We start from the raw sequence: 144,179 nt of genomic DNA, 5'->3' as shown, positions 1-144,179 counted from the left end.
AGTGGCAAAATGATTACAGAATAATGAAAATAACTTTTAAAATTACTGTATTTGGACCAAGTTCTAAGGTAAAAACCAACAAAATCATCACTGTCCGATTTTTAAAAATTTAGTTTATACAATGGTATAAAAAAAATTTAATACCATCTATAATACTCAACTCTTCATCCCACTTGAAACCTATGATTGAGAAGCCTGTGGGTAGTGGGGCTTGGAACTGGACTCATCTTGAGGAGACTTTCCAAATTTTCACTGTTTTAGTTACTCAAGCAGTGTAGTCATTTGCAATGCAGTTTTTGACTTTAGTGACTGCTACCATTCTTCTTCTGGGTTAATGTCCTTGCACAGCCACCTTGGCTGATGACAAATTCATTATAGTTATTCAGTCATTTCTAGTGAATTAGTGTTATGGATGGGCTACAAACTGCTGAGATCCACACACAAAACTGTGAAGCAACAGCTGCACTCCATAGTGCTCTCAAATAGCTGAAATTACAGTGGCTTCCGTGGCACAACTCTCTAAACCAAAATGTCTAATGAAGAAGTGTCACTGGTCATTATCCCCAAAAATTTGTGCCAATGTCAAAAAAAGGTGGAAGGTTATAGAGCCCAGAACAAGCTGAAAGGGAGACTTTTAGAGATGCAGGGCAGAGAGATGATTGACAGACACTTGAAACTAAGAGCAAATTAAACTAATGGCTAATTGCTATTTGATTTCTCTCTGTTTGAGAAACAGAGCTTCATCAGTCTCAGTAAGTAAACAGAATGATTCAACAGTAAAGCCTCTTGGTGGGATAATTTTGTCCTCTTAGCAGAAATAAGCTTTAAGAGACCAGAGTTTGTCTAAACATTTGTGACACAGGGGTATCATGGTGGTCAGCACTATTATCTAAGCACACTTCATTCACAACTGCCCAAATTCACTGTTCCTTTCATAGGTCATTATTTCACAGAAGACTGGGTGAAGCACCTAATCTGAATGCAGAAACCACCACCTCAACTCTCATAACCCTGGAAGCAAACCCAGAATCTGCAACCAGAGCTGATATCTGTGCTTTGTACTTGGAAATTATAGCAGGCTGATTTTTTTGGGATCTAGGTTCCCTGGAAAAATCTTGCATTGTGATGGAGTTCATTGAATAGGCTTTGTTTTGAGGGCAGTCAGTGAAAAATGAAAATGCCCACATGAGAATTTGTTTGGCATGTGTCTTTGGAGGATGTGTAAGAGTAAAGTATTCACAGTCATATCCCAAAGTGGAAGACCTGCATTGATTTTTTTTCCTCTCCTCATCCATTTAATTGATCAAAATTCATAGCTTCATCATATTCTTCAGGTTACATTTCACTTTCTTTGTTCACCTTATGGCCCTCTGGACACTGTGCAAGGTCTTTCTGAGCACAGTAATAATTAAATACAAGCACCATCTATTTTATTGGAGCCTATATTTATTTCACAACCTCAGAGAATTGCTGGAGAAATTATTGCTAACCTATATGGCTGCAGAAACATACCTGGGGCACCTTTCCTGGCACAGCTCCTCGGAGGGTTCCTGTTAACCACCTGCCAATCAGGACCAGGTCTGGAACACATCACCACTCCTATCCCATTTTAAACTTGTACTTCTCGTTCTGTATGACTTGTTTTTAATAAGGCACAGCTACAATGTTGCTTGGTTTATGTTCCTAGGGGCTGCCAAAGATTTGAGCAAATAAGGAGAGGGAAGCTGATTTTAGCCCAAGGGAATCTCTCTATAACCCCCTCCCCAAGCAAGCTCACTGACAGCCCACTCCAGAGACATTTATATTTTCTCAAATGAAATTAGGTAAAAGCTTATGGTGTGAAATGAAGGGCAGCAGGGTCCTCCCAGACCCATTCTTTCCCTCTCAGGCTGTTGAGCACAGAACAGGAGTGACAGGTACAGTGGCCATCAGCGATGGGACAGCGTTCACCCACGGAAATCACCATGGGGACTCTCTGCTCTGGTATAGATACCTCCTCCACTACTTGCTTTCCTCTTGCTCAATATTTTTGGAGAAACAGTTTTGAACAGTAAAGATTTGCTCTTGTATCTTAGCCAAAGTTCTCCAACGTTCGTATGACCCAGCACATCAAAGTGCTGATAGAAAAGACATGGAATATTTGGGGATGATTGATGTCCCCAAATAAGCCCTCCCATTTAATTGCCTTCCCTAACTAAATGAAGCATTGTGGATGCAGCATTTCAACAAAAGCACGAGGAGGTCGGCTCTCAAGGCCACTGCTTAGATGAGGTAAACCTGTCCCACTCCAGGCAGTCTCTGGGTACCTCCCTGGGAGGGAAGTCTCACCTGAGGTTAAACTGTTCTCAGTGGAAGAGTCCCCTCTGTACTCCCTGGACTGTATTACTGCACAAGAAACCTCTGAACAAACATCTGTCTTTGGTGGGTCTTCAATGTCAATTCGTTAAAATTGCATTTGCCAAGGAAACAAAAACAGCCACAGAAAGAGTAAATATTGGAAAAGTCAAGCTAATTCCAGCATTGCCTGAAGTAACTGGAGCAACAGCAGTAATGCTGGCAAATCTTGGATGGGGCAGGTAAAGACCTTTTCTTGGGAAAGTTGTCAGAAAACAGAAAGAGGGATGAACTTGATCCAGCAGCACAACTGCCACATTGTTTTATTTTAAAGACAATGTTTATTTTAACAATTTGTGATTAGCACCATCACAGGTACAACGGAATATTTTCTCTAACAGCTGCAGCAGAAATTTAGGAAACAAAGGAAACATGGGCAGAGAAAAGGAGCTCCTGAAGTTGGTTTCCCAGTATGAACATATAAAATATTGTACACTAGTATATTGTTATTCTAATTTTTGCAGACTATTTTGTCTCTTCTCTGACTTCTCTAAGTGTTCTTTGCCACTGCAGGGATTATTGTGCTAATAAAAGAGACTGCCATTCTTGGTGGTGTCCTTGAGCAGGAGATTTCTGTTTCTAATTGTTTTCTTATTGTTGGCTTTGAACTTCACATCTTTTGTGCTGATGTGTGCCTTGAAAGCCCTTCTCAGGGAATATAGTATTACTAATGTGAGATGTTGATCAGCCCCCATGGCAGGATGTTTATATACACAGGAATGTTTTGATCTGTGGCTATAGCTTGAATCTGGATCTTGCTTGGGTTAATTTGGATGCTGTTTTCTTTGATTCTGGCAGACTTCCTTCACTCATTCTTGGGTTTACTCCATAGGTTTCATGTCTTTGATTTATCAATGGCCAGAGAATCATATTTTTCCCCATTTTTACAGATTTTATGGTAAGTGCTATGTTGTCAGCAGTTCCTGTTTAATATGTAGAGAGTTTTAAATTTATGAGCAGCACATTATCCCTGCTCTGTTGAATTATTAGCAGATTCCCCTGAATTTGGTGTGTTTATATAGTATTTGTAACTTTTGATTAAATACAGTACAGTCCTTGGGACATGTACAGTACTTATGTTTGAGTGTTACCAAGCAACTTCACATGATTTTTGTATCTGTGATTGTCACAAGGGACTGTGAGGTTCTGGCTTAAAAGCAAACTTGCTGCTGCTCTACTTGGGGAAAAAAAAAAGAAAAAAGAAAAAAGATAAATTATTCCAGATTTGCCATGCTGGCTGAAATCCATGGTTGGGCTGGTCTAATCCAGTCTCCCTTGTCCAGCACCAGCTGAGAGCTGCAGAGGAAAACTGAAACAAATAAACTAACAAAATCTGAGAAATATGTAGGCAATTTACAGTGTGATTTACAGGATCAGGGCACTCTTTGCTGACTTAGAGGGATGGCCTGGGGCAGACAAGTGTCATTACCTTTATTAAACCCCCAGGGCAGCAGATTGAAAGGAGTTCAAGTGAGGTGTGTGGTGGTTTGAGGGGGGTTGACACAACACTGGGAGGGGATGTGGCATTCCCCCCTTGGCAGAGGAGGGGAGGAAGGGCTGGGAAAGGTCACTTGGACAGCACTTCTACCACTGGGAGATGGAAGATGGTGGATGCGGATCCTCCCGTGGCTTGGCATGTACCTGGACTTGCTGCCCTCAGAGAGGTTGTCATGGTTTGACCCGGAAGTGAGGTTTTGGGAAGTTATGGTCAAACCAATCAGTGGCCAAATTTCAGACTGGCACCTGGTGTGGCCACTGGGGACTTGGATACGCCTCTGAGAACACACAGGGGTTAAAAGCAGAGCACTCCCAGAGAGACTCTCTCTTTGGAGTCCGGCAGGTGAGCAGATCGGATCATCTCCCCTGCCCAGCTGCGTCTGGGTGGGAGAAGGCGGAAGGCCATGCGGCCTGAGGAAGGGAAGCCGGAGCCACTTGCCAGATGCAGGGGTGGAGGAGTTCCTAGGATGGTTTGGGCAGCCCCCCCGGAGAGAAGGATAAAGCAGTCGGGAGGAGAAGGGGTGAGCAAGGTGCCCAGCAGCTGCCAGGACAGGCTGTGCTTTTAACCCTTTTAGTGTTGAAACAATAGAATCTGTAAAAACACTGATCCTCCTCAGCTGGAAATTGAGAAGGGATGGAGGAGGGGAAAGATGAAGAAGGTTTGAGTAAGGGAAAGAATGCCAGCAGATAGAGCACCCGAGATGGAGGAGATGATTGGAGTGGCTTTGGGCCGGACTTTTCCTCTTACATAGCCACGGGTGAACCCAGTTTCTTCCACTAATGAAGAGACAGCACCTTGGGAGAGGCGGCTGGCCAGACGCCAAGAATGATAAGGCCGCGAGGAGAAGCTGAAGGAACAGAGACTGAGGGGGAGGGTGTGTTAGAAGTCTCGGCCTTCAGCGAAGAATCTCCGTTCCTGAGCCCCAGGCCCCAGGGGAGTGAATATGGGGGGGACAGGTGTCCCAAATGGTGGGAGGCGGCCACGTCTTGGAACTGGGCGAAAAGCATTCTTAAAAAGAACCCAAGGAGGAGTTTGGATCCATGGACAGTGGTGAGAGCACTGGACATGGAAGGAAGATGGTCACCATAGCAGATTTCTCTTCGAGCAGCTGCCGTGGGTGAGATGGAAGCACAGAAGTTCTACTGTGTTTCTGGGGGGAAGCCTATGATGCAAGAGGGAGGCTTCTCTCTCCTGATGGACTGGGGGGGTGCTTGTGTGAAAGGAGGGTATTGGATTGAGTATTAATATGTTTGGGGGGATTTGAATGTTAGAGGACTGGGGGGAGGAGGAGGAGGGTTTTGAAAGTGTTCTATTGGGGATTGTTGTGTGTGTAGTTTTTTTCCCTTCCCTTTTTGTGTCTGGGTAGATTAGTAAAGTGTTGTCTTTTCCCTCCATTCCCAAGTTAGAGCCTGCTTTGTTCTGTTCCCGGGTCACATCTCACAGCAACCATTTTGGGGGATACACCTTTCATGGGGGCACTGGCCCTGTGCCAGTGTCAATCCATGACAGAGGTGATTCTCCCAGCCAGGGTTAATTATCACTTTGATGATGAAGAATGTACCATGAGAATTGCTACTACTGCTGGTCTCAGAAAAGGACCAGGTGAAACCTATTCAGAATATTCATCTTGCTCATCCTGGACATGCAGGAGGATAAAGGATGAGACTCAGGAAAGTGCTTTAGAACCTTCTCCTCAAGAAAGGCTGTAATGAGTGATCAGAAAAACCTGGCCTATGTCCCTGGGACCTGCCCCTCTGCCAGGTGCCCTAATGATAACTTTATTTCTCATGGGCCCCTGGCTGTGGAGGATAACCCGCTAAGGTTATTACTGCCAGAAGTCTCATCTCTCTTGAGAAGAATCCTCAATTCCCTTCCCCCATAAGCTTCAGAGGACTTAGAATTCACATCCCTTTCACCTCACAGTCCTGATTGCCCAGGTCCTGCCCCCCATCTCTTACAAAACCTCCCCCCATGTATGCTGCAGCAGCAAAACCACAATTATTTTAGGGGCAAGTATAAGATCCTTCTTGTAAGATCTTTGAGGTGGGAGATGCCCAAAGTAGAGTACACTGTTTTAGTCCAGAAAGAGGTCTGATTGTGGGTTTAAACAGTTGAGTAATTTTGCTAAAGGAACCAGTTCTGTGCTTACTCCACACTGCTGGAGTAACCACAGCCACTCATTTCTGGCTCCCTCCAGGGTGTTCAGTGCCTGGCAAGATCAGCTCTACACACTCGTCACAAGTATCTCAGCAACCCAAAGTCAGAGCCTGCCTCCAGACATCTAAGAAGAGAGTTTGAACCATCAGGGACTTGTCATGGTCCCCTGAGTTGCTCCAAAATGATTCAGAAAAAAACAGGATGCAGAGATCTTCTTCAGTTAGTATCTTCTGGAGCATCTATAAGAATCAGCAGGCTCTCATAAAACCCTTGTGAAGATGAAGACCCAGAAGGTGCTTCATCACCGTTCCCATCCCAAAGACAGATTCCATCCTTTATATCAGCAGTGGAGCAACTCCTCTTGAATATGAATTAATGGTGGGATTTTTTTCACAGAATATTTGAAGTCCTTCTAAATTGTCTTTATGCTAGTGCTGATAGTGTGATTTTACAAATGGCCTCTGCTGCTGTGAAGATAAGCCAGGCTCTGCATTAATGCTGTTGCTGCACATTCTAATCCAGCAAACCACCTCCAGCTCTCTCAGCTTCCAAAATCGGAGCTGTCAAACAGTTTCTGTTCTCTCAAGATTTTAGGAGTCTTCTGGACAAGAAGAGTGTCTCCTAAACATATTCCAGCATTTTCTAAGTTCCTACTCATTTTCTAAGAAGTTTTACCAGGTCTCCCAACAGTATATGAAGGTAAACACCAGATTTTGACAGAATGCCTTCATTCCATTTTCTTTCCTCTTCTCAGTCATTAAGGCATCCTGGACAAAGAGCCATAAAGATAACATTTGCAAAGAGGTGTTTTCTTAAATCAATTTAATGATCCTCAGATCAAGATATGAAAAGAAAAATATATATAACATATAAACAAATTTAGCAGATTGAAAGCCACAGGTTTATCTGCTGCAAACCCATCTGACCCCACATTGCCCAGCAAATATCTATGTGCAACAATTCACACTCAGAAACAGACATAGAAGTCACAGTGGAAGAACTTAGATCAAGCCACTAGTGCCTGCATTTTTCTCTAGAGGAAAATCATTTAAAGTCTCCAGCTAGAGGTTTCCAGCAGAGCTGAATTACACAATCCGTGCTGAGTTGGGAAGACTGGGCAGTGTCTCTGTGAACAACTTTCTTACATCAGTGCTGCACATACAGCATGAAAATGCAAATAACATCTGGTTCTCAACACTGTTGCATCAAGGGGCATCCCCCAGCCATTAGTCCAGGTGTTAATCCTTCTTCCAGTAGAAATCAGAGAACACCTGGAATGGGGGAAATCCTTTGGGAACAACAAATCGGAAAAACAGCTTTAACTTCAAAATGTGTTTTAAGGCAAGATTTTCAAATGTACCTAATGTCAGAAGCAAATACCAACCATGAAATTTAAAACACTCAGCAGGTGAGTTTGTGGGAGGTGAGTGCCAGGTCAGCTCTGGGATTTGTACAGATGGAGACAAACCATGCCTTGAAGAGTACCCATTGAGGTGGATAGGATGGAAGGAGGGAGAGGGAGTCAAACAGGCTGCTAAGGCAGGAGTTCCAGGTGGTGAAAGCAACTTCTCTGTGTTACACTTGGACAATATGGTTTCCACACACAAGCCTGATCTCCACAGGTACTCCCACACGCTGCCTGGAAGCAATCTGCCCCAGGAGGTTCCTGGGATAGAAGAGTACCAGGATGGATTAGAGCACAGGCTTCACAGGACACAGCAGAGATGAAACCAAGACAAGGAAGGAAGGGGCAAAGTGGGATAAAGCCAAACATCCTTTTCTGTTGGATTTCCTTTAATTGTCAAGACAAATTCCTGGTAGAGAAAAGTTTTGTTCTGCACAAAAACTGAAGGATATTTCACTCTGTTGGCTGTGTGCCATCTGTAATCCCGGCTGATGTTTTATGATGCCAGCATGGGGTCTACACTGATGTTTTCATTGAGGGCTCCAGGTGTCAGACTTGTACCTGAGGAGTACTTAGATTTACTCCAGATTTCTCCCATTTTTGCTTGTGTTCGCTTATATGTGATTGGCATGCCTCCTTCCATTAAAAACATAAACTCCCCTCCTCACAGCCCTCAGTTCTTGGGTGAGATTCGAAACACAGGTATTTTTAACAAGGTATATTTCTTTTTCAGAATTCTGACTTTTCTAGGGAAAAAGACCACAACAACAGCAATAGGAGAAGCTATTTCAAGAGCACTGACACCTGACCACTTTCTATGGTCCTTTCCTATCCTACTTCCCCATCATCTGCTATCAATTCCTAATCTAGATGAGGTATGTCAAAGGGTAAATACCTGTCTTTCCCCTTTAGTACTTATTTTGAACCCGTTGCCTATAAATCTGCTTCATTTCTATTTGAATCTCCTCTAGTTAAGCAGCTCTGCAACCCCCTGGGACAACTAAGTAATAAAAAGAAAAATTACTACTCACTTAAAATCATGAAATCATATAAGTTGGATAAGACATTCAAGATCATTGCATCTGGCCATTAAGCCAGCACTGCCACTAAACCATGTCCCCAAATGCCAACCTACATGTCTTTTAAATACCTCCAGGGATGGTGACTCCACCACTTCCCTGGACAGCCTTTTCCAGGGCTTGACAACCCTTTCCATGAAGAAATTTTTCCTACTTTGTAAGGAAATACTTTCTGTTTTGAAGAATCTTGATATTTAGAATTTGGAAAGTTACCATTAGGAAATATGGTTTCTTTCCAATCCTTCAACAAGCTCTCAGTCCAAAAAGGACCTATTTCCAGTCCCATAGCAACATAACTTCTTTCATAACCTTCAGTGTGGAACTTTATCACAAACTTTTTTGCAAACCTACGCTTGCTATATACAAATAAGAATGCACCCATTATCAGCATGCTCCCTTTACCACCCTCCCAGAGCACCGCTGGGTGTTCCTCTCCAACAGGAACAGAGCCAGAGGCTCCATTGAGTTTCCCCAAAAAATAATGCTAACCCATGTGGTGAAACGCTCCTGTTCTGCATCAGGGTTTGCCACCTTACCAGGGTTGGAAGTCAGAGGCACTGACTGATAGTGCCTTTTTGGAGGCCTTTAGTGGATAGAAGTTCCACTGAAAATCCACAAGGTCTTTAGCAAGCAGCTGTTTGTAATGACAACTCATACACCTTGGCCCAGAGCCCCCAAATTGTGCATAGGAGCCCTTCAGCACGCCCAAATCAGTGTTATCCCAATCTCACTACGGGATAGGATGTGGTTTTCTTGTTTAGACTGCTATACCCCATCTCTTCATCTCAACCTGATCTAGCTCTGCTTATCTATTCGCAAAGAATCTGCTCATGGTCTTCTGTTTTAAGACTGATGTAAAAAAATTCCCTGATCTTTCTCACTCTGGCTTCATCATCTGTAAATGACCTTTTGACATGTTGGTCATCGAGTGCTCCTACTAGTTTCCTGACTGTATTCTTGCTTTTCAGCTTTTTGTTATCCCCCTTTTCCAGATACAATTATTTCTTCTGTAGCTCTCTTATTTTTCTGTTTGCATTTCAACTGCCATGTTTTATGGCTGCTCTGTTCCCTCTTTTGGGTAATCTTTTCTAGTCTTTCCCCTTTCTGATTCTGTTGGGCCACACACAGTTTTCATTGCATGACTTCCTTATGTTTTTGCTAGTAGATTTAGGAGTACAGACCACATGCAGGATGGGCTGGCCATTTGTTTTTTAATAATCATATTCCTTTCTTGAGGCCCCACACCTTTTATATTGTTGTGCTGTATCCTCACTGAACAGTGTGTTACAACTCCACATCCTCAGCCCTACTCTTTGACTCACTGGGGCTTGTGCAGAGGAACACACTCACCTGGCAGTGCTGCTGCACAGAAAACGGAGACAGGAACTTTTGCTTGAATACCTCAATCTGAAACCTGTGAAATTCTGACCATTTCTGATGGTTTTCTTTCCTAAAATGAGCTTTTGTGTCTGTTTCAGGTAACTGTGGAATAAAAACAATTACAAATCTTACAAACCAGACCACTGAAAAATTAGGAAGACTACAAGATGAGGTATTCCATCATTCCTTGGCCCTCCTCAGCACTTTGTTCTAGGAAGGTGACATCATTGGTCGAAAGAAAAATTGAATCTCCATATGTGTGAATGATAGTGAGGACTTTTTTCTTCTCTTATTAATATTCTCTGGCTGTGTGACTTTTCCTATTGCAAATATATGCAGGTATTAAAAGAGGTGTGGCAATCTATGCTTATAGTTTTAACATTCTAAGGATTTTTTTTTTTACTGCATTTTAGCAACACAGTTACGGTGCTTGATTTGCTGCTGCATCTGTACAATTGGAAAAGAATTGCTGGAAAAGGTTGGTATGTTAAGGAAACTGTATGGTTTACAGGCAAAATTCAATGAAGAGTCTGATTAGTTCATGATTTATTTGATGCTTTTAAAGGCAAATGAATTCAAAGTATTTAGAGAGTGTTTTGTGTCCCAGAGGTCCTGTTAGAACTTAATATGGTCTTCTACTTGCTGGAATAGTCCTAAAGAAATAAGTGATATGTCACAACTGTAAGTGAAGGAATGCTGTGTAATATAAACAAATTATCAGTAAAACTGAACCAGAGTTACTTGCCTAATAAATTAATTTTTGGCACATATTTCACAAACATTAATTTTAATGTCTACATCCTCTGTTTTTATTTCCTAGTGATATAGTTTTATGATTGTGACCTCAACAAGGATCTCTATTGATTGTTACCCACAATTGTTTGGCTCCAGTCTCTAACCTGTCAAAACTAAGCCTGTGCCTGGATGTGGGAAGAATAAAGGAATAAGCCAGACCACTTAGTGAAAAGTTGTACAAAGAAACAGCCATGACTTTTTACCTGGACAGAATTTTAAGAGAATGCTATTTCAATTCAAACCCCAGAAGTGAGGTCTAGTGGACCTAACTTCTGATTAGATATTAAAAGTTGTTTGTTTTTTTTTAAAAACCTCATAAAACCCAACAAGCAGGTTCAGGTTTAGATTAAACATTAGAAAAATATTTTCACTGTAAAATTGATTAGGCATTGGAATAAGTTGCTCAGGGAGATGGTGGGGTGAAGTATCCAAGGATTGTCTGGATGTGGCTTGGGCATGATCATGGTGGTGTTGGGTTAATTGTTGGAGTAAATGATCCTGAAGGTTTCTTCCAGCCTTGATGTTTCTGTGATTACAGAACTTGAGCCATGTCATTCACCTGTCAGCCTCAGAGAGCTAGAGAGCTCCTGGTGAGTCAGTCAGGAGCAACAGGCACAACAGGGCCAGTGATTCACCCTCCAAAGGTGCCCATTTCTGCCCCAGGACTATGAAAGGGAGCTCACATAATGAACTTCAGATCCAGACAGCTCTCAGACTTCCAGCTTTGCTTGAAATGCATTCCCCCCAGAAGTTATCTGCAGTGCACATATACACCCTGGCACAGTTTACATCATGAGGAAAGACTCTGATGCCACAGAGATGACAAAACTACCCAGACCCCACAAATCACGTGGTGTCACACAGGACTGGGGTTTTGTATCCCACAGTAGTGTCCTGGCAGGTGGAGAGATGGATACATCCAGGTGGGCTGCTGGAAAAGGACAGAGCTACTCTTGGTCACATCTGGCCACAGGCACAGGAACTGGTATGAATAGCACATGGAGTGTGCAACAGAGCTGAGGGAGAAGTCAGCATCCTCCAAATAAAACCCATAAGCAAAGGCCAGACATGGTGTCAGGTCCCTCCGTTTTCCTTTCCCATTTCAGTTTTTTTCCTCAGATGTTGTAAAGTTTCTCAGAGCTGCCAGCTAGAGTATGCCAGAAAATCCTAATTTTGTTAAAAGAAACTGACTTTATTTGTGCCAAGAAAACTGCATTTTCAGCAGCACTGAAGAACTTGGCCTTGGGAGCAAATGATGGAAATACCTTCTTCTTATTCTTACCACATCTGTCCAAGTTCTAGCAAATCATTTCAGGGCTCCAAAGGTTTCAATTTTCAAGGATAAGTGATACAGAAAAGCTAATTAACACACACATTTTAAACAATTCTTTTCAGTCCTCTTCAAAATGGCAGCAGGATTATATTCTTTCCAAAGACAGCTCTGAATCACAATTGTTTTTTGTTCTAACATACAGCATAAAGAAACTATACATTTAAGAAACTAATCAGACTTAGTTGCACAAAACTTACAGACTTTTAAAAGGATTGCTATAAAATATTATTTAGTGCTTGAAAGAAAGAAATCTGTTGGTCTGCTGACCTTTTTTTCAGAAAAGGCAATCTTAAAACTTTTGCTCATCAGCGAAGTTCACAGTAATGCAGCCACCTCATGTATGTCAGCCGTGATCTACAACCAATGCATTTCTCTAATTCCTATTCTCCAGGATGTTCTAGAGGCATCTGCTGAGGCTGTGCTTCAGCACCATCCTAACCTACAAAGCCCTAAGCAGTATCTGCCTGATGCACAATCAATGTGCACATGCACAGAACGCTTCTACATCGCAAACACCTCAAAATTTTGTGGTGTTTGTGATGCCTGAGAACTCATGCCAGAATCCAGGGCATCAATAAATCCTCTGTAGTAAACAAGATTAGACTTGTTTCACTTTTGGACTAATTTTGGAACCCCAGTTAAAGAAGGATATTGCAAAACTGCCACCAAGATGATCAAGGAGCCAGAGCTTATGAGAGACAGAAAAAGTTGAGGACTTTGGGCTGGCTTTGTCAGGTAAAGGGGAGGCTAAGAGGGGTCTAAGAGCCCCCTTTGAAAAGGCAGGTGCAAAGAGCAAACAATTTTTGGTAGTGGCAAAGGTCTAAAAGAGATAAAGGCCCAGATTGTAGGCTAGCAAGGTCAGGCTAAACATTAAGAAAAATTCATCCACCTTGAGAGTGGTGCAAAACTGGAACCAGATAACGGGAGACAGGGGAGCCCCATCTTTGGAGCTGTAGCAGACTTTGCTAGACAAAGGCACAGGCAAGCTGATCCAGTGTTGTTGACAGCACCACTTTGAGTGGGAGGCTTGGAGTGGAAACCTCCTGGAGTCCCTTCCCACCAGTATGTCTGTGAAAGAAACTGCACAGCCTGGGTGATACTGGTAGATCTTTCAGCCTGGGGCTCAGGGTCAAGGCTGCAGGAGATCCATGCTCTGCTCATGCCTGGGGCTGTCTTCAGCCCTGGTTTAAGCCTCTTTGGCTTGCAAGGGCCACCACTCCAATCACTCCTGAGACTGGCACTCAATCCTTACCTCCTGTGAGTGTCCTTGGCAGTGTAGGAAAGGTCTGCATGACTTTACATATGGGTAAGGATCCGCTGCTATGTTCTGGCAGTTCCTGTCTTGGCTGCCACGGAGATCTGACTGTCCCCATTGCTCTTCCTATGACTGTCTCACAAAGAATACACTTGGGATGAGGTGTCAGGTTGGGATTTTAGCTTTTCTTTGGAGAGTGCTAGGAATCTGGAGCTTCAACCATGCACAGAAACCACCTGCCATCCATACTTTATAATTTGGTTGTACTCACCGAAGCATTTTCAGCTCAGACAAAGTTTGTACAGTGACCCTCAATCTGGAAGCAAATTAGGGGGAAAAAATGTGTATCTCTCAATATTTTCTAGCCAGGTCTGCCAGTTAGTAAGCATGCTGGCATCTGCAAGCTTGTGGGATTTATAGATGCACATTATCTCCACGAGCTCCAATGGGAGCAGTGACCATAAATCCCTTCACGTGATTAATACACCGCAGTGTGCTATCTGCAGTTCAGCACGCTCAGCAGAGCACTGAAGGAAGATGAACATTAGAGGTATTGCTTTCCACTCATCACTGGCAAATTACCATAAAGAACTACCCTTACAGCAACAACAGCCAAAGTAGATTATTAAGTATTTGCCTGGAGACATATATACAGTCTGATTATTTAGCTTAATTATCTCAGAAAAGTGGTAAGTCAAAAGTATTTTCTCAGCAACAGCTGCTATGAGATTTCCCTTTCTTACTATAGAGATTTTTACAAGTTTGAATTATTTTCTCTAATATGTTTTAATAATTTTGAACAAAATATGCAAGGAGAAATACAAGTCTCTTTTACCTTTTAAAGTTGATTGTATTTGTTTTACACAGGGGGCTGGAATCCTGACTACACTCCAGTTAAACATTTAACTTCTGTCTACTTAAAATTTACACTAAAGACAGACTTGATGAATGTATCCATCTTCCTTTCCTGATCTCTTGTTCCCCCATGCTACAACCATCTTGGAGGCAGCTGCATTTCCCTCAGACTGCAAAGCTGGTCCTAGAACACCTCACACAGAGCTTGTCAGAAACACAGAGAGTACGAAACAGGCTCTTGTTTTGACAGGCAGCACAGATAGCAACAGATGCAGTTAAAAATACCCTGAGATTTGCTGCTTCAAGGTTTTATTTTCAGTTGCTGATGAATTTGTCCAACTGTACAACTATTTTTTCGCCCTTGAATCTTTCTATCCTTGGTAGATTTTCATTGGAGACTTCCAGCCAAAACATGATGTTCAAAAAGAGGCTACGAGGCTAAATATTAATATAGTTCACATTTCAGCTTTAGCAGTCTCCCATGCTGCAGTCTACCCCTGATGTTTGGAAAGGTGGTTACCCGGTGTTGTGACTAAAAAAAACTCCTACAGCTGATGGAGTCAGGGGCCTCTGAAAAACACCATCCACTCTGGCAGAATTTAACAGCTAAATTCCCCAAAGCTCCAGATTTGTGTAACTGTAAGTGATGTTGCCAGAGCTGGACCTCTGGTCACCCCAGCACCCACCACAGGCCAATCTGACACTCAAAACCAGGGAATGAAATGCACCCTTTCTACCACAGCTGGAGTACAGCTCGGGCACCCAGCTCCCCACACTGGGTCCTGGTGTCAAACCTGGGGTGACACCTGAGGCTCCTCTCCTTCCAGGGCCAGGCTCTTCCTGCAGGATGGCCAACAGCAGATTCCTCCTTGCAACCTCACCTTAGAGGTAAACTCACTGGTAAACTGTACCAGACACTGCACCACTCAGATGCCATTAGAAAAAAAAAAAAAAAAAGTATAAATCCATTTGATTTGAATGATGTATTGTGTTCAACCTGAAATATGTTTCTTTGGTTTAGTTTGGGTAATTTTTAATGAATGTAGAGGTACAGACCCTGTAGGGCAGTGAGGAGATGGAGGGGGCCAGGGTGTAACACTAACCTCAAATCAAACCTCATCTCTAGTGCTGTGCTCCAAGCGGAGTCTGACTTCCTGCCTACCACTTTCCCTGCGGACCTTGAGAAATTCCGCAAGGGTATTTTCTCCTTCTACTCTTGCAAGTTTTTTTTGTGTACAAAATAGTCAATTTGTTGGATTAGCCAAGTGGGTACTCTGAACATGTGCCTCTCCCACAGAGGATATTCAATAGTCTAGTACAATATTGACTAAACTCTCAGGAGAGCATAGCTTTCTACAGTAGCTGAGGCACTAAAATACTTTTTGAAATGCTGGAATCGTTGGTTGCAGCTCTAGTTCCAGAAGGGGCAGCAAAGGATGTTGAGGTGTGTAAAAGGCCAAAGTGTAGCTAAAGGCCATTGAGCAGAACCTCCTGAGTGGTTTGCACACGGGGGCTGGATGTCCTTACAAGACCTGCATTAGCTGAACCTTCTCCTGGAGAGAATTTAGCAGCACTTGTCTGGGCATCCCCTACAGATCAGGGTAAGGCAGTCTAAAGGCTCTAAATCCCTCTTCCTGCCAGTAACGTTCTGGATGGACTTGTATCCCATAAATCTGAAATAACACCAGGGTGAGTGAGAGACAAGGGCTACGTGCAGAGTCAAACCAAGGAGAGTATTGGATAGCTGTCTCACAAGGCAGGCCCTCGAGGCCTCCAATGATTCTAGATGCTGCAGGGAAGCCTTTTGACCTCTGGACATGGGTCTTTACTGGCTGAAGGTACGACACCCTCCATAGGCACCAGGACACTGCTGCTCATAGTAAGGAGGGAACACACAGCTCGTGTTCCTAGCTGGGACACTGCTGTCCTCAGCTCAGCAGGTCCTGAAGGGGTTGGGCTACCATGTCATGCCAGAGGCATAGACACAGGGAGCAAGTGCCATTTCCACAAGAGAGGCTGGAAACACCAGCAAAACAGCAGGGTAGAGAGTATGAAGCATCTAACTTTAGATGCAAAGGTAAATCTCAGAGGGCCAGTGACTTAAGCTATGGGAGAGTTATGCCGGCAGTGACAGATGGTTTGGTCAAGGCACTTCAGCATCACAAGGTTCCCTGTTGGGCACAGTCGTTCACCAGGACCTGTCAAATACTACTGCTACTGGAGAGCTCCATCATATAATGAAATGGCCCTGCCTTTGTTTCTGCCTTCCTTCAACAACCAAACCCTCTCAATCATCATTAGCTGAGGCAGCTCTGCACAGTATTTTGCTGATCCCTGGAGATGTACCTTGAATTCCATTTAAGTCCAACTGTAGATTCCTGACTGCTTTATTACTGAGTTCACCTTAAATCTTTAGGCAGCCTTCAGACACTAAGGCAGCCAGGCAGTAACAGTTAAATAAGCCTTTAAATATATAAATAAAAGTTACTCCAAAGACTGCATATGCTTGTTATTTTGCTGAGACTAAACTAAATTTTCAGCTCCAGGATAATGGATTTGTTTAAATTAAAGAACTCTGGTCTTTCCGGTTTGTGATTGTTTTCTTCTAAGATACAAGCCAAGTGAGTATTAAATGAACCCAGTGCAGAGAGAAGAGGGAAAAGTGAAAATATAATTTATTTACACAGTGAATGCTCCACACAAGGTTCATAAAAACAAACCATATTATGAAAAGTGAATTAGAACCCAATTGCTTCCAGGTTCAAAGAGTTTGATGAGCTAATTAAGCAATGCTTTCTCAAATCCAACCCCTGAAGTCTCCAGGGAAGGTGAATGGATGAGGGACATACTTTCAGACCACCTGCTCATTAATTCATTCCCTTTCACAGCATGGCTCTGCAGCCTGAAGCAGAGCAGTGAGAGCCACCTTCCCTCTCTGAGCTCCTCCCAGCTAAGGTAATCTGCCTTGCAATCCTCTGGCGTGCCTTGCAGTGATCTCGTGCCATCACTGTCCATGGGATGAGGCCAGGGCTGCCAGCTTTGTGTCACAGCCTGAGCAGCAGATTAAATTCTCAGTGTCCTATGTACAATCTGTAAATATCTGCTGAATGATATTTGATGTCTTCTTACCAAAAACATTGTTAAAAAATCCTCCTGGCTTCCAGCAATGACTACCACAGGGACAAGGTCCTCTGGCAGCACAAACTGGGACAATTCCCAGACAAACTTGATTCCAGGACTTCAGAAGTGACAAGTTTTGGACACTACATGTCATTATCTGAGACTGTCCCTACTGTACCCAATGCTGTAAATTTCTTTATAATGTAAGTTTTTCCAGCCTCGTGTTTTTGCAAATCCACTTGTCAGATCTTGAGCTACTTAGATTTTTTTGCTTCACTCTTTAACTCTGTCAATTCCAAGCACACACCAGGAAAAGTCCAGGGCTTATACAAACAGTACATTCAGCTCAGTCCTCTTCCATTGGTTTTCCCAAGTATTTTATTATAAAAGCTTCCCTTTTTGGTGGATCAAACTATTTAAATCCTAACTTCATCATTTCTTCAAAATATAGGTCTGATTGCACCCATAAACCCTCTGTATGATAGGATGCACTGTATTTCATGATGTTGGTCAAATTCCCACCTGATTTTCAAACCCTGTTACAGGAAACAAAATGTCTAAATTCATTGAAATAGAATCTGTTATTGGGGGACTTCAGATTGAGGGTACATATTGGGATTTGGTCCCTTTTTAAGTGACCTTTGGCAATAATTCAGGAAACAATTATCAGTAAATGAACGTAGATTATGCACTTCATAGAATTGTAATTCTGAGATTTTTGATGTACAAAACAGTTTTGATCATTCTACAGCAATATGCAGGACTGGCTTTAGCCTGAAAACTCAGGAAAGCCAAATTTTCTTTGTACACATAATGTAACCACAGTCAGGGGGAAGCTGGTGAACTATGGTCCTGTGAAACAAAACAAACTACACTGGCTGTGTCACAATCTGAAATGTTTATAAAGGTCAAGGGTCTCTGACTTTTTGTCTGTGTGCCTTTGTTAGGCCACTGTCAAGACGAGTACAATCATTGTTTCAAAGCTCTGTAATTCATATTTGTACTTTGAAAGCAAGAAATATTCCTTAAATGGTAGGGGTAATATAACCTCACATAACACATACTGGTATTTCCACAAATTATGGGCCAAGTATGCTTCCACACAGAGAATGATTTTATATTCCAATGGGTACACTTTTCATTCTGTTGTATGTCGAAAGTTGTTGCTCTCTAAGGTCCAAAGCACTCTAACACACTCCCTCCAACCATGTGCAAAATGGAACATCAGAAATTATTGTGAAATTAACTGTTTCAAGAAAAATTAGTCTCCAGTTACCCAAACTCTTCAGATTGCAAATAAATCCAGCCTCATTCTAATACAATTAAATTGATTTCCTTTTATAAAGGCTTCTAGGAAAGGATCTGGTATGTCAGTGGTTGGATATACTCAATTCAATAAATGTAAATATGAAAAGAATTTTTATGCAAAGCTTTTGTTGGCTTGTCGCACTGGTGCATTAAAAATTGGCAGTAGCACCAGTTTCCTCTTTGAGAGCTATTTTCTCAATTTAGATGTGATTTTACAGTCCTGTAAGATGCTAGAAAATAAAAGGAATCATACATCCTTTTCTATCCTAACATGGAACTCCTGGTCAAAAATAATCTCTTGCCTACACTTAGGTATTAGGAAAAAACAGGCTGAGTTCAGATATGAGAAAAAAAAATCTTCAAAAGCTACAAATTCTCTCCTAAACATCTTTGGTTTTAATAGTTCTCAGTGTTGTCACAGAAACCCCACCAAACTGCTTTTTTAATGAGCTTTCTTGTAATTTCTGCTCTTGGACTGAAAATAGAGAGGGGGGAAAAAAATCTGTTCTAATTCTCCACTAAAACTCCTTATACAGAACTTCAGCTGTCTTGGTAATATGCCACAGGAGAAAATGTTTGAGCTTTCTTGTATCTATTCCAACAACACCCAGAAAATGAAGAGAAATGAGAGGATGTAATGAAGATGGAGACAGTTTTTTCTCAGTAGTGCCCAGTGAGAGGCTAGGAGGCAAGAGGCCCAAACTAAAATATTGGACACTGCACTCACAAAAGCATTTTTTTTACCACGAAAATGGGGAAGAAATATGGCATAGGTTGCCCAAGAAGTTTATTTAATCTCTGGACTGGACACAGTCCTGGGGAACTTGCTTTCAGCAACAGACTGGACTAGGCAATCTCCCAAGGTGCCTTCCAGGCTCAGCCACCCTGTGATTCACCTGTATGTTGATTTCCTGCCAGGGAGCACAAATCCATTACTCCAGGCAATATTCTCAGGCACAACTCAACATGTTTTTGGACAAACAAAAGAGCACAGCTCTGGACAAAACCACAAAGTGAGTCTACTGACGGTGTACATGTACCATAATTTAAATCCATATAAAACATAGGCCACAGTCCAACAAAGCCCAGCACATTGATCTCTGTGCCTTAGACTGCAAATAAATTATGAGTAAATAAATTTATAATGGTCCTGGAGGCATTTAATTTTCTGTTTTGGAGAGCAGCACACCCTCTATGCTCAAGTGCAATTACCTGGCATGTACTAGGAGAGCATCTATCTCCCACCAGAGCTCCTCTACAAATCAGATGCAAGGCACCTTATTCCAATCAGATCTCCAGGGCATTTCAGCCCCTCAGGAAGTCCTCAGAAAAGTCTGTGTGTCTACACTGACCATCCTGAGAGCAGAGAATGACCAGCTCTGACAGAGGTGTCCACACTGGAGGTGTCTGCACAGAAGAGCTTCATCAGCACTGACAATAACCTGAGACCTCACTCCTCAAGTAAGTTCCTGCCTAGACAGCTCCCAGCACAGCTTTCAGCCTTCGTGCAGGTCTGTTCCACAGAACAGCTTTGAACTCCAGAAGGAAGCAAGCCCCATACAAGAGATGTTCATCTAGAAATTCCCCTTAGGAAGGGTGTCAGTGTCTAGCAGGTACACAAACATATTCTGGTAATAAGGGGGACTATTTCAAGTTAAATTTCCACTTACATACTGACTTAACTTTTGATCCACAAAAAGTCTACTTCTGTGTCACAACATGCTGAATCTCCTTTAATAGCAATTACTGAAGCATATGGGCTCTCCAAGCTTGCAAACATTAGATCCTAGAAATTAAATCCAACAAGATCCATAGGCAAACAAGGCTGTACTAAGATTGTAAAGACAGAAAAACTATCAAAATCTGCAAAAGGCAGAGCAAAATGCAAAACTTTCCCAGCTGTCATGATCTTTAAAATATCTCCATTCTGTAACACTTGGTTGGCTTTTCATTTTCGGGGGAGAGTCAGCATGAAATCACATTTCATACTGAGCCTAGCAAGTGACAGTGCCTCCTATATTCCTGTCAACAAGGAATAAATTGGATTAGTCTCAGACAGCGTATGGTGTTCTGAAGATGTAAACATATGCCAATAAGAAGTAACATAACTCTCCAATTTAAACAAAGTAATACGCAAAGAAAGCCAGCAAGAGCCATACCAAACTTGTGTTAGTCATAATAGGCAGCTGCAGAACACGGGATGCCAGAAGATTTACCCAACCCCAAGTGACCATTAAAAGTGTTGTAAATAAGAAGAGCAAACTTGTTTTGCTGAACTTATAAATGACATATAATATCATATGCTGGAACATGGAAGGAAGATTCTGGGGAGGAAAATATGAATTCACATCACCACTTTGAATTTGATCTGTAGCGACTGCAACTTGTGTTACTGCCTGGTCATGATGCAGTGCCCAGGCAGTAACACAGGAGTAACTGCCTTCCCTTTGTTTTTCTGCTGCTACAGGCACGCAGAAGAGAACCAGCCATCCTGGTTAGTGATAGCTGTTCTTGTGGACTGGGAAAAGGGGATGACACTGGAAAACTGATCTGTGCTCTCACCTCCCACCAAGGTCAAACATGGACTACACTGGACAAGGAGAGGAGGAATAAAATAATCTATTCCTGCTGCTCACAGTGCACTGAGGAGCCTGTTTTTCCCAAATCCAGCAATAAACACACAATTCTTCCTGTCATCCATAATCAGGAGAAAGGTAAAAACAAATCTACACAATCAACAGAGTGCCTCCGTATTCACACCAGGGTAAACAGATGGTCCCGACATGCAACTACTTGTATGTTCTATTACAAAGACTTAATTTCTTCTAATCTTGTTACCTACTGCTTGGTCCCTGGCAAATGGACAGGTTTTTCGCCCTGTGTGTGTGAGCTTTATGGAAAATTGACTCCGAAGAGTCTGAAGAATCTGGTGGAGCGGTCCTGGAGGATACAACAGCTGGGTGATGTGATCTGCTGCTAGCTATGGAGCATATGCTGAGCAGAGTCTATGCACACAAACACAGTTCCCTCCTCCCATTAGCAGCTGGGAAGAAACTGAATTATATAGAAATGAATCAAACCTTCATTAATCTGCATGAAACACACAATATTTATGTGCCTAGATGACATTCAAGGGAAACTATTTTGCACAAAGGCAAAAAAAATCTGTCAGAAAATAGATGCATAAAACGTAGTATTTGATTCTATTCTCACTTGTTGCAATCAATTTTTACATGCCAATTTTTTTATGTTCTGTAATGATAATGCAGGGAGATCTAACCTGTTTGAGTTTGGTTGTCTTTACTGCTTAAGCAGTTTTCAGGAATATTGAAGAGACAGTGTTGTGCCTGTGTGAGCCAGCACAACAGCTGTTACAATCTCTGGAATGGCCTGTACCACACCTTTTACATTAGAGCCTCTGGAGCACAGAAAATGCTGCCCAGGATAACAGCAGCATCCTTAGACCTTCAGAAAAAAAGCTCCATGGAACAAGCTGCTAAATAAAAGAGCCACCAAGCTGAAATATACATTTAGAGCAAGAGCAATATTACCAGGTAGAAGACTGTGTCTACAGCACAACAATAAATACCCAAGGTTTTTCTAACCTTTCTTCTCCATCTCTCCGAGTGTTTCTCTGAACAGTGCATCTTTTGAAATATGAGTCTTACAGCAAAATGGAGTAATGGTTCCCACAGATCTCTGTCAGATGTTGCAATGCACTTTTCTTTAGCAAACCCGGTCTTTTTCAGCAAGTATCTTTCCCTGGCAGCCCAATGGTATTTTAAGACATTTTATTCCACTCTGCTTGGGTTGGCAAACAATAGTACACATCAATATACTCCACCTGATCAACATATATTGTAATCTTTAAAAAATACTATCCTCCAGGCTCAATCCTGGAGCCAGTTCTGTTTAATATCTTGAAATGCTTCCCAGGATGTCAAGACCATCTTCAGACCTTGCAAACAAAATCTCCATGAAACAAGCTGCTGAATAGAAGAGTTTCTGGGTTTGTCCACTAATGATCTGGACAAGGGGATTGAGAGCCCCTCAGCCAGTTTGCAGGTGACACCAGGTTGGGTGGGAGTGTTGATCTGCTGGAGGACAGGAAGGCTCTGCAGAGCAATCCGGACAGGATGGATCAAAGGGTAGGGAGGGTGCAGCCAGGTGGGGGTCAGCCTCTTCTCCCAGGTAACAAGTGACAGGGACAAGAGAAAACAGCCTCAAGGTGCACCAGGGAAAGTCTAGATTAGGTACTAGGGAAATTTTCTACACCAAAATGTTTGACAAGCACTGAAACAGGTTGTCCAGGGAGGTGGGGGAGTCACCATCCCAGGGGATATTTAAAAGACATTTAAGTGTGGCACTCAGAACATGGTTCAGTGGTGGACTTGGCAGTGCTGGCATAATGCTGGGCTCGATGATCATAAAGGTCTTTTCTAACCAATGTGTTTTTATGATTCTGTGATTCTGTGTTTGGAGATGGGGCAGGGGAAAGAGAGACAGAAAGAAGAAAAACTATTATCTGTGGATGCCCAGAATAAAGAGCAAAGAGCAGCAGCCGTAACCCTGCTGAAAACAAATGAGGAATTGACAACAGTTAGCAGACACCCATGGTATGTTTTTCAGCTGCTGCTCTGGATAAAATCATACATCAAGGAAAGACATTCCAGTGCTGGCTGATGAAAACTGACAACAGAAATTTCGGTGTACCAGCTCTGGCACAGCTATGTTTTGAACTCTTCAGGTAGGATTCAGCTCAAAGACTAGCATGGCTAAATTTAGCAGTGTACATGCGCAGGCGGTGTCTCTGCTCCCTTTGTTGTCACTGGAGATACAATCAAGTCTCTCTCAGAACCCAGAGAGATATTCAACTCACCAAAAAACAGACAGGGACACATGTGGCTATCTGGACCGCACTCACTGTATTGTCAGGGCATGACTCCACAGAAAAGCATCTTGAGCTGCTCCTAATTATCCCATTTCCAGCAGCAATTCCAGCAGACAAGTGTCTTTCACATGTCCTCTCTTTTATCTGCCAGTCCCATGAAACTCTCTTGGATACCTCACAGCACCTAAATCAGCAATAGGCAACAAATACAATCAGCTGAATTCCATGGTAGAGCTCCACTGCTGAGATTTAAGGGTCAGTTCCAGAATCCTGCAGGCAGAAAGGGAAATAATGCTTTACAAAACATGAAAAACAAATGTCTTCCTACTCCTACTCTGCTATTAGGTATGCTTCCACTCCTGTTTCTGCATTCTACCTTCGTGTTTTTCAAGAATTCCACACAGCTTTAATTCTAAGAGCCATACTAAAAACAACACAATGTTTAGTAAAGCCTCAAATATCTCCTATAGAAGAGGTTAGTAACCAACAAGGCATTTTTATTTCTGCTTCATATATAGTTATATTTGTTCTGTAAATAAGAAAATGTAAATGTACTTTCATGCAAATGTAACCTTTCTACTTGTAAAAGTTGAATGAAAAAAGTGCCAGCATCAGTTGGCTTTATAATAAATTTTACAACATCTAGAAGTTGGGCAGAAGGAAAGCTGAAAGAGTTTTGTTCCAAAACTTCTAAGGAAAAAAAATACAAAATATTTCTACCTCTCATCATGCAAGCTTTTAGTAAGTGCCGGTAGGCTTCATAGTGGTGGTATAGAAACGTTTTCAAGGACCTATGAAAAATAGCAGATCTGACAAAGATAGTGACATGTTTCTTCTGTTCTACTCAGACAAGAAAAAGATTGACAATTAGCACCTTGTTAATGTCATTTGGACTGCCAGCACTTAAACTGTAACCTATATTCCATCGAAACTCCAGCTATTTTGAAAGATCTCTGGAACTGGCCCCAAGAATACAAATGAACTAAAACTAATAGGATATGGCTGCTGAATTTAAATTCACTATGATGAAATCATTGCAATTTCTTATTGCAACATCATAGCATTTTATTGTGCTTGACACAGTACTGCCCTGAAAACCTTCATGCCAGTGGGTAGGTAACCAGGGTCCCCGTGCATTTTCCCCAGGTAAGTAAGAGAGCAGCTGTGGATAGCTTGGATGTGGCTCAGCTGCAGGTGGAAGGGGAGGAGAAATAGAGGGCTAGGCTTTTAGCATCTGGTTAAGTTACAGAGTTACAGAATCAGACAATAATCTGAGTTGGAAGGGACCCACAGGGATCATCCAGTCCAACTCTTAAGTGAATGGCCCATCCCGGGATAAAACACATAACCTTGATGTTATTAGCACTATCCTTTGAGGAAGAAACACTGAAAAAAGAATGCCTAAGTGAAACAAAATGAAAGGAAACCTGCATAAGGGTATTGGTCACTCACTGTAGTTGGTAAGTCCTGGCTGGTTTTCTTGCAGGGCTCACCTTATGGAAATGCCTACACAAATTCACTTCAAAGCTTCGGCGGATTTGGTATCTCGTCAGAGGTGGTGAAGTGTACTGAGAGAGAGCCACTGTCTTTGTATTTTAAGCCTACATTTGAGTGGCAGCAGAAATCCAGAATAGCTCGAGCAGAGTTTGAGCTACAAGACCCTGCACAGAGGACAGAAGGTCAGCAATAGCTGATGCAATGGCAGCTACATGTGAGCTGCTTCATTGATTTTAAGGTCAGAAATAAATTTATAGTCCCTACTGATTCAGAATTTCAACAAACAACTTCCACTGGGAACAATTATTTACAAGTGTACAGAATTCAATTGATGTGGCCATTGAAAGGATATTGTGAGTCACCAAAAAAGAGGCAATAATTGAAGTTGCGTGTGCAAATTATGTCATCTAGGATTAGTTTGAACATAAGAATGGACTGGAAATACAGACCACATATGATTGATAGAAAGTATAAATAATTAAAATAATTAAAATAATTAAGCAACTTCTTAATCATAGATCTATTATAGCAGGGACACTTACAGAATTGTTAGCATTTGTACACCTATAATTTGGCAAAAAAACGCTCTTCCAACAAAACACAGAAATACATCATGAACAGCAAATTATTTTATTTACTAGGCAGCCTTAAACACACAACACATTGTTTTTCAAATCACACACTTATATGCAAATTGCTGTACCAAAAACGACCAGGGGCTCATCTGATTCAGCTGCCTTCCTCTAGCATCAGGAGGCATAAAAACACACCTCACAATGCACCTGGACTTCTGTGCCAAGCTGTGTCGCAGGCAGAAAATCTCAGAGCCAGCCTGAGCTGGCAAATGCATTTTGCCTTCAAGTAGGAGTCCAGTTTGATTTCACCAGCACTCTTTATTTAACTTGTTGCCTTACATTTTATTTAAGTATAGACTGGAATCTCTTAAAATCTGAAATCTCTTCTCACTTAATTTCAGTCAGTCCATGGAGGGTTTCCATTTGCCTCTGGGACACAGCAGGACGAACAAAGTCATTGTTTGTCACTGTGCACATTTCACTGCCTGACTTGGCAGGCCATTTCCCATCATGGAATTAGACAAACCTATCTCTGTTAGGACAGTGTATGTGGTCTCTTATTTCAGTTCTGCATAAGGCCAGACCTTTTCAATGGTGGCTAGCACCTGGGTTTTTAACCCAGATTCCACTGTACATGTCAGCAAGGTCCTCAATGATTTCATGAGAACCTGCTCAAAACATTTTTGATTGGTTTTAGATTGTGTTCTTCAAGCAGCACCTGGAAGTGAGGCATTCCAATAAAATATGTCCATTCCCATGAGATCTTTCAACAGAAAAATGGCTGCAGGTTTTTTTGAGACAAAGGCTGCAGGATTTTTCTTCCACATGAGTTTTGATATATTTCAGTATTTGAGTTTGATTATTTTTTGTATTATATCAGTGAGCTAACAGTGGGTTCTACGGTATATGGTGTTTAATGCTAAATAAGCTGCACTGTGTTTAATACTGAAAAGCAATAACAAGGTCAAACTATAGGATCATTAATGTTGTCTAAGACCATCAAGTTCAACCATTAACCTAACACTTCCACCACTAAATCACATCCCTAAGAACCACATCCACACATCTTTTGGATATTTCCAAGGACAATAATTCCACCACTTCCCTGAGCAGCCTGTTCCAATGCTTGACCAGCCTCTCAGTGAAGAAATTTTTCCTAATATCCAATGTTGTGGTGAACTCTCCGTGTGTGGCGACACGAGGCTTGACTGCATTTCAGAAGGCTGATTTATTATGTTAAATATTATATTAAATACTACATTAAAGCTATACTAAAAGAACAGAGAGATCAGAAGGCTACAACAAGAACAGAATAGAATAGAATAACAAAATCCTGTGACTGCTCACAGCCTTGGCACAGGTGGCTGTGATTGGTCATCAATGGAAAACAATCCACATGGACCAATCACAGATGCACCTGTTGCATTCCACAGCAGCAGATAATAATTGTTTACATTTCTCTCCTGAGGCTCCTCAGCTTCTCAGGAGAGGAAAAATCCCAGCAAAGGATTTTCCATAATATCATGGCTACAATCCAATCTAAACCCACCCTGATGAAACTTGAGGCTATTTCCTCGTGTCCTAAAATGTGTACAGATATGAGATTATATTCTGAGTTACAGCAGCATAAATAATAATAGTAAATAGTTTAGGACATTGCAGCAAAATGTGCTTGGCTGGGCTCCATAGAAAACAGAACTAAGCAAGGAGCCAAAGATATTAGGGTTGTTGTTGTGCAGGGCTCATCCATCCATGGGGCAGAACTTGGCACTATTTCTTGCTGAATTACATGAAGTATCTGTCAGTCCATTCCTCCAGCCTGGCTAGGTCCATCTGAGTTACATGCTAATTTGCCAGTGAACCAACAGGTCCCCCAATTTGTTGTCATCTGCAAATTTGACAAAAATGCGCACCCAAGCAGCCCCTGCAGGCATGGCTACCTGCTTTTCCAAGAGACACATATTACTTTATAAATGTTTTTTATTTAGGAGACCATTCATTCAAAATCCTCTTTCCCACTGGAGTATGGCTGCACTCTGACATGCTGGCTTCATAGCTGTTTTGTCCCAAATGTGTTTATTCTGATGTTCTCTCCACGTGGTGTTTTTTGCCGTATGTTGCTGTTCAGTGTGAGCTCTGCCTCCTCTGTGGGTGCCAGAGCACACTTCCACACTTCCACTTTCATGTCCCAGGAGAAGCCCACACGCCACAAGTGTCAGATGCAGCTGCCCACAGCAACATAGGAGGTGCCAGAGATCCATACTGCTGGAAGCACAATGCAAATGGAGCCCCTCTCCAGGACCACCCTCTCTGTCCAGGCTGAGCATAGGAGCACCATGTAGAGCACGTGTGCAGGCAGTGAATAGAACATCAACAATACAAGGGGCGTGTACTGGGATGAGATCTGCTGGCCATTCCCAACAGGATCACTTCTAGCCTCTGCTTCGGAACAGAACACACACAGCAGCAACTGGACTGAGCAAGAGGACTGCTCACAGGATGAGGTTTCAGGGTAGGGCTTGTTTCTTCCAGTGTCAGCCGTATGAAAGTTGGGAGTTTAATTTAAGCCATTAGGATCCTGCTATGCTAATGGGGAGAGAAGACCACAGAAGGAACCTGAACTTACCCTTCCTGCCCTTCTTCAGGATGGGAGGGATCATCCCTTGCAAGTGCCTGTCCCTCTCCAGTAATTAGAGGAGACCAAACATCCTTAGGTTCTACTTCAAATGACTCAATTCAGATGAGGATGAGTATTTTTCAGCCTGTGTAGGGGTAGTATATACTCAATGAATGAGGTCTTTTACTAGCACTGCAAAAGTCAGAGCTTTGATGGGATCAAGGGAAACTCTTTGTCCCAACAGCACTGCTCTCTTTCATTCCCTTTCCTCCCCCTCAGTTCTCAAGCAGTCAATTCAGTTTGCAAAATTTTTTAAGCCAGGACCTGGCTCCTCTCTGCTGGTAAAGCAGCTGGCACAGGGTTAGTCCTGCACAAACAAACAATAATAATGTTCTCTGGAAGCAGATGTTTGGAACCTGTTCTCCGATGGAAGTGGCTCTGTCTAATTTGATGGAACACAAGTAATGTGTTACATGCAATTACCTCCATATGAATGTTGGACTCATTAATTAAAAGGGGACTTGGAGAATTTATAGCACACTATGTCAGCCTGGCCTCGCAGGTAGATGTTTTCCATACAAATGACTAGGGGTGTCAATCTTAGTCTTACTAACATCCATTGTGAAAATGTCACTGAATGCAGTGGGGGACAGACTTGGCTCTCTTCTCAGAGGAATGACTGTGAGTATTCCCTTTTCCCTTCAATACGAGCATAACTACAGAACTATTATTAGACCAGTGAGGTAATCACTAGATACTGATAATTTTTTGAGATTTTTAAAACCTTTAAGGACAGTGTATCAGTACTTGAACACTGATGCTGTTTCTCTCACTTCGTAGACAGATTATACAGCTTCTGAGCTCCTACACCAACCATCAGCGGGTAGCTCTCAGCCAGGAGAAAAGCAAAGGTGTGAAATAGGTGGTATTCATTCTGCTCATCCCATATTTCTTCCTGGATTTTAAAATGCTAACTAATGTGCTAGGTGCTGAACTGGAAATTATTCTCCCTTTGGTCACCCATCTGGACCAATCAGGCTTTTATTGTAATCAGACACTCTAGAGACAATGTTAGCAGATAGTTTAACTTACTGGAATTTAGTCAAAAGGTATGAACAATGTGCTTTCAACATATCAGAAGATACCTGAGGAAAAAAAAAAAAGATAGTGTTTATTTATATACACACTCAAATATATAAATACAGAATTTCAATGTAAGTGTTTTGCTTTCAGCTGAAATTGACTCTTACACTTCCATCAACCCCAGCAGTCTTTCACAGATGCAGATATCAGACCTGTGTGTCCTTAACTTGGCTTCTGGCTTTCAGAACCCAGACCTCCCTTCACCGGTCACTTCTGCTTATAACTGCACCAATTTAACTTATTACTCATTACCAGCAGCACAAGTCTGAGAGGGATCAGAGCTAGTTTCAGTTTTCTGCTATGACTGCTGACAGATTCAGAGCAACAGACAGTAAAATATGTGCAGAATCAGTGCTTCTGAAATGTCTTCAAATTCACAATTTCTGGCGAAGAGACACAGAAAATGGTTCTTTGGCCTCCCAGGTTACACTCACTTTGCTTAGTGGAGAGATCTGAATCCTAATTCTGACCATGATAAGTTCTGATCAAAACCTCATGGGACAAACTTCTCCCAGAAAAAAAAAAATGTTTTGAAGCAACAAAATTTGTTGGCAATCACATTCATTTAGCACCATATTCTGCTAGGATCAAATGCCTTCAACATAAAGGAGAATGCTGGAAGAAATTGTTACTGTGAACAGTTGCACCTCTTGATTTTACACAGTCCTTGTCTCTTTTTTTTTTTCATTCAGAATATAATACCATTTCATTAAAACATGAAGGGAAAATCATGAGATTTACAGAAAGAAAAGAGATGTTTCAAAGTCATGCAGAATTATTTTAATATGTTATGTTCTGTATAATAAGGGATGTTCAAAATTTCTGCAGTTCCCAGCTGAGAACAAAAACAAGCACTACAGTGAGAAAAAGCCCCATGGGAGGTAATTGTACATTTTGACCAGCTCTATTAATAGCCCCTGAAATTCTGATTAAGTTTGGGCTGCAGGCCATAAAGTTAGGATTATCTTCATAAGGAATTTGAAAGAAAAATGGAGCCTGAAAATTAGCAACTATTAACTAATTAGAAAGCTCATTATACTGGAACAGCATGTCAGAGGAATTCATGGAAGATCTTTCTCTTGTAGCACTGAATACACAGATGGACAAAAACACTTAGAAAGCTCTGCTGTAGACAAGAAAAGAACCTGATAGATTAATCCATCCCAGCAAAACATTTCCATCTCTACTCTCTGTCCCTGTCAGTGAACAGTAGATGCTGAGTTTTATCAAGAAGACTGAGTTTGATCCAACTGCTGCTGAGGCTTTTGGAGTTTCATCATTTCAGCTTTCAAAAATACTTAAGAGAATTCAAGAAATTTCTCAAACCTGAACGTTTTGTTTCATCTTTCAGAGGAAATGAGGATTGAATGAGGAATATTTTCACCTCTAAGATTTGAACTCGCTGTAGTAATTGGAAATGTGAAATTTTTTAAGTAAGTTAAGTTGTCTCCTTGAAACTTTACTCTCTGAGGCACGTTTCCATATATGCTCTTTCACAGACACAGCGTGTTCCAAATTGTCCAGTCCTCCCATGCACGAGAAATGTAACACTTGTACCAGCAAGAATGGCATGACTGCTTCTCTGGATTTTTGGTTTCTAACATTTCTTTACACAATTGTTTGCCTCCATCCAAGTAGCAAAGTTATTTGATACACATAAACTACTTTCACGATGAAATTTTAAGGATAATCATTCATTGTTTTGTTCCATCCACTTCATTTTTTCCAGTTTCTATGGTAAGAAACATGTGATATCCATAGTAAATTCCTTGCTAAAGTTAAAATATATTCCACTCTCAATTTTCCAGGAACTTAATATGATCACATTGTACTTCAAGAAATGAAAAACTGACATTCTGAAAAAAAGAAAGTGTCCAAGGCCCCAAATCCTGTGGTTGGTTAGAAGATTCCATTCCCTGAAACCTGTGGTCTGGTCATTGCCTCCCTCAGCTTTGTTATCTCCTTGCTGTATTCTGAGGTAATACAAATAATGTCAGCAATATTGCTAATAAGCATATTAAATAAATAATGCACTTGATATGACCCTTTCAGGACCTGGAAGATTACAGTTAGCACTACACATCCAAGATATCCTCAGCCATGCTAGCTCTAAGAAACAAATCCAAATTACTTTCTTTCTCACACAGTACCTCTCCCAGCGTTCCCCAGCAATAAATCACAAATCACGATCCCACACAGGTCACAAGGGCACACTGCAGCCTGCACCTACTGCTGCATCAAGTCCTCAGCTGACAATTCATGTCTTCGCCACAATAAAACTCAATAAGGCAAAACTAAAAACTTCTCTGTACAGGAAAATCTCCCAGACTTTCTGGGAAGGCAGCACTGAAGATTGAGGTGTGCTTGCATTGAAACTAGAGGCAGTCCCCAGCCTCCCTGCTGCAGCTCCCAGGGCAGAGCACATTCCTTTGACCCTGTCTCCTCCAAAAAGAGCCACACCTGTGCATATTGATACATCTTCTTTGGGCGTTCAAAATCAAACAAGCACCTGGAAAATCTTCAAAAGAAAGCAACAGAAAAAGCACACTACATATTTGTCACATTAAAAAAGTTCTGTGGTGTTGAGAAATAAGCACAGCAAAGCATTGCATAGAATAGCAAAGAAGGCAAGGCATGTTAGTTTGGCCAATTTCCACTCAAATCAGAGAAATTCTCCAGCTCAGACCCTCCTTACATATACCTGCAATTTCCTTTTTTTCACCTCTTATCTTAAACTGTGATTCACTTGTTACAACAGGAGAGTTCTACCAGAAAAGTGACTTCATTAAGGAAAGAACATGCATTTCTTACTATGCCTTGCCTATGTCAGGGGCAATGGCATGAGTTTTAATGCTCTATTAATGAAGTACTGACCATTTTTTAAAAATCCAAGTACTGGTAAAATACAAATACACCTACATTAAGAGCACATTCCTTGTTTATAGAAGGGAAGGTTTTTATTTTATCTGTCCAACTGCATCAATCTTAAGTTCTAGGAAAATTAAGGCTTTCAGATGAAATCTGAAACCAGTTATCACTGCAGCTACTATATTTGTAAAATGTCATTTTGCACTGGCCAGGTTAGTTTCATGCCAGCTGAGATATTTGCTTTAACTAGCTATACTCTTAGAGAAATCACAGCACTGAACATTTCCCTCTGTGTGGGCTGGTGTAAGAAGCCTGTTAGCACAGACAGCTCAGTGGTGCTCCTGACATTTTTCAATAGCTGCTAAGAATAGGACATCTAAAGCCATTTCCTCCAGTTCCCCACTTAGGAATGCAGGGAAGTGATAACAATGATCCAGAAAGCCACAAGAAGTTGCTTTCAACTCTGATTTAATTGGACTCCATGGGCAGCAATAAAGAAAAGGCATGAAAAAAAAAAAAAAAAAAAAAAAAAACCACCAGTATTTATGGTAATGTAAAAGAAAACATAGAAATGTCTGCTAAGATTGCCACAGAAATAAAGATGAGTTGCAGGGGAGAGGGAAACATGAGCAGGATGCTGGGCTGAGAGCCTAAATATGTGGCTTTCCTCTTGTACAAATTGTGAACTCAAAAAGTCACTTCGCTCCCCTGTGTCATGAACCTCTTCTCTATAAATGGATTTAAGTGAACATTTCTGTAAAACACTTTCAACCCAATACAAAACAAAATGATGTAAGAACTACACATTAGTAAGTTATAACTCATCCACAGCAAATTTGTGATTCAATCTCCCTGTGTTTCTTGAGACAATGCTGGCAGTTGCTGCCAAGCTGACCATGAAAGCAAGCAAAAAAATCATTCTTCTTTATCCAAAAAAAATTAAATTAAAAAAAAAAAAGGCTGAATTGGCCATGCAAAACTGTTCCCAGAAACATCCCAATGACTCATTCTTGCACATCAAGCTCTCTTATTCCCACCAGCACAACTTAGCAGATGAGACATGTGGGTTTTGCTCTCTTCAGCTCTTCCTGCAGTGCAGTGTCACACCTTGCTTCAGAGCATACACAGGTGCTGAGTGAAACATTTACCTGCCAGGTCCAATTTTAAGGGTTACCTGCTCACATCTTAGATGTGTCCTTTTCCTTCAGATGTCCTTGTCCCCTTTGGCCCTGTCTCTGCATCCCAGTCACATAATGTGGCTCTCCCAGCTCCATTAGAGGTCAGGCTCCCTGCACAAGGCAAGGAGAGGCAGGTATCTCTCTGACCATCACAGCAAGGGCTCCAGCAGGAAAATTCAAATTGTGGGCCACAGAGGAAAGGAAGGAAAAATAAATAAGGAAGTCATTAGAGCACAGGGCATGAGGAATATACTACAAGGAAGAAGCCAGCTGGAAATGGAGACTATGAACATGTCAGAGCAGACATTGATTCTAGAGAAAGCGACACTTCTTCAATTTAAAGTCACCATAGTTGACCAAAGGAAGCAAACTTTCCTCCAGTCAGCAGCCCCACTAATTTCAATGGGATATATCAAATTGGTCTAGCTGTAGGCCCTGAGCTCTCCTTGGCTTATTTATTTTCTCTAATAGTCTGTAAGGAACAGACTGTACCATCTCCTAGTGGTGCTTCACAAAGATCAAACTCTTTAGAAAGAATCCACCTACAGGGCTGTGGATTTTGGAAGGCAAGTGTAACCCACTTACTGCTCTGGGTGTTACATGAAAGCCTGCTTTGTCAGTGGAGGTGAAAGGAACAAGAGGGATTTTATTGTCTGGTAAAAACCAATATGGGAAGCTGAAATATTAAGATTAACTTTGGTTTTAACAATTAACAGCAGGGCTTTTTCACTTGTATGGCTTCTGTGCTTTGAAGCAAGAGCACTACAGATAACAACACAATGCACTGAAAAGAACAACACGCAAAAGAATTCGGGAAAGAAAATGCCCTTTGAGCAAAGGAAAGGCTCAGTAGTTACTCAGGAAGCAAAATCACAGCCTTGTACTATTTGGTAGCCCATTGAGCAGAAGGGAAGTCATGGGAATGAAAACAAGTACAGATTTTAACCCCTCCAAATGCAGCGTTGTGTAAAAGGTACTGTGTGTCTCTGGATAGTAGATTTAGTAGATTTACTCAGATACAGAAAACAAAAAATCACTCAAAACCTCTCAATAATAGGAAATCAAGATACAGATTTTGGGGGTCCTTTCAAGCCCTACAATGTGCATCAAATGAAAGGGTCCTCTGTCAGTTTTACAATTTTACTGCCTTAAGATTTTAGCTTTTATATTTTTCATAAATTTGTAATCCTGCAATTCTTTAGTGCATAAACTCCATATAGAGTGCTAGCTACTGTTTTCCTATTTTATTCAGACAAACCAATTCCTCTCTAGGCCTGAAATTCAAGGACACGTCACTGTCTCCCTGAGAGAAGTAAACAACAGTGAATTGGGGAGGGAAAAACTTGGAGTAAATGCTTCATTACCTGAAGCTGTAATTGGAGGATTAACCCCTGATATGTAAATGGACCAAACTTTGTAACTGTGTGACCTTCATCTGTCTTGGTGTAGCACCTGAGAGGCTTTTGACTGCCTAAGGTGTGCCTATTGAAGGCCTGCAAAAAATACCCACTTTTATTCTCTTACTGTTGTCTGACCTCTCTTTTAGGTAGCCACTCCAAGGCACCATATTGACACCTTATATCCAGAGCAGGGCTTTTTTTCCTGATGATAGTGACATCTCCTTGACACTATTTTTGGTGGAGAAAGCAGACATCTCCCACCCAGCTCTCTGCTCTGCAAACCAGCTAGCTGCACACACACACCCTGCCTAAAGAAATAATTACTACAGAGCACAATTGGAAGACACAAACTCTTTGTCTCAACTTGTTTAACAAAGAAAAACTGCAAATTGAGTTCTCTGCACAAGAATTTCAGATAGAGTTAGTAAATTAATTCTAGTTAAAAACATTTCCCAGAAATTAGGGTAGGGGCTGAGGATTCAACTATTACTGTCAAGAACGCCAGCTGATATCTTGCCACATAGCAGCTCCTAATAAAATATTACCATTCATATAGCAGGAAGAAAAGTGCTCTGATACACCCTTTGATTTAAGTGACACGCACTCAATTTTTTATGCTGTCAGTACTAAGTGATGCCTAAAATTTTTTTAAGTATGTCTCTCACTTTCCTAACTTGTGGAAAAAAATCTATATTAGGCTTCATCTTGACACAGAAAATATAGCTGATTACAGAAGAAGTTGCTTCAATTGTAGTGGCTGCTCCAAAAGAAGTGCTTGCTCATTCATTACAGGTCTTGTGGCAAATGTCTTGACCACTAAAGGTGGCACAAAGCCAAAGATTGTTATTCACTAAATCAGTTATGACAATGAAGTAAAAAGACATAAATGATCATTGAGAGAAGTTTAGAACACTTCCCAAGGTGCCCAAATGGCCTAATGAAAAATAGGGCTAATTAACAAATCAGCTGGAGAAAGAAAAAGAAAGAAAAGAGAAAGTAATACAGAGATAATGGTTATGTAAAGAAGCATACTCCCATTAACCCTCAGAAATTTAAGAAGAACGAAAAGGAAAACAAAACCACAAATACACTTCCATGACCTTCAGACTTATGAATAACATGCTGGATCTTAAACATCTCAGGTATAACACCAACTTTAATAACAATTAAATTCCTGTGCTGTAGATAAACTTTAGTCTTGGGCAATTATGAAAAGTAAGCAGAAATGTTCAAGAAATGTTATGATTCTTCTTTGGTTAAAAAAATATATTGCTATCAAATTTATGTCAAAATATTTTATATCAATAGAGCAACAAATGACAATGTCCATCAGTAGTTGTAATAAATAAATAAAGTAAGTAACTAAATAATAGCTTGTTTATTTATTAACAAGTGAATAAAATAATTATTAATTAATTTTAATTAGTTAATTAATTATGTAATAAGTAAATAAATATAAACTTTTATTTAAGCATGTCCATCTAAACAGCCCATGAGAGTTTGAAGGAGCCAGCCCAGGACTATTCTGGCTCATTCATGCTGAGCTCATTTGTTTAGTCCATGAGGAATGTGGATCTTAAAACACCTAGGACCTTTTAAAATGTCTTGGCATTGAGAGGAATAGTGTTTGGCTACTGTGACCTGTGCACTTGCAAGCTTGTTAGCTTGGCACTGATCCCCAGGAAAGTAAGAATGCATGTGACATACACTCAGTGAACACAGAATGACAGAAGCTAGTGCAATCTTTGAATATCAATGTGGATTTATAGAAAACAGATTTGGTGAAGCAGCTGAATGAATTTTTTTTCATGGCTTTATATATTTGGATGATAAAATGACTAGTGTTGATATAATAACAGCAGACCTAAGTAAGCAAGTTTGCTCAAGACTGCAGGACATTTTAAACAAAATATAACCACACAATATCAACATGGCATGTATAATGTGGACTAAAAGCTGCCAAACTGATAAAATCTCTCAATTTTCCAAGAAGGATGTTTTAGAGAGATTTGATCATCACTTTTTAATATCTCAGATAATGTCATAATGGGATTCTTTTGACAGTTACTTCTTTTATTTTTTCATTATGCTGGAAAACCACAAGTAATACGGATCCACTGGGTGGAAGCTGAAGTTAAATGAGTGAGCAATTATCCATAGGAAAGGCTTCCTGGGGGTCACACTCGAGTCCTCCTCTATGCATATTTGAAAATTCAAAAATGTTGCTCTAGATCAGACATACATGAAGTCAGCAAAATCCTGTGAAAATGTTGAATGGAAGGATGGCCCCATCTGGCCTTAATTTACACATTGTTGATGTCAGAACATGTGCCTGGGTAAACCTGAACAGTCTGTGTGGATTCCCAGGCAGAAACACAGACAAGGGAAAAATCATTTGTATCTATATGAATTTTGGTCCTGGCTTCAGAGGCAAGATTAAGCAACTGAGAATCCATCTGCTCTGGCTGCCAGGTTTGCTGCACTGACATTAATTCCAGCGAGCAAAAGTGTGGTGGATCCATCAGCTTTGTGCATTGGCACAGAGTCCCTGCTGTTCACTGCATCTCTGAGAGGGCGGAGACACTTTCAGAGAGAAACAGGGTGGATCAGACAGCAGAAATTACTAGCAATTACTAGAACAGGCTGCCCAGGCAAGCTGTGGATGCCCCATCCCTGGAAGTGTTCAAGGCCAGGTTGGATGGGGCTCTCAGCAACCTGATCTAGTGAGAGCTGTCTCTGCCAAGGCAGGGGGGTTGGAACCGGGTGATCTTTAAGGTCCCTTCCAACCCAAACCATCCTATGATTCTAGGAATGTTCGTTTTATCTTTCTTTCATTTGCAACACAACTATGGGACTGGCTTGCAATTTTGAAGGTATAAAATGTATATGCAGATAAATACATGCATTTTTACACAAACAGAGCATTAAGGGAGCATGAACAAAGTCAGTGTCAAAAGGGCACATCCTCGCTTATGACGCAGGTCTTGATATTAACTGAGAGAATTCTCAGAAAGGCATGAAGAGTAATTACTTCTATTTGAATAAAGGAATTATACAGGAACAAAACTGATTTGAAATACAGACCACATTAAATTTACCCTCGTGTCCAAAGTTATGCAAAATCTTTCTTTAAGTTTATTTGAACCCCAAATGGAATATAAGAAATGCTAAGACCATTGCTAAAATGAGTTCAAAATAAATCCTTGCTTCATTTAAAAACATTCTCAGAAGTATTTCCTCTTGCAGCAGGTGGCATGTTACTGTGAAAAAGAAAAGACATGTAATCTCCTGGTGGCAGAGCACTCCTTGAGCTGAATTATATGTGACTGAAAGTCCTGTCATTGCAGTGAGAGCTGCAATGAAACAAAGCACAGGTTTTTGACTCCTGAAGAGAAATTAAATGTCTCTTAAAGATGAAGGGAAGAACAGTTTCATGAGTATTGTCTGATGTTCAGAAGGGGGGCCTATCCTTCCTTTTGTCTTTATGAATCCATATTAACAGTGGAATTATTCCAAGTGTGAAGTAGCAGTGGAAAGCAGTGAGACCCATGTGTGAGAAGACAGAATTAGCCTGCTTTAGTGAAGCAATCATGTACAAGACAAGTGAAAGATGAGAAAAAGAATTAATAATAATTATTATCTCCAAGGCATTAAGCTAACACTTACGTCTGTTCTTACAGCTAGAGGTTATGTTTCATTGCTTCTCCTGTAATAAGGGAATTCCATCACTAATTGGGTTTTTATTTGCTTCACAGACTTAACAGGAGCAGGCAATATTAACTACAAATAAATAATCAGATTTCATCTCTTCTGCCTGTCCATTTTTGGTTGTTACTGAGCCTTAGCCTGGAGAAAAACCTCAAAATAAAATCTTCTTCTGGAAAGTATTCTGTTACTGAGCTAAAAACAATGTGGGCAGATACTTTCAGATTCTTATGCCTAGATTTAGGTAAAATATCCCAAGGTGAACATAGTAACCACAGAATAATGCTTGCACACCATTTTTCTGCTGCATTTATAGTGGATGGGTTGCTAAGAATCACAGAACAGCTGAGGGTGGAAGGGACACGTGGAGATCACCTAGTTCAAGCTCAAGCTCCTGCTCAGAGCAGGGTCACCTACTGCAGGTTGCTCAGGTCCATGGCCAGTCTGAGTTCCCTGCCAAGTTGCTTTCCAGCCAGCTGGCCACAGAGTTAATTCTTTGTCTGCTGTCAATAGATAAACACACTTCCACTCACCTGACTGGCACCAACAGTGCTTTAGAGTTTGGCTACATTTTTAATTTAGAGAGGATGCATAATCATCTCTCGGTATTGTAAATGTTGCTCATGCAAATGCACATCTACTGCAGGAAAAGCAAGACTGGATTAAATATTTAGACATCATCAATGCTGATCAGACAAAAAGGACAGATTTTCTTTAATGAAGAAATAATGTGTTGAATTACACTGAAGTTTATTTTAAATGAATACTTCATTAAGAGTGAAATGGAGATGTATTTATCAGCCTGCATAACAAATGTTACAACGTAGAAGCAGACTGGCTTATTAAATGCATATTATTACTGGTTTTACAGTGAAGGAGGTCACCAGAGAGAAGGACAACAGATAAAGAACTGAAGGATCAACAAAACACAGAGGCAATGTTACTCATCCAGTCACACAGCCACAAAACTGGAAGCTCAATCCAAATCTCCCAAAATTCAATCTATCCATGTCTTTGAAGCTAGACATTACAAAAAAACTTGGTGGAAAAATTTCCTTTAGATTTTTTCAGCGTGTTGAACTAAAAACATCCCCAAGTATGGCTGGATTTCTGCTTTGTTCCAAGCTAGATACCTATTTAAATTTGCCACAGTTCATCTGTCTTGCTCCAAAAGCAGACTCTGATTTAGGGTCCCACGAAACTGGGGTCCATGACCCCAACACAGCCTCCTGCATTTTGAGGTAGGAGCTCTTCTGAGACGACTGACCTGATACATCTTCTGAAGCCATTACCTTCCGAGGAAAGCTAAAGGAAAAATGAGAGCAGCTAAAATCACAGACCTGCCTGAAAAAGGGATGATTCGTGCCTTGGAGGACCCTACTTCTCTCCAAAAAAAGGAACGAGGAAGCCTTGATGACTTGCTTAAACCATATCACCCCTTTTAGATGGCTAGGTGGTAGCAGAGATGTACCCAGCAGGATCTATCCAATACAGAAGTCCACTCTCCTCATGATTGATTGCCAGCTATTAATGTTTTAACTCAGCTTTCAGCCCCAAGTGAAAAGAGAAGTTAACAGAGTTAACAGTGAATATCCTCAAAAATAATGTAATCAAAGGCAGAATTGTTCACTGTTGTAAACAGAGCAAAAATAACCATGTCTGTGCCAGCAGGTATGCAAACCAGTGTCAGCTGGGATTTGGTAGGATAAGAGCTGGGACATGTGGAACAGTCTGGTGGGGAGATGGGAAAGGAGAACTGAGATATGTACAGGGTCAGACAGCACAGCCTGAGTTCTGCTGCTGCACACCCTGCCCATGCCCTCTGAATGCCACAGGGCACCAGCAGGGACCAGAAAGCAGCAGTCATTCTGCCTGGCAAGGCAGAGCACAACGAAAGGTCAGGATGAGTGGAGCTGGAGCTGGGCTCACCAGGGCAGCCGCAGCACCTGATCTCCAGCTGCGCTCCTGAGACACGGCACATCCCTGAGCAAAAACACTGAAACACATCCTGGAGGGACTAGGTCATGGGGAAAATCCTGGGCACTGCTTGACATTGTTAAGGAGCCTGTATTAAGAGAATTGTGAGGGGGTAGAAGAGACTAAAAGGTGAAAATAATTTATTTTAAATTGGGAATTTGATTTTGAAATGCATGATTTGCTGTGTGTAGTCTTTATCTGTCACATGAACATGGAGATTGATACAGTGGAACAAATCAGTCCAATTTAATTAATTACTTGATGCTTCACAGAAAACAGAATGATGAAATATTCTTCTTATGCCCTGTCACTGGCCTATGCATCGAAGCATAAAGATTGCTAGCTTTTTTTTTTTACTCATTCAGTTTGCTTGTGGATGGCCTAATTTTCCATATTATTCTTGATCTCTTGTTCCCTCTTGGCTCTAAAAAATTTTCTAAAGAAATAAACAAAATTCCCTGTATTCAAAATCTAATCCACGTTTTGCCTTTCACTTCAGTTCAAAACTATTGCTATCATTTGCACTCCTTGGTGACAAAGAAAACTCAGCAAAGGGATGCTGAAATATCAGTGAGAGCTACTCAACTCTTTCTCTGCAAATTACAGATAACTACTTTATCTTTCTGATGACTGCAATCCAGTATCAGAAAAAATTCCCTGTTAATCTTCAAATGATATATAAAATGATTCCAGATTGTGTGGCATCCCATAAGCAGGCTTTTCCAGATATTTGAAGAGTTGGTTTAAATGGACACAATTAATGCCTCATTTTGGAGATATGTGAAGTTGCCTCCATTTCAGAAAGCAATGACCTCTCCCCTCTATAAACTAGGTGCTGTCTGAATATAAAAGACAGATTTAAAATCACTGAGAACTTTAAAATGAAAATAATAATAATAATAGTAATAATAATAAAACCAAACACAACAAAATTTACCACTATAATTCTAATGTACTGAGGTAAATTATTTCTCCCCAGTGTTTCCTGGTGTCACTTACTAACAGATCTGCTTGTAGGAGATCTGAAAAATACTCCTTAAAACAAGCACTGTCATGTGCTTCAGCACAAAGCATCACCCAGCATCCTCTGGAAATGATTCTTCCCAGGAAAGCCTGCTGCTGTGCTGGGCTCTTCTGAAACAGCTTATCTATTTGCTGAGACCACCTAGGTATATGGATGGGGAATTGAAAATTTGATTCATAGCCTATTCAAATAAATAGCAATTCCAACTTATTCCTACAGGCTCTGCCTCAGGATATTTAGCAAACAGCTTTTAGTTATTATCTTGGCTTATAGCTAAATCATTTACTTGACAGAATTCCTAGACACTGAATCCTTCTGCAGCCTGCATCTCATCTTGCAGGCCTTGGTCTTGCTGGGCATCACTTGTGTATAACAGGAATGGAAATAATTTTCAGAGTGCTTTGAATAAATTAACCTGCTACAAGAAATCTGGCATTTCCTTTGCTCTTGTCAGTCTTCTTGATCCCACCTTAAAAGATCAGCTGTTGATACCATTGACAGCTTTATTATTACTAAGTGACAGCATGTGTCAGAAAATCAAAAGAAAGCACAGCAAGAATATGAAAAGGTTAAAAGCAATAGAGACAACAGTACTGTTGCCATGGTACAGATCAGCATCTAGCAAAGCCAGCAGGGCAGTAGCAGTGACAGCCAGTGCTCAGGCGGTTTCCTTTTCTCAGATAATTCCAATAAAGTGTCTGGAAAGAGGCAGAGATCTTCCTGCAGAGTCCTAGTCTGAGTGAGGACTCAATGAGAACCACGCCGACAGCTTATTGTGAAAAGTCAGAGCTGATGAGGATGGAAGGCCCCAGCCCTCCCCAAGCTTCAGGGACAACCACTTAGTTTTTTACCTCAAGGGCTGCCAGTCATATGTTTTGGCAGTGGCTCTGATAAGGCACTGAATAACATTTTATCACTTGCCAATTCTTGACCAGTTGATGGAGCACATTGTAAGAATGGGCCATTAATCCCATCAAAAGAAACAAACACACTTGTATTTGTGACTCTGAAGTCCATGGGAGAAAAGCAAGTCAAAAGCAGCTTGTTTTCCAGTTTTGAGCTTCCCAACATTCATTGTTTTGATTATTTTAAATATTTTGCCTGCTTTAAGCCATAAATGTGATATAAATCAAAAGAAATAGCTGATTTAATGTTGGTGGGAAATTAAACCTGGATCAAAAGTTGTATTGTGTTATTCCCTATAAATACTTTTATTTCCTATTATTTTCATTTTTTGTTTATTTTTGGATACCCTGTCTCAGAATTACTTCTTGCAATGGAGGGACATAGAAGAGTTATGTATCTGCAATGACCTCAACAGCTTCACAAAGAAGAAGGATTATAGGAAGAGGTAAATCTCTTTATGCTCATGACTGAGCCTCCCTGTACCCAAGACCATGGCAGAACACCAACCTTCCTGCGAACAAAGCTGTACTCAGAGTGACTCTCTTTGAAGAACCGAGTATACAGCTTCAACCAAAGCATTTAGCTCTAACATAGTAACAGTCTTTAAACTCATTCCTTTGGGAACAACACCTATCAATGTTTTATGTATTCCAAGTATAAGTTTTTTATAAAAGCTTTTACCAGAACACATCAGCTCACTGGCAGAAGCAGCCTAAGCAACTTCCCAATATTTTTGAAGGCACAGAGGGCAAACCCAGTCACGTTCACAGCAGCAGTGTTCGTCCAGACCCATTGCAAGGAACCAGACAGTTACAGAAGAGGACCCTTGTATTTCTTCCTCCTCATCTTTGACCTCACCTACCTTTTCCTGCTATTCCTACCACAGTGATGTGTCACGAGGAGTCATAGCACTGAAGCAGATCAGTCAGAAAACCAACCTGCTGGGCAGGACATGGTCTCTAGTTTTAGAAATGCAGAAGTTAGAACAGCCCAATCCACCTGAAGATCATCTCCAGCCTCTGCCTGCCACGGTGATGAAACACTGCTGGCAAGGCCAAAGAATCATAAAATCATCCACAGAGCACCCCACATTCTCAGTGTGGGGCAAGGGCTAACAAGACTTTTTAGCTTCCCACCTCAGTGCCAGGGACAGTGTGTAGGGCAGCCTTGTACCTCTGCACATCGCATGGCAGGGTGCACCAAATCTCTTCCATCAGCCTGCAGTTTGGTAGTGCACAGGTGTTCAACCACTGCTGCCCTTTAGTCTGTCATTCTTGTATCTTCTCTTAATATTTTCCTAACACTTCAAATATTGGGCCAAAACAAATTCTATTTTGCAGGGAATGACACTTATTTGATATAAAATGAAGTTATACATGGCAAAATGATGCAGAAACCCGTCATTTGTCTGTAGTCTGTCGCCATATAAAAGTTTCTCCCCTCCTATAACATTTTTTGGAGAGTAAAAATCAGTAAATTTCCCATAAAATCTCATGTAATGCAGCTCAGAGAAGGCCCTAAAAAGGTATACATACTTCATGTCTTCTTTGCAAATCCTGTCCCAACTCCCACTGCTCTGCCATACTATCAGGAACACAAATGAGACTCTTGGTATCTACATTATTGCAAAGTCATGAATCTGCCTGGGGACCACATGAGTTCTGATTCTCACAGAGAAGGAAGGAAACTTTTGTAACAGAAGAAATTTAGGATCATCACATCTAAAGAAGCATCACATGGAAATACACACACAGCAGTTTCGACAGACATCTCAGTGTGTTTCTTCCATATTGTCTTTAGTGTTTTTCATTGAGTTTGCAATCAAATGAATGGAGAACTTATTTCTATTATGTTCTTAGATTGCTTCCACAGAGGAAGATCCAGCATTTAGAACCCAGGCCAAACTAAGAGAGTTATTTGGAGTCAAATCCTTCCCCTCACAAGGATTTCTGGATCTTCAACTCAGGAAAGATTTTTCAACCTGCCTGCCACTATTTTTTGATGCTACTATCAAAACTTCCCAACTTTGAAAATATCCCTTGGGGTTAGCCAGTTGGAGGCATCATGCGCTGAACACTTCTCAGAGTCTGCTAAATATAAATCCAGTGTTTGACTGAGTATTAGCAAGTCACTACCTACAGAAGGATGAAATGTTCTTTTCAATCTGAAGTGCAAAGAAAACATATAAACATGTAGTTTTTTCAAACAGTGGACACTGCCTGCCCAGGGAGGTGGTGAACTATCCCTGAAGGTGTTCAGCTGTCAAGGTGGTGATCGGTCAGAGGTTAAACTCGATGATCCTGGAGGTCTTTTTCAACCTAAATGATTCTGTGATTCTGTTAAATGAAACTTATGATATACCAAAAGGTTTGGTGAAACTTTGATTGGAGCACCAGGTCCAGGTTTGGGCATTGTACATGAAGAAATAGTCATCACTGGGATCTAGACAAGAGCAGGCTGGAATAAACTCCATACTTATGGGCACAGTGAGGCACTGGAAGAGGACAGCTGACAAGACTGTGCAGTCTACAATCAGAGCTTTTAAGAAAATGTTGAATGATTAGGAATCATTAATTATATAGACACAAATTAATCCTGGCTGAGTGAGGAAAGACAAGCTAAATAGACTCTCATGGTTTTTTTCTTGTTTGTTTCCCTAAATGCTTTGTTTTTATGACAATCCACATTCACGTTAAGACAAAGTCCTGCAGCACTTTACTCAGACAGGTTGCATAATGTAGGAAGGAAAAGCTATTTAAATCATCTTGCTTTCTATGCAAAGAAACTAAGAAAATGGCAGATCCAACATTGCCAGGTCCTAATCCAAAGCAGTTTGTAACTGGCATCTTTAAGGTGTGTGTAAGAAAATAGTCTCCACAGCCAGCCTCACTTAGCTCCTTCTCTATTCCAAGTATTTCTGTTGAGAAGTAGGATGAAGGCGGTCATCTTCATCTTCAATCTTAACAATGTCTCTTTAAAGCTTTTTTTACCATTTCAGCTAAAGTAAGACTAATTCAGACAGCTCAGTGGTGGGTCTTCAGTTTCTTCCAGCTTCCTTTGTGCATGTGGCCACAAATGCCACACACTGTTCACAGAATAATTTCCATCTTCCTCATCAAATAAAAGCTATCTTTCTTTTAACTCTTAACTCTTTAATTAATTGATTTCTAAAAAAATCAAATTAATTAATAGATTTCTAGATATCAGTATCTAACTCCTCCGTACCAGACATGCCATTACTAGATCAGCTGGTTGCTGTCTCAGGGGATTAAGGCACTGCTGCAAGCAGGAGACAAAGGGAAGCAATTGACTGGTTTAGGAGCACACATACTTCAAGCGACTAAGGGAAGAGGGTTGTTAGAAATTACAGACATTCATCTACCCTGGGACAAATCAAGGAGTAGATTTCCTAGAAGCTGTTCTCCCAGAAACACTCTCAGAATCTGACCCAGCAATCAATTAAGCTAAAGAGCAAGAAAGCCAGCAACATGCAGCTGGGCCATCTCTCAGAGTCAGTAACAACTCAATTCAAAATTATTTATGCCAAATACAAATAAAATCAACACGTCCTCAGGAAAATCAAATCCCCATCAATCTGGGGAAAAGGATTCCAAGCAGGACTTTTTAATGACGTAAGTTTGCTAATACCAGAGAGAAAAATTTACAAACCTTGCTCAAGATATTGTTTCTACTAGTGTGTAACAGAGGTCTTCTAAAATAAGTGGATCAAGCATTGATTCTGACAGATTACAGGACTTAAATACCTACAGAAAAATGTCTTTTTGATGTCCAGAAATCCATCCTTACTGATCCTATTAATTTCAGATGGCATGCTTGGGTTTCTTCTTTGCAATATGAGCAACAACTTCACCCATGCTGGGGAGCTACATGTCACCAGTCTTTGACTGCTCAGAACCTTCCCAAGACCTTCTCCTGGAGGAAGAGTCCACAATGGAAAATTCTATGTTAGTCTTTTAGGCTGCTCACCTTATAAATCTGTTGCTTGGCAAAAATGTCAGCTCTGACTATAACCTTGGCTACTGGGAAAGCTGGCAGGAGGTTGCAGGCTTCTGTTGATAGGGATGAAGCCTCCTGCAGGCTGGCACCTCCTGGCCATCAGTCTCTCTTCTGCAATGGTGTTCAGGGTGACTTCCCAGGGAAAGTGTCTTTCCCTTACAGTCCCTGACTTAACCCTGATCACTGAGAACATGTCCTGCAGAGCATTTACACTGTTGGCTCACAGCCCCACCTCTTGTCACACCAACAAAATACTTGAGCCTAACAGTTTAGCTAAACCATAACATTCAAAGTATCTCCATGTACTGACATTTTGTGTCCTTCCCTAACTGATGGAATAGCTAATACAGAAATTAGAATCAAACTAAGAAAACAAATAATATTGCAAATTTCAGAACCAAATAAATTGTCTCAACAAAAAAAAACCAATAACCAAAAAAAAAAACAAACCAAAAAAACCCAAAAAATTAAAAAAAAAACCCAAACAAAAAAAAAAAAAACCAAACAAAACAACAGTCTTCATATTTCTGTCCTAGGCATTTCCAACAGAACTGAACTGAGGAGAACTTATGACAGAGTTAAGCCATGCTTGGGTAACAGGAGATATAATAAGCAACAGACATTGTGGCAGAAGCAATAATGTTTTTATACTGCCGTCTGGAAAAGCTTGTTAGTATTTTTTCCATTTTGCAATTTTCCCCATAGCAGCGTTAAAGAATGACACATACTCTACCTGTAGGGTTTATGAGAAAGGGACTGCATGCTTTCTACATGAGAAGATATTCACAGTCTTTGCACCATCAAATCAGCAGTTTCCTAACTCCATATAACTTGTTGACCCAGCAAATACGTGTTCTGGACAGCGTACTCGCCAAATGCTGGTCACTGGGCTGTTAGTGCCCATTGTTTCCTGCCAAACAAAACTGAAGTATGTGCCTTTTTAATGAAATTGCATAGAAAGACATGTTAGAGATTTCTAATAAAATAAAAAAAAAGGAGACTTTAGATGAAATCACAGCTCTTTATTCAAGCAGTATCCCAATCAACTTGATAATGTTTCAGTTTTTCTATTACTAACAGCTGTGGATGCAGAGCAAACCCAAGCTTCATGCAATATGGTCTCTTTTGTCTAACATTTTATATGTAAATTGTGTCCAAAAGCCTTTACAGAAGTAAAAACACAGCTACAGGGGAAAATAGAAGACCTGGGAGAAGTGAAAAAGAAGAGCACAGAACTGGAGACTGAAGAGGCAAATAGATACAGGTATCCTTGGAGGCAGTCACTGCAGAGGGTGACAGTCAGAAAGACAAGGCTAGGGAAGAGCCCCTGCAGAGAAGTGAAGGAAAAGGAGCCCTAAATCTGGCCTTATATCATCCCAATCCCTTCTTGAAGGCATTTCACCAGGAATGAGGGCTGCCCTGAAGCTCTCAGCAGTTCAAAGTAGCAGGACATCCTTGAGGACAAGGTTTCATATGAAGCAGAGCAAAATTAAAGGGAAATAAAGCAATCAATCCAACATAAACTAATAGAGGCAGATGAACCATACACGCATTATTTTCAGCAACAAAGAAATTAATTATGCAGCTGTGAAGCCAGAACTGCATTTTGAGTCTAATACTAACTGTGGGTTCTGTTCTCTGCCATATGCTTAAATTAATTAGATGAGATACTAAGAAAAAAAAAACAGTTTAAATTTACTATGACTGCCATTAGAAATGCCTGACAAACTGCTAATAAACAGGTATTTCAAAAACAGCAGAGCAACACTAAATAGTTATATTCAGCTATTGTGCAGTGTTATGTATATTTTCAGCATAAAAGGATAATTAGCCAATTAGCTAATCTTTATTATTTATAGATTTTGGTACATTATGCAAAATATTGGTTAATATTAACTGCTGCACATTTATATAGAAGTCGTTCCTATCTTCCTTTTAACATAAAGACATTAGAGGAATTTACCATAGATGTTTAAATGTACCTGTGTTTAAAATCTCAAAAGAAGAAAGGAAAATTCTTATTTTAGAAAAGGGATTAATTTATTTTTACATTGTAAAGATACCTGCTTCCACTGCAAAGCAAGTGTTCTAGAAGAAATTCTTCCCATATCTACTCCATAAAATGACTATGCACTGCAGCAATAACACAGATGATACAGGGCTTTGGCCTTACATACATTTAGATTTCTGGATCTTAAAATTAATACCTTATGAGTATTCATAATGCAATTACTTAAACCAGATTGCTTGATTAGAATGGCATGCTAATATAAGAATCTTGCCGTTCAGATTTTGCTCTTATCTCCCCTTTTTCCCTGGGTAATCATCATCCCAGTAATGACAACAATAAAGGCCCATATGTTTCTTTGTCTCACACGTTGCTGATTGAGGGAGTGTGGTGCAAGTTAATGCCAAATGAGCTTCACAGCTCCCTGTGCCAGATAAAGATGCCTACACAGAATTACATCAGAGCAGCCTTGCCCCGAGCAGCAGAGCATCCTGGAAGGCTGACTGCAGAGATGGGGGCACGGTTGAGTGGGGGTTGAAAAATCAGCAGGGAGAAGAAGACAACACACTTAACACAGGCTCTGCCATGTGATCGCTTAATCATAACCACAGATACCTACATTTGTTAAGATGAAAGAAGTTAATGCTGTCTGATGGGGTATTCATGTTCAATGTGCAGGAAGCACATGCTGCAGATGTCCCAGCCAGCACAAAAACCACGTTTTGGAAGCTGGCAGCCCCTCCAGTTGAGGTCATTTGTGTCACAACCTGTAATCCACCTCTTGTCTGGAGGCACATTTGCCGCTGGTGCAGCTGTGCTGGTGCAGTTCTGTCAGGTGAGCATGGTTCACATGCAGCAGAACAGCAAGCTGGGTCTGCACCAAGACTTTGCACCAGGAAAGCCTGAGCCCCAGGTGCAGTTCAGTTGCCAGAGTATGAAAAATCAGCACACATCCCTGACCTGCTGCTGTGGCTGCTGTAGTACAGACCACAATGGGGAGCAGACTGAGAGCAAGGTTTATGAGAAGATCTGGTGCCATGTAATAGGAAGACCTTTGCAATACTTTTTCCTGTCCAGAAAGGTAAGGGTTTTTTTCATGGCTCTATTTCAGCATTTCTGCAGCTATGCAAACAAACAGTCATCTTTTTGTTCCACCCACAGACAACAGTGAGCCTTGTCATATAGGAGCACAAGCTGTTCTCCCAGTTTAGCTTACTTTTTCCCACATAACCTGAACACTTTTTGCAAGACAGGACAGCACCTACATCCATCCTCTTGCTATGCTCCTTGTAATGTATGAAAACAGAGGGTGGCTGTCTTTTTCTTTTAGAGCCCAATCTTGATGTGTCGTTTCTTGATGCTGGATGCCCCTTGTGTTGCACACTGTAATTTTCCCCTTAGCAATATCAATTTAATCTAGACTGGGACTGTTTAGCAGAAAACATCCTGTGCATGGCTGGCAATGGTCATGTGAGGGTATACACGTGATATGCTGTCCTGTGTGCTTAAACAGCTACTCAGTATGTCCTCTGCTAATACGTACAAAGATGTCTTGAGAGCAAAAATACCTTTCTGACACTGCCTTTGTGTTTAAATTTCTCTCATGAGTAATGATTAAAATTTGTGCCCATGAGAAACAGAGAGAAAATAAAGAGAGAAAGGGAGAAAGAACCACTGCAATGTTAGATGAACTAAATTGCTGCTGCCATTTCAAACACTTTGTGAGGTTCAATGTGTATATAGGGAAATCACTGGCATGCACATTTTCAGACTAAACACTACTTTTCATGAACTTCATTCACGCAAAGAGACACTCAGTTTAAAATAACTTGGCCTTGGTTTCTTTAGAGGTGCTGAACATTACTGTTTCACACCGACCTGGGTGTCTGCTATAGATGCCTCACTTTTCTGAAAACCAGTCCCATACTGGCCATACAACATTTCTATTTGCATCTGAATGTGGGCCTCGACGGTAGCATGTAATAAAATATTTTTTTCCAGTGTTCAAAAAAAGAAAGGTAAAGAATGTCACTGGAGTTCAAAGTATCATTGATTTGATTCGCACCTCAGCTGTTGATTTGGGAGAAACTTTCTCTTCCAAGGAGAAGCTGGCCTCATTAACATTGATGTTAATGCTTGACAGCAGAAAGGAAGGACTGGTTCCTTAATTTAAAGCAGCTCTATTGATTGCATTTATAAAGAAGAAAGAAGAGCAGCAATTTCTGCATAACCTTTGTCCTTCCTCTTCATATACTAAAAAAAAACTATATATATATATATATATATATATATATATATATATATATTAGCAATTCTGTTGACCTCAGCAGTGCAACATTTGTGGGTTTGGGTAAAGACTGTAACCATCCCAGCCCATCTTCCTTCTGCAAAATCTACTATTGATTGCTAATGGTATTGATGGATTGATCTTGATTTCTCTTTCCAAGTGAAACCTTATATTTTGCCTCAAAAACAGTCCAACATTTTGTTTAACTGTCCAAGGAATAGCTTTGGGGTGGAGGCTGCATTCCTTGCCAACACCAATTGCCTTGTGGAAAGCTTTCTGGCTTAGGAAGCACTGAATGCTTCAACACCCATCACAGCTTTTCCTCTTCTTTCTTAAAGGATGTTTAATCTCCATTTGGGCAGATACTTTAAATGGAATGGGAAGTCTTGCTGGGAAATGGGAGAAAACCTCCTTGTGAAAAATAACCTTAAAGTCTCTAACAGCCTTTCCTGAAGGCTGCAGACAATAAACCACTAATTTTGGCATGACAGAGAAAAGTCAAGCCCAGCATTAGCAGACTTTTCTAGTTCACATCACAGCTGACCTCTCTCCACAATACATACTCAAAGCATATTTGTTGTTTCTGGAAGAATTATGTCTGACAGAAGAGCTGTATCTTGAAAATTCAGGGTAGCTATTCATCAGAATAGATGTCAAAAGCTTTGGGCACGACCACTCAGCCAAAGCTTTCTTTCTGACAGAAAAGATTTTCTTTATTGATGCAGATAAAGATGACAGGCTTGATGGATCCTTGTTCAGTTTCATGCTGTTAATATTTACCTGTGCTTTACAAAATAATCCTGCATTTGCAGCACTTCATAGTTTTGGAAAATTACAGAGTTTTGAATGTAAACACTTTTTTTTCTTTTCAATATCTCCTCATCTTAAAGGGAATAAAATGTGTTGATGTTTTGAAGTGATTTGGTGAAGGCTACAGTTTGAACAGAAAACCTAGCTCGAGGAAGCATCACTTCATTGTTTTGCCCCTCTATTCCTGCTTAAACTTAGAGAGAGAGGGTCCAGTATGGTACAAGTCAGATCTGTAGCAAAGCAAGATAGAAGAGAGGGTCACTGAATGGGTCAGATATTCTCATAAAAGTGCTTTAATTTCTAGGGCACCCCTTTGGCTGTCCAAGCCTTGTGACTTTTCTGCAGAAATCACTGATGTGTGTGGACATTAGTAGTGCTTTCATTGTCTTGTCTCTTTGAGCATAAAACATTTCTTCAGGGCAACAGAAGACAAAACTTAAGAGTATTTTTTCCATAGAAGTACATCACTGAAAAGGATGTCCAGGGTCAGTGGGTCTCACCTTGCTCTGCAGTAATGCTCCATAAAGACCTTTATGAAGTAAATTAGTTTCACCTCAAAATTTGCTATTTATTTTTGTTCCACTGTTCTTTTTTCAGAACCTCCTTTCCATAATGGCAAAAAATATTGTTCTCATTTCCCAAGCAAATGTATTCTTTCAGCAGGATAAAGAGTAGGCTGGCAACTGAAGAGAAAGGGAAGGGTCTGTTGAATCTTGGTAAGGAGGTGGGCTAAGGCTTCCCATTCTCCTGAAGAGCACAGGAGGAAAACAATGAAAAACTCCCCACCTACAAAGAGAGCCTTCCCCAGCACACAGAAATTGGTGTCTCCCATCACCTCACCCACATCCAAAGTTTCCCACCAAACTATGACCAACCCTCCCAGCTGACCAACTTAAATTCCTAGAAAGATACTGGTCTAATGTCTGACTGAAAGCTTTCCCTTAAACTTTTTTTTGCCCTACCTCCCACAGCCCCACAAGAACTGGCCAGCCCTTCCCAGCCTCTCCCTGATGCACCCACAAAACCCCAGAGCCACCTAGGAAGACTCCTGGTGCCCATCTTTTCCTGCTCTTTTATGGCATCCACTCTGCCCTTACTGCAACACTGAATTGGCCCTGAAGGGCCCTATTTCCAGAAAAATAATTTCATCTGACTGGGAATTTTCAAGACAAGACTAGGTTTTGTGCCCAAATTGTCTATACTGTTTAAATAATCCTATTTCTTCTCCAGTATTATGTTTCTGTTTCATGTAGTCCTCTCCTTTCTGCCACCTCCAGTTAAATTATGGAAAGCAACAATGTCCACTTTCTAAAATCAGTTCAGCAGAAGAAACTAAGTTCTTTTTTATTTCTCTCAAAGAAGATTCCCCTCTATTTCCTCCATCATGCAAACAGCCCTTTTTAAGCAATGTCTACTCCTCTACAATTAACTCCTCCTTGAGCATTCCCAGCTAAAGCAGAGTTACACTCCATGGGCACACTTGTTGATGAGATTATATCTAGTGGAAATATCTTGCCTTGCTCATTGTTTGAACAAAATTGTCTGTTTCACAGCTGTAATACAGTTGTTCCTCACACTGGTCCCATGGTGACTACTAATTTTATCCAGCCCTTAACAACACATCTCTTTCTCTCTGGTTAGGTCTTTCTTAGTGTTGAATCCCTACATTACTGCGCAAGATACTTTGCCATTACTTCTGCTTTGTATTGTTTCCCTTTGGGTTTTTTCCCCATTTCTATCACTGCGCTTTTGAAGACTGTCCTCTTTTTGCTGTGTGACATATCAAGGTCTGTTTGAAGCCAGTGCCTACCAGCTTGCCTTCTCGTGGCTTCCAGCCGCTCTGACAGGGTCCTGCAGACCACAGACCTCCAGATTTTGTGCACAGAGGCTGCTGCAGACTTGGAGGTGAGAGAAACGAGCAGATCTCTCTCTCGCACTTTCTTACTTGGCACTTTCACATTTCTAATTTAAATTCTATCATCTGTTCTCTGCTGAGTGAGAAAGGTGATTGCATTGACACAGGCCATCTGTATACTGCAAGGTGTAAGAATGAAAAATGTTCTGCTGCCACTGTAGAAAACAGTCCAAGGGAGTTGTACTTTTGGTATTACAGTAAAATATGTCTTTGGATAAGAATAGTTTTGGAGTTTCTGTTACCTCACGGAAGTTCCCTTCAATTCTGTCTTCATACTGTGCAACTACATTTTTAAAAAGGCCTTGGAATAATAGGTCTATTTCTCTCAATCCTAGTAATAAACACAATAAAAACATTTTTTCAGCTTACAAATATTTCCCCTCTGAAATTACTGAAAGCCTCTTGCTGACATCAGCTCTGAGGAATTCCTCATGCTTGTTAGTTAGATTTACATCATTCACTATTTAAAGTAGGAGAATTTAGCTAGCATTACACCAGTATAACAACCCAAAAACTTACAGGGTAATTATTTTCATGCTCAGTACCATACATTTAATTCCAGGAACTTTGCTCAATCTGCATTTATTTGCATTCTGATTTACCTCTTTATACTTACCTAAAGATTTTAGTTTTGTAAAGATGAACAAATAAAAAGAAAATTGTTGTTATCAATGCATTAATGAAATGACCTTCAGAGTTTATTTTGAGAGAAGTGCAGATGGTTGGGCAAGAGGACTGTAGACCTAGGAGGAGGTCTAAGGCGGCATAGAGGTGAGAACTGTTCAAAAGATGGAATAAACATCACCAGAAATTACGTGGAAAACAAGAACCAAAAGGCTATAAAGAAAATCAGGCAGATGGAACTGAAATAAACTGGAGAGGACAGGGGAGCTTCTATTCGTCTCCTTCAGACACCTCACTCCAGAGGTACAAAAGCCCAAGGAGTTCTCCCCTGCAGATGCCACTGAAGCCAGAAGTAATTACACATGAGCACCACTGGCCTGCGAGAGGTTTGGGTGGGCACCAGTAACAATGCTTACAGTAGTCTGATTATAAAAGCTTTATTTCATGACACATCCATACAAACTTTCCTAACCACAAACTTTTGAAAAGAAGGAATGAAGAATCTGCTAGAATGGCATAACATGTACATACACCATGATCCTTAAGTAGTTTGGCTTCATAAGGGTGAAGCCTAGAGGTAAAAAAGGAAAACCACATGCTGGTAGAAGTTTTCAAAGATGATAAATACTCAAGCACATAGTGATGGAATGAAAGAACAAACCATTATTTAAAAAAATGTTGAGTGCTTATTGTTAAATGCCATTTTGAAAGGTGTCAGGAAAAAATTTATTTTCAAAGTGGAAGAAAGAATAATTTTTATTACTTGAGCAGCATGCTTAGGAAATACTTGTTTGACTGAAGTAATGTGATATTACAGTATTTTGAGAAGAAGGACAAGTTCATTTTTGTAGTGAATTCAAAATTCACAATTCTTTCAAAATATTCTAATTCATTTTTAATGTGATGTACAATAAGGATTTAATAAATTTAAGAAATTACCAGATCCCATGTTCCATTGTTCAGTATGGAAAGTTCCTATCTGACAAGGACTGCATAATAGAAACTATATTGCTTTCTGCTATGTCATTCTTGAAAATACAGGTGTAAGAGTATTAATGCATTAAAATATGGTGCAGGATACAGCTAAAGATGAATGAGCCCATTTAGATATTATATTAAAATCTACTGAAAGATAATTTGGGCAAAGAAAAATGCTTTTTACTTTTTTTGTAGATGACAGAGTTCTGAGATAATTGACAATTATAAATAATATCCCTATCACACTACGAAAAGAGTACCTGAGCTCCACAAACAACAAAATCAAGTATGTTTGTCAACTCAATGCCTGAAAATTATTTTATTACATCAGATTATATCATATTTTCTTAAAAATGGTGAACCAAGTCTGAGATTTTTGTGGACTCATGCCTGTGGAAAAGGAACTGGGCATTCAAGTGGCATTTCACTGCCACACATGAAACAGTTCAGAGTAAACAAAACACTTAAAAGCAAAAAATTTTACAAAATAACAAATAACTGAAAATTGTAAAGAAAATGTAAAGGAGAATTGTTTTACAAGCATCAAAAATCAATGGTTTAATACACTTCTGGAAAAGGGAGTTCATAGTATTCAGTGTTGTTGGCAAATGAAAGTAGGAGACAACTTAGTTGTATGCACATGTTTATTCAGATTTTGTAAAAGGTAACAGGATGGCAAGCCTTCACTGGCCAGAATTATCCATAACTGCTATCAACAGTAACCAGTGGGTTTCATGTGTTCTGTTATTTTTAATCTTGATCTCAAAATATTAAACTATTTCAAGATCATGCAAAAAAATGTGCAAAGTATGCTCACACTTCAAGAGAAACTATTTTCCAGGATTACATATGAAAAGTTAAAATGTTCCCTGCTACTGAAGATGCTTTTATAAGAAGAGAGAATTTTCGCAACAGTGCTGACAGTAATTCTGGAACATGTAGGTACTAAGCAATTTTTTTCAATTTAATTATTCAATGAGAAGTTTAACTGTATTTTTATTTGGGAAAAAAACCCAAACCAAACAAACACAAAATGAGAAAAAATATTAGAATGATCTAGTTCATGAATCCCAAAATAACTAAATTTAAAGTATTACAAATACAGAATTTTGTCCATTTGTCTATAAAAATATCTACAGGTGGAGGAGATGAATTATTAGTTGAGTTCATTTTGCAACAATTTTACAGGATTGATATGGGAGAACAATGAAAAACTCTTCATTGTGAAACAACACCAAGAGGCAATATTAAAAATTAAATCCTAAGAGCCCAGAAATTCTTAGAAGTTTCTACCACTAGCAACGTGACATTCTTTGAATCAATGTATTTCTCTGAGGAGCTGCTCTCATTTAACACAAGTAAATATCTTAGAGAGTAATAGTGTGACACCTGTAATTCCCAAAGCAGGCCCACTCAGGAACAGGATTATGTAGGTCCACAGAAGTAGAACATCTTTCCTTTTTCATTTGTAGATAATGAAGTCAGTTTCATGGAACTGCTCATCACTACATTTCAATCTGTGGTTCCTTCATATTTATAGAAATAATTTCTTCTGGTGATCTGAATTTACAGGTTCCTGTACCTTCTGGAAAGCTACTCCCAAAATTTAAACAAACTCTCAAATTAGTTTTGTTTGAACTATTCCTGTTATACCTGGTCATGAATCACTCTACAGTCCCAATTTGGATTTTAAAACAACTTTTTCATTCCATTGCTAAATGAAGATAGTGAAGCAGATGGCAGACTATATCAGGAAAATACTAAAATAGCAGGATGCAGAAGTGTTCACACTGGGATTGTGGAAGAAATTTATGTCTCCAAATCCAACAACCAAATCAGAAGGCTCTACCCTGTCACTGCCAAAAGTTCTCAGCTGGATGGTGGAACCACAAGTCCTCTTTGCTTTACCCTGTGTTTTGGTGCATACCCCGAGTAGCACAGTCCAAGAGTTCAGTATCTTCCTAAAACCTATTTCAGATCAGACATTAGGCCCCTCATGCTGCCATTTCTACTTCAGTTTAAACCCTGGTAGACAGAGCTGTAACTGGAAGGTCACAGATGTCCAACTTTTGCAGGCAAGTCTTGCCCCAGCTTCCTAACAAAACTTCAAAATAGGCAAAGATTTTCATGTGGATGTGAAAACAGGAGAGCATCCGCCTTGGTCCAAAGCTAGAGAAAGTCCATGAGAAAGCCCCATAAAGCCCATGGATAGCCACTTGCCAATTTCAGTGAGATTTAGATCAAGTTTTTATTGCATTACTTATAGCTTTGGCATCTACAGGGGTAAAGAAGCCTTGAACATAAATCCTTAGGAAAGGAAATAGAAAGGGAACACCCTGTGATTTCTGATTCCAATTACAAATTCTGAAGCTAAGGCAAATAGTCAAAATAAACAAGTGTTTTCACAGCTGCTCATAATAGCTTAAAATATATAAAGCTTGAGTTATAAGTTATTTTCCTATTTTAGAAATGCATCATAACTTCCACCCCCTCATGCATTTGCTCAGAGAGCCTGCTAAAAGAATTTGCTGAGAAGTGCAGTGCATTGCCATCTGCTAACAGTCAAAAGAGACCCACTTTAAAAAAAAAATCTTTCTTCATATTGCTATCAATTTATCCTCATCCTTTGTCTTGATGCAAATTGTTTTCAGCTTCTGAACAAATCCTGAGGTCATGACTATCAGGCAAGAATATTTGGATTTGGCAGAGCTAGGTAAATGGTTGGACTAAATGATTCTATGAAGTCAGGAAGGAAGAACACCAAGTGGACAACAAAATCTGTCTCCTTATAACTACATTGCATACACATTTTCTTACTTAAAGTACATTTTATAGCCTGCCAGTTGTCAGTGTTGCAAGTCTCAGTGTTCCTCCTGCTTCCATTCAGAAGTGATTGTGTAACTTACCAGTTCTTATTCCCACAAAGCATTTCTTCATGTCATGTGAGAATTTAGGATGACCCTTGAATACATGTCTCAGTTGTTGCTTACTTCAGGGAAGTTTTGACTATTGTGTATCATCTAGCTGACTCTCAGAGGAAGGAAAGCTGTACCACTCCCTCGTTGCCAAAGTTTTTAAGATGCTGGGCCCTGCAGTTGCCTCTGCAGCATTTCTAAACAAGGTTCCACTGTGGAGCTACACTGAAAATGGGGATCTTTCTCATAGTGGGAACACTGAAAATGGATCTTTCTCATAGTGGGAACATCTCAGCCATCATGGACAGCATCCCAACTGTTCTGAGCAGTTTTGGTTGAATGGTTCTTCTGGTTAGTGAGGAAAAGCCATGGGACTTCTGCTGCATAAGGAGGTGATTCCAGCAAGACATACAACCCAAGGCCACAATGAGTTTTCCTTCAAGGAAGGAGATATTCCTGTACTTTTCAGCTAACTAAAGGAAATAGGAAAGGTCTCCATTGTGTTCTGTTGAAGAAGAGTCAGAAGGGAAAGTGGGAACAAAGCCAGGTTCCTGGATATATAGATGAGATCATGTATCTCCAAAACACCCATGCAAACCAGCAAAGATGCCTCTTCTCAAGGCCAAAATTAAATACATCACCTTCTGCCTCTTTTACAGGTTTGTAATCCAGAAGAATTTAATCAAAGGCAGTATGTCCTATAAGCAGATGCTGCATTAGTACAATGTATGGCAATTCCTCTTCCTACAAATTGATATTATCATATTACATTTTAATAAAGCCATATATCAGATATCCTCTTCTTACCTCTTACTCAACTGACTTTCTTTCTATGGTGCAAAGGCATTACGTTTTCCCAAATTAATTTTAACTGGAGGAGAGAGAGGAACACCTTTTTTTTATTTCTGTTTGTTTTCACTGTACTTCAGACATCAGAACTCCCTGTCACTCATTTGAGACAATCTGTGAAACCAGTCTGCTGAAAACTGACCTGCTTTTACTCTTCGCAAAAGAGGTAAGATTTTGCTTGCTTTGCCTCACTAATTGTAAAATTTGCCAGTGATAGGGCCTGAAAAGTTTCATATATTTAATTTCTGAACCATTTATCCACACATCTTACATTCTCACATTTTTCCTCATTAAATGATTTCGTCTGTAATCCAGAATAGATGGAATAGTGCCAGAGGTTTGAAAGGTGAGGCAGAGAACAAGAAGACTTCTCAAATCTTTCCATTTTGATATTTTAAGTTTAACATACTCTGTTCAGCTGCTGGGCTTCCAGTAAAAGCTCATAAGCAAATAATGGGTGTTTCAGCCTTTCAAACTTGATTAGCCAGCCCAATATCATGTTCGTGAATGAGCCTTAGAAAGGGAAAGCCTGAAATGCCAGTTTTGCCTGAAGACATTTCACTATGTACACATGATGTATTGGGATATGTTTCTGTTACTTTCAGTAATATTATTCTTTGCAGTATTCCTCTAGCTGAAAGCAAGAATGACAAGCCCAAAATTTCAAATGCTCCTGCTGATTTTGGACCCCATATTTTGGAAGTCATCTGGATGACCTTAGCAAAAACCAACATACTCAAAAACTGAAGAGCAGGTTTTTGCATAAAATTGCAGGTCTAAAGCAGCAGAACCGATTGGACTGTAGTTGGTACAAGGAACTACTTGGATGGGAGTTTCTCTGCCAAAGGATTCATGGTCCCCTCACATGGCTTCAGGGATTGGTGGGGAGGGGCAAGTAAGCATTTAGATACAAAGTCTTAGAGATGCCAAGTCTCGTAGTGTGTCTTTGAACACGTGTCAGATATTTGTTATGTTCTGAATCAAAAAGGGGACAAAAAAGAGCATGAAGCTGATATGTTATGTACCATTATTTCTATATCAGAGATTCAGGTATGACCACAACCTGGGGTTGCTATGCCAACAGATGTGAGACGCTTGTATCTAGAGGTCACAGAAATTCTTTGGCAAATTCAAGGTTTCTAAATCTTCTTTTCCTTTGAAGAGGTTACTGAACAACTCTACCAATTTTAGTGCTGTTCTTAGCTTGCCCTGTTGTAAACAAGAAAAGAATGAAAAGCAGGCATTTACACAAGCAACACTTCTTGTGATGATAGCTGCAATATTTTGTAGAGTTCAGGTACATAGAGAGAAGAAGTCAAATAACTAGAACTGAAACGTGGCAAGAAACAAAAAAGTCATATAATTTCAAGCACAATAATAAGAGCAAAAATATATCAGACACTCTGCAGAGACAATAGATGATGAAGCTACAACAGAAAGACCCAGAAACATAATGAAACCAGCCAAAAACCAAGTGTATTTTGTAACTGCACATGCTGGCAAAAGGGTGGGGGTGAGAGGATACACTGGCACACATCAGAAAACTTTTTTATGGTAAGCATGTGGAAGATGTGTCTCAACCCAAAGTGTCAGGAGCAGTAGTCACAAAGTGAAGAAAAAGAAAGAGCAGCAACAACTGGATGGGACAAGACAATGGGAACTTGCAATTGCTAAAGGTACTCTCAAGGATAAAAAAGCCAAACTACTAAACCCTTTAAAGCCGCCTCATGTGCAGAAAAGTGGCAATGGTTTTTTACAAAGGTTTTCAAAAGAGATTTGAGTAACTCTAAGTAAGTAACCTCAACATTTCACTGAGGAAATTGGTAGCAATTCTTCCCAGGAGTAGAATTAGCAGGTACAAAGATCAACATAGTCTTTACAGAGATCAAGCATCAGAAATCTGCCAGAATTCTCTGATTATACTTTAATAAACATGTGGACAAAGAAGATGCATTTAATATAATCTACTTTCATTTCCAAAACAAATTTGGCAGGGTTTACTATGAGACACTTTTATAGAAACAAGCTAAAATGGACAAGAGAAAAGGTCTTTGCAAGGCTATATGACTAGAAAACAAAGGGTAAGAATATTCACTTAATTTTTATGACTGGAAATTTGCTCTGAAGCCCTGCCTGGGGCTTCACCATATCTTTAAAGAGATAGATAATATGCATAAGCGTTGTCAATGTTTGTTAAGAATACTGAGGTGTGCAAGGTAATACAGATGCCAGCTGACTGCAGAAATGCAGAAGGGTTTTATCACTAAGTGATCAAGGGAGCAAATGAAAGATCAAGTTTGGTACAGGTAAACCTAAAATTACAGAAAGGAGGAAAATCATAACTGTCTAATTCCTAAAATATTTTTCTATGGTTAATGTAGCTCATGCCATTTCCCAGAGGTTGTGTCACTGTAATTTCCAACCCTGTGTGTGGTGAAAACATCTGTTATAATTATAAACACCAACCCTGAAATGGCAATCTGAAGTCAAGCAAAATTACCTTTTGGGCAAATGGGAATTACACTTTTGAAAATAAGCCAGAGGCCTGTAAATGCAAATAGAGGATGAACCTGAATTACTTTAGAAAATAATGAAGTAAGAACAAGTGTTTTCCAGCATACTATGTACCAGAGCTGCAATCTGATCATTATATCCACTCAGACTCCTGTAACACAGTATATTCTATGATTTCACAAATAATCAGGTCGTGTCATTCTAACCATGTGAATTCTCCTAAATACTCTTAGAATATTTCATCATGATTCATCATGATTCATCATAATTTTCTTTGGTGTCTCTCTAATGGAAACTGAATACATTTTCCCTTTGCTACCAAATAGGCACACAAAAATCTGACTCTACATAGATGTATTGTACCGGCTGCCAGAACCCTGACTGGAGAAGATCCTCCTAACACCAGATCTTGATGAAGGACAGAAAGGACCACTAAAGCACCACAGAGCTGCTGCAGAGGCCAGTGCTTTCAGGTGATGCAAAAGCAATTGACTCTCCCAAGGGAGAAGGGAGTCCGCTGATAAGTGAAAAGAGCCTTCCAGCTTTTATTTCCCTGGACACCTCAGGAAAGTCTTCACATGATATGTGCTGAAGAAGCAGGGGACATACATACTCATTAGAAGATATCTGTGAGACATGTTGTTGCATGTAATTTGCACTGGAGGGGGGAAGTGGTTTATCCCCTGACAGTCATGTGGTTTATCCCCTGACACTCATGCTAGTGAGAATTTAAATAAGGTCAAATCAGAAGGAAAGTGTGAAGGCCAGCAGTAAGCATATAAAATAATTAAATGGAAGGCTAAATTCTTGACTTCATGATCTATTCCAGCTTTTAGACACATCTGTCTGTCCCCTTGAAAAGGCTGCCTCATGGAGGGAAGGCTGCCCCCTGCATCTCAGACCCTCCAGAATCCTTTGATAGACTTCATAAAGAACAGATATGACCAAGAAGCTGCTTGCTAGAGTCAGTCCCAAGGCCCTCTCAAAACTGCACTAGTGGGAAGATGGCTTTGTAGATACGGTCTTTGTTTGAGAGGAAATTGGTAATTTTTCCCTTCAATCTGACTAGGTGCCCCAAAAACCTTATTGGTTCCTTCTCCCCAAGAACACAATGGCAGGAGTAATGTAATTTCCCATCCCTTTGAGGTTTTGACCTGAAGAATGCCCACACTGGGCTTTTTTTCTCACTACAACAGAGAAACCCAAGTGTGAATGTAAACGGGCCCAGGATAGGGCATTTAGGGTTCCATATTGTTACTGATGATGAGAGGAGCTGGACCAACCCTGGGAGTTCTGAGTCCCATGGTGTCCATCCCCAAAAATAACTCCTGGCCATCGAGGGCACACTGTACTTAGACCCCACAACAGCTGCTGCCAGGCTAAAGGCTAGGACCTCCCATTGGCCTGGGAGGGTGGCACGGGGCCATGCACTGTCCTTGCCTTCAACAGCATCTGGAAATGCGGATCAGGTAGCAGAAGAGGCAGGGCTGCAGCAATGAAGAAGATTGAGAACACCCTGTGTCCAGAGGAAAACAGCTCCTCTGGCTCCTCTTCCTGGCATGGTGTCTGTGTGTTTGTACATGGCCATGGGGCAAAGGATGGTGCTGGTGTCTCTTTGCAGCTCAGTAGCTGTGGACACTTTTACTGTCTGATGAGAAAGGGACAAAAAGACCTAAGAACACACGTTGGCTGCAAGTACACACAGTAGAAGCTGAAAGATGAAACTACTTCATCTAAATATGCACAGTACTGGTAAAGGCTATCCAAACATCCTGGTACCACTCTGGGCTCCAGCACGGCTCAGATATCCCCCTGTGATCTCAGAGCAGGGGAATATGTCCTACGCCACATTCACATTCTCTGAAAAAATCCCTTCACCCAGAATTTTTCTCCTGGGAAGCTGAGAGGCCTCAGAGAAAAAGGAAAACAATTCTTATCTCATTTACTTCTCCTGTGTTTTCCTCATGTGGAATGTGTTTGGAGATTGTTTACCCACCGGTGATTATTTCATTGACTTTGGTGTGAGTTGTTTTGAGTCATTGGCCAATCAGTGCTAAGCTGTGTCGAGACTCTGGAAAGAGTCACGAGTTTTCATTATTATCTTTTTAGCATTCAGTATGTATCCTTTCTGAATTCTTTAGTATAGAATAGTATTCTTTCATATAATATAGTATTATAAAATAATAAATTAGCCTTCTGAGAACATGGAGTCAGATTCATCATTCCTTCCTTTGTCAGGGCACCCTGCAAATACAACAGTCCTACATACATACATACATACATACATACATACATATACACTGGATGAAGGTTGTGTACACAGGCTGGAGGGCTACTCTGGGTGTTTTGGATCTGTTGTTTAAAGTAAACAGCTCATGATCACAGAATCACAGAATGGGTCAGGTGGGAAGGGGCACTGGTTGGGTCATCTGGTCCAACCTCCCTGCTCAAGAAGGGTCTTCTCAAAGCACATGGCACAGGATTGTGTCCAGACAGTTCTTGAATATCTCCACAACCTCTCTGGGCAATCTGTTCCACTGCTTGGTCACCCACACTGGACAAAGGTGTCAAGTACACTCAGAGAGGAGAGCCAGACACCATGGGCTCTCAAGGAGTGGGACTGTGAGCACATAAGTAACATGGTTTGTTTCAAACAGGCCTCTTGTTCATCACTTTGCTCTTTTTTACTTTTTTACAGCTTTATTTCCAAAAAATACACATTTACGGTAATCTTAATTCTCAATCTCTCTTATAGGTAATTGAAACACAAAGCTGAAGTAATAGGTGTCACTTGGAGAAATTCAGAGCAGACTCCACACCATCTGAAATCCCTTGTGCAGTTCTTTGTTCTTTACTTTGGACCTCTTTTTCTCATTATAGATCGCATTTCAGTCTTCAGAGGGTTGATAAAGGTAATACATATTTTTAATATGTGTCCATGGAAACATTTATTTTGTTAAAATACTGTATATACCACACACATTTGGCAACAAATTGATGGTATCTAAACTAATTCCAGAAATAATAATTACAATAATTACACCTTTCCACATTGTCAACAAAGAGATCACTATCAACATCTTCAGCCTCAGCTGATTACTCAGTCTACTCCTGAACTTAAGTTTGGTCTAAAACTAACCTCTTCCAGGAAACATTTGAGTGAATGTAAAGCCTTGTACCACTAAAGAAGCACCAAAATAAGTCTGTAGTGAAGTAAAGAATGAAGTCACTATGAGACCAGAGGACTCTACCAAAGATCTCAGATCCACATTTCAAATTTACACCAAATTTACTGCTTTAAGAAAAGCAGTGAGCCTGCATTCAGCCTTCTCACGTATTTATAAAATTGCCATAAGGTCCTCTTCAGTGCTTTACAGGTTAATATTTACCTTCTTGGGCTATTTCTATACCAGTTGGATTTGCAATTCCTCTAGCAATGGCCTCATTCTCATCCAAATGAAGGATAAATTCCATATGCTGATCATATATTGTGTTTCCTTCATTTACTGCCTTATTTTTTTTTTATTCTGCTGAATCCTTGAATGGCCTAATGCTCTCCTCCAGGTTAACTCTGCCACGGAAGGATTTTGCTGTGCACAGTACCTACAATACTAATACGCCCCTAATGCCTCTAAGTACTGCCTAAACACATGACATCTACCACATTCAAGTGTTACCTTTTTCCTACAAAGCACTCTCCCCAGCAGCAGCAACTTCCTCACCAGGTGAACAGAGTCAATATTCTGCTTCTTGTTAGGAAGATTCAACACAAGGTAGCAGATCATTAGAGATCATTGCCAGAACAGTTCAACAAAAATTAATTAATTCATGTCCTGCTCTAAGTGGACATTGTTGCCAATGTGACTTCTAAATCTGGACAATTCTAGAAAATACTCTGCAATGATAATCCTTCATCCTCACTGGAAACTGGATCTCTCACTACATATATCCTACCTGTGTCAGTCTTCATGTGTGTTAGAATTCACTACCTTTGGTCTCAGACATCAGGCCAGGTAGAAAATGTAATAGCCTTCTGAGATACCAGTAATGTTGTAGAGATCTGATATATAATTCCAGCCCGTGCCTCCAAGATTAACATGTGTAAAAGAGTTCATCAAGAAGAGATGATTAAAGATCCTAGCTAATTCTATCTGCCTCACACCCATCACACCAGTCCCATTTCCTACACCTTATTAATGAGTGCACCATTGGAAAATCTGTTATCAATGTTCTTATTATGCAAAGGTCACAGACTGCATTAGCATTTGCAATACACCAGGTTTTTTCTAGAGGCTGTACAAGTCACTCACTTGCCAGACAAGCTACCATGTACAGAACCCATCATCTTTCTCACATTCACTCCTGCCCAGACTCAGAGCAGAATCTACGAGAAGTCAAGAAATTCATGTGCATTGAGAAGGCAGTATTATCCATATTGTTCACATCTCTTCCGTAACATCCATTTTCTACACAACATCTGTCTACAGAGATGTTAAAAGTAGAACAGCTGAAAGTATCTAGCTGTCAGCATGTTTCAACAAATTTCTATGTTTGTTTTCAGGATGTGATTTTGTGCCTGCCACCAAGTTCTCAAGCAAATGTCAGTGCTATTCCCAAAGCAGCAGAAACTCTACTCAGAAGACAAATAGGGAAGGAAAACACAACAGCTTTTTTTTATAGTTAACAAACTTTACAGAACTCTGAGGTCAAAGGATGATGACATTCAGATCTTGATAATGAACATGACATTTTCGCAGTTACATTATCTTCCCTAAATGTCAGAACACAGTACTCCAGTCACAATACATCAGTGCACTCAGAGAGGATCTGGTCTTCCATTCCTTCACATCAGTTTTGTACAAGTTTGACTTCATTTACATTCACAGAATTGTAAATTTTTAAAAATGTTTAAAAGAGGAATACAGCACAAGGATGGAGCCAATAAGGATTTCTGAAATTCTGCAGGGAACATTTCCCTAAGTAAGATATCTTAGACTTTGTAACAGTTGTAAAGTCGATTATACTTGAGGAAGAAATCAATTTAGCCATTCCCTAATATTTCAGACAGTACAATATCTGGAACTGTTCTCAGAATATAAACCAAAACTGATATTTTCCCTGGTACCTGGTGCCTTCATAAGTGACCCTGAAAATCTGAACTAGACTTGCAGAAGGACAGTTACAAACTGGTAAGCAGAAAAGGAAAAGAACAAACCAAAAAAATGAATCAACCTCCAAATATTGATTCAGCTCCCTTCATCACAATCAATTCAGAAACTTTAGCTTTTTGCTCAGAATGCTTGGTTGAAAATACCAGGCAGCTGTGGGTACATGGACAGTTAGAGGAACTATATTGCTAAGACCACTTGTCATTATACTTTTTTGGTACACATGCAGAATCTCTTTGTGAAGCTAACACAATCTCTGGCTCCTTATTGCTATTTATCTTTGGCACATCACACTTTTAGATTCAGAACCTGCAGTACAAGAACAAGGAATAAGAAGGGAGCACTTGAATTTTAGATCTCTGCTTGTTTCCCCCACATACTGTCATGAAAATCTTCATACGCTCATAATGATATTTTTAAGTACCTTTTAAAAGGTATAACTAACTAAACAAACACCTAACTTGGACAAACCTGTGTCTGCAAACTTGAGTGGGAAAACAAATTTGTTTAATTTGGCAGATGAAAGCTTTATAAAGCAGAGAAAATGGCATGGATGTGACCGAGTAACCAACTGAGTATGAGCTGAGAGTGATTTCATTTTAGTTGAGAGCAACTTAATTTTAGCTGAGAGCAAGAAGGCAACCTCACAGTGCATTAACAGACACTACACAGTTGAAGTGGAGAAGTGGTAGTAATTCAGTACATAGCATTTTTCTGGTACTCATGTCAGACAAACATTCAGAAAGCTGTTAAAATTACACTGACACATCTGGATATAGCAAAGCTGTATTAAAGCAGTTAAAGAATTAAAAGCAGTTTCTCTAGTGGAAGGCAAACAGAGTATGATCAGTCTCTAGATATCTAAACAGTAAGAGATATTTCTGAAAGTAGATTAATCTTTAAGCTAGCAAAGACATTATGAGATTCAATATCTAGAAATGGAAACTGGACACTTTGGCCTAAAAATAGGTGAAAACTGTTAACAAGGAATTAAAAACTTTTCTTATAAATGTGATTTATTTTCTTTTAAATTTACAGTATTAAAAGCAAACCTAAATGCAGTTCTAAAGGTTATTAACACTCATAGCCATTAGCAACTAGCACAAAAGACAGTGAGAACTAGTAAGAGCTATTTTTTAAAAAATAAATTATATTTAATTCAGCACACTTAAATCATGCCTACCATAACTGATAACAAAAGTTACAAGATGTAAAAATTATTGCAAGGACTTTCAAAACTACAGCATTAGGGCTAAATGTGTTGACCTAGAACATATTTGGGACAGCTTGACTTCCAGCTGACTACTCTCCCAAAGCCAGTGGCTTCTTACCACTTAAAGAAAATCACACATTGCAAGTGTATTTCCCACATGCCATTGCTCAAACGTGTTTTTTGTGTTGATGTGAATCACTAGCAGTAGAATATAAGTAGTCACATTATGTACAGGGAACCAGTAACAAGAAAATGTCCATTTTCAGATGAGACAAATGGAGCAAAGCAGAAGAGGAAGACACTCTAACCAAGTTAATCCTGGTCCAGTACAAAACTTCACCCATCCAACAGCTGGACACAGCCCAGCAGGATGCAAGGATATCAGGATTCAGGCACACTGAGATCTCACTACCAGCACAGTAAAACCTGTAAGCAGTAACATCCCCTTGCTTCCTTGAATAATGTGCATTTTTCTTGTACAGCGAGTTTTACCCGCTCAATTTAGTTCTGCTTCAAAAAAATTGTAGTTCTGATAGATGATGCCCTATGTTAGCATAGGATCAAGCATTACCTGTTCTTTATCTTGTAAAATATCATAATATCTGACCTTCAAGTCCTTTTGCTTACAAATATTAAGTTGCGCATATCTGCAATTCAATAGGGATGGACACAGCAATAAAAATATAAAGACCTGATAAGTACAATATTTACTAAAATGCTTTAATATATATTTTCTAACATAGCCATTACATCTTAATGGCATTATTTTGAAGTGTTTGGGTCACTGCAAGTAAGTATCCTCATACAGTTCTAGCATTCTCTTCAGAAACCTCTTCTTCATCTCTTGTTAGTAAAAAGGAGAGAGGAATATAAAATGCCTTCCAAGCACAGCTTTTAAAACATTTTAAATTATAAAGTGAACAGCTCTGCATGAAGATTTTCTTTTTCCCATGCACTTTCTATTCCCCACACTTTTCATTTCTCTCATAATTTTTAAGATGTCTATTCCAGCAGTCTGGGAGGAACCATCATTCACACTGACTGGTAAAACTGCAGATCCAGTTTAGTGTCTGACCATCACACAGCTAACAATAAACTCTTGACTATCTATAATTGTGTATGTACTCAGTAAAACTCACTTGTTAGTCTGTCTTTGTTGTTGATGCTGACACTCAACCTGCTGATTATCAAACTTATCACTTTGATCAAAGGTTTTGTTTTAAATTCTCAAGTGTATGGGGAACACTTTCAAGATGCTACATTTGAAGACTGCAGGAGTAGTAAGACCACAGGCAGTAGCTGGCTGAGAAGGCTGCTATGAGATACCCAACCATGCACACCAATCCAGTGCTCTTCACAAGTCTGCTGGGGACAGCTATAGCTAAGCTGCTGGAGGCAAATCCCCTGCTGGCTTACACACTGGCAATTCTACATCAATAGGACAAGAATCTGCTCCCAATGGATTGTCTGTGCTAGAGGATTGATCTGACAACATTTTGTGTATCTTTCCACATTGCTCACATTTCTAAATGGCAGTTGTTGGTTCCTGACTGGCTGGTAGCCTCTGGCAGACTCAATATTTCGAGACCTTTTTCACCTTCATGCAATAAGAAGTGCGCTATTCCATTTGGAATTAATTTCTTTATGCCTCTACTTAATGTGGCCAGCCTGATATTACAAGGATTTATACTGAATCTTTTATTTATTTACTTTTCTTCCAGAACCTTCTTTCTCATCCTTGTATTCATTTTTCACCATGAGCAAAACAGTTTCAGAAGAGTTATGCAAGATGAAAAAAAGATAACAGAGATATAAAAATATAGGAAATCTCTTAGTAGAACAAGATAAAGTAATCCAAAACTTTTGGGCAGTAACTGTGATATTCTCCTTATCCAGTTAAAATCTGCATGCTTGATATTGACAAATTAATTTTCTTCTTCCTATTTTTTAAATGAAAAATCCATGCTAAACATTATATTAGATGTTATTTGATTTTGCTAGCTGCTAAATTTTTATGTGTCTTTGTAAGTGGGAGAATGCATTTATGAAAATCCACCCCTTTCTGCATTGGTTCCCTCTCCTGCAATGAGCTGAGTGCTGGAAGCCCTCTGCCACAGTGTACAGCAAAACAGAGTTTAAACTGAGAGGAAAAGCTGTCAAAGGGGCAAACATTTAAAAAGATTCTGACTTTTGTTTCTCCACAGAGATGTAGTGAAATGCCTTTTTTTTAGTTTTTAAAAATAAAGCTATTAAATAAAATGTGGGTTAATTATCAATGTTTGTCCTTACTAACCTATTCTACCTCCCCGTTTCTTCACAAAGGTCTTCTCCAGGGCCTTGTGCACAGTAATATTCTTGGGATATGCAGGGCCCTGGTCTGAACTATAAGAGCACTCCCTGTAGCTCCTAAGCAAGCCCCAGCAGCCCTGACAGCCAGTGCTAAGGTGCTGTTGGACCTGTGCATTCTCCCCCACCCCTCCGGCACAGCAGGCCAGCCCCCCTGCTCAGCTGGGAAGGCTGTCCTGGTGGAGATGCTGAGAGATGCTTTTTGACCTTCTCCATATAGACACAGCAGACTCCAACCTCTCGTATCTCTTAGGCAGAAAATATCCATCTGCTTGGACTCTGTCACACATGGGAAAGCTGTGCTCCCTACAGGCTTGTCATCCTGTAATTTACAGATCAGCAGAGTCACAGAGGGCCAGGGAAAGCAGAAAGGCATGCGAAGGTAATGCTTTTAAAGCTCTGTGGCTCTGCAGGATGCTGGGTTATACCACCTCTGTGTCTGGTTTTGGCTGCTGTGAGTGTACCTCACCCCCTTGTCAGTGCAACAGGGGAAAATTTTCACAGGAAATATTCCTAATCCCAGTCTCTCTTGTTGTGTAGTTTATCCTAGTTAAACTTTTTTCTCCAAAGCTGCCTCCATGGACATTTTTGTTTCTTTGAATGGACTATATCAATGCTGAAGTGCAGGCTTTGAAACACAAGCTCCATCACAGGTCCTCACATTGAATTCTCACACATGGGCCCTTCTGCCTTTCTCTCCATTGGCCTCAATGTGAGCAGAACGAGCAGAGCTGGCTGCAACAAGGATGGGACTGAACCAGATTGGGCAGCACACCGGCAGCCCAGCTTGTGGCACCATAGACAGCCAGCTATGACAGTCATGTGGGGACAGGCAGGGAAACCTCCCATTTGATACAGAGCAAAGTTGCTTGAACTACACAGGTCCACAACAGCTGTGGCTATAAAGCCATTCCCAAGCTAAAGGCCAAATGAGTAAATTTACCTTCCATAGCTCCTCCCACATAATGCATGGAACTTACTAATAATCCAGCCTCTCTAACTCAATTTCTCTGTCTTGATCTATTTCACACTTTTGTTTCTTATTTTTTTAATTTTTTCCTAGAATTCAAGTAATTTTAAAAATTGCTTGAAAAGAGCTGGAGTACTTCCTAGTACCTTAAGTATAAACAAAACAATAATGTTCCAACCTAGAGAAGTGCAAGAAATTAAAGTCCATAATGATAGTTAGTTTCAAAAAACAATATGGATTTCATCCAATATAACTGCAGTTAATCATTAACCAGGTTCTTTCACAAGAAAACAATCTTTACTTCAACTGGATCTGGACCAGTTACAAAGCTTTTGTTATTTTTGGTAGTGACTGTAGTAACTGTAGCAGAAAAAAAACAGCTTTAGTAATTTAAATGGCATTTCAAGCATTTTTAAAAGCAGAGCTTATTTTTCACATTATTGAAAATTCATTAGTTATTCATCTTGTATTGCTTGAGGAAAGCTTTAAGAGTAGTTTTCTAAGACTTTAACTCAATACATGAATTAGATGGTGTTGTCCAAGTATAAACATACTCTAATACTAGACTTTGCACTGTATTCTTTTAAATTCACATGGCTTTACCGAAAGGCTTTCAAACGTGTGAGATGGCATAATACATTTAAATAGTCATAGATAAGTGTATATAAAGATCTTTAGAAATTCACCTATTAACTTATTTTAGATGTAAGCCTTTATCATGGTTGCAGAGAGGCAAGTTCATCTAACATTATTTTCCCACAATCCTATCTCCTCCTTTGCTGGACTATCTTCTTTAAAGTACATGAAAGTCATCTGGAGTCAAAACTCCTTCATCAAGAAGCAGTCATGTTAGTGGCTCAGACAGAGTGAAAATGGCTCCATTAGCAGCTGCAAGTTCCACAAATGAGAAAGAAGCCTTTCAAAGACAGTGAAGGGAAAGAAGGAGCAGAGAGATCAAAGTGAAGAAAACACAACAGCAGACTAGATTTTCTCAATGATCTGCAACTGTAAATAAAAGGCACCAAATATTATAGGGATGTGTTTACTTTGTACAGAGTCACACACTCCCTCTGACTCCCATGCAACCTTCCAACCGATACCAATGGCTAAGAACTTTGTGCTTTGGGGGATTCACTGGCCTGATTTTATAGTTCTGGATGCATTATGTTTTGCATAATCAAATTATGGCATTCATTATCAAAACATGCCAGAAACATCATATGCATAAATGGATTTAAAATAATTAAACAAATCTATGCAAAGAGGATCTATCAATGACTATTAAATATGACTAATACTTGACCTACTGATTGCAGAAGCTAAAAGGACAAACCAGGAAAAGGAGCAATGTGTGCCTCTAATGTTTCTCCATGCACCACTATTTACCACTACTTGATAGAGTCCCAGATTCAGAGAGGTTAGAAGGAACTTGTGGAGATAATTTACTCCAACATATCTGCTCCAAGCAGAGTGAGCAGGCTGTTCTCAGGTGGGTTTTGAAAATCTTCAAGAAAGGTGAATCTAAAGTCTCTGGGCAACCTTTTCCAATGTTTGACCACCTTTTACAGCTAGAAAGCTTTTTCTTATGTTTAAACAGAATTCCCCACTTTTCCACTTGTGCCACTGCCTCTTGTCCTCTCACTGGATACCACTGAGAAGACTCTGGCTACATCTTCTTTATTCCCTCCCATGAAGTACAAACACTGATTAGGACTCCTGAGTCTTCTCCAGGATAAAGAGTTTCTAAGCCTTTCCTCATAAGGAAGATGCTTCAAGTGCTTAATCAACTACAAGCCCCTTTGTTGGACTTGTTCTGGTTTGTGCATCACGTTCTTACACTCCTCCTCCTTGTCTTCCTATCTTGCTCTTCCAACACAGCTATCCCACCATGTTGCTGTGATCACCATGACCTTTAACCCTGCAGTTAGTTGCAGTGCTGTAAATCCTCCTTTTTTGCTCCCCGTGGAGCATACAGCTGCATAGAGGCACTCCAGAGAGGTGTTTGGTCATGCTGATTTAGTGGCTTAGTTCAATCTGTGGTCTGGTCCTGTAAGGATGCTGATGTGGATTAACCCAGATGCTCTCTCATTCTGCCCTGCAGGTGAAATAGGGGAGAGAATCAGAAGGGTAAAAGTGAGAAAATGTGTGAATTGAGATAAAGACAGTTTAATAGTTAAGAAATAGTAATAACAATAATAATAATAATAATAATAATAATAATAATAATAGTACTGTGAGGGAAATAAACCAAAGAAAAAAGTGAATCCCAAGAAAGAAAACTGTTGCAAATGAAAAGAGATTCTCCAACTGACCATTGCCCTGCCAGTCCCTGAGAAGCAGCTGCCCCCTGGCCAACCTTGCCCCCTAACTTTACTGCTGAGCGTGACACCACACGGTCTGGGACACCCTTTTGGTCACTTGGAGTCACTTGTCTTGGCTGTGCCCTGTCTCAGCTCCTTGCACACCCCCGGCCCATTCACTGGTAGGGTGGGGCAAGGAACAGAAAAGGCTTTGGCTCTGTGTAAGCCGTGCTCAGCAATAACAAAAACATCCCTGTGTTATCAACACTGTGTCCAGCATAAATCCAAAACACAGCCCCATACCAGACACTGTGAAGAAATTTAACTCTATCCCAGCCAAGATCAGCACAGGTACCCTTATAAACCAGCACTCTTGAGTTTTTGCCTTTTCCAGGTAAATGTTGCAGGTAGTTACCAAAAATCATTGCCAATAGGTAGAGAACAAATGTTAAAAGGTCATGGTCCATTACCTTCTCTCAACTAGGGTCAAATATTGCTCCCAAGAGACTTTTTAAAATATATTCTTAAGGTATGCGATACTAAGAGATATACTAAGAGTGTATCTCTCCTTAACATTTGAACGTCTCCATAGTATTTAACATAATTAGTCTTTGCTTCAGCTAAAGTACAAATTCTCACTGTTACTGTCATTTCTTTAAATTTCTTTTCATTAGCTGTGCTTTCCTGTCCCCTGACAAGCCTGGCTGCTTTCCCTGGCACTTTATCCAACCAGGCCATCTTTTTCTTCATGTGCTTCCCCAAAAACTGACATAATAGAGCAGTGAGGCCTGCCAGAGAAAGTACATTAAGCATCTTTCAGATGTCACTTGCCCCGTTCACAGTAACATACCATGATGTACTCCCATTTACTCTGTAATTCTAAACTACAAGATTGTAAAGTCTTTCATAGAATATTTACAGGCCCTGTTTACGTCTTACTTGAAGACATCCACAATGCAATGTCTGATGGAAGAAAGCAGTACTAATGGTCTTGGAACAGAAAAACATCTGAAAACGGGTGTCACTCAGAAAACAGGTGGATCACAGAGGCGATATGGCACAGGCAGGAGAGGACATGTTCCTTCGACACAGCAAAACATTTCTCTTTCCCAAAAATCTATTGCACCATGAAGCACTCCACCCCAAAGAATTCCTGCTTTTCTCTGAAGTGAATCTAACTGTATCATCTTGCATGAACATAGTGTACAACACCTGTTTATCTTGTACGTTCTTGTTGAAGATAAAGCCCACAAGATCCACCCTGTAAATAAAATCTGTATGTCACAAATTAAAGCAAGCAATTTTTCATTATGAATAACCTGTGATTTTTCCATAACTCCTTAGTGGCAGAACTTACAGTTCCTCTGCTTCTTTCAAAGAGAAAATGTGTTCAGTCAGTCTACTTTCACCGGCCTGAACTCCCACTAATTCAGGGTAAGAGCAATGTGAAGCAGAGATCCTGTATCACTCATTCAGTAGCAGGTAGATCCCAAATGGGAGAAGCCAAGGTGACTCTGGTTACATGAAAGCAGGTTCACACTAGAAGATAGATGGAAGTTGCTCTCCTGACTCCAAGAGTTTCCAAGCACAAAGGCTGATAACAGCCAAGGATGTAACAACATTTCTTGAAAATTGTTTAAGAAGGTTTTCAAGTTTTTTATTAATTTGTAAGATCAGAGGTCAAAACAAATATTTAAAATTATAGATAAATATATAGCTCAATAGGAGTTGCTAAAAACTTCTGTTTCCATAGGTATATGGGCATAGGAATTGTTTCATGAGCATGCTAATGCCACTGTCTTCTACCAGTCTTCGGGAAGTATAACACTTCTGAAAGTCAGACACATCGAAGCTATTTTAAACACAGTAGATTAATTACATTCAGTTAGGCCACCTTGTATTTTAATGACCATTTTCACTTTCTCCTTTGATGCAGCACATAAGTAAAACTTGCCTTCTGAGCAGCAGCTCAGATGAGAATTACAATTATAGTCAGAGCAAGCATAAAAGACATAAATAAAGGGGAATAACAGATATATTTGGATTCTGAAGAGAATGATGACTATTACAAAGACATTCAGGCCTCAAGTCTGGAATTCAGCAGCTCTGTTCCTCCTGATGATTAGCTAGGTGAGCAAGGTAAGATGTTTACAAATTCAGGTTATCTTGAAGGGAAATCCTTCCATGTAATTAGGTCCTCTGTTCCAACAACAGCTACTACAGAGTGCCGAAGTGGTATTTATCAGACACCTGCAAATTTCTCTGTCATAGGGGAAAGGGAAAGGGAAAGGGAAAGGGATTTTAAAGTCAATACTTTACCCTAGGGAGAGAACAGACAGTGATATCCATCAGTCTTTAAATCCCCTTGTTTACTGTACCACTAAACTTTATGTAATGTTGTTTTTCTTCCTGAAATGGGTCTGCCAGTGACATGAAATGATCACAATGTAATATCCTAAATGTTTTCATCATGTGTAATTATTTATTTTCATGCCATTTTGAAATCCTAGGCAGATTGCCGATTGATGATCATGCTTTCCCCCACAAAATACTTAACAGACAAGAGAGAAAAGCTTTAGAAGGATCAGAAATAGAAATGTTTGCATAACCTGCCACTTGAATCATGAGAAAGCAAATGCTATATCTTATTAGAAAAACACAAACAAGCTTTTCTTGTGCATGGCTTTTAATTAATTCTTTGCCATAAATCTTTATCAACTAATTAGAATAATAATTGCAAACAGAAAACACAATTACACAAAGAAACAAAGAAAATAAGGAAAAGCCAAGCTGACTGAATTAATTTTTACTATCTTTAAAAAACCTGGCAAAAAGTTAACATGTAATTTCAGATAATGTTATTAATTTAATGGAATTATTCTAGAATTGTGGTTATATTAATCCAATTTACAGCAAATTGCAAATAAATTTAAAGTACAGGATTTTAGACTCAAAGGATAGAAATGAGTAATAGCATCACAATCGCTTTTTTTAGAAAGCTATAATGTGAATATATGAAAAATAATGTTCTGTAAATTTAAATACCAGAAGGATAATTTTGAAATCTGCCATCAAGGTGGATAAAATCTCATGACTTGTGGAGCATAAAGATGGTCTCTTTAATACCGCAGCATGAAAAATGCACTTTTAGCTACTCTGCCAAAAGAAAGACACCCTAGAAGTGTGCTCCCTGTGGTCAGATTATTTTACCATTTGGGTAATTTAATTTAACTTTGAATTAATTTAACTTTGAAAAGTCAGTTGTGGATAGGCATAAAATGAAATCTTTGCATTTTTTTCCTAAGATTTCAAGTATGTTCAGCACCTTCTGCATACTCTTCAAAATTTCATTTGTAGTAACAAATTGCACTTTGGTCTTTTCTCAGTCATGCTTGAAAGCATTAATAATCCCAAACCCAAGACATGGCTAACGTGCACAGACAGAATGCAAAAGAACTTGTACAGGTTGGAGAGAAGAGAAAACTCTTCCAGACACATTATTAAACAGCTAAATCATCTGGGCGGAATGTTAGTGACAGGTTGTAAGGCAGATGTCCCAATCTCAGCTGGTGTCTCTAAGTTACCTCTGTGAAGTCATACTGACATTTTGTCAACTTAATTTCTTGCCAGCCTTACCAAAATAATTGTTGAAATGGAGAGCAACCTTAGCTTAACAGCATTCTGTATATGCTTTGGAACTTCTTTTGAAGCTGTGCCTTTAAATAATACCACAGGAAGCCTGAAAAACACCATGCTGTAATTAGCCTCAGGAACTCTTACAGCTTAGGGGGTCTTATCAGTCCTAGGAAGAGCTTCTATGGCTACATCAGCAAAACACAAAAACCAAGGTAAGTAAAACCATGTAATATTTTCAGAAGACTATTTTGGGCAGACACTAATACACTTTTTCTTAAGTCCCTTCTTCCCACCTACACTTTCACAAACACCGTATCTCTTTCCTACATTCTCAAATAATCTCTCTCAAGCCTACATCCAGAAGCTGCTGAAACAACCTGTCTTACCTAATGGCATTCCTCAGCTGCAAACTCCATACAGAACCACATCTGATATGGATGGTTTTTAAAAGCACCTGGAAAAAAAATCAACAAACCCACACAAAAAAACTGCACTTTCAAACCAATGTGTAGGCCCTGTCCTGGACTCATCAGCAACTCCAGGAAAACAACTTGATTTGAATTTCTAAACTCTTAGACCTATGACCTGCTTGGAAGGACTGAAAACAACTGACCAGGGATGAACTGATCAACTTTGCCTGGAATGTAACTGAGTGCTGCTTTGTAAATACATGGAAATATACTCTGAAGAATTTCTAGCATTTCTGCTTATATTCTAGTATTTTCCATTCTTTTAATTGAAGTCTGCTTGAAAACTTTGGATTTATTTTTCTTCTTGTTCGAGCCACTGCTCTACCACTCCAATCTGGCTGTGTATGTTGTTGGGTTTAAAAGAACAGGTTTCACATTTTCCATTTAGAACTCCAGTGATTCCTGGAACTTAGGCAAGTTACGGTGAAGAGCTTCCACACATTGTTTCAGGCTGACAAGTGTGACTGAAAAAATTGAGAAAATAACACAGAAAGAAAATCCAGCAAAGCGTTTCCTTCACAGAAAACAGGCACTGGAAAATACTCAAGTTTTTGATTAAAGATATGTCATAAATTTTCTCTGTATATTCCCTAAAATACTATAAACCTGAGGCATATTATAAGTATTCACAAAAAAAGCTCTCATCTAAATGAAATAAGGTGCTAGAACTACCATAAGAAATGTAATCTGGGCTTTAACTGCTCTTAATGATTCCCCACTGCATTTCAAATGGTCAGTCTATATTGAAAGGATTATATCTTCATGTGAAGAAACCTTTTTCCCATTCTGAACTCATAGTGTCATTTTTGCTAAAGTCAATGTATTGGCCAATATGTTAATTGGAATGTTTACCCAACCATGGAATACACTAAAGCTCCAAATGTATTTCAGTGATTATAACAAAGAGATGATGTAACTACTTTATTACTGCTGATACAAATGTACAAATGCACTTGTTAAAGTGCATTTAGACCATGTGTAAAAAACTAATCACACACCTGAAGTATATGTGTTTTAAAATTGTATTGTATCTATACTTAATAATCTTGTGCTATGGCTAAATTTAGTTCTCCTAAATCACAGTACCACTCAGTAATACTAACTTTTTTGTGTTAGACTTTCATTAGATTCTTGAAATCATAACTTATTAGCATGGAAATACAAGCAAATTGGTGCATACAAAGAGAAAATTAAAGAAATGTGGCCTTATCTCTGACTGTGGCCATAAGTGGGTGTTTAGAGCAAACACATAAAAATAGACCACTATGGAACAGTGCTTCCCTCAGTAAACTCTTTTGCTGTGAGCACTGAGAGACTAACAGAATTACAATCTATCATGTGTGCACCATTCTTTCCAACAGTTCTAATTCATAGACCATAAAATTGTCTGATCATATCTTAACACATTTATAATTCTGTATGAAGTCATTTTTAATGTTTAATTACTGATTGTTTTCAAAAGTGATTTTTGCTTAAGATCATTTCATCAGATGCCTTCTAGTTCTTACATTACTTAGAAGAAATTAAAAACCATGCCTACCCAATTTCTTACAAAATACTCTATCCTATACTCCATTCTTCAGCAACAGCCATCCTAAGAGTTATAGCCCATGGAAGCTTTTTTCTACAGAAATTTTTGTGTAATTCTAATCATTCACAGTAATTCTTACCTTCAAATACAAAGGATAAAAGTGAATACTCCTGTGATTTGGAGTAATTTTTCCTCATGTATAATTATCAACTTCAATTTTATGCTCAGCATCATATGAATGTACTAAAAGACAGCTTTTACACCAATTGAAGTTATTAACCACACATTTCAATTATTATTCCAGAAAAAAATAATGAAAGATGAAGCAAACAGCTACACCAGCCAAAATAAACAAAAAAGGCTTTCTGTTCCTGATGTTTTCTTGTATTTTTAAAGGAAGTGAAATTTAAAATACATCTCTTCTTTTCTTTTTTTAATTCCACAAAAGCTCTGGGCACATTAATGCTCATGTGCTCCATAAATAACAGCAATCCTTTACACTCTGTCAAATGGCAGATGTGCACCCCAAAAAAATGAACAATACAAAGATAATTTCTAGGAGCACAAGGTAGAAGAGGCATATAATCTTTTTTCTCTGGGACCACAAACATATTGTTTCTTGGATTTTTAATATTATGCCTTGTGTAGATTGAAAAGTAAAACACTCAGAGTCCTGAGGATGTGCTCCACTTGCTTAGCAGTCATTTTAAATTCAGATTCTCCATTTGTCATTGATTTCATTCCCTTTTTTTTATGCATAAATAACATAAAAACCTTAAGACACAGAGTACCTTCTAGTAAAATATTTTATCTTTCATAGAATAGCCAGAATTAATTTGATAGTAATTACAATGACAGGGATTGGAATGGATGTGCCACAGGGGGTAATCCTGTTCTTTCTAAACGGCATAATTTTCTTCAATAAAGCAACAGAATTCAGAACCAATGGTATGTGGTATTTGCCATCCTAACAGCCATGCAACTCCTTTGTCTATATTTTTGGAGGAACATCACAAAGAAACCAAAATAAACAAGAGGAAATGATGATCAACTAACTAACTAACTAGCTCAAGGTCCAGCAAGGAGTTAGTGGAGGAATATGGTATTAAACCATCATTTCAATGGATTCAGTAATCAAGCTCTTAGACCAATAAACCTTTACCATAGGAATAATCCATACTCTTCCCTCATCACTACCCATTTTCAGTGCATTATGAAGAAGTCTAACTAGTAAATCCTCTAAAGGCCTTCTTAAGACATCAACAATTTTCTATGTGTTGATTATACAAGACAAAAAAACTAATGGTTTTGTCTTATGGGGAGGTCCAGTAAGGGACACCACACATGAGCAGCTCAGGGGGATGCTGAGAAATTTATACAGATGCACGTGGTAAATATTTGCAACAATCTGCTGTGAAGGAAATATCATTGCATATTTACACCTTGAACTGCTGAAACCTTGTGTACAGGCACTGAAAAAATACTGCTGATCTTTTCACTTTCATTTGCACAGGTGATTCCAAAAGATCTTCTAATGAATGTGTTTCTTAACAAGAGAACATCATTTGTTAGGAGTACACTTTATCATAGAACCAGATGGCATTTTTGCCATGAAACCAAGTTTCTTAAAAATTTCCAAATAAAAGAGAAAGCTTGATTTGTCTAGAGACAGAATTTCATCTTCAATGAGCCTAACAATGGCTGATCTGCAGAAAGATTTGAACATCTTTTATCCATACCTCTCCATGCAAACAAATGAAAGACCCCCAAACCAACTTCAGTGCCCACACAGAGGCGTCAGTCAGATCACACAGGATACAGCAATCTCTGTACTTGATATCCATTTGTGTAATGGGATCCATAACTGTGCCTTGCCATCCAGTATGGTGCCAGAAACACTAGTGGTAACACTAGGAAAGGGCGAACACACACCTGGGATGAGAAAAATTCAAAACAAACCCATTCAGCAACAGCACAGGTTTAGATCAACACTTAACTGGTCATAAAAAGCAATTTTAGGCACAGTGATAATAGCAATGTAGTAAATGAACATAAGTAAGTCATAACTCTTAAATTTTATTTGAGTGACTGCTGCCAGATACTAGAGCTGTAAAAATTAACTGTTTATCATCATATAAACATCATGGAAGAAAATACCAGCTGTACTGTTAGAGCAGAAATTTTGCACATTGAGTAGATCTAGAAATGTACATACTGGCTAACAAAAACTCTGATGATCATGAAAAGTCAGATCTCTTTCATGGTATAAATTACTTAAATCTGTGATACTTCAGAAAGGCAATTATAAGTACTATGAGCCAGGAGTTAACATTAAGTACATTTCCCTCAGGTATCTGTCTCTGTGTTAGGCCACCACAACATGTTAAAGTTACTTGTCTAATGTACAATTGTTAATGTCTAATGTTACTTGTCTAATGTACAAAGTTAATGTCTAATGTACATTAACAATTGAAGGTTTTCAATTGTTAATGCTACACAACTAAAGAAACCATCCTTCCAATACACTTGCACAAACCCCACCTACAAACTTTACTGAATTGTGTCATTTGGCCTCGCCTGCAGTAATGTAACAGGTATCCTTCCTGTTGCAAACACACATGGAACCTGTCATACAGCATCTAGGGGAAGACTTTGTTTCTGCTAAGCACTTAATTACACAGCCACAGTACAGGAAAAAATCTAACAGTGATTACATACCAAATAACCAAGACACACATTTGCAGAATTTATCATCTAAATCACAACTTTAAAAAAATAAAGGGCAGTTTTAGGGCATTTAATAATTAAATTTTGAAAGCAGAAATTCTTGCTGAGAAAAGGTAAGCTACAGACAATGAGAAAGGAAGATGCAATTATGCATTTGAAGAAATAACAGATGGCTGGAAAGATTATCAAGAAAACATAGAATCAGAATAGAATTTTAGAATCATTTAGGTTGGAAAGGACTTCCATCATTGACTTCAACCTGACACTAATCACCACCTTGTCAACTAGACCACAGCACTATGTGCCACATCCCATCTCCACTTCTAGGGATGGTGACTCCACCACTTCCCTGAGCAGTTTGTTCTTATGTTTGACCACCCTTTCAGTGCAGAAATGCTTCCTGATGTCCAACCTCAACCTCCCCGGTGCAACTTAAAGCTGCGTTCCCTTGTGCCTGTCACTTGTTACCTGGGAGGAGAGCCTGACCCCCACCTGGCTGCACCCTCCTGTCAGGCAGCTGCAGAGAGTGATGAGGTTCCCCTGAGCCTCCTTTTCTCCAGGCTGAACACCCCCAGCTCCCTCAGCTGCTCCTCACAGCACTTGTGCTCCAGACCCCTCCCCAGCTCCGTTGCCCTTCCCTGGACACGCTCCAGCCCCTCAATGTCTTTCCTGCAGTGAGGGGCCCAGAGCTGAGCACAGGATTGGAGCTGTGGCCTCAGCAGTGCTGCGTACAGGGGGACGGTCACTGCCCTGCTCCTGCTGCCACACCAGGGCTGATCCAGGCCAGGGTGCCATCGGCCTTCTTGGCCACCTGGGCACACCCTGGCTGATGTTCAGCTGCTGTTGACCAGCGCCCCCCAGGGCCTTTTCTGCCGGGCAGCTTTCCAGACAGCCTTCCCCGAGCCTGTAGTGCTACACGGGGTCGTCGTGACCTAGTAGTATATGTTTTCAAACTGCATTTGACTATGCCTTTAGGACACAAGCGCAGAGTTCACCCCGAGCCGGCAGTGCGTTCAGCAGCGCCCTGCCACGGCAGCCGAGGCGGGCGGGCGCGGCCCGCGTTAGGCCATGCCGCCACCTCGTGGGGACACAGCGGCCTCCTGCTTCGGCCGCCGCTAAAGTAGGGAATATCGGCAGTGCCCTCTGTGTACAGCTCCTTCCTTCCAGGATAATTACCGCTTTTTAGGAATGATTAACCGAACCGCCCCTTTTGTCTTCAGGTTTTCAGAGTGCTGTGAGCGCAAAACTGAAGGGATGATGTGTATGTTCATTTATTCTTTCAGATACAGGCTGACAGAGCTATAAAATCCCATAATATATACATGATACATAATATAACCTGTATGCACGTCTTTATAATTCGCTGTAAAGACATGGAGAGCAGAATGTGAATTTTTTAATTTTTACACAATTAATAGTAAGAAAACTATGACTTCGGAATGTGTTGCTATTGTTCACTTAACTAAAATATAAGCAAGAATGAGCTGTCTTCCCACCAAAGAGCTAATTAGGCCTAATTAGGCTTCTTATAGCTAGTTACACTGCTTTTCAGATAATCATGTTCTGCTGGTTTAAAATTGCATTCAGACCTCTAACATTCCTATCATTTCCCTTTCTCTCCTACATCCAAAGCAGCCATCACCAATCCTACATTTTATTCCTCAGCTGTTACTCATTGTGATCTTAAGAAACTGTTTGTCAGTTAGATTTTAAATGGGAATTAACACATAACAAGGAAAATGAAAACAAAATTTTGGGTGTGCAAGCCTGCCCTCACCTTGAAAGTAGAGGAAGCAATTTCCAAATCTAAATACATGTTGAGAAAACACCTGAAATTTTAGCTTCGGTGCAAAAAGTGAGAATGAAGGGAGAGTCATAAAGACTGGTATTCACAGAGCAGGAGAAGGGGGTTTGGTTATTATGGGTCACATAAAGAGAGTTTAATTTCTTCCCATCTGAGGGAAATTATTTACAAGGGAAATCAGTTTGAGGGTAACTTCTGGAAAGATCCACCCCTCACACACAGATCAGGCTCATTCAAGTGTAGATGTAAAAAAAATTTTTGTTTGCTTTGGGTGTTTTACCAAAAAGTGGGCGAGGCCCTACTCCACAGAATTGTGTAATTTTTGAACTTCACTGCTCCTTTCTTCATGCTTTCTTCTGGATTCCTCCTGAAATTCTTCTCCCATCCTTTGAGCACGCAGGACTGCAGTCTCTCCACTTTTGGCTCTTTTCTGCACAAATACTGTTTGCCTTGCCCACACCAAGTGCAGTACACCCTGCTATTACGAAAACCTTGAGTAAGGTTTGTGTTTCAGTCTTCCCTGTGCCCACTATCAGTGGTATGTCCTTCTTGGTAAATTTTGGTAACCTTGATTAGCTTTTGGTAACCTTCCCCTAAGTATGTCAAGCTTAAAACCTTAACAGGCCAATCCTACCAACAAGAAACTTCTATTTTTAACACCTGGACATCAGCAGAGGAAAATCAATGTATCTTTATTTTAAAACTTAACTGTATTTCACTAGAGGTGATTAAACATGGCTGGAGAATTTCATGCTACATTTGTGACAGCCAAAACACGAGTGGCAAAACTCTGCAAAAATATCGCTTGCTTCTTCTGCTAGTAGAGAGAATGCATGTAGAATAAAGTAACCCCAAAGCATGGACTTAATGATTTCTATCCAGTGTTCTGGTTTTGGCTGCGGTAGTGAGAGTGGCTGTGGTTTGGATTTGGGCTGAGCAGAGCATTGATAACAGAGAGATGGTTTTGTTATTGCTGAGCAGGGCTCACACAGAACCAGGGCCTTTTCTGCTTTTGTATTGTCAGTTTTTGAGCTGACATACTGGTGAGGAAGCTGTAGGTGCATGAGAGGCTGGGAGAGGATACAGCCAGGGCAGGTGACCCCAAGTGACTAAAAGAACATTCCAGACCATCTGACATCACGGTCGAAGTGGGGAAAGAAAGGCAGGTGGGATGTTTGGAGCGATGGCTTTTGTCTTCCCAAGTTTCCATTGTAACTGGTGGGTCCCTGCTCTCCCGAGGATGGCTGAACACCTGCCTGCCCACGGGAAGCAGGGAATTAATCCCTTGTTTTGCTTTGCTTACACGCATAGCTTTTGCTTTCTCTATTAAACCGCCTTAACTTCAACCGACGGGTTTTCTACCTTTCCCTCTCCCGATTTTGTCCCCGATTTCGCTGCTGGGGTAGCGATCGAGCAGCCGGCGGTGTCCCAGCCCGGCCGCGGCACACCCGCTCGCAGCAGCGCACACGCTCCGCCACGCTGCCCCACGCCGTAGGGACCCGGCCGCGCGCGCCGCCCCGCCCCTCGCGCCTGCCCGCGATTGGCTGCGGCCACCGTGAGAGGCGCCCCGGGCCGGCCGCCATCTTGGCGCGCGAGGAGCGGCGCGGTGCGCGAGCGGCAGCCGCCGCGCTTCCCTGAGCCCGCCCGCAGCGCCGTGGGGACAGGGCTCCTCTCGGGCAGCGAGCGAAAACAACAACCAGAGAAAGCACCGGAGCCGCGGGGGGCGGTAGCAGGCCCCAGGGAAGGGAGTCGGGGTGGATTGTGGACAGGGAGTGAGTATGGAGATAATTGTAGTAGAGAGAAACCCTCCTTTGAGGATACGCGCTCAGGAGAGAGATGGGGTGCCCGGCGGTGCTGTGGGCTCCCTGCGATGCCCAGCAATGGTGTGGGCTCCTGGGGTGCCCGGCAGTGCTGTGGGCTCCCTGGGATGTCCAGCGGTGCTGTGGGCTCCCTGGGGTGCCCAGCAGTGGTGGGTGGGTCAGAGCAGCTGAGCAGTGCAGGGCAGGCTGGTCTGTCCGTTTAGATTTGCTTTTGAAGGAAGAAATAAGTGTATGCTCGGTATGATTTCTGCATCTGTTGCTTCCATTTTGCGCTGCACAAAGTGATGTGAACCTGTAGTGTTGGCTCAAGTGATGAACTGGGCTGTGTTGAAAGGTTGAAAGTAATTTGTCATTTTTTTTTTTTTATATCAGGCACCATGAATGGAAGGGGAGAGTTCTCCTTATTGGATGGTAGTAACAAAGATCTTCCCAGAAGTAGAATGAAAGGTGTGAGGTATGTGAACTTTGAGATGGTGGCTTTAATATTTTTAAGCTCTGACAGTGGTAACTGCAGGAAATAGAATTGAGAAAATGTAGGAAGTAATGTTTGTGTGCTGCAGTGTTGTGAGGCCGTTTTTCTGTGTTACGTATGTGAGTAAAATACTCAGTTTGTGTAAAGTTTCAGTATTTGAAGTAGGTTCACGGAAAGAGGCATTTTAAATGCAATTTGGTATGCTATCAGATACTGTATCATACTGGTCTGTATGTATTTTTTATAAATTAGCTCTGTTGATTTATTCAGTACATTTTAAATAACTATAATGAATGTGATTGAGACTGATTACATAAATTTATTTGTGCTGGTTCTAGTTACTTGAAATACTGCATGCCTAGCAGCTGTAGTATCACCTTTATGTCTGATGAATTCAGTGTCACAGAGCTAAAGTACTTCTCCAGTTAAGAGAGGGTAACAAATTTTTTGTGGTGTGTATTGTTAACTGCAGCTTCTTCATAAAGTCATTTGGTAAAAGTGGATGAGTTTAGCTCTGAAAGAGCTAAAAGTCAGAATTAGTTTCTTACTAATATTCTTGGTGATCCTAAATCTTTACTTTTACCTCTGAAGGCAATATCCTAAGCTACTAGAAGAGCATTTTACACAGCCACGTCAGAGAAACGGTGATTTGTGTCATATGTCGAAAGCTCTCAGTGCGGAAGGTAAGGCTTTGGGATCTTTTTATTTCCAGCAGTTTTATTATTTGAGTAGTGTGCACTACTCACTGTTAATTTTCATTTTATATGATCTGTTAAGGACAGTAGATGGGCTGCTGCATTTGATTAACACATTGTTTATTTGCTACTTACCAGTAGCAAGCAAGAAAAATCAATTCCTTTTGATTCCTCTCCAGCTCCTTTTCTTGATGAAGTGATTGTCAAGTTTGTTCTAAAAGAAACTTCATTTTTCTGGGTTTTTCTGCATGAGTAATTTTTTTCCAAGGGTTGAAAAAATTGTATGGGATGCGTAGTATTTATAAAACAATTTGCCTTTACTTAACTATGCTTTTTGAAGGTTTGGGGTATTTTGCCTGTTTTCTTTTTGTGTGGTTATCCTGTACTGAATGTAGTAACAATATATGTAGTTAATGTTAACAGGTAATACCCTAATCAGTACACACAAGTCAGTCTTTGTAATTCTCAGCTAACATCTGTATTTTGTATCTATCCATTTGGATTTCTATTCCTAGCTCTTAAATTCTCTTATTAAAAAAAGCCAGCCTTCTAATTCCTGTTGACTTGCTGAATACTGTTTACACGACTACACTGGTGATGGTGTGTTCCTATTGTTTCATGGATTAGGATGCCCTACAGGAGTGGGTTTTTCTGTGCTTGCTTTTGCAGTGTTGCATGGTGATGGGAAGGATGAAGGCACTGATTTGTTTTGTTTCTCTTCTCCACAAGTAAGTCAATCTAAAGCTTTCTGTTCAGCAAGCTCTTCCGTTCAGTTGCTGTGGTGGTGTAAAGTAGCAATATTATAGGATCTTGTGAGTTTTCATTGAGAGCGATTAGAGCAGGCTCAGGTCCCCTCTGAGCTCAGGGTGTGTTCTTTATGACCACCTACATCCCCAGCAGGTGCTTGCTAGCATTTCTCATTGCACAGTGTTGCTGTGTAGTGCACGTCAGATGTGCAGAGCCTGCGTTTAGGAAGGTGTGTTTTTACAATTCTCATTAGTGCCCCTTGTTGCCAGATCTGTTCCACCCTCTTGGGTGCACACAGTGTGCAAGAAAGCAACTCATTAATATGTACATTTTCTGTACATAAAGATTTAAAATATACTAAAACAAACACTTAATTTTGCCTGGTAGTGTGTAAGTTTTGAGGTTTTCTATTTCTACATCTTTAAAAAAATGCCTTGAGCATGACTTCTGTGTGTTATGTTAATGCCATTGTTTCATCAAAATTTATACTTTGGACAAACATGAAATGCCCTTTTTTCCTCTTATGAAATTCAGTTTAGCATTTATTGCAAAATACAAATTAGTCACGTCTTTGGCATTTGAGCCGTGAGATTAAGCCTTATTGAAAAGGTACACTGTAGAATCTGGTTCAGGAATCCAGTATGTTATGAGTTTTGCATAATAATGGGGAAAATACTAAGTGCAAACAGGAAGTCAGGCTTTTACTTGAAACACTTTTTTCTTATCACAAATATGTACTGATGCCTACAGATGTTCTACTTTGGAGCTCTTTCCTTATACCTCCCCTGTACAATTCAACAGCACTTACTTTAAAGCTTGGTCTAATTGAAATGCTGGGCAGGGGTGGATACTGAAGGTGAAAACAGGTTTATAGAACACCGTTTCCTGGGATTTGGCTGTAAGCCTGTGGTGTAACTTGTTTTCCTTTTTCCCTCTGAATTTAGAGCAGAACGGACTTTAAATTTGGGCTGTATGGCAGCAGCTCAGAAAGACAAGCAAGGTAAACCTTTATTAAATCTTTTCATGACTTTAAATGCCAGCCTGGGGGAAGACTTGACCAAGTAAGTGATTCCAGACATTTTCCTCGGGCTGTTTTTTTTAGTATGTTCTTTAAACTTCACTACTTGTTGTTGGTATGAGTTTCTGATACTGTGAGAACACCTTGAGTGCAAGTATCATTGCATTGAGAGGCAACGAAAAACAAATTGGTTTGGCTTGAAAATGTGTGAAACTGAAAGTTTTAAGCGCTGTGGTAGATGGCTGATAAGGGTTCAGAGGGAGAGAGATCTGCTGAAATGCCAGGCTGTGGTAGGAAGGACTCTGCCTCCCTCCCCCCAGCACCTGCTGATCCCATTACTCCTTCTGTTTTGATAACTAGTCACAGCTATATGAAGATCAGATACCAGCAATATTCTGTGGTCTTGTCAAATCTAAAGTACATTCACTTGTTTATTTGCCCAGTCAGTGTAAACCTGCAGGAAGTCTTGAAGTGGCTGTCTTCAGCCTGCAGTGTTATTGCTGTGGAGATTGATGTTCATGCAAATAAGGACAGTCCCAGAAAATTCTTTCAGGTCTGTTGCATAAGGAACCTGTTCTGAAAGGAAGATGTAGGAAATTTATCTTCTGAGTTTTGGTGCATGTAACATGCACCAAAGTCAGAACATGCTGACTTTGCCCAAAGTGAAAGATTTCGTGTGTGGCTGTCAGTCTCTGCAGCAGTGTTCTCCAGATGCTTTCACTGTTGGTCAGACACAACAAACTGAGTCCAGGAAGAACAGCACAAGGCTTCCTTCCTGGAAAAAGGTTAGTTTATGCAGACTGCTCGTGGGAGTCTTCTCAGCTGTTGCTGAAGAGCAGCTGGGGGTCATCATACAATAAAATTTAAGAGCCTTCATAACAGGTTGCTAGTAAATTATTTTGGTGTCATTGGTCATGTATTCTAGACAGTAACAAATGAAAAATGAATCCTGGAATATTCATAGTCATGCATTTACTCTCACTGAGAAAAAGAATCACTACCAGCTACTAAGGTTTTGTTCAGCCTTGCCAAAATTGTCAAATGAGAAATAGCTACATTTAAGGGGATTATAGTAAAAAGATGATTTTTTTTTTTAAATGGGATATCTGCTGTATGTGTGAATTCATCTGTTGCATGAATAGGTGTGTGTATATGTATTTAGTGATAGATTTTGAAATACTTGCGTAAAGTGTTTGCAGGAAGTGTGGTGCTTTATTTAAAATGCATAGGTCTTTTAATTAGGGTTTGTTTTTTTTTTTTTTTTTTTGTTTGCAGGCCCTTCAGTCACAATATCAAAGAGAAGAACGTTCAATACCCATTTTCTTCCAATGGTGGGCTGAGTGATGGATCAGCTCTAGCTCCATCATCTGACATGGTGTGTTAACATGGAATTTCCTTATATTTCCACTTGGTTTGGTATATGCATAGTTAATAGTGCACTTTGTGAAACAAAAAACGTCTGCAGCCTTAACAATTACTTGCTACTGTTCTGTCTTATCATAGGGATGTGCAGCTACAGTGGTCGTAAGATAACTTGACAAAATGAGTGCAGATCAGACCCTCCAGTGAGATCATAGCTGAAAACTGTTAGCTTTATCCAGCTGTGGTGAAATGATGTATTTTGAATTTAGCTTTTCTTAAAAGATACCCCAGGCTTCACAACATTTGATTTGGGGACTTCTTTGTTTGTTTTTAAATCTGGGGCATTTGCAAGGCTCATGTTCGCATCCTTAAAACAGTAATTCAGGGCAACAAGATTGGTGGACAAATGGACCTCTTTAAACGTTCTGTTAAATTTCCTAGCTTCATCTTTATGAATAGGTTTGTGAGGTTTTAGACCAGAAACCATAAGTTGTGGATATTTTAAAGTGACCATAAAGGAGCTGTACTTCCAGTGCCAGTCTGTTTTCTTTTGTGGACATTGTCCGGTAAACTGACCTTGCAAATGTCTGATGCGATTTCTTAGGTAGTTTTGTTGTAGTGCCTGTTAAAATTTGAAAATTGTTTCCTTGTATTGGCAAACTACTGGGAGCTACCTACATTTTTTGGGATTGGGGGGGGGGGGGGGGGGGGGGTTCCAAAGTGATACTTGTAAATATTTTACTTTTGTTCTAGGCTGCAATATTCCCATTCTTCAATCTTCCATGTTTTTTTTTTTCTCTGTATTAATAACTTCATTTTGCTTTTTTTTCATGTACTGTTTTAATTTGGCTTTTGTATGTGAGTATGCAATTAAATTGTTTCTAAAAAAAAATTAAGACTCTTTCAGAAATACTACGATGGAAATGTTCTCAGTGAAATTCAGGTGAGCCAAGTATTTTGTGCCTGATGGCCATTATGGAGCTGCTCAGAGTCTTCACATAACTCATCAGTCAGCCACATCAAATGCCTCTGTCAAAATGGCAAATAGTTGTAGGCCATCTTGTCTTTTAGTTGTGCAAGCAACTTTTATGTTTACTGCAAACTTTTCCTCAGGAGAACAACACTGGGCAAGATATTGATGAAGCTTTGGGCGTAGCTGTTAGTAATCTTGGCCACTTCCATGACGCAAGCAAGGTGGGTGAAATTAGGTAAATAAATAATGAAATAATCAGTCTTCTCTTAGACTGAAGGTTTTTGTTCTGAGTAGTCACACATTAACACACTATTTAAATTTGCTTTTCCTGCCTTTGTTTTGTTACCTGTTTTGTCTTTCAACTGTTGATGTTATTTCTGTGGGTACACAGCCTTAAAGTCCAGGCTGCTGCCTGAGATGTAGTCTGCAGAGGAGTACACAAGCCTGTGCATAATTTAAAATTAATAGGTCAGTACATATATTTAGCAGAACTATATGCAAGCCAGTCTTTAAGTACTGAGTTTGTGTTTCCTTGGATCAGTGTAAAATTCAGCTTTTGTTTTTACTCTAGCAGCTACTCTAACTTTTTAATTCTGGCGTGCCTCTTTCTGCATTTAAAGGTGGAAAAGATGTTATGAGGGCAGCAGAAGTAAAAAATGCATAGAATGTGCAGAAAAATGTAAATCAAGTAATTTATATGCACAGTATAAAACATAGGAACAATCCTAAAATAATAAGCTAATAAGTTTTAGGTGTTAATAAGTTTTATTAACTTTTTAACTTTATCAATGATAATTAATTCATTTAAACTTTAGGTCTTCTTAAATGTGCTGTAGAAAAGCTTGCAGTTCTGTCTGTGCCATCTATTTGCACTTTAGCTTGTAAGATGCACAGTATAGAAGTATTTAATGTTTCAAAAACTTAGTTCTGGTAAGTGTGGTGGGAAGTGTCAGTGAGGCGTGTTCTCCAGTCCCTTTGTAGTGGCCAGTCTTTCTTTTAAGCAAAACTATGCTGAATTCCTAATTCATACACTGATAGCATATTGTAAAAACTTCCCATTTCAGCAGCTATAATAAATTAACCCATGAGTATTATAATACCAAGACTGGTTCTGCAACAGGTTTTCAACAAAGACTGGGAAATTGCCAAAGCAGTATTGCACTATTGAGATTTTTTTTTCCCATAGTCTCTTCATGAAATGTAACTGTAGTGACAAAACTGATGTTTAGCCAGTGGAAGATTGTTTTTTAATTTTCCCTTTATGCTCACAATGAGGTTTTAAAAAGCAGTAGAAATCTCAGCATTTATCAGCTCAGAAATCTCAGCTGTTATCTGTGTATAGTGCAGTGTTTGAATGTCAGATGAGGAAAGTGAGACATTGTGCCAAGATCTGTGTGTTTCTTCATAGACCTAAAAGCTTCAGTGGAAGATTAAAACAGTGTCAGCTGACTCCCAGCTTAGAGAAAACAGAGTTTTGTAATGAGTTATAAGTGGTTTAATGTAACTGTCTGCTGGGGTGTCCATCACTGTCTTACTGTTCATTGCTTCTGTTCTGAATTTTAAAAGTAGTAGTAGTATTGTGAGAATAATAATAATGAAATAATACATGTTTATTCATACTGAACAAAATAGGTGCTGGAGTACTTGGAGTTGAAAGTAAAGCATAAAAAAGACAAAGTTACAGAAGCTGCAGATAGAACACTTGATGAACTTATTACTCTTCTGTCAAGGTAGTAATCTAGTTTTGTAGTATGGCACGGGTGAGTTGCTTTTACCACAAATCTCTTCCTAATTCAGGTGAAAGACTTTTGCTTAAGAGTTTTCTCATAGCAATATTTCATAGTACCTGTCTTTTGTTTTTACCCTTTCATTGTGGCATCTTGGAGCTGGTTTGCATGGTTGGAAAACACAAGCTTATGCTGCCTCTGCTCTTAAAAAGATAAGAAAAATTCCTCATAATGTTCATTTTCTGAAAAAGCTCAATTTTGAGGTTTTGTAATACGGTTATTAGTGGATGATAAATTTCAACAGCAGGGATAGCAGGGTTTGTTTGTTTTATTTTTTTACTTCCTGCATGTTTTCAAGCTGATAGAAGTGTAGGGACACTTCATTTCTGGATTTTCACAAATATTTATGTCTTCAGAGTGAGGGGAGAGAGGTGTTAAAGCTCAGGTTTCTGGAAGAGCCTCTGAAGGGGATGGTCTTCAGTCTTACCTTAGTAGAATTAATTTGTTTATTTTTCAGTTGCATGTGTTTGGAAATATCAGGAGGTTGAAATAGAAGAGTGCTCCTCATATTTAATTAATAAATGTCTTCTCAGTGTGAACTCTATGACTTTTGTGGTTCCTCCAATTACAGAGTGCATTTCCCATGCCTGTACTTCACACTGTTTGGGGAAGATGATCCTTGTGTGTGGGATGTATCCACTTTGCATTGTGTGGCTGGCAGCTGTGTTACAGTCCACATTTGAGTCTGCAGCTGAGTGTGTGTTAAATTCTTTGCAAAGTAATGTTTTTAACACAGGAAAAGGAAATCATTCGCGGAATTGAAGGAGAACATCAACAACTACAGTTCTAGTATTGCAAAAACTAAGGAAATCATTGAAGAGAAGAAGCAGCGTTTGATTGGTGCCATTAGGACAGCAAAGGAATTAAAATTTTCACGTTCTCTAAGAAACTGTTGTGATCTCACTCAGGTAGTAACATTCTTGCACTGTGAAATAATTTATTTTTTAGGAATATATTCAAATTTGGATTGAAAGTTTGTGTTCCCAGTTTGCTGACTTCAATGCTGACATTTTTGGGCTATTATATTCTTCCCCTGCTTCTTCACAGACACAGAATTTTTATTTGGTCTTAGTCACAAGTTACAGTCTGGTGGCTGATATGAAGCAAAAAAGGTGGTTCTTACCTTGATGAGTTTGGCATCTGAAACAGGAAATGGAGGGGGAGGATAGGAAAAGTGGCACAGTGCTGATCGGTGAAAAGGTGTTTGGATCAGTTCAGTTTCTCAAATCTTTTCCATTCCAGAGCTCTTCGGCCTTCTCACTGAACTACTCCAGAATTCATAGCCACACTCACTTGATCCTCTTGGTGCCAGGCCTTTACTTTTGTTCTTTCTCCCCATCATATCTGCTGTTCATTGAAACCCATGGTACCTGCCATGCTGTAGCAGAGCAGAGGTCCATCCTGTGAAGTTTCCTGTCTCTGGCAACAGAGGAAAGATGCTTGGAGGAAGCATCCAAGAAACTGGGGAAGTTGAAGGTTAAGGATTTTAGTATCAATAGGATACATCGGGCTCATTACACTGAATAAACATTACCTTATTCTGTCATAAGATTGTGGAACATTTTTGTTAATGTCCTGGTAAAGTTTGTGGCTACGTGCATGGGTGTATACATGTGTGCATTATATATACATAGGCATAGGTTGTGTCAGTGAGTTCCACTTTTTACTGTTTAAAATTAGGTTTATGTAAAATAGCTTCCTCTGTTATTTCAAAATGTGCCACTCAGTTATTTCATTTGGAGCCTTTGTAGTCCTTGTGTTGAGAAAAGGAACGAATAATTGGTCTTGTCATTCTTGGAAGAAATGTGCTTTTCAGAATTGTCTACCCTGCATCCATTTGTCACTTTCCAGCTGAAGAAACTGGATCTTCTGACCCAGAAAAGACATCTAGTCTTTCCTTTTTTTGTCATTTACTTCGATCTCACCACTGTGATTTTTTTTGGGAACTGGCAGCTACCACTCTACTCTCATAGGCCTGTCTTTTTACGTAGAGATCACTTTTTCATTAGATGTTGAAACAAAAGGAGTATCTGACTTTTGCTTCTGTTTATATGCTTAGATTACAGAATCCCAACCATTAAGTCTTAATAAGGCAAGAAGACTTTTGAGAATGGGCTGTTGGCTGAACTCTTGGGGTTTTTACCATAAAATTTAAGGTGTCATGCTGTAGATAATAGGTGCTTGCATAACTTCCTATTTAATGGAAGCTGAGATTGTACTTCTTAATTTCAGATTATTTATGACTTGAAGTTGCCAGTGGAGGCTGAGCTCTCACGAGTGAAGAATTTAAAGGACAAAATACTTTCAAGGTAAATGACTGGAGTGGGAGATGTACAGGGAGGTAAAAAGAGGCATGGGTTATCTTAACTACAAAAACTGTTCATGAGACAGTTAAACAACAGAAGTTGATCTTCTTCACTTTCAATGACTGAAAAACTACTACTTCAGGTATAAGTATAAACTCTTCACTTAAAAGTAGGCAATAACCTTCATGTGAGGCATGGGGGGAGAAAGCACATAACATTTGCTGAAATGTAGGCAAATGCATATGGATTTTAAAAATCCTTGACAGACTTCTGCCACTTCTGAAATGCTCCTTTCCTTACAAGTAGAAATAAATTGGGAGAATGAGGGCTTAATTACTTTTTTAGTGAATCAGTTTCTGACTTTCGGGAAACATTAAATGCTTTTTGAGCTGCTGATGTCTAAAGAAGGTTGTGGAAGATCCCAGTTGCCATGCTCTCCCCACTGGAAGTGACTGTTGATTTCTGTAGCAGAAGTGAGCAAGAAAGTAGGTCTCAGCTGAGGTACACCTGACCCTGTGCAAGTTGGTCATAAGGCTGGTCAAGAGTGCTGCAGTACCTAGTACATAAAGGCCACACTGGAAAATGGAGGGACAGAACAAAGATGGTGCTACTTTGGAACATCTTGGGGGCCCCTGTTACATTTCAGGATGTGGAACCACTCTGGTACTGGGTGGGGGGGGGTGGGGGGTTGCAATTCCGACTGGCACAGAGAAATGAAGCTTTGCAAGTTGATTATTTACATGCTAAATGCAAACAATTTTTGTACGATCACAGATTCAATTAGGTTGCAAAAGGCTATTAGGATCACTGAGTCCAACCATTAACCTAACACTACCAGCTCCACCTTTACCGTGTCTTTAAGTGTAGTGTCTGCATGTCTTAAATCACAGAGTCATAAAATGGTTTGGTTTGAGGGTGACCTTCAAAGGTTGTGTAGTCCAAGTGTCCTCCAGCGAGCAAAGGCATCCTCAGCTAGATCAGGTTGCTCAGACCCCCATCCAGTCTGACCTTAAACCTTTCCAGGGGCATTTAACACCTCCCCAAGCTACTCGTTCTGTTGTTTCACCGCTCTTAGTGTAAGAAATTCCTTTTGTCTACTCTGAACCAACATTCCCATAGGTCAAGGGTTACTGGATTTAAACTGTTGCAGGAGGCTCTAGCAGAAAATTTATGCATGTCTTTCTGGAAGGTGCTGTGAGGTCTCCCTGGAGCCTTGTCTTCTCCAGGCAGAACAGCCCCAGCTCTGTTAGCCGCATGTCTCCAGGGATGGTGACTCAGCCAATCCCTCGGTGGGTTGTTCCAACATGAGACAAAAATTAGGACCCCTCCAATCATGTCAGTTGAGTTCTTGAGTTAGAATATGGATAAAACAATCTATAAAATCCTCTTTTAGTGACTTTACCAAGTCACTGCTTTGAAGATACTGTCAGTGATGAATGGCAATTTCAGAGAAGCCTGTTTAAATGCATAATGGTAAACTCTCTCAACTTAAAGCTGAGACATAACAAAACTTAATTTTTTTTGCATTGGAAAACTTTCTGAGAAATTCAGCTAAGCAGAGGACGAAGGAGACCTGATGAAGGAAAAATATAAAGGTGTTACATACCTTGTGCCACTCCAAAATTACACCAAAGGTTAAAAAAAAAAAAAAAAAACAAGTAGGAGGAGCATAGAAATTGAGACGCTTGCTGTAGACAGAAAATGTTGTAGAAGAAACAGTGGATATGTTCCTGAAGGGGCAGTGGGAGAGAAGCCCAGACAGATCTTCAATACTATTTACATTTTGGTTTTCATTCATTCAAACTGGATAGAAAAGCTAAGGCATTTATTTAAGTTACATACACAGTTGCATTAGAGTAAATGTAAAAGTGCTTAAAAGATTTTTTTTTACCAATGAAAACCATTCATTACTAATGAAAACAGTTAATAGTGTAGCAATAAACAGAAGCATATATTTTGGACTTGAGACAGTTTTGTTCTTTACAAAGGAAAGAAAATTCTTTGTACAGAATAATATATTGAACTAAACTAAGTATAGATGAGAAAACTGAGTGAATGTTGCAGTGCTCTGTGCATAAGGGAGAAAGCATAAGACAAGAGTTTTTAAATATGAACATGAAGATAAATGAGCAGCCAAATCTGGTTTCTGTAGGAAGGAATAAACTGGAGTAGGTAATTAATCTTACTTTGCCCCTGTATGAATATTGTGCTGAAAAACACCGTAGGTCTCAAACTGTCAAAGTGATTTAGGTGTTCTTGTCACCTTTTATATTTGTTCTCTTCTCTTGAGGTTGTTCCTGAACACTTTGGAGATTACATCTTCAGTAGAAAATTTGGGAGAGATTAAACGGGGAATGACAAGGAAGTAAGTATTTTTTAATGAAAGAGAATAGGTATAGTAATTTACCTGCTCTAGTGGTTAAGTATTTATTGGAGATCAAATCAAAAAAACTGTAGGTGCTTATGGAATTCTAAGAGTTATTGAAGCAAAGCACATCTTTATATGCTGGTATTACAATCAGAATTCCAGTCAGTCCAGTTTGTGTTTCAGTTCTGACATTTTAGTTTTACTTGTGTTTTGCCCTAGTACATTTTGCTGAATTACTTGAGTTATCCAGATTTCATTTACGCTGTGTACTTTTCAACTTCCATTGGCTAATAATGATTCGACCATGGAACCAGTTAGGCTGGAAAAGGTCATTGAGTCCAACTGTAAACCTAACACGGCCAAGGCAACCACTTGGGTGATGCCTGGGTGCTGTGTCTGCTATGTTTGTACTACGTGTAATAGAGATGTTAATCATTTCAGCACATGAAAATGCATGTAAATGAATCTCTAATGAACAGCAAGTACTGAAATTGGTAGTATTTCTAGTTCACAGTCTAAATACAGATTGTGTCAAATGCTAAAAGAAATTTCTAAAATTAACAAAGAAAACCCTTTTATTTTTAAAATTACAATTGCTTTTATATTATTTGGGGTTTTTTGTTGTTGTTTTGTTGGTTTGTTTCTGTGGTCTTTGACTAATACTTGAAAAATTGGAATGAAGTTGTTGTTAGGGCTGTTGTAGTGAACACTGAATATGCTAAAAAAGATTTATTGCATACTGTCATCTTTGAAAATCCTACATATGAGAGTGAATAGTGTCTGTTAGTACAAAAGCATCTGATATGCCTTTTGTTTTCAACATGAGCTATCTTATCAAATTAGGAACATTTTTTTCAAATAGTTAGTATTTGTACTTGTGGTCTCTCATTATCTAGGTGGGGGTGTAGCTCTTGCAGTAAGCTGTGCCCAGGCATGTGTACTGTGGCAATTCTTCCTAGGATTGAGTTATAGTACTGGGTTTTTGTTGTCTCGGTATTAAAAAATGTAACTCAGTTTATTTCTAGCGGGTCTTATGAGGCGGGTTTTTTTACATAGTGATGCATTCTTAATGAAAGCTCTGCTCTGACTCGTGCTTTTCTAGAATGAGACTGAATTATGTTAATTTGTTTCCAAATAAAATTTTTCCCAAATACAGTGAAGATAATGGACAAGACACTCTTATCCTTGATGACCAGGAAGAAACGCCTGATGTCATAATAGAAGAAATACTGGAAGATGACTTGGAGGGCAAGTGTCTTAGTACCTCATGCTTGCTGTGTTCCATTGTTGAGTGTGATCCTGTTTTTGAGTCTTGTATTATGCTGTGTGTTTGGCTCATGCAAGTTCTTTAATGGTGTCTGCTTCAATTCTTTTGGGGTTTTTGTTTTTTGTTCTCCTGTTTAGCTTATTGAAAAATGTATCACAAGCTCTCCAGAGAGGGTTAAAAGCACTGTCTGCTATGCAGTGATTTATTTTGACTTGTGGTTATTGCAGTCCCCTCAGAGTTTCTGTCATTGGCTCCTGGAGAATTCTTTTCTGTCAGTTACCTCAGCTTCTTGTATCTTCTCCCTGGCCATTATCCTATGATATGTGGCAGGAACAATTAGGTTCCTCAGCTTGTCAGTTTTTCCCTGGATTGTACTAGTCCATGAAGGAATCCTTCCCCTCTGTTAGCAGACCGAATCTGGAGTACTGTGTCCAGTATTGGACCCTGTGGTACTGAAAGTCACTGTCACACAGGAGGGAGTCCAGCAGTGCCAGGCTGGTGTGTAGGAGGTGCTCAGGGTCTTACAGATGTTTTCCAGCCTTAATAATTCCATGCTTCGGTATGTAAGACAAGATAGCTGACTCATCACTCTTTGGAGATGGTGACCGGGGTGATCCAAAAGAGGCTGTGTCCCTGTAGGGAAAATCTTTCAAGTCATTCAGACTTTTTGTTCAGGTGCCATCTATTACGCTGGAAATGGCCAAGAGAAATCTTGCATCTCTTCTGGATATGGCATTTCCTAAACATGGAAGCACAGTCCTGGATACCTGCTCAGATTGTTTCAGATGCCAGGTTCTGGGTAGTCTTTCACCCATGATGTGTTGCGGTTCAGAGGTGGCAGTGCTCCAGGATGTTGGAAATCCATCTGGTTGGTCTGCCCTGATCAGTCATGCAGGAGACATTCAGTCTAGATGATGTTGTCCACTCTTTGCAGGAAGCTCTGTTGTATAAAATATTCTTGTAAGAATTGGATTGTGGGGCTTCTAAAACCTTTTGACCCATTAACAACCTTTGTTGAATAGCTTCAGAAGGAGAAACCTGTCTTTTATATCCCTAATGGAGGGAGGTACCTGCAGTACAGAGGATTTGGATGCTTAGTCACAAGTCCTGTCTTACATAGGGTCATCTCTTGGCTAGCTCCTTGGTCTTCGTGCACTAACACTGAGTAACTATTGGAAAGTGCTTAGCATACTTGTTATTAAAGGTGGAAGTCTTAATCTCTCATTTGCTTTCTGTGTCTTTGTTAGAGGGAATGAAAACTCTGAATTACCCACTTAAATTCAGGCTGCCACTTTGTGAGACAGAGTTCTGCTTTGGAGGGTAGCATAAGGGAGGTAGTTCAAAAGAGCAACTTCATCAGGAAGCAAACATGGTAATAGTTTGAAACAAGTATTACAAGACTTGTCAGATTAAAATCTGTTTGAGGTAATATTACCATGATTAATGCAACATAAACTCAATCCTATGCCTGATAATATCTGTTGGATTCACTTGGAGGGTGTTTGATAATTTGTTATGTCTTACTCAGGTTTGACTGAATTGGTGTTGGTAAGCCATGTTATAAATCCATGCCATTTCTATATTCGGAGATACTCACAGAAGAAGGAAGCATTTGCTTTGCAGACGAAATTAGAAAACTTCTGCTGTAGTAAGAGCTCCTATCTCTTGCCTTCAGACATTTTGGAACTAGGTAAATGGTTAAATTCTAAAGGTCTACACAGCTTAAAATACTACCTTGCAATATATCTTCCTTAGTATCATGTTCTTTCTTTTTTCTCCCTTCCCCCCCACTCCACTTTGTGGTAAACATTCCTTATAAAGTTTACTGACTGAATAGGAACCATTCTAGAAAGAAAAATGAGGGACAATAATACTTAAATCTTCAATGATTTAATTCTTAAATCTTTAAAATTATTTCCTAGCCCACATGTTAATAGTCTTACCTACTTCCATAATGCGTTCAGAAAACTGATGAAAGGTATGTAATAACTTTATTATGTCAATGGGGTTTTTCCCACTTTACTCAACTATAGAAAGTTTCCTAGAAATGACTTCTTGATACCAGCCAAGCACCTGCCAGCCTTAAAGGCACTGTGTAAATGAATGTGAGGGGAACTTCTGGTGGCTACAGAGACAAAATTTATGGTCTTTGTGTTTTCATTGTAGCAGTAGCACTTTCATTACCTGTGTGGAGGATGGGAACAGGGGAGCATTATGCAGAACTGTAGTAATAGTTTCAGTGTGAAGTACTTTAAAATACTGAATTTAGTCCTTTTGTATTTATTTCCATATAGGTGCTAGAACTTTCATTAAGAGTAAGGAAACTGGAATGTGGTGTCGTGGAACTATCACTGAACTAATTCCTGTAGAAAGTAAAAATCAGAAGAAGCAGCATTGTGATCCAATAAGATACAAAGTGTGTGATGTTGCATTGCTAAAAGTATTCCTGATTGACTTTGGAAGCTCTGTAGTTCTGACTTTCTCAGGGTATGTTTATGGAGAGAGGTATGTTTGTCTGCAGTTGTTGTCTTTACTGCTGTTATTCAAGGTCTCTTCTGAGAAACAAGTCCTTCCTCACCTTCATGCAGGCAGATAACCAGATACCCAAATGGCTTTGGTATTCTCTTCATACGTATTCCCCTCAGAAAAAGTGGCACTGTATTTAAGTGTACAAGCCTGTATACATTAAAATATTTAACTGAGACTTGAGTTGCAAAAGAGAGCATGTAAGTACTAAATGCTTTAAAAAAATGCATTTCACTGAGACTTTAAAATTCTGTTTTATTGACATGACATTATGCCAATTACTGCAATAATAACTTAAAAGTCTGGGGTTTGGTTTGGAAGGTTTTAGGCATTGGATTTGAGGTTTTTTGCTTTTAAGCTAGTGCTGCATTTATTCCCATTGACATTAGATGTGATTCCACTGAAAGGCCTGATCCTGCTGCTCTGCAAACTATTGAAACCCATGACATTTGTCTGTTTGTGAGGAAGCCTGACCAGCACATTGAGGCAGAGCTTGCAGCCATTCCTCCTTTAGCAGTACGGTGTTCACTGAAGGATGTCGTTCCCAAAAATGAAGTAAGTACAAACTGCTTTAAGTATTTCAAGACCTTCTTTATAAGATTTCTATTAAAGAATTTAAATATGAAATTTTAAATTATCTTATTCCAGTATAAACAGAAGGAAACTCAAGAGTACAGACTGTATTTTTTTTTAAGTTAGATTCCCTTGTAAAAGGATGTGTTGCATTGCTTTCATTGGAAAAGAAACAAAAGCTTACAGCAGTTTGTCTTAAAAAGCCTGTGAGACTACAAATGCATATTTCAGGCTTAAATCTCACTGCTCATACTTTAGACATGTTCTTTTGTGAAGTTTAAAAAGTAATTGGAAAATTGATCCTCTTCTTTTCTGTCTGTCTGATAACTATGCAAGTAGTAACTTTCAGAAGTCATCCAAACAAAGAATAAATGGCTTCTTCAAAATAATTAAGGTAATACCTTCAGGGATTGTACTTGTTACTTAAAAATTTTTGCCACTCTTGTAAAGTGTTATTTATTCTATTTCAGTATAACCACAAAGTACTGTCAACCTTTATTCCATTACCAAAAAAAGGCATATATATTGCAGTATTATTTTCTTCAATATTCACTTTTTATTAGGCTTGCTTTATTCTTGCCACATTCACATGGAAATGAATGAAGTTCAGTACACCTGTGCATTTCTGACAGTATTAACTGTTGGTCAGTTTCGAGGGGTTTTTACCAGTCTGATGTTGACTGAAGTAACTTTAAATGGGAAAGTTCTGGAACAATTTTCACAAGTGTAGATAAAACACCTTCCTTATATGTACTTTCAGTTTTTTCTGTGCCTAAAAAGCACAGATTTGCAGTATCAAATGAGAGATGCAAATGCATTAACTTGATCCCACAGAAATAAATTCAGACGGGCTTTTTTTAGGTAGATAAAGTGTTACACAGGATGCTGTGGAGGTCAGCAGTGTATAAATTGATCAGATCAGGTTGTGCATTTGTGTAAAGACATAAGAAGACAAACTTATATTTCTGCTCTCTCAATTCATGGGAAAGTCATGAAATGAAAGTAAGGTAAGATGATTCTGGTTAATGTATCAAAGCAGTCTGAGGGGATCTTCAGAAGAAACATGGTGGAAACTGCAGTCCTTTAACCTGACTCAGCTTTATACTGTTTAATACACATATAATCCATATTGAAAGAATTCCATTCAGTGCTGTCCTGGCTATGGACTAGGCAAGTCTGACTGTGTTCAGTATTTCATCTGTTCAGATACAGCTGTGCTTTCTTCCTTGCATTTACTTTATCCTACTTTTAATTAAGGTTTGTATTTTTTGTTTAACGTTCTCTGACATCCTCAGTAACTTTTTTTTTCTAATACAGGATGAAGGTTGGGGAGAGGAGGCAAAGACAAAATTTTTGGAAATGGTAAATAATAAAGTTGTTTCAATGGTGGTATTTAGAGAAGAGGATGATGTTCTCATTGTGGATCTGAGAAAACCTCCATTTAATGAAGTAAGCAGTAATACACCACTGTCTCTCAAGGATGCGTTGGTTTTTTTAGATTTGGCAAGGTATGTGTCTTCCTTTGGATCCTGCTCCTTTGTGCCATAATTGGTAACAGAATAATGGTTACCAGGTGAAGTTTACTAAGCTGGTTGCTTCTGCAGTGTTCCATATATTGTGTGATGTATTAACCTTCAGCAGTGTCTGCTGATTTCCTTTTTTCACCTTCACCAATGAGCACCATGCTATACTCATTTGCACTAGTCAGACTTCATTTAGATAGGGAACTTTATTTTATAAAATGGCAAAATATATGTTTCTGTACAAATCTTAAATAGCAGTGGAGTCTCTCTAAATGAGAAGCCCTTGATGTCTATCACAGACACAAAACCACACCAAAATGAGCCTGGGATCTGTTTGATTTGGCTGGTAGGCAGTGGGAGAAGCATTACAGAGAATGGCACCACCTGCAAGAAGGAAAGTTGAAGCTATACATACAAGTATGAATCAATAAGTTTTTAGAAGATAATTTTGGGGTTTTTTAATGGGAAATTTGACATTTGAATATAAAAGGGTTCGTTTGCAGTTAATTTTGACTGAATTTATTCAAAATTTCACTTTGTTTACCTTAGGTTTAAATTACAGCTTCCCAGCCAGTTGGAAAATTGCACCGTCTTGCAGTACAGTCCACCAAACATTCCACAGGAAGGAGAAGAGGTCTTTGTTGTGGTTTGTCACATTAATAGTCCGAGTGATTTCTATCTTCGCTTGGTAAGTTTAGAAATAAAGCCTGTTCAGATGAAATTATGAATAAACATTTTAATGTTGAGCTATTTGTAGTCCACACTAAATAAGCTACAATTTCTGTTGTGTCGCTTGTTACCAGTGGTTGGATTCCTAGAATTAGTAGGTAATTCTAACAGTTGTTGATTCAGCCTAGTTAAAATTCAGGAATTCTTAAAATCCCAGAAAGTTTCTGTCAGTTCTGTAACATTATTAATTCCTTTTTGGGCGTGCAGTATTTTACTGGTTAGAATTGATTGAATAGGCCACTGTCCAGTAATTGTTAGGCTCTTTAATTCACTTTATGTATTCATGACCACTTTAATTTTGGAGGGAAGACTGGAAAGTACAGTACTAGGAAAAACATTACCCCTTAAGAGTGTAAAAATGCCATTAAAATGAGCATCTGCTTTGTATGTGTGGTTTGTTGTTTTTATTTCAGAGAGAGAGTGTGGAATCTTTAGCTCTTCCACAGAAAATTCAGGAGATATATAAACAAGAGAATGGTAAAAACTTTGAAATTTTCTGCCCAGTTGAAGGCCAAGCGTGCATTGCAAGGCAGGAAGATGGGAATTGGTATAGAGCACAGATTATAGGTGAAGTATTGATTCTTTTGCTCTAATGCTTGGTTGCACAATCACATGTGCTGGCAGGTCAGAGTCACATGCTGGATGTGAGCAGTAACATCCAGCCAGTATTTTTACTGGGAATTATGGTGCTACCAGGTAGCTTCATAAAGTCAATAGTACTAATTCATATTCTTTTGCTATTAATAGACTGGTTTATACACCTTTCCTTTCTAAACAGATGTGCAACATATTCCATTCTCTAGAGATTATTGAAATTCTATCATGTAATTATTTTAAGTAGTATTTCTCTTGCTATTACAGTGTGAACCCCAGCTTTGGCTATTCCAGCCAACCTGTGAGTGTATCTGGTGCTGGTTCATAATTCTTCCTAGTAATTCCAAAGGGAGTGGGGAGGTTGTGCTTGTGCTGAGTCTGTGTTGTCTGTATGTGAGCAGTGTAGCATGTCTGCTTGCATGTCTACTTGACATGTGTTCAGTGTGCCAGTGTCTCACAAAGGGGGCCAAAATGCCAGGGCTGTCATTTCAGGGACCTGAAAGAGCTGGCTCCTAAAGAATAGTCATTTTGGTTGGGGTATAAAAATTCCAAAAAATTCATACTAGGTGATCATATGGCATGAATGTGGGGTCTGCTCTGAAATTCTGGTGCTTTAACCTGTATCAGATACTAATTTTTTGTTAAAATATCTTGGATTGTTTTCCTTGGAGGGCTGCCAAGTTGTCGGGAAGTTCTGGTAAAATACGTTGACTATGGCAACATTGCTAACTTAACTCATAAAGACATACGCAGAGTCAAACAGGAATTCCTGAGCTTTCCAGAAAAGGTAAATGCCTGGATTAAACACAAAATTAGCAGCATCTTGGGGAATGAGAATTGTTCACCTTCTGAAATATATTAAATAAATAAAATGTTGAGGAACTTTGTTTTTGCCCACCATTATAAAGTGTCTCACTTAAAGTTTTGGGTGCATATTGAAAACTTAAATTCTTTTTGTATCTTTCAGGTATAAATTAAAACTAATGTTGCCCTGCAGTATACATACTGCAGAAGAGGTATATATACAATGTGTATATACATGTGTATTTAATTCACTTGAATTTATTTCTGTAATAAGCCAAATGAATTTTTACATTTTTTCCTTTTTAAATGATAATCTCATAATAAGGGTTGTTTTTTGTTTTGCTTTTTTTTGTTGTTGTTTGTTTCTTTTTGTTTGGTGGGTTTTTTGTTTGTTTTTTTTGGTTTTTTGTTTGCATTTAAAATTTGGTGGTTTTCTAACGTGAGGAATGGTTGGAGTGTCCCCATTTTGACAAGGAGGAAAACTGACTGGGAAAGAAAATGGCAAAGTATTTTTGTCAAATAAAAAAATGCCCATAAATGGAAATTATTTTTTTCTTTGCTATTCATTTGATCATTTTGGTTACCAATCCCAATTATGCTGAACTTGGAAACTTCATTTGTTGGTAGGGGTTTTTCTTTACTCCTTGAAGACACCAGTAGGCTTTTTTTATCACTTCTGTGCAATAATCTATACTGATCTCTGCACCAGTCCTATGCCTTACCAAAAAAAGGAGAAAGATAGATAGTTTTAGGCTCTTTATATTTCAGCAAGAAGGTCTTTGAATGTGAGGTTCATGCTCAGCTACTGGGAAGGGAGGGGTCATTTTGAACTAAATCAGATTGTGGTAATGTGGAACCAGAAGGCAAGGTCGTGCTGTCTTGCTTGAGTGCAAAGCAAAGCCTGTGATTCAGTCATAATGAGATGATCTTGATCTGTATGTGATGTTAGCTGCATAATCTTGGGTTATTCTTCAGGCAATCAGGTGTAGGCTGGCTTGCATTGAGCCATTCAAAGGGGCAAATGAGTGGAACAGAGAAGCCAAGGAAAGATTTGAAGAAATGACTGAAGATAAGCTTATGTTGTGTTCAGTTATTGGTAAGTTATCAGGAATGTATTAATTTCGATTTATATATTGTTACATTGTCTCAAATGTAGAAACCATCACTTTGATATTTAAAATAGTATTTATTTGAAATGCTTGTGTTCATACCTGCTTGAGATATCCTGGAGTGAGAATATCTAAATTCTCTCCTCTGATTGGAGGAGGCATAACAGATAAAACTTGCAACAAAAGTTCTGTTCGTGTCTTGTCTTACAGACCACACCAGTGTTACATGATATAAGTATTCTGGTTTTTCAGGTGGGCTTGTTTCCATACGTACTAGCTGTGACGTTTCCTGACTTCATTGGTAGCTGGAAGTGTGATTGCTGCTGCTCTAAAATATTACCAAAAAAGAAAATAATTTTAGTTAAGACATACATGACTTAGTAGGATTTTTCTCAATACCGTATATTGTTCACATGTAGCCACTTAATTTTTCAGCCCTTGTGGAATGATGGTTTGGAGCCCATTTGATAAATGGAATCATGCGTAGCAGTTGAAGTTTTTGTACAAAAGTACTTGGTGATAATTGGTGTATTTTAAGTTCATTTTATGGATATGTGCAAAGCTAAATGTCTGCATATTGTTGGTGTTCAGAATCTATTTTGTACATCAAATGTAATTTTGGAGAATTCTGTCTTTTAGCACTATTTGTCATTGCTCTAAAACCAGTCTTCATTGGTTGGCACTAACTATGCTGTTATTATTCATTCACAGAAATTTTAGATAATAACATCTTGTCTATTGAACTCTTCAATGCCTCTGCTGATAATGGGAAAAAATTTAGTATTAACTGCCAGCTAGTTGAGGAAGACTTGGCATCCTACATACCTGGGTAAATACATTGTGCATTACTTTTAAAGTATTTGGAAATACAGAATTTGTGAATTGAAACTGCTGGTGTTGGTGTGTTACCTCCAGTGGCTGGAATTTACCACATCTGCAATAAATTGATTTTAAGATCACATCCATCAGCTGGTGTAATTTAGAGTGTAACTGCAGTTCAATAGTTGAATTCTCAAACTAAATCTTAACTAATGTATTGAAGTTGTGCCTGTGAAAAAATGGAAATCAAATGTTGGCGTTGTACTTGTAGTGTCCCTAAGTGCCAAATCGTCCCAAAGTGTTCACTGTTAAGGTTCCCATTCCCATATAGTAAGAAAAAGAATTTGTGTCTTAAACCTGCACATGCAGTGAGTCATCTCTTTGGGACGTCTAGAAAACATTTGAGTAACCGGCTATGACAGCAGCAGAAGGGTTGGGAAGACAGCAGAGTCGGGAAGTGTGGTGGGGGAGATGAGGCTGATGAGGATATTACACTGCTGCATTTAATTTGCTGGCTTTTTACCAAGATAATCTGTGGGCTGTATTCATGAAAATCTGTAGTTAATCTTTCATTAATAATTTTTTGAATACTAATGGAAATATATCATTAAATGGGACGTTTTCATTCCAAAAGGAAATTCCTGAATTTGCTTTTTCTAGAAGGAAGCATGTAAGTGGATTTTCTCTCCTAGCTCAGAAATGTTACTAAATCTTAGTAATACTCTAATACTGTCATAGTCACAATTTTTAGTAAGATTTTTGTAAGCAATGCAGCCTGAACAGCTGAGTTGGTTTTTTCCTGTCACTAAGGTATTTTGTTGTGTCCCATGTCTACTTAGATGCCTGTTTGCAGCCTTCAGTCAAGGGGGTATATTCCTTTACCCTAAGTGTAACACTGATCTCTTGAACAGGGTGGATTTTATGATCCCTTGAATAAGGTAGAATTAATGATCCCTTGCTCACTCCACCTTCTTTAGTTGGACTGGGGAGAAAATAAAAGAAATTTGAGTAAGAAAACTCATGGGTCAAAATAAAGACAGAGAAATCACTTACCAAGTAGGCAAAACAGACTTAATTTTACTTAGTTATTACTAATTAGCATAAGAACTGAATTACTAATTCAGGCATTGGTACACAGAAGACAAAGATTTATAGCACCTACCCTCCCCCTTTCCCAGAGTCAGGTTTATTCCAAGCAGCTCTCATTCTTCTCCTGCACTTGAGTTACACTCATCCCATTCAGGGAGGCAGTGAGTGGTGCAGGAGTTGGGGTCAGGACACAGCAGTTTATCTGTGCTGCTCCTTCCTTTTCTTCCTGTGCTTAAGAATGGACCTGCTGCAGGCCTTTGTTCTTTATTTTGTGGGGCAAGAGGCCCACTCCAGATCTTCTCTTCTTATGATCTTGGTGTTCCCTGTGGTGTCTCTTCTATTCCCTGAATGTGCAAGAACACCTTCTGAAGGAGAATAAAAATGTTACTGTCATTAGTGTTTAGAAGTAGAACTTAAGAATGTTTTAGTCCAAGCTGCAACTCACTTTTTTCATGGTGAGTAATTCCTATTATTTTGTTATTGAGCCTTTTTCACTTCATTTAAAATTGGTTTAGACTTTCCGTTCTAACTATTTTGTGCTCTTTACAGGTACACTGAAAAAACTGAAGTAAAGCCTAATGAGATATGGGATGATCCTCCAGAAGAAATTTCTAAAACCTCAGAAGCTTTTATTCCTACAGACATGGAATGTGTGGATGCAGATTTCAGATCACTTTGTAACAAGGAGTTATATGGGACAATTAGTCATGTTGTGTCTCCTAGTAAAATTTTTGTACAATTGCTGGCATCAGAAAGTATACTGAAAAGGTACTGAAATTCAGAGAACTTTCCTTTAGTTAAAGTGTCATTATTACAGAGTGGTGAAATATAGTTAGAGCAAACTCTGATGATAGTTGAATTTGATACTGTGTACTTCTTGAAGGCTGCTGACTTACTTCCCTTGGTTGAGGAAAATATAGGAGCAAAAGAGAGGTTGGCACTACATTGTGGCTTATTAAATAGTTCTGATTCCAAGTTAAGTATATGATCTCACTCATATTTCAAATCAGTTTTATTGCAGTAAGTATTGGAGCCAGATGAATGCAACACTGTCCAAAAAGATTGTCTTCCTGCTCTTTCTTCTCTCCTTTGCATTCTCTCATTAGAAATCTGGTTAAATAAAACCTGTCCCAAGTCTTAGAACTTACTATTAGTGGTAGTAGCAGGGTTTTGTTTTTTTTTTTCAAAATGTTTCCAGTACCCTGTTAGGAAGATTGAACATAGTTTCTAGACACAGTGTATATCAGCCTGCCTTTGATATTTAGATGATATTTAGGTAACATTTAGGTAGTCATGCCTACTCTTTGAAAATATATGAGTGTGTTGTGGTTTAGTGCAAGTTGCTTATGTATTCATTTATCTTTTAATCTTGGCTGTAACTGCCTGGAGCTCCATTTATGTAGTCATGACACTGAGGACCACACTCCCAAGCTGTCAAGAGAAAACAGTGTAGTGTTCAAATAGTGCCATACAAAGCACTCAGGTTTGCACAGATTAATTCTAGTGTCTAAGTTAACATGATAGGTTTACAGACTTTTAATGAGGATGCAGGTTTTGTAACTCCCATTTCATCTATTTCTAACACGTCATGAAGAAAAACTGCAGCCCTGCATCTGTTGAAACAGTACAACTTCATTGTATGCTAGTTAAACAGTGACTGAATAAGCCTTTTATTTACTGCATTACATTTTATCTCTAGCAAAGTGGTTTTTTGAATGTCAGTTTACAGGAGGAGATGGCTTCCATGTACAAAGACTCCCAGCCACAGTCTGTGAAGTGGGAGAGGGAAATGCTCTGTGCTGTTTACATACATGATGTGGGACAGTGGCAGAGAGGTCAGATCCGCAGGATTGTCTCTGAAGCAAGTGTAGAGGTAAAGCTCTTATAACAGGGTTCATACTTTTATTTCTAAACTTGGAAGCATTCACTGATTAAAATAAGGTCAAATCTTTGTTTTTCTTCTGTGTTAATATTTTCTCACAGACTTTTGCTTTTGTTGAGAGTCCAAGTAATGCTGTATGTTGCTGCAAATCAATTGACTGTCTTGTCAAAGCTCAGGTGCCTTTAGCAGGGAATCTGGTAGTTGAGGAAGGCTCGTGAGGTTGACTTTCTCTTTATTTACACTGCCCAGAGATTCCCAAGCTGCAGTCTAACAATGCTTTTTAGATTCCAGCAGGTGTGTGAAACTGAGGATTACAGTAATTCGAACTTAATGATCCTCATTAAAAGAGGGAGCCAATTGAACCAAGTGCAACACCACAAGATCACAGGTAGTCAGGCAGCTGCAGGAACCCTAAGCTGATGGTGAATCGCTGTGCCATGTAGCTATAACATTTTCCATGGCAACCTCACACAGCACTGCTTGAATGAAACATGTGTTTTGTTGTACCAATTTGAAAATTATGAGCACCAGAAAAAGCATTTTGTGACTAGATACTTGCATATCTCCAAAGTAAGAATGATCATTTTTGATCATGCAGGTAATGCAGGACTGCATTTCTGTTGGGTTTTTTTCCACCATCATCAGGTTGCGCCCAGGGGTCTTTTTAGTAGGAAGCAGAAATGGGACTTCATGTACTTCAGGTTTGCATCATCTGCTTTCTGAGCCCAAGAGCCTTCAAACAGCTATTTAAACTCATCAGGATAAAAAGCAAGGGGTGGAGGAGAGTGATTTCAGTGTTTCTTGGTTTACCAAAAACTCAGTAAAGTTTCTTAAGCCCCTTTGAGCACATTTGTGTGGTTTGTCCCTTTGCCATGCTGTGGTAGTTGCTTGAGTTGTCATTAAATATTTCAGTGCAAAAAGCATTTGTTAAATCCCAGTGATGTTTGAAATTTTTTTAACCTCCTCAGGGATGCTTTGAATTATCATTTCTTACAGATAACAGCAAGAGAGGGTTTTTTTTTCTGTTTTGTGGTTTCCTGTGTGTTACAGGTACTACTTTATGATTCTGGAGCTGAAAAAACAGTGGAGGTCAGCTGCCTAAGAAAACTTGAAGAAAACATGAAGACCATTAGGATGTTAGCAATGGAATGTTCACTGACAGAAATAAGGTAGCCTTTCCTGAGTGACAGCATTATATGTCAATAATAATGACATACCTTTGTTAGCACTGATTATGTAAGATTTGGATATGGTTTTGGAATAAGGAAATGGGGTGGTGGTTGTGATTTATTTAATAAATGTTTGGAGTTTTTTCTAAGGGTTATACTCTATAGTAGTAAAGCAGAAACTGTGTCGTAGAAATAAATAATGTTTATAGGTTGAGTTGTGAACAGATTTATTTCATTGAATACTTTTTTTTCACTTGGCTCAGAATTTGAGATGAATTGGATCTCCTGAAACTGTACAGAAGGTCTCTTTTCTGGACTGTTATGACAGGTGTCATAACTTGTAGAACTCATGATCCTCCTCATTTTGAAATTCTGGGCTTGTATTTTTTAATTTTTCTGATTGTAGAGGTCCAGAAACTTATAATGACTTCATGTTACTCCTGACTGTAGTAGAGATTTTCTTTTTTCTTTAACAGTTTAGGTAGTATAGAAAAAAAGCCAAGTTTTTAGTAGAGGGAAGAGGTGGTGGTTATACTCAGGAGATGCCAACTTCTTTGTGTACCTAGAGATTATCATTTGTTCTATGTTAGACCCACAGGTGGAAGCACACAGTGGACAGCAACAGTGTGTGAGTGCTTGTCCTATTACCTAACTGGAGCACAAGTGAAAGTAGTCATACAGGTTTGTAATCAAAACCATTGGTATCTATAAAATTCCTGTCAGGCTGTGTGCTAATTTGGGATTTTTTTCTGAATATTTTACCTTTCAAAAAATCATGATTAGAACTTGATTGTATAGCTGTTTGCTCTAGGTAAAAAGGTGCTTTTTCTTCTTTCTGCTTTACTTTTGTTACTCACTGGAGCACTACAGCAGCTGGCTACCTAGTGTGGAGAGAACTTCATATTTGATATATTTGGTTACTGAAGAATAGTAGATGTATCTTTGGGGTGACTGGATGCTGACAGCCTTTATTGACAGATAAGCAAGCTGCTCAGGTTTTTTATGAGAATTATTTCAGCAGCTACTTTATTAGTTATCAAGCTTCAGACACTGGAAGAATTAATCCAGTGCTGTGTGAATATCATTAGTAATTTATCTCTTACACAGTTTAAAAAAATATTATTAGAAGGGTTTGATTTGTTCAGCATCTGTTATCAGCTGCCAGTGATATTTTACAGTGTGTGTGGAAGTAAAAGCAGTGATGAGTGGAGTTATTTATGCATGGGTTTAAATCTCCTGCTGGAAAACAAGTGTTTGGCACTTGATTCTATTAAAAAAGCTGAAGGGAAAAGCAAGATTTTACTCAACAACTCTTTTTTTAATGTCATGTGTAGCGTAGAACAGTTGGTAAAATGATTGGAACTGTCATATGGATTAAATAAATCTGTGTCTACTCATGTGGGCACCAGTTGTTCAAGGATGTCTGATTGACACTCAGTACCAATAAAATGAAAAATGTGCCTGTTGTTTAGAGGAAATGCATATTTGTAGTGTGTTGTCCAGCTCTCCCATTTTTTCCAGGAAAATGTTGTGGGTTGTGCATTGCCTGTGAAAATTCTTTGCAAAGATGAAACAGGAAAAATCACTGATACTTCTGAATACCTTATTGAACAGGGTTTGGCTCTTAGAAACAGAAGGTTTGGATACTTTTCTTTTATATTTTCAGACTCTGATGTTCATGTTTGACCAAACTGATAAGTAAATAAAAAAAATTTGGATTGTGTTCTACAGTTCTAGCAACAGACCTCCATCTTCAATGGACTTACTTGAGTATAATGTTATTTTTTGTATCCATGGTACATTTCAGTTCTCTGAGTTTGTAGATGAGATACTTGACAGTATTTTGAGATACCTTTGCCACTTCTCTGTGTTACTTGTATTATTTTGTAGTTTTGCCCTTTTGAAGTTCTTTGTCAGTTAATATATTGATATTTGATTGAATCTTCTAGAACTGATAAAGCCGATGGGACTTTAGTCTCCAAGGAACATCTTGAAGTACATTTCGAGCAGGAGGACACACAGCTGGATGGTTGTAATTCCAAAATTGGATTTGCAATAAACAGGACTGTTCCAGAGGGAAATACCACTATTTCAGAGAGTGAACAAAAATCACTCAAAATAAATGGGCCACTGCCTCATTCAGAAATGGATGAAGTATATAAATCTCCCATTGTCCCTGAAGCAAAAGTTTTCCAGGCTGTAGTGAGTTGTATTGGAGGTGATGGAACTATTTATATAATACCAAAATCATTCGGTGAGTTTACATAGAAGAAAATGCATTTATGAATCTGAGTGCTCTTGGGTATCAGAATGTATACTAGAACAACTATCTGGTACATGTTTACTGTTCTGGAATATTCCTCTTGGGAGGTCGTGTCCTTTGGTGTCAGGGGCAGGGATTCTCTCTGTCCTTAAATTAGCTTTCCTGTCCTCCCAGCCTCCCAAGAAATCCAAAAACCCAAAGCGCTTGGATAGGCAGGTTGCTTGCCTGCCTTCTCTAGGCTGTGATGGGTAAAGCCTAAAGATTATTGGAAGTTAGCTTGGTTCTCAGATACTGCTGTATTTTTTTCTTAATTTTAAGCTCAGTACACAGTTTCTTCAGACGCTTTATTTGCCTTGTGATACACTCTATATCTCACAATGTTTCCTGCTTGTGTTGTTTGAAAGAGGTTCATTTTCTTCTGACTGATGCAGTGTCACTCCTCAGTTCTGTGTTAGTGTATTGTACTTTAGAGAAATATTTACATATGAGAACATTAATTCTATCTTTTTTTCTCCACAAGTGCATTTAACTACTAGATTATGCAACTATTTTTATTCCTGAAACTTTGAAATTAAAAGTACAGTAACCCCACTTGCACAGGACTGTGTGTTCTTCCTGCAGTTCTTGCTGTAGGCTGTACCATAGCAGGAGAGGTTCTTCTGGACACTCTTCTGTCTTGCTTCATGGTGTCCTACCACTGAAACATTGGTTTGGGAGTTGTTTTCTTGTTCATGCTTTGTTTTGCTCTGATATGGTGCTGCCTAGGTGTCACTTACAAAATTTATAGACTCTTCTATAAGTTCTTCTGAGATTAGAATTCAGAATTTCTAATGGCTTCAGAATTGGAAATGCAGTGTACTGTTAGTAACTCTTCTGCATATACTAGATATGGAACATATATATTGTATCAGTGCTGGTAAATGTATTTTAGAGCTGCATGTGTGTTTGTTTATACATGTCATCTCCATCTGATGGAGTTTAGTGATGGAAATATTTTGCATTAATGTTAGAGACTATTCTTAATTATTTTTTTTTATTTCACCTCCTCTCCCAAGAAACTGCACTAAACAAATTGATGGCTGAAATACAGAATACCTTTAAAGGCCTTGGTCTCCTGATACCCTACTGCTGGAAGAAGGGAGAAGCCTGTGTTGTAAGAGGATCAGATACTGTGTGGTATCGAGCTAAAATTGTGGAAGTCAGCGGTAGTACCCTCCAGGTAAGTTTGATTGTATGGGGTAAGGGGGGAGGGTATATGCATATCTGCATATGTGTGTTTAAAAAAGGCATATAATCCAATCCTCTAAAACAAATAATGGATTTAGCTTTTTTTCATTCAGCTGACCTGTGCAGTTGTTCATTCTGCTTAAAGGTGTGGATTACTGTCCTCATTTTTGCTTTTATTTTAAAGATCAGATCTGTCTACCTATTTCAGTTGTTGCAATTTTTCCTGTAGTTTCCCTAGTAATGATTCCTTTTCTTAAGTAAAAAGCTGCTCTTGATCTCCTGTAAGTAATCCCTTTTAGGTTTTTTATTTTACTGTTCTTACAGTATGTAGAATGCTTTGAAAACAATTCGGTTTATAATCCCACCCTTGCCCTAATCCCCACCCAAAAAGTATTGGCTGTCTGTTACAAATTCTTGCTGCTGCACAGGTATAGAGCCTTCTTCTCATTAGCAGTTCATCTTACCTAAGCTCTTGAGCCTGCTCATGACTTTTGAATGCAGATTTGAAAAGTCTATCCTAGATCATAAATTTTTTTCCTTTCAATTTTAAACCAATGTTGGTTATTCCACAAAAGGTAGAAATTCTTGCAAGAGAAGTTTATAAACTGAATTTCTAATCTGCCACACCACTTTTTAAAATCCTTTCTTGCTTTTTCACTTTGTCCCATCACCTGTTTACCAACAAACCATTATTTTTTTTCCTCCATAAAAGTAATGCTGTAAACGAACACATTCCCTTACTAAACCTAAGTATTTCGGGAATTATTTCAGGGAAGCTTTGTATTTCCTGTAGGTCCAGTACATCGATCGTGGTTACATAGAGAGCATTCCTCAGTGTCACCTGTATCCAACCACATTCTACACTGGCATTCCTCCATTTTGCATCCCGTGTCAGCTCTACAAGACGCTGCCGGTGAGTAGCGGCTCATCCGTGTGTTGGTAGGTGGCTACTCCAATCAATACCTGCTTAGTCAGAAAGAGTAGTACTGGTGTCTTCTCTTGCCTGCCAGGATTCAGAGAAGAGATGATGAGCAGCAGGTCGTTGTGAGACCCAGCAGGTTTGCTTTATCAGGGGAGCATGCTTGAAAGGCAGCTGTCAGTGGAGTTAAACCTCTGTGAGACAGGACACTGCCAGGGTTCACAAGTGGGATACTCTGAAATGCTAATTCATTTTGCAATAGCAGTGCCAAAAAGTAAGTCCCGGATTTCTTAATGCAGAATGGCAAGACAATCTGATCATTAAGTCCTGCAAAACAGTGTTTCTAACATTCTGATCTTGGCTGTGTAGGAAACAATCTAAACTAATACAGCTGAATTGTTTTAGAGGTTTTTGTCAGTAATTAAGTATGTAAATAACATCTTCACATACCATCACACCTTGCTTACTCTGAATGGTGCACTTAGTAAAAGTGAAACACTGAAATTACCAGCTTACTTTTATTGCTGGAAGTAGTTAAATTGATAAAGTAAGGAAGGCTGTAGGGGTGGTGGGGCAGGGACTGGCAGCAGACCTGCCAGTGAAAGGTAGCATGCCCAGGTAGGAAAGCTCCTGCAGCAGGTGGTGAGAGGGCTGTGTAGCATCAGGGAGGCTGAGGAGGGCTTGGATAGCTGATTCCAAGTGCAGTCTGCAGTGGACCTGCAGCCAAACAGCCAGAAACCCTCCCAGCAGCACGTGTAAAAGAGAGAAGGGGCAATAATGGAGAAGAGTGGAAGCTTGCAATGGCAAGGATGTGCAAGAAGAGATTTTCTCCTGAGTGTGAGGTGCACTTGCAGCACTGCTTCATCACTCTGGGGGCTGAGAGGACAGAGCTGTACATCAGGAGAGAGGCCAGGGCTGAGGAGGGCAGCACCCTCTGCTCCCCCTGTAGTCCACAGTGCAGCTGGCAAAAGGCAGTGGGGGATAGGAGACAGGGGTGGGTGCTCCCTGCAGAGGGGTTCAGTGGAGCCCACGTGCTGACCTGACACTCTAGAGAGGGATGGTGCTCCTGCCTGTTTGTATCAGGGACGTCACTGAGAGATTGCCATTCCTCTCACTGTTACCCAGTGCCATGAGTTAGTTATCTACTCCTGTTGACACCAGTGGTACTCCTCAGACTGCTCCTGGCTGTATCTGCAGGGGTTGCAGGTCCCAAGAGTGTTTGTAAGGATCTGTGGCCTGCCAGTAGCATCAGTCCTGTCTGGCCAAGGAAAGGGGTTTGAAAGGTTTGCTCCATTCTGGTGAGTTAAGAAATCTTTACAGGACTGTTGCCCCAGCCAGAGGCTGGGCTGCTTGGATGATGGCACTCACTTTGAGGAGCCTGCTCTGGTGGGGCCCTGTGGGGCCCGTGTCTCAGAGAAGGGGAAGAGCCTCTTTGGTCTGTAGGTGTGCCAAGCCTGGAGAGGGATCGCAGGTCAGGAGAGCACCTGAAGAGCAGCACCTTTGGAGCAAGTGCAGGGAAGGGCAATGAAGATCAGAGGGCTGGAGCATCTCTCCTTGATAAGGCTGGGAGAGTTGTGGCTGTTTGTCCTGAAGAAGAGAAGGCTCCACAGAGATCTTCAGCACCTTCCAGTGCCTAAAGGGCGCTACAAGAGAGCTGGGGAGGGATCCTTACAAGGTCAGGGAGTGATAGGGCAAGGGGGAATATCTTCAAACTGACAGAGGGCAGGTTTAAATTTGGTACTAGGAATAAAATCTTAACTACAAGGATAGCAAGACATGGGAATAGGCTGCTTAGGGGTGTTGTTGATGCTCCATCCCTGAAGTACTCAAGGCTGACAGAGGGCAGGTTTAAATTTGGTACTAGGAATAAAATCTTAACTACAAGGATAGCAAGACGGCAGGTTGGATCAACCTGATTAGTGGATGGTGCCCCTGCCCTCAGCAGGGGGTTCAAATTCAATCTTTAAGGTCTTTTCCAACCCAAACCAGTCTATGATTCTGTGAAAGACAGGCTTGTAAGTGTACAGGCTGGAAAGCAAACAGATACAGCAGAGAATAAAAGTATTTAAGGTATGTGTTTTGTTGAGTGTTATCTTAGTTTCTGTTATTCTTAGGATTATGCTTCAGACAATTTTGTGCATGTACATCATTGTGTACATAGTATCAGTTAGATTTGGCAAGCAGCATCTCTTTCTAAGCCATTTCAGGATCTGAAAATTGTGGGTTGCATTGTCACTTAAATTCTAGTGCACCAAATAGCAGATAATAATTAAATTATTGTAGACAAACTAATGATGTGTTTTTTCTAGTCAGATTTCTTTTTTAATGGTAGTTGTGTATTTCCATCTACCCTAAGAATAGAAAGACAATTACTTGTTAGCATCTTAATGTGTTGGTTTTTTGGTTTTCTCTAATTAGATTGGAAATATTTGGCAGCAGGAGGCAGTAGAATATCTTCAAGAACTTCTCAAAAATGAAGAGGTTGAAATTCATGTTAAGGTAGCCCAATTTATTCATAGATGTGGAATGAAGCAAAGTTTTTGTTGTCTTTTTTCTTCTAGCTGCCATTAAGAATGGTACATGGGGGAGTATAGCACTAAATGTATGTCTTAGACAAAAGAAAAACCACAACTAAATTTACTTCTGTGACTTTCCCCTTACTATGGTTTTCAGGCCTTAAATATGTTCATTAGAGTTAGTGCTGGTTTTTCACCCTGTTCATGTTGAGTTGTCATTTTGATGAGTAACCTACCTATTGGCAGCATAAATTGTTCAAAATTTATTACATAATTAACTATGGATGTGCTTAAATTTATTTATTAAAATTATAAGGAAACACATCATCTGTGTTGTCTGAAAAGTTTCAGACAGCTTAACGGTAAATTGTGAAGGGGAAGGGTTTGAGTGAGCAAATATGGGATGATATTTCAGTGTTAGGATGAGCAATTGAAAGGAGATGAGGACAGCTTAACGGTAAATTGTGAAGGGGAAGGGTTTGAGTGAGCAAATATGGGATGATATTTCAGTGTTAGGATGAGCAATTGGTACTTCCATATCAGAAAGGAGATATTCCCATTTGTGCTATAACTGATGGTAATAGACATCTTGGTCTTGTGTCTTTGAGTGTTATACATACCAACAAGAGAGGTTTGAATTTCTTGGTCAGTTTCTAAAACTTCAGCCAGTATTACTATTACAGTCCTGTTTTGTCCTGTGTAAATAGGAGTTACCAGATAACCCGTGGGGCAAGTTGTCCATCAGCCTGTATTTTGGGGGGATGTCACTTTCGTCCTTCATGGCATACCAGAGGTACTGTGTTGCTGAAGATTGCCAGGACATACAAAAGCTGGTGAGACTTGTGTGTTTGTGTGTGTCCCCCTTTTGCTGTTGCTGTTCTAACATTGGAAAGATTATTCAGTTCCTTGTTGTGACCTAGGAAAATTTGTAACTTTTTTAATATTTTTGTAAGCAGCAGTAGGACCGAGCACACAGGTCTGCAGCACAACATGGCAAGCTAAAATGTGCTGATAAGATTCTGAACAGCAAATTGCCAAGAGTTTGTTCATGGGCTCTGTAATGAAAAGACATTTTTGCACTTGTGTTTAAAATCCAGCTAGTTTTTGTGTTCCTCTAGAACACTAGGAATAGGGTAGTACTTTTGTCACTTGAAATGATTAGTTATTCATAGAAATATATCTAAGGATGGAGCAAATGAAATCAAGTATTTCAGCATAAAGCCAGTGATTTATAGGGGAGTTACCTAGGTTCTTTATTCCAATAGTCTGGGACACTTACCTGGTGGTCTTTAGGGGAGGATTGATGTTTCCACCTGACTTCATTGTCTTAACACGAAAAAACCCATGCATAAGTAATTTCTCTGTATTTGTTTTCATTTTTTTGTTCCTTGAAATCTGAGGATGAGATTTATTTAAATTGCTAAGACTTTGTTACTGCATTTTTCTCTTTATTCTGTTTAAGTCTGCCAATGTACTTTTCTTTCCAATGAACATCTTTGCTTCAGAAAATAATTTTCCAGTACAGAGTCTGCTGCTGTCACTGCTGGTTCAAGGCTTGAGTTGTCTGCCACCGGGCTGATGATGCAGTTAGAAAAATCCCTCAGTGTATATTAGAGCTGAGTAACTCTGGAAACCCTCCTTGTAAATCAATCTCTTGTTGCATTTTCATGAAGTCAGGACAACACACAGCTTTCGGCAAACTAAATATGGATCTGGAAATGAGATTTGTATCTTAAACACAAAAATTAAATTTGGAAAACAAAAATAAAGCTGTTTAAGAAGCTTGCAAGCAAGAAGCATTCAGAAAGCCTGAAGTGCTTTCCTCAAGGAATAATAGCATTAAGCAGATCCATTCCAGGAATAAGTGACTCAGAGCAATTTGTAAGAAAACAGACATCAAAAGTGTTCAGTTGTAGACCAGAAAAGAAGCAAGGTATCCAGAACTCGAGCTGACTCTCAGGAACAGCAGAAGTGGGAAGCAAGCAGCTCTGAGCACATTCAGACATAATCAGCTCTGGTTTTGGCTGTAGAGACTCAGCAGACATGCTCACAAGACAGCTGAAGTGCATTGTTTTTACATAAGGTGTAACCCTTATCTATTATTTTATTCTATAGTTTTGTAACTTCATTTCACAGCTTCAAATCTGTGATTTGGGGTAAGTTAAGCTGATAAGGACTTCATTCTGTTTTGTGAGCCTTGCAACTGCTGACAGTGGCTTATGCAGAGCTCAGTGCACCTGCTGCTGCAGTGTGCCTCTGTCTGAGAGATGTGCTTTCATTGCACTGCACTGATGAGCTCAGGAGCTGGTCTTTGTTACATATGACAATCCTAGCTTAGGCACTAGCCTGAAAGATTCCTGGTAGGGCAGTAGGATGTTGGAGAATGCATCAGAACCTCCAAGTGTGCCGAGCTTTACAGCAGTGACTCTTATTCCAGGTGTGTGTGTCCAGGTGTAGTCAGGTGGCTCCTGAATCACAGTGCTCCTGATAGTTTTGCAGAAGCCTGGCGTTCAGTTTATGTGTATCTATGATTTAGTTAGACATCCTTTGTTTACTTGTAATGTACTTTGAATGGAAAAAAATCTTTTTTCATAGTAAAGTTTGAGGAACATAATGATTTTTTTGTACTGCATCCTCTGTCAGATCCTGCAGGGGAAGCAAAGGGTCATAACTTATTGTTTCATCTCCCAGTTACATATGTTGCTTTTACTTTTCTCTTTTCTTGGGGCATAATGAAAAGTGTTCCTCAAGTAGATATGTAAAAATGTTTTTTGGAGAAATTGTACATTTTGTTATGCATCATGTTTCAAGTACAAGAGATAATATGAGCTCTTTTCATGACCTATGATCTAGCTGAGCTGTGTGCCATATATCCTTCTAGAAGTATAATTTAATGCACCAGGGTTTATTTTGTGGTGAAACAAATGCAGAAGTGACATGCAGAATTCAAATACATGGTTCTAAAAGGTACACTGGACAATGCCATGCTGCTGAGAAAAATCTTTAGGTGTACATTGCAGTGTCAGTTGTTTTCATCAAGGGACACCCTGCTTATTGTTATTATACACCTTCTTAGGTAACTCCTTTGAACCAGAAGTCATACCTAAGTTAGTTTTTATTTTGTTATTCATTATGATACTCAGCTGAAGTCTGTCTTGGTCTAGGGGGTGTTTGAAGGAGACCTTTCGCCTTCGTACCTGGTGCAGCCACTGCCTGTTCCAGGAGAAACCTTTCCTGTCACAGTTACCCACTTGGTGTCCCCCAAGGAGGTAAGTGTGTCTGGTCAGCATCTCACATGCTGCAGTCCCACTGAGCTGGGAAACAGACATCACAGCTGGCCATCTGCAAAATGGTCCTGAGCTATTGGTGCAAGGCAGCTCTCTGGATGAACACTGAGTTGAAATAACCTCATAGGTGGGGCAGTGAAACACTAAGCATTTCTCTAGAAAAATGAATTGAAAGAATTACACTACTGAAGTCTGCTAGTTAGCTTTTTTTAAATAAGAAAATAGGTTGTTGGGATTTAATGTGGCAGAACAATAGTGAATTTTGTGTAAGCCCACACAACTTCCTGGAGTTGTGCCCAGTCTCCCAAGCAAAAGGCAGAGTGTCATGTGCATTGATCGAATGAAAGATTCCTATGTGGTATTCGAATATTGAATGATGAAATAGAGGAGTAAGGAGATGCTGAACCTTTCAAAGATGGGATCTGGATTAAAAGTAATCTTTTAATAATGGTTGGAGTTCTTGGTTTCTAAATTAACTGCAGAAAATAGTAACATCAGAGCCTTTTCTTTAAATAGGTTTATATTTGTCTTGATTCTTCTGAGAACCTTACAGAGCGCTCTGCCACAGAGAGATCTGGCAGCTTTGACTCAGAGAGCCTTAGTAAAGCCCTGAAGTGGTGCAATAAAATTGTAAAGACACTTCCTCATCTAACAAACTTCAAAAAAGGTACATTGTGTGTTTATTTTCCCTGTTGTTTCATTTGAATATTCAGAAAGCCTGAATTTCCTTTTATATTTCTATGTATCTTTAAATAAAAGTTTTGGAGAGTAAGGAGTAAGATCACACTATAATTACATGTTACACTGTAAAAGGTTTTTACTCTTCATTAAATTGAGGATTTTTTGTCATCCTTCTCCACTGGAAAATGATGGACATAACTCAGACTCCTGATGCCTGTTAGAGTTATGAACTGACTTTAGATCCCATTTGGCAGTAATACAACTTTACCCTAAAAGCACCTGTCACTGAACTGTGACAGTTTTATTAAATATTCAAAAGACAAAAGTTACGTACAGAAAGTCATGTTATAAATGTTTAGAAGTTGTGTGAGCCCTAAGGAGCGCCACTTTAATGTCCACAGCTGTTGGGCCTAAACTAACACAAGTATGGCTGTCTAAAACCTGGTGAAGAAAGCAGTTCTCACTCATACTTGATTCTGCCAACTTATAAAACTCTGGGTGAGCTTTTAGGCATTATCTGCCTCCTGTCTTCCAGACGTGTCTTTTCACTTGGAGATCAATCTGTTTGCTAACTGGATTCTGCAGATGAGTCCAAGTTGAAAAGCTGGAACATTGAACTGTTTGGATCACTTACCTTTTAATCAAGCAATTTGCTGTTATTTCTCACCATTGCCACGTGAGGTAAAGAAACTTGACTTAAATTGCATAGTACTGATTGGAGTGGAATTCAGAGAGAATTCGAGGATGCATGGAACAAAATCGTAGTACAGTTTTGATGAGGAAGGAGAGACTTAATCTTGGTCACAAAGTAAAGTGGATTTTCAGGGTCAGTTTGTACTGCACTGAGTACTGTGGGGTGTTCTCTGATGGTTTTGGTTTTTTCTTTCTTTTACAGAACTGCCTTGCCTTGCAGAGTATGTGGATGGTTTATGGTATAGAGCCAAGCTCCTCTCTATTACACAGCTGGTCCCTGTTCAGATTCTGGTTCAGTTTGTTGACTATGGTACTTACTTAGTTGCCCCAACCAGCAGGTAAATAAGAAATAACTGCATGTAAAATGTCTATGTATGTGAATGTATATACTTAAATCATAAAATATGTACTTAAAAATAAATATATTTATGTTACATTTATTATTAATTCTCCTAGAACTAAGTATATATTTTTAGCATCATTTACTGTTGTATTTCAGTTAGAGAGAAAGTGTTTTGGCTGGTTGAATTTCTGTCTGCAGGGTGTGGAGTTTGTGCACCTGCTTCTCTGTTCCAGGTTGTTCTGAGAAGCCCATTATTATTATATCAGATTTCTCCATTATCTCCACTTACTTAACCTGTGAGTGGGCTCAGGTTAATCTGCTCCTGCACGTGAGAACCTTTACTCAAAACAAGGGCTGAACCCTCCAGGTGTACAAACAAATCCCGATCTTGTGTGACTGTCTTCTACACAGAAGACAGCTGGGGAATAAACTGAGGGGTAAGGAGTATCTGAGTGGGACATAGCCTGCTCTGCCTGTGTGGAAAATGGAAGTTCAGGTCCCTGTTCTGTGCAGTTCTGAGATGCTCTGGACTGCTCCTGTGCTGACACAGATGTCAGCTGAGCATCTCAAACATCCCAGGCTTTTAGGGTTCTGTAAACCTGTCTGAATTTCTCATACGTATACATTTACATATGTGTGGATAGTACATAGTACTACAGTGCATATATAGAACCTGTGTGTATATATATGTTATATATATATACACACTCACACATATATATGTACTGCTTAATTGCAATGACTTGCTCTCAAGCTTATTGTGGAATGTACACTTCCTTGCTGAAGATGATGCAGAAATGGGGATTTGAACAGATTTTGTGCTTTACAGTCTGTTAGGGTCTTGGGAGACTGTCTCTTCTGTTTCAGAGTTGCATTTCTCTCCTTCCCCATTCCCTTGCTTCTGGGATAGAGAGATCAAGAATGGGGAGATGACAATGTAAACCCCCAGTACCTATTACCAGTGGTGTGTCTAGAGCACATTCAGGTGTGAAGCATTTGAACCACAAAGGTTTGTGGAGCTGCATTGTGGTGATTCACACTTGGATCCTTGTGCTGCAGTCTCCTGGGAGTTCTCCCTGAGAGGGGTACTGGGGAGGGGTCTCTGAAGCTGGGCTGCTTTCTGATAGCTCCTCTGCTAAGTCCTTCAGCGGGCCTAGCACTGCCTGAGGAATTGTTGAGTGATGTTGGCATGTTTCTGTGGAGCAGGGACTCCAGTCCTGGTTCCCACAGCATATAAGTGCTGTGTGAGCCACGCGGCCATCCTGATGTCCTTACTCCTGGTGGATTGCCGTGGGCAAACGCTTCTCCTTTTGCTTTCAGATTGCGTCACATACCTTGTCATCTGCTGAAGTACCCAGTTCAAGCAGTACGAGTTCTGTTGGCTGGATTTAGACCTGCTTCAGATGACAAAAACGTGGAAAGAATTCCTTATTCCCCAGAATGGAGCCTGAAGGCATTGTGGACCATGGTGGACTGTGTTGAAGGAAAGCGTCTCTCTGCTTCCATACTTGTAAGAAATGCCTTTTTTTTTCCCCTTGTTCTTGCTGAGCCTAAAATTCTTACTAGTACTCTAAGTCTTTGTTTTACTGTGAATCCTCATAGTTTAAAATTGAAAACCATTTACCATGAAGGAAAGCTAAGAGAAAATGGTGTGGTGTTCTTAATTCTGCAATCATGAACTTTCTGAGCATTCCTATTATTTTAAAACCAGTTTACGTAAAAACAGGTGGTCTTTTTATATTCACAGTTCCATTTAGACAGTGAGTGTAGCCAATGAAATCTTTCAGTATCAGTTTGAGATTTAAATCTGTAACTGTCCACACTGTAAACTTTCAGACTGTTTCACCAGAGGTCACCATTTCTCTGTATGGAGATGACAAAAATCTGGTTCATCTGAAGTTGATAGAAATGGGTCTTGCAGAGTTGGATCAGTGACATGTAAGTGCAGTGACCATGAACTACAAATTCATACCACTAGGGAGGGATGATTGCAGAAGCTGTAAGTGAAGTATAAACTGCCAGTAATGTGGACAACTAAAGTTTATTTGAGAAAAAATCCCTTCTGTCCACATACCCATTCTATTAGTAAAGTATTTAACATAAACAAAAAGTTGTTAAAAATTAACTTTTTTACATACCATTACTGAAACCCTCAGTTTTAAGAATTTACAGGCACTGAAATAAAGAACCCTGGGGTGGTAGAACATAAAGAGCTGCTGCTGCCAGTAACTGAAAAAGGCAATTTGCAGATGTAGCAGTGTGTTCTGCCCAAACAATCAAAACTAATCTTTATTATCTGCTTTTGATCTGTGTCAGGTGCTGGTGGTTCTCAGTGGTTGCTCAGGCAAACATCCATGATAACATGCTGGTGTCCACATGTCTAGACAAACATGGAAAATTTTTAATGAAGAGCTTTTTACTATGTGTATAAAGGTCTTCATTAAGGTTATGTGTTATCCATGGGGAATACCAGAGACTTGGATTTTCAGATTTCTTGGCCAACCTTTTGTCATTTTTCTTTCCCATTTATTTATTCCTATTCCCTTCCCATTTTATAAGCACTCTTCTAGCAGATGTGAACAGATTATGTTCCTAACACTTTCTGATGTTGGAATAGTGAAACTTTATATCCACATCTCAATCTTTTCTGGCCTTGGAGCCTTAAGTTTTGTCCTGTGATACCCATCTCATAGGAGTCGATGGAACTAATGCATAATAGTGGTGAAGAATTAGATCAAAAGCTGATGCAGGTACACTTTTTCTAGTATCTGATCTGTTAAAATACTTGGAGGGAAGATGAACTTTCATTATTGTGACATAACTCTTGTTTGTGTTTCAGATTTATTTGGTGGTAGACATCTCCACCCAGCACCAGATAGGGAGCAAACAGCTGGGGCTGCTTTACTGTCTTTGTTCTGGAACACGTTTGCATTGTTTCTCGTTTCTGTTTTCACTTTCAGGTGTTGTTACACCTCTTTCACTTCAGAGTTTGGGAATAAACAGTTTGGTCAGCATGCACCTGAAAGCTTGTTTTCCTTTACTGCTGTAGTATGTGAGGTTTCTTTGGGTGTCTCTTCATTGTACTAAATCCTTTACCTGTAAAGGTCAGCCCCTCCCAGTCTCTCCAAGGAGAGCTTTGTCTGGATTATGAAGGAAAGCATTTGTGTGATGACTCCACAGCCTCTCCAGGCAGCCAGTTCCAGGGCTCGGTCACCCTCCCAGTAAATCACCCTCTTGCTGTTCAGAGGAAACCTGCTGTGCTTCAGTCTGTGCTCATACACACAGAGCCTTGCACACATGTCTTCCTCCAAGCTCCCACAAAAGCAAGGGTCCAAAGCTGATCTCTGTGCCCAGGCACAAGGGGACAAGCAGTGGCAGGATCCTGTTGCACTTCCAGAACCTATTCTGGTACTGACCACATATGTCCTAGGTTGCAAATACCCCAGAGAAGCTCATGCTCATTTTCAACATGTTTTCATTTCAAGACCAAAACCCCACTGTTTGTCACCCATCTTGAAAGCAACTCAGCCCTGAATTATGTAACAGCTGCTGTTGGAGCAGTTTTACCAGAAAGCCCAGGACCTGTCTCTGCACCCAGCCAGGGAACTTCTGGCGTGAGTGAGCACAGTTCTCATTGCCACCCTGTGAGTAATAAAGGGCATAGACAGAGTAAGGACAGAGCTGGCCTTCACTGCGGAGAAAGGGGAGGGGGCAGAGGAGACAAGAAGAAAGTATCTTCTACTGTGTGAGAGAAGGAAACAAATTTTTCAACATGCACAAGAATGGAGACTCAGAGCAGCCAGCCCAGCAGCAACCTTTTGATAGTAGGTACGGCAGAATTTTGAAAGACAAGTCAACTTAAAAATAGCTGTTAGGTGGGAAAACTGGATGAGGTGACTTTTTTTTTAATTTTCTGGTGTCTCTGAGTAGCTTGGAGATCGAACCTGTCCCCCAGTTTCACCTGTGTTAGCTCTGTGAGTATAGAAGAGCAGTTTATAGAATAGACACTGCAGTCTGCTAATGCTGTTGCCTCCTGACTCTGAGATGAAGAAAATATGATGAAAGAAAAAGAACAGTCCAAGACTGCCATTCCCTTGGTCTTTTAAGCAGTAAGTAAACTGATGTCTAAAATATGGTGGGGTCTGCAGTTGTTTCAGTGTTCAGTGACAGCTGATTTAAAAAACACCCTTTAATGCCACATGGCTGAATACCAAATCAGTAAACTGTTCCTTAAACATAGACATGGGAAAAAAGAATTAGCAAAAGAGCTGATGTAGTAGCACCCACTGAAAAATAAATTTATTTAGAGGAAAGTATAAATAATATATACACAACAAGCTTTAAGCTTTTTCACTTGTTTACAGAAATGTACATTATCTTTGCTGATGTGCTAATACTTCAACAACTTTGAGATGGTCTACAACTTGGTGTCCATGATAATATTACCATCCTTGTCCTTTATTCTGACTCTGCCAGAGACATACTTGGTTTCCTGCTGTCCGTTCACGTACACAGTCTTGACAGTCCCATCTGGATACTCCCGTCTCTTAAACTGTGGTGTGTGCAGTTCTCGCTGGCCATTATTGAACTCTATAGTTTTGGTTCCATCTCTGCATTAAAGGGGAAAGAAAGCCCCAAGGATTATGCGTTGGTGTAAGATTAGTCTCAGAACAAGCATCAGATATGTAAGCCTAAATGAAGGAAGACTTTTAAAAACAGTATTTGTCGAAAAATCTGTTAACTGTCTCAGCTGGTTCACACTCAAAAATCTGTTTATGCAAAACTGATATGACGTCTTTATACTTGAGAGCCTCCACTGCACTTTATCTGCATCAAATCCATCACTGCTAAAGTCCAAGGGAAGTTTAAAACTTGGTATTTTGAGCACTATCAGTTACCTGCTGTCAGTCACACCTGCTTCCCACACCAGCCAGGTTCCTAGATATTTTTTCTAGAATTATGTACAAATAGAGAAGTCTCTTAGGGTATGAGACAATACACTGTCTATGCTTCTTCCATGCCACCAAAAAAAAAAACAAACCCAAACTAAAAACACCCAAAAGTCAAGCAGTAAGTGTGTGTTCACAGTGTAGTCCATTGAAATGCAAACCTGCAGGAGATGTAGAAGCACACCTGTCACCACATAGTGTCCCTGTCACTGAGCACCACGTGCTGCCATCCCCTGCCCAGCCCAGGGCCCCAGAAGGAAAAGCTCACCGCTGCACACGAACAACGGTGCCATCAGGAAAGATACTTTCTTCTTGGCCATCTGTAAATAGACTCTTAATTGTCTGATCAGGGAAGGTTATTTCCTTCTTGCCATCAGGATAATGCTTCTCTGAAATGTATTTTGAGACAATATGCTTATTACATAAATATATATCTATATCTGGGCAATAATTCTGGCAGTGGAGTTGAATGATTTCTTTACCTATTTGTCCATTGGAAAACTGCAAGATCTCTAGGCCGTCAGAGTATGTAGTGTGAGTAGTCTTAGCATCAGCATAATAATAAATCTGCAGACAACAGTTGAGATTTAGTGTAACTAAAGTTTTAAATGAGGGTAGACGTGCAGCTAAATAAGCGTTTATTGAAAAATGCAGATATAGGATACCTACCACTGTTTGATCAGGCATAATCTGTTTCACATCCCCATTGAAGAAGGTTATAGTTACGGTCTTCCCATCAGAGCCCACTTTTTTCCATGTTCCATTTGGGAAAAATATAAGGTGACAGCCATTTTTCAAAACCTTCTCAACCTAATGAAAACACGAGTGAGGTCAGTATTGAGCCCTCACACTCACATTCTCACTCGTCTTCCCCAACAGCTGTCTTCCAGAATTTCCAAGTGCCAAGCTCTCATTTTACCTTTCCATCAGAATAAGCAGTTTCTCTCTGTATCTCTTCACTGCCAATAAATGCAGAAGCAGATGGTGGTGACACATAAGCTTCATTAGGAGAGGTGTCCTGAGATGACAAGCAAAAACTCAAATCAAGCTTTGTCTTAATATACTTTTTTCCTAGGCTGACAGGTATTTTAGGAAACAAGGAGCATCACAGAAGGAAGATGAATATGGGGAGGCATAAACACAATCTGGGGTTTAAGCAACTCCAAGTATAATTCACGTGGTACAAGCGATGGAGACTGAGCAATCATTGGATATCTGTGGTCAGTTGTAGTCTGGACTAAAGTGGAATTCAGTGATGTGCTATAACATGGTGCTCAATTTCCTTAAGAAATCCACATCATGGTATGAAACTATCAAGTTCTCTAAAGCCTAAGTGTAACCTACAGCAAATAATGTAAGAAATAATTAAACTATTTAAAAGATCCTTGCACAGTTGCCCTACATGGTGCATAAGAACATCCATACTTCTTTAGCCCTCCCAAAAGGTAAAAAATTCAAAAGAGCAGGAGATTATTACTTTTTATTTTTCCTGAGCCAAAGAATAATGCAACTACTAGACCAAGGTAAAACACTCCTCATTGACTAGTACATAGCCATTTTCTGTTACGACAATAAAAGCTGAAGAACACAAAAAGATGAGTCAGCAGCCTCATCAGTCACCCTCCAGATACTCATTAACTTTTCTATTTTAGCCTTTTTCTTCCCTGCTTTGAAAATCAAATCAAGACACGGGACTTACCACCATTAAAGTCTGAGAATAATCTTCTAGTGCTGTCGTTGCCTCAGAGTTGTTTCTCTCATTAGCAGTTCCTGATGCAGGTGTTCTAGAAAGTTTTCCTACTGAGATACATGTAATAGTTAAATTGGACAGAGAAATTAAAGTGTGGTTTAAGAGTTACAATTATATAGGAGGTCAAGCTGTACAGGACACCCACATTTCTTAACTGCAGTAGAAACTGAAAGCAGGATATTTATTAAAAGGATAGGCACATGCCCAGAAAATGATGAATCAATCACTGACAATGTTTTGTGTGCCAGCAAGAAGCTAGAACTGAAGAATGGTTACAATGGACATTTAATGCACTTTCTCTCCTATTTAATCTCTGTAGATTTACAAAGGATTTGCCCCTCCTAGAAATTTAGACAACATTATTAGTGATGCTTTATAATGAACAAAGGAAGATGAATATCAGTTTTTAACACAAACTGATCAGCATATTTTTTTCATGTCTCCCCTATCAAATTACCAAAATAAAACTACCTTCAATTCTGGAACATACTCCTGTAACAGATAGCATGATGGCTGGATGAGCTGTCAGAGGTGTCAAAAAAGTACCCTGCAGTTACTTCCCATATGTGCTTATCCCTTAGGAAGGCAGACACTAACTGTGAACAAGGAACACCTGCCACAGCATTGCCCATATGATTACAGATCTGCTAACAGAAGGTTCTGAAGAGACACAGCAGTTCTGATGTTGTCAACACACTCAGCTAGACATTAGAAAGAAGTTCTTCACTGTCAGAGCAGTGAGGCACTGGAGCAGGTTGCCCAGAGAAGCTGAGGTTGCTCCTTTCCTGGAATGGTCCAAGGCCAGGCTGGATGGGGCCCTGAGCACCCTGGTCTAGTAAAAGGTGTCTCTGCCTATGGCAAGGGGTTGGAACTGGATCAATCTTTGAGGTCCCTTCCAAACAAACTATTCAGTGACTGATCTAACCAACATCTGCAGCTTGGAGAACACCAGTGATGAATGTCATTTCTGATTACAGAAAGCAGCTTCTGCAGTGCTCCAGACCATCAAGCATGACCAAAGCATTTTTCACTCCAAAACTGGAGCGAATTCCCAGCTTTCTCCAAAATCCCACCCTAGGAGGTATTTACTCAATACATATGCTCAAGCCCATGACAGTTCCCACTCTGTCTCCTTTTGAAGTGGTAATGCACTCCACAAAGCAAAACTTCACATTCATCCTATTTTAAAGATTTAACAGAATTCTCTGCATAGACAAATATTTTTACCTTTTGCTTGTGAATAACTTTTGCCATTTATCCTGCTGCACTTCTGTACTGGAAGAAGCGGAGATGCACTTTGACTTTTTAGGCCTCTACTTGGTAGACACTAAAAGAAAGGAAGTATTTGTGGTTTACGTGACATGTAATCATAACTGTTCATACTGAGTCAATAAAATTTATAGACCATATGACGTTAGATTTACTGGAAGCTTTCTTCACAAACTATACAGTTTTGAGACTTGATCAGCAGAAGGGCTTGTGTGATGTAGCCCAAGCTGCACTTCGGAACTCTTTCTCCTTCAGCTCCCTCACTATCAACAACTCCAGAATGTTAATTTGATGCAAGCAATCCAGAATAATAGTTATAGTTTCAAAACTTAATATAACTGCTTCAGACAATTGTGAACTGCTTGGTTTGCCTGGTTGATCCTGAAGGGGCAGAAGTTCACACCTTAGACTCCATCAATTACTTTTCTTTCATACTTGCATCATTTTTAATTTCCAAGTTGAGTTCCTCAACAAAAGGGATGCTGCACATTGTGAGCACTGACATTTGCAGAGAATATGACATTAACAAAATTCTGTGTCTGTCACCACTAGTCTAGCCCCCACAGCAGTAAATTAAAAGTAAACAGCTAAGTTGTAGCTATTGGAGTCCAAGTATATAAGAGAAAACTCACCAGTATTCAAACAAATATATTTAAAGCACCAAGATTAATAACTTACAGATTCTGCTCTATTTAGACTCATCCCAGGATTTTCTATTTTTTTCTTGTTTCCAGCAGCTTCTACTTTCTTCCAGGCTTCTAGACGAAACTTCTCCATAATTCTGATTTCCTCTTTTAGCTCAAAATTCTCATTTACTAAAGCTTCTATTTGATCTTTCAGGCGTCGATGGGTGGTTGACCATTTTGCCTCTTTTCTTTTTAGACCTTCCTGTAACTCTGCAATCTGCTGTTTTAAAGCCTTAGAAAAATGCATGTTTTCATTTTTAATATAATAAAATGTATTTTAGTTTCTAATAGAAATACAAACACAAGCAAAAAAGGCATAAGTGGCAAAAAAGTCAAATCAGCTTAATAGTGCAGGGGTGAAAGGTAAGGAAGAGTTTTCTTTTCTGAAAGAGTGATTATTTACTTTAAACTACCAACTTTATAAGCTCTACTCCAGCCACAGGAATTGTTTTTCTTGGCACCCTTTACACTTCCTAGATTGGCCAGTACAAATACACTTGAAACAGAAACACAAAATCCTTAATGCTACCTTTGGAAGGCCCTTCAAAAATCTTGGCACAGGAAAACAGGGAGGACACAAACACACGAAAACACAAGCAAATCTGCCTAGTTTAGCAAATGTCAATTCACTTTTCTGAAGGGAAATCTGTAGGGAAGGAAGAGGGAAGTCCCTGTGTGATGTTTAATATGGCTTGTTTATGCATAGGAAAACCATACATCCTGACAATGAAGGAAGAAACAGATCTTGTTCTTTACATCACTGATACCTAAAGACCTATAAGTGATAACAAAATGTAACTTTGAAAATTGTAGAAGATTACTACATAGACTGAACAAGAGTTATAGACAGAATAAAACCCTTGTCGACTTCTAGTTTGCACTTTGATCCACTACCATGAATAAAAACTTACAACTTAAGTTGTAACTTAACTTTTAACTTCAGGAATTGTGTTTCAAAGTTGAAGATCATTCTATCAGTCACCAGCAGTTTTTAGTATGGAAATGTGACAAAAAGATTTGCTCATGAGGATTTTTTGCCTTAAAACCATCAAACAGCATTGTAAAGACTGTAGTTCCCTCCCTCAATTAAGAGCACTTTAGATTGGAAAAAAACCAGAACTTTAAGATCATTGAGTGCAACTGTTATTCCAATACTGCCAAGTTCACCACTAACCCACATCTGCTAGCAGTTCCCATTTTGAAATCACTTGTAATCTTTGAATTAAGTTAGAATTTAGTTCTTGACTGCCTTTAAGTGAACTTACATGTGGACTAGAATAATAACATATTTTCATACCTGAATTTCATCCCGTTCTTTTTTATCTGGAATTGCTCTAGCTTCTGTGGTGTATTTTTCAAAAACTTTACGCTCCTTTTGCAGTTTTTTAATTTCCTTTTTTTTATATTCTTCTATTTCTGCCAATTCTTGGGCTTTCTTCTGTTCAAAGTCTGCAATTTCTTTCCTATAATTATGAAACAAAGTTGTTGCTTTAGCCCAAATCTCCTTTAAATCTGGATTTTAAGAAAGAAAGTGAAGACTCAATGTCTTGTGGCCACAGACTGCAATTCAGCATCCATTACCCCCAGGAAGACTTACTTATAAACGGCATTACTTATTCAAGGAGCAAGAATTGTCACACAGCAGGTGTTTGAAGTCCAACCACAAACATTATCCTGAATTCAGAAAAGCTTTGGCCAAAATCTTGCCACATTCTTCAGAAAATTACAACACTATCCCCCAAAAGCACCAGAGAAAATAATCTGCTAATAGGAGGTCAAAAATTAAATGTTAGCCAAAGACACAATGCTGTTTCCAAACAAAACAAACGTGGCTGTGGTAGGAACAGATGTGCCCCATTTATGTCATCAGAGGTAATTGTTCTGTTCTATATGCCACTTTAAATGTCCCTGTTCAAATTAAAAGATTCTCAGTGTGTACACACAAATATCAAATCCAAAGCAAAAGCACTAAGACCAGTTCTGCAAGGCTAATTCAGGATTGTATTATCCTTTAGAATAAAAGTACACATTCTCCAAAATAGAGCCTTTAGGGACATCATATTAACTGAACAGGGGTTCTTAAACTGTGTGTAATAATTACAGTTTAACTTACCCATAGAGCAACAACTTGTGTCTAGCCCTATCTCCGGTGTAACTGAAGCATGTGAACCTGTGCTGCTGGTAAGTGGACATTAGGAGAGTCTGCAACACGCTATGAAAGTGAATGCACCAAAATGTTTTGAGTAAAAATTACCTGATATTTGCCAGGGCGTGCTCTCTTTCCTCACGGAGTTTACTCAGAGTTGTGTTTTCAGCTCGGAATCTCTCAATTTCATTTTCCAACTCAGCGAGTCTCTCTCTCAGTAGCTGGGATGGAACAGTGTTTCCTATCAAAGCACAGGCACATTATCCAAATGGCATTCATAAGACTGAAGTGAACAATTATCACACACCAGCTTAAAATTTGTTAAAAAGAAAAACCAAGTAAATACTATTTTTAGAGACATAGTAAATATCATTTAGAGACGGCAGTAATTTTGCAAAAAAATTTCTACTATCCAAATAATACAGAAGTTATGTTTTAAAACACTGCACTATTTACTCAAGTACCTCAAATATGGATTAGATGAATTACTTTTGTAGTACTTTTACCTACTGAATGCATCTTTCATCTTAGTAGAACTAAAGCTGAATTTGGAACTGAAATTTCAACAGCTTCACGTCAAACCAGGGAAATAAAATGAAGGTACAAGGGTGTAATGAGTGTATATGGCACACATGTAGGTACATACCACATCTATGTGCTGGGTGCATGTATACAGTATGATGGTATAGGGTATATCAAACAGGAAAGTTTATGGTTCTAAGTTTTATCAAGTTTTAGTCACTACAAAGTCTGTTCACATCCATTCCTGATGGAAAATCTGTTGCAGAGGCTGATAATAGGGAGGGGTTTTTGTGGGCTTTTTTCCCATCCCAGTTTGCTGTTCAGTCACTACTTAAGAATCCACAGGGCTTCAGAGTCTGACTTTACAACAGAATAGATTAAACATTGATGTTGCTGTGTAGGTGGTTTTCCCTCCTCTGAAATGTTGTAAAAAAAAAAAACCTCAACCCCACCCCTGTTCCTGCAAACTTTTAGCAGCCATCTTTAGACAAGCCTACACAATCAATTCTCCAGAAAACAATAAGCAAAAGTAGCAGCTTTCATATGAATCACAGAATATCCTGACTTGGAAGGGACACAAAAGGATCATCAAGCCCAACTCCTGGCCTTGCACAGGACATCCCCAAGAGCCACACCATGTACTTGAGTGCATTGTCCAAACACTTTTTGAACTGTCAGGCTGGTGCTGTGACCTCTTCCCTGGGGAGCCTGTTCCATTGCCCAGCCACCCTGTGGGGTGGTAAGGTAATACCCAGATAATATCCAACCTGAACCTCCCCTAACACAATTTCAGGCCATTCCCTTGATTCAAAGGAATCCACTCCACAGCAGGTACTCTAAAGTAAAGCACATTTTTATTGGAGCCAAGAGATCATGCAGGGGTTAGCACTCCATGTGCATGTCTGACTGGGGTTCATTTTGCACAGGCATTTATACTTCACAGTTCCAGCATCCACCCTTGTTTGTTTGTTTATCTAAAAGCTGCCATTTTAAGGGTTGGGGTCTTACCTAACGTGTGGTTTCTTTATCCTAGGGCTACAAACACAGTACATAGTTCCTATCTAACATGTTCATCACATTCACCTTACTGCTGTTATGCGTTTCTGTGCTTTATTGATTACATTCTTCTGTCTATGAAAACAAACCTTATGACTTTGCATTTTTCCAGGCTTCTGTGATAGCCAACATGCCTCTCCCTTCTTACCACCTCAGCCTGCTAGGGCTAGGCCTCTGCTTGCAAAAGTGGTTACAGTCAGACACAGCAGTTACATTTAAGTTTTTCTTAATTGATATTTATGCTAAGGTGCTGATGTCAAGTGAGGCCAGTCTTTCAAGTTCAGGTCTGTCACTGCTCACCACAGAGAACAGATCAGTGCCTGCCCCTCCTCTTCCCCTCACAAAGAAGCTGCAGACTGCAATGACATCTCCCCTCAGTCTCCTCTTCTCCAGGCTGAACACAGCAGGTGGCATCAGCCATTCCTCATACAGCTTCCGCTCCAGATCCTTCACCATCCCTATGGCCCTCCTTTGGATGTTCTCTAATTATTGTCTTTTTTTATGTGGTGGCACCCAGAACTGCCCCAGCACTGCAGGTGAGGCTGCCCCAGAGCAGAGCAGAGCGGGACAATCCCCTCCCTTGCCCGGCTGGCCATGCTGTGCCTGATGCCCCCAGGACAGGCTTGGCCCTCCTGGCTGCCAGGGCACTGCTGGCTCATGTTCAACTTGTCACAGACCAGGACCCCCAGGTCCCTTTGTGTGGCACTGCTCTCCAGCATCTCATTTGCCAGTCTCTCTGTACATCCAGGGTTGCCCCATCCCAGGTGCAGAATCCAGAACTTTCCCTTCTTCAACTTCCCCTGCTTGGTGATTGCCCAGCCCTCTCAGGTCACTCTGCACGGCCTCCCTGTCTTCAAGGGAGTCAACAGCTCCTCCCAACCTTTAGTATGGTTGGCAAACTTACTTAGTATACTTCCAGTTCTGTGTCCAAGTCATTTATGAAGATGTTGAAGAGCAGAGGGCAGAGGATGGAGCCCTGTGGAACCCCAGTAGTGACAGGTCACCAGTCTGATGTCACCCCATTCACTGGAACCCTTTGTGCCTGACCTGTGAGCCAGTTGCTCACCCATCACATGATGTGTTTATCCAGCTGAATGCTGGACATTTTGTTCAAAAGGATACTGAGGTGAAATCAAAGCCTTTACTGAAATCCAAAAAGGTTACATCAACTGGCTTACCATAAAAATTTAAACAAAATCCTAAATATTCACTGGAGCAGAGTCTGAAACAAAGATCACAACTTCAGTGACAAAATATTTAAATATGAGGCTGTGCCATCATGCTTTCACTGAACAACTCCATTTAATGATAGCAGAAATGCAACAGCTGCAACAGGGGGTTTTAGAGGTAGTTCTGCACAGACTGTAACCATATAGATGAAATCAAACTTGGGCAAAGCAGAAAAATGAATCCACATTTCCCATATTCCACATGAACTCTGTAGATACTATACTGCTTTCAGAAAACACAGACAAGTCTGCCACTCCCTTATATTTCATAAGAGGAAAAAGTTAACCTAGCAGTGAATAGCATTACCCTACTGTGGTAAAAATCCACTGTGGTGGAAAGGAAGGTACCACTTCATTTTCAGCTTGCCCTTGCTATTTTCCTTCATTCAGAATCAGTGATCAAGCAGCTTCAGATCAAGTTACTTCAATGGGCTGAAGCCTCCAGAGGGAAGGGGAAAAAAAACCCCACCAATTAATTTTTTGAAAAGAAGTTTTCACCAATCAGAGTCATTCTGCAAGCTGAGTAATTGTTAGATCTGGCATCAGACATGCAACCAGAGATGCAGGGGGAGAATAGGGCCATTTCTCACAGCAGAAGTCTGTACTTAAACCCTCTGGTGTAATTTCAGTTTGCAGCTTAAGCACTAGTAGGGAAGACTTGTACAACACACCTTCCTCACCACCTCCTACCAGTTGCTGTTCTCTCACCTCCCAGCTCTGGTTCCGCATTTGATTTGGTTTCACGCTCTGCATGGCAGCCTGCCTTCTGCTTTGGCTTCAGTGAAGGAAACAGTTTCATCATCAGGTTTGATACAGGAGGTCCATTTGAATCACTGTCCACTGCAGACTCTTTGGACATTTCATCTCCTTTCTTTGAGGCAACTTTTCTCTTTATTGCTTTGTCTGGGACAGTCATATCATTCTTAAAGCAAAAGTCCATCTGCAAAGGCGTTTTAGTATATTTTTCAGGTAAATCAATGCTAACATAATTTTCATCAAGATCACTCCATGTTCTTTCATCATCAAACTCAAACTTATTCCTGCTCATACATGACATGCTTCTGTGATCGTCTGTAGCTTTTCTAACCTTTTGCTTTGACAGTGCACCACAATCTTTGTCTGACAACCCAAGGTCAGCATCTCCATTTCTGCTCTCTTTGCTGATGTCCGTAACAGAACTACCACAATCTAAAAATTCTGGTTCACTTTCTCTGTGGTTCACAAGGGCTGTCTTAGCATCTTTGTTGTCATGCTTCAATGTGGCCCCAAATTCACTCTCAGAATCTGTAGCAGTATCACTGTTGCCCTCACTCTTATCTTCACTTACAATCCAGTGATTACTTTTTAAAGCAGGAGCTGCTTTCACGGAAGAAGCTGAGAATATTACACCATCTGTTTTACTCAATGGATCCTTCATTCTAAAATCTGTTCCTGAATTTGAGGCTGTATGCATAACTGGGCTATCATTTATATTTTCCTGTGCCACGCAGTCTGCCCTTTTATTTCTCTCATTTTTAAGTTCAATGGCCAGCGCCTTGACTTGCTGCTGCTTTGCCTTGATAGGAGTAGAAGACATCCTACGGCCTTTTGAAGTTTGCTGGTCTCGTTCCAAGATCCTTTGCACAAATGAGGAATTACTTGAGAAAGATATTTCATCTGCAACTTGTTCTAGAAACAAAAATTCATCTAATTCTAGATTCTCTTTTTCTTTTTCTTTTTCCCAGTTCTCCAGTTTATTCTGAAATGAAAGCTCAAAAGACAGTTCTGAATCTTTTACAGGCTGACCTGTGGGACATTTAGAATCAGAAAAGGTACTGGTCAGTTCTTGAGACAACTGAGACTTTTCAGCACCAGGTAATTTGTTTTTGATTTTGCCAGTGTTAGACTTAGCAAATTCTACTCTGTTCTCTGTATTTTCTATTTTGTTGTTAATTTCTGATGCGTAAGAATCTCTCATCTGTCCATCATGATTTTTTCCTGATTGCATTCTTGTTTCTAATGACAAGATATTTTCTCCATTGTGATTCCTGAGTACCACTGTCTTCTGAATAGGACAGCGTTTTACTTTATGGGGGTGGCTGTATTTTTTACATGGTGCAAAAGGATTTTCAGAAACCAGTTCTTTCCCAGGAAGCACAGTTTTCTTCTGTATTTGTAATCTGTCCACTTTAATAACATTTCTATCATCTAAAGCCCTTTGTTGAAGTTTTGAGGTGTTTTCTCCAAGTTTTGTTATTTTAGACTTGGCATTAGTGAATCTTGTTAAACCTTCCCCTCTTTTCAGGAAGGGTCTCTTGATCACTGGTTTTTGGACAGCTGATCCATTTGTCTCCTGAAAATGAGTAAAGAAAAGCAAACGATAAAATGTTAAAAAGCTCCTTACACAGTTTGAAGATTTCTTCAAATAAATCCCAGACATCAGTAGAAATTTACATGGTATATTTCTACTGGATTTCCGAAGACTTAAGCAAGTGAAGTATTTGGGGCTTATTATTTTTTAGAATGCGAATGTTGCATTCAGCGTTAGCTTTCCCTGCTAGCATCTTCCTTGCACACTTTTAAAGCACCTATCACATCTCAGCACAATATATAAAGAAGAATGAAGGTTTTTAGAGCAATAATCAATAACCTGTAACTTCTGGGTTTGCTCCAGACGCTGTTCTTCTAGCTGTATCTGTTCTTCCAAGAATTCTTCAAAAGTCTGTTTCTTCTCATGTATTGCAGCTTTAATGGGTCTAGAGTAATTATAAAAACAACTTATAATTCTGTATAAAATAACTATGTTTAACATCACTGGTAATCAAAGACCTATGGTGTAATTGTATAAAAGATGACAAATTCTGAGGTGCTTTAGGCATTAAGTTAATCTGAGAAATACATTTCAACACTACATGTTTATCCAATCCCTGCAATAGTTAATATACAAATCTAAAAGGCACTGTGTGCAGGGTTTGTTGCTTTTTCTTTCACTGCTTTTCTTAAGGACCCTTTCCTTCGGACAAATCACCCAACTTCCACTCATAATTTAGTCACACTGCCAATTCCTACAGCATCACCTTTCCACTCAGGGATGCTACTGAGATAACGTTCCCTGTCTCCCTCTTTGATATTCCTCCTCCTTCACAGGAGTGCTGGGTCTGGCTGGCAGGGAGTGAGCTTTTTCTATAGATAACAGCACTGATAACATAATATTTTAGCTATTACTGAACCCTGCTTGTACAACATCAGGGCTTTCTTTGCTTTTTCATGCTGCTGCCCACGCCAGGAAGCAGGCTGGGGGTGGTCAAGACCTACCCGAGGGGAGACACAGCCTCGTTTCATAGAATGACATAATCACTGTGTGGTTTGGGTTGGAAAGGACTTTAAAGATCATCTCGTTCCCACTTCCCAACCCCGCCGCAGTGGGCAGGGACAACTTCCACTAGACCAGGTTGCTCAGAGCCCCGTCCAGCCTGGCCTTGGACATTTCAAACAACCATAACTCCCCATAATAAACGAAAAAGTCACAGCCTCCCTCACATTACTACTTTCAGAGCATAACAGTGGATAGGAGGTTGTAATAAATCCAACTGGGAACAGCAATCGTAACTGCTTATATACCCAACTACACTTCTATGCTGTCATTACCCCAGGCTGCTCACACACCTCCTCATCCAACACACAACACTTCATCTTTTACAGCACAACCAATTCCAAGCAAGAGCATCTCTTACCACAGGTCTCCACAGTACCTAGAAAAATCAAATCCTTTGTTAAGAAATTGCACAAATTCAGAGCATCAGACTCTTTCACTCAGGACTCATAATTCAACCAAACTTGTGTAATCTGATTAAAAAAAGCATAATCATAGTGTGAATTACCTTTCCTCTGCATTAGTCAACAACTGTTCACCTCCACGGGAATTTTCAGAGACATCTGCGCTTCCCACACCTAATATGTGATCAATGTGATTATCTTCACTCTCCATTAATAATTCCATCTTTTTTTCTGGACACCACATGTTCTTTCCTGTGAAAGCAATAGAGTTGGCTTTTTTTTTTTCATCCCAACAACAAATCAGTTTTCAGCACATACTTTAAACAGCATTCAGGTCAGGTGCAAACCAGAAGGGAGCTTCATGGCCATGTGATCTGAATTCCTACACAAAACAGTTCTAAGATTTCCCCAAATTAATTCTTATTTGAATTTGCACTTTCTTTCTTTTTAATGGAACAAGCAATTATGCATTAAAAATTTTCCACAGAACTTAAATAATCCATTCTGATTGTTCATCTGCTTTGTTATTGTTAACGTATGGCTTAAAAACATAACTGAACAAATGTTGATGTCTGCTGTACTGATGAGCTCTCTCATCAAGCTTCTCGTTTCCCACATATACATGCATAAATTGAGAATATTTTGATTTTTGGCTCATGCTGCTTTTAGCCAAACTCAAACAGACAACAATAGGAACATTCTGAGGTCTGTAAGCTGTCAGTAAACAAAACAACACACCAACTGAAATATAAAACCTTCAGAATAAGTAGCAGAAAATTACTCTCAGTGACAAGGTGAAAAAAAGCACCACACATCAAGTTATCTTTCTATAAATGACTAAGCAGTAATGTATTTGTCTTCCTTGTTTTTCAAACAATTTGGCCTTTTCAGAGGCACATACAGACCTTGCTTTTCACAGGCAGACACTTCTGAAAGATCGCTCTTCAAAGATAAGGTGCATTCTCTGTTGTTCAGCTTTTGTAAAGAATTGTTTTCTTGTGTATGGGAGGGAACAACCAGAGCACGAGCTCTGTCTTCAAAGATCTTCTGGTATCCAGACAATGGCAACTGAGGTGAAGGTGCTAAGCCTGTGGAATGCCCAGGTCTCAGCTTTTGACTTTCAGCCATTACAGTATAACCTTGAAAGGAGAAGGAACAAAATGGCTGTGTCATTCTATTTGTGTCACAGAACTACTGCTCCACAGGAGAAAAGAAATAGCACTGAAGGGCAGGATTGATCACCCAGCCTCCACCCGCATGTCACTGACCCACAATAAGTGATTGGGCAATCTTGATTTTCTTCTCCTAAAATAAGCCCTAATTTAATCTTCTCAGGTAGGCAGAGTGAAAGACTAAGTCAGGTTGGACTGACACTGCCAAGAGCAGAAAGTGCCCCTTCTCAGCTCTAAAAGCTTTTCCCAGCCATGAGCTGTCCCCTCTCCTTGCACCCAGCAAACAAGACTGGAAAACTGATACAGGTTACAAGTCTGTTTTTAAATACAGATCAGCTCACTATCCTGGTTCAGCTCATCACCTGAATGTGATATGTGTGAGCACAAACAAGGAGGGACCACTTCATTTGGCTACACTGAAAGCTTAAAGCAATCAAAAGTACTGTGAGAAGCAGCTAATCAGAAAGGAAAGTACTTGTTTTACACTTCAAGACATGTACTTTGAAGCAAGGGCTCCCATCATAGCACACATTGATCAAACCACAATTACAGCTGGCATTTCATAAAAATAGGACAATATTCCTTCTTCAGTAGCACTCAGCTTTCAGGCACTGAAGCAATGCAGCATTTATCTTTGACTAATCAAGTAATCTTAAAATGAAGAACCCAGAAGACACTTTCATATTTTAACTGGAAAATGAGACTAGATTTTTCAGTTTATACAAAGTACATCATGTGCTTTCTTTCTCAACTTACCAAAAGCTGCTGGCTGGCCAGATACCATGCTAAGTAGTTTCTGCTGCTCTTCCATTAACCTCTGAAGTTGTTCCATCTGTTGTTTCTTTAGCTGTTCTTGTTTCTGCTGTTGCAATTCCTTCAGCTTTTCAAACAAATAAATGTATTAGAGGCTAGGTTTATTTAGAATGTACCAAAGAATTATTTTGTTATAGATTGTCAATAACTTTCTAAGGACACTTAATAATTCCTGTTAAGATACCAATAAATCAGCCAATATTTATTTAGCCACTGATCGATACTACTGACAATATTTAAAAAGTGAGCAAGTATTCTCCTATCATGTAAAATACAGGAGAAAACTTTTATAGCACCTGGTAACTTATGGAATTCTACTCTGGAGACACACACATCATCTCCCTCTCTCCACTCCAGTGAACAGACATAGGGATTTATGCTGATGTAGCTGCTGGCAGAGTGGACAAGGACTTCTTAGTCCTTAACTGCAAGATCTACTAAAGTGCTGCTGAAGACTTCCAGCCAACACAATTTGTATCCAGTACTTGGGAAGAGCTTTAAATGAACAGCCACTTACAGTGGATTGACTGACACACTTGCATTAGGAAAAGAAAAAAAAAAGTACGTAACATAACAGCATTACAATTCCAGGCCTTTTTTTACCCTGATGTCTTGGATACTTTATCACATTCAACACTAACATATCTCCTCATCTAAACAGAGCCAGGTATGTCACACCTACTTTGAGAACTAACACATGATGTTGCTATAGATACAAGAACATACAACTGCACTGTTGTGAGTACCTGTGATCAAGCACTACCACTGCAATGACCAGCGCCCCCTTTCCACAGCCTCAAGTGAAGAAACAATGTAGAACTGTGTGCACCTTTCCAGGTAAAATGATTTTAAGAACGATTTCATTTTAAACTGGTACTTGTGCTACCTGGAAACAATAGTAGTTACACTCTCAGTAAATGCACATCACGAGGAGGACACCAACCTCCATGTGAGCATAATTAGAATTTAGGATTTGCTCTTTAAGCTTGCTGTGGCCTATAAATTCGTTGCAAGGTGTTTGCCTACTTGCAGGCATGACAAATCGTATGCAGGAACAGAGTAAATCTTACTGTAAGAATGTCAAGGAATTCTAGGTATATTTATTACCTGTTCAAGCTTTTGTAAGAGTGAATCACTGTGACTGGATTTCTTCTGACCATCCACTTCACCATGGACTAAATCTGGTTTAGAGCTTTCCATGTTTCCAGCTGCTGCTGGAAAAGGTGTTCCAGTGGTACATTGCTGAAGAGTATGAGAGCTGGCAGACTCTTCACACAGGGAGTCATCACTTACAGAGCAGCTGTCTGAAAGATGCAGCACTTCTTCAGGTACAGCTGTGATGTTTTCAGGTCCAGGTAACAAATTTTCTTTCTTGAAGTTCAAACCAGTAAAACTAGGACCTAATAAGACTCCAGCACGGGCACTATTGAACATCCAATGTGCACTGAAGTTTTGCTCACCACTCAGATTTTCAACAGTTGGCATCTTGCAAGTTGTATTCCAATTTCTTTGCTGATCAGCATTAACACAATAATATTACGTTCTGTAGATTTAAGACAATATAACTTTCAAAGTTCCAGGTGGTTGGTATGGACAGTTATCTATCTAATTCTAGCACCTAGAAATTAAGCAGATAAATAAAATAAGAAATTTACAATAACATTCTCAGTAAAAGAAAATTACTCTCTTACAACCAACCTAATGTATTTATAAAGATAAGTCATAGTCAACAGAAACAATTTGGATAATAAGTAATAAACACTTCTGGTGCAGAAAATCAACATAATCCAACTCTTAATTGCATTATTTGAGTGCAGCCAATATAATC

General features: G+C 39.7%; 2 protein-coding genes across 3 annotated transcripts; one reads left to right on the top strand and one right to left on the bottom strand.

Moving 5' to 3' along the window:
- The first annotated feature begins 85,639 nt into the window (after positions 1 to 85,639).
- On the top strand, positions 85,640 to 124,938 carry RNF17 (ring finger protein 17). Its single transcript, XM_041414544.1, has 35 exons — positions 85,640 to 85,716; positions 86,326 to 86,417; positions 87,099 to 87,157; positions 88,121 to 88,176; positions 89,470 to 89,569; positions 90,673 to 90,750; positions 92,162 to 92,259; positions 93,053 to 93,224; positions 94,549 to 94,625; positions 96,913 to 96,987; positions 98,147 to 98,238; positions 99,786 to 99,947; positions 100,552 to 100,744; positions 101,173 to 101,338; positions 102,674 to 102,864; positions 103,429 to 103,567; positions 104,022 to 104,175; positions 104,874 to 104,989; positions 105,982 to 106,102; positions 106,827 to 106,944; positions 108,573 to 108,791; positions 109,746 to 109,896; positions 110,956 to 111,074; positions 111,665 to 111,755; positions 112,596 to 112,711; positions 113,024 to 113,328; positions 114,393 to 114,556; positions 115,358 to 115,477; positions 117,902 to 117,982; positions 118,707 to 118,832; positions 121,164 to 121,268; positions 121,803 to 121,953; positions 122,863 to 122,998; positions 124,324 to 124,513; positions 124,840 to 124,938. The coding sequence occupies exons 1-35, from the start codon at positions 85,640 to 85,642 to the stop codon at positions 124,936 to 124,938; spliced, it is 4,509 nt and encodes a 1,502-aa protein (XP_041270478.1).
- Positions 124,939 to 127,297: 2,359 nt separating this feature from the next.
- CENPJ (centromere protein J) lies at positions 127,298 to 143,961 on the bottom strand. Of its 2 annotated transcripts, none has more exons than XM_041414470.1 (16): positions 143,459 to 143,961; positions 142,295 to 142,418; positions 141,272 to 141,505; positions 140,471 to 140,618; positions 139,240 to 139,345; positions 137,319 to 138,942; positions 133,912 to 134,044; positions 132,955 to 133,120; positions 131,650 to 131,889; positions 130,930 to 131,029; positions 129,652 to 129,752; positions 128,872 to 128,970; positions 128,622 to 128,762; positions 128,435 to 128,519; positions 128,221 to 128,341; positions 127,298 to 127,613 (listed from the first exon to the last, which is right to left on the bottom strand). In XM_041414470.1, the coding sequence occupies exons 1-16, from the start codon at positions 143,834 to 143,836 to the stop codon at positions 127,421 to 127,423; spliced, it is 3,993 nt and encodes a 1,330-aa protein (XP_041270404.1). In that variant the 5' UTR covers positions 143,837 to 143,961; the 3' UTR covers positions 127,298 to 127,420. The 2 variants fall into 2 exon arrangements, with proteins under 2 accessions (XP_041270404.1, XP_041270413.1); XM_041414479.1 differs by having other exon boundaries at positions 129,652 to 129,749.
- Between the last annotated feature and the right edge of the window lie 218 nt (positions 143,962 to 144,179).

The sequence above is a fragment of the Onychostruthus taczanowskii genome, unplaced genomic scaffold (assembly GCF_017590055.1).
Source record: "Onychostruthus taczanowskii isolate IOZ18803 unplaced genomic scaffold, ASM1759005v1 scaffold105, whole genome shotgun sequence".
Lineage (NCBI taxonomy): Eukaryota > Metazoa > Chordata > Aves > Passeriformes > Passeridae > Onychostruthus > Onychostruthus taczanowskii.
This window is presented reverse-complemented; position numbering and strand designations above follow the sequence as displayed.

Bases quoted from the DNA above. Each gene is read 5' to 3' on its own strand.
- RNF17 (XM_041414544.1), top strand. From the start codon at position 85,640: ATGAATGGAAGGGGAGAGTTCTCCTTATTGGATGGTAGTAACAAAGAT. The intron at 113,329-114,392 runs GTGAGTTTACAT...TCCTCTCCCAAG, and splicing joins TATAATACCAAAATCATTCG to AAACTGCACTAAACAAATTG. The intron at 124,514-124,839 runs GTAAGAAATGCC...GTAAACTTTCAG, and splicing joins GTCTCTCTGCTTCCATACTT to ACTGTTTCACCAGAGGTCAC.
- CENPJ (XM_041414470.1), bottom strand. From the start codon at position 143,836: ATGCCAACTGTTGAAAATCTGAGTGGTGAGCAAAACTTCAGTGCACAT. The intron at 134,045-137,318 runs GTGAGAGAACAG...GTGCTTTGATAG, and splicing joins TGCGGAACCAGAGCTGGGAG to GAAACACTGTTCCATCCCAG. The intron at 129,753-130,929 runs GTAAAAATATTT...CATGTATCTCAG, and splicing joins AAGTTATTCACAAGCAAAAG to TAGGAAAACTTTCTAGAACA.